The sequence below is a fragment of the Phycodurus eques genome, chromosome 6 (assembly GCF_024500275.1).
Source record: "Phycodurus eques isolate BA_2022a chromosome 6, UOR_Pequ_1.1, whole genome shotgun sequence".
In the NCBI taxonomy this organism is placed as follows: Eukaryota; Metazoa; Chordata; class Actinopteri; order Syngnathiformes; family Syngnathidae; genus Phycodurus; species Phycodurus eques.
In genome coordinates, this window is record NC_084530.1 from 26,768,130 (window position 1) to 26,907,315 (window position 139,186).

Sequence of the window (139,186 nt, forward strand, 5' to 3'; positions counted from 1 at the left end):
GTGTAAAGTATGAAAAATGATTGTCGTAAAACAACAGATTTTTAAAATTTCATTATTTCTAATGGAATTAATAATAAATAATAAATCATTTTAGAATTTGTCAACCAATATTTTGATAAAGAAAAAAGTTAAATATTTTTATACATCGGCAGAAACATCTTTAAAAGTCATCATTTTTCAGCAATGAGGAAATTGAGTGGGGCCTTAGATATACAGTAACAAGAGGGATGTAATAAATAATAAATCTTTACAGCAATTGGTAGATGCCTGTGCCTCTCTCCGTACCGTTCATTAGTTAAGGTTTTTTTTTTTTTTTTTGGTGGAGACATTTCAATTTTAATCAATCAGGAACCACTTTAAGGAGGACCAGCAACTCAGAATGGATTGTGTTTGTAATGTTCTGCTGTATTGTAACAAATATGTATTTGTGTTTCTCACTGTGACCTTTGTCAATGCTATGCGGCCTAATACTATTTTTGTCCGTCAAATGTGAACAAAATAGGCTTCATTTTGGTACACAATTGGATGTGGCACTTGTTCAAACGAATCCAAAGTATGTTCCCTGACAACCGACACAGGTCACCTGAACAGACAGATGACGATAATGAATAGCGCTCTTTGTTAAATGGACAGTATTATAATCAAATGCCGATCCTGGCATGAGGCGTCGTTTCGTGTGGCTGAGCAGGAAATCCTCCAGGAAGCAGACGCTTTTTTTTTTTTTGTACGCGGACTCTTTAAACTGCTTCTAAAGGCCTTCCCAAGTTGTTTTGTCTAAACGGGGTTCAGCGACATTCATCAACACAGGGGTCATGATCGGAGGGTCGCACCTCTCAAATGTCATCGGAGTTGGTCTGGGTGTGACTCAATAAAAAGTTCATCCCGGTAGGTTGCCTCCCATCCTGTCCCGGGAATAGTCTGGCCTTTGTTACAAGGACGTTCAGAGCTCCAGAAAATGAAAGCTCTGCCAGCCCTCCAGGTAAAAGAGTTATTTGTGATGATTCTATCAGGGGATTTGTATTTCTAAATCATCAGTGTGCAGACCAGATGCAAATCAGGCTGCTAAGGACAGTAAAACGTGGAAGGATGTCTGCGTCCTTCACACGCCGAATAACTTAAATATTCCCTTTTTCAAAAGTGTCTTCCAAATGCCGTACGCACCTCTGTTTTTGGATGCTCAGTACAATATGACTAAAGTGACAATAATTCACCATCACCAAATGTACTCTGCAAAATCAGCTCTGTTTAGACACGCAGGCACGTACACGTCAGAGTTACTGATGCGTATGCATTTATTGTTTTTAATGTGGAGGCATATAATACAGCGGTGAACATCATTTTACCCTTGAGTGGCAGTTACGAGTATTTTAAAGCGCACTGCAGCACGTGTCCTTTTCCGCTTCCTTAAAGTCCCTATAAAGTGAAAAGAGTTCTTCTAAATTTGACACAATGCAGATGTGTGTTGTTAACAACACTGCTAAAGTTGAATTGTCCCCCCAAAAAACCTGAATTCGTTAATTCACTAAATGAGCCTTCACAATCGCAAAAAAATCAAGTCATGTCTCAGCTCTCAAACGCTGTGGACATCAAAAATGACCCGTAAAACTGGATGCTACTTCATCTAGCATCTTATGTCTACACATAACTACATGTTTGTTCTGTAAAAATGTAGGATTACCCCTACTTCTTTTCCATTCCTGGCACTTCCACCTTTCTTTGACGTGCGTGCACTAACGGCCGACAACGAGGCGCTCGAAAGTGGCCACACCAGCGCACCGGAGCACCTGTCCACATGCTGGCTGTCAAGTTGGACGCAACCTCACTTCTTTTCCCCTCCTGGGGCTTCCGCCTCTTTCACCGTGACCTACGTGCACTCATGGCAACAACGAGGCACTCTAAAGCAGCAAATTATCCAAAAGGAAGATGTATTTTCAGGGTGTTGGCATAACTAGCTAGCGAACTGCATCTCGCAATTCCAACAGAAATACCAATGATGTGGACGAAGGCGCTCAAGTTTTATGTATTGGGGGATTGGCGACTAATGTCAGACTCCCAAGTGCTTCACAGGGCCCCATTGTAGCCACGCCCCCCAAAAAATCAGGACAACTGAAATGGTGAAAAACAGTTTAATGCTATATTGCCACAATTCAGTAGTTGTTGAAATGTTGCTGATTTATTAAAAAAGACAAACTGAAATATCACACAGCCATAAGTATTCAGACCCTTTGCTGTGACACTCATATATTGAACTCGGGCGCTGTCCATTTCTTCTGATCATCCCTAAAATGGTTCTACACCTTCATTCAAGTCCAGCTGTGTTTGATTATACTGATTGGACTTGATTAGGAAAGCCACACCCCTGTCTATATAAGACCTGACATATCAAAGTACATGTCAGAGCAAATGAGAATCATGAGGCCAAAGGAACTGCCTGAAGAGCTCAGAGACGGGATTGTAGCAAGGCACAGATCTGGCCAAGGTGACAAAAAAAATTCTGCTGCACTTAAGGTTCCTAAGAGCACAGTGGCCTCCATAATCCTGAAATGGAAGACGTTTGGGACGATCAGAACCCTTCCTAGAGCTGGCCGTCCGGCCAAACTGAGCAATTGGGGGAGAAGACCCACGGTGAGAGAGGTAAAGAAGAACTCAAAGATCACTGTGGCTGAGCTCCAGAGATGCAGTCAGGAGATGGGAGAAAGTTCTAGAAAGTCAACCATCACTGCAGCCCTCCACGAGTCGGGGCTTTATGGCAGAGTGGCCCGACGGAAGCGTCTCCTCAGTGCAAGACACATGAAAGCCCGCATGGAGGTTGCTAAAAAAAAGACACCTGAAGGACTCCAAGATGGTGAGGAATAAGATTCTCTGGTCTGATGAGACCAAGATAGAAATTGTTGGCATTCATTCTAAGTGGCATGTGTGGCGAAAACCAGGCACTGCTCATCACCTGTCAGTCCCAACAATGAAGCACGGTGGTGGCAGCATCATGCTGTGGGGGTGTTTTTCAGCTGCAGGGACAGGGAGACTGGTTGCAATCGAAGAAAAGATAAATGCGGCCAAGTACAGGGACATCCTGGACGAAAACCTTCTCCAGAGTGCTCAGAACCTCAGACTGGGCCGAAGGTTCACCTTCAAAAAAGACAATGACCCTAAGCACACAGCTAAAATACCGAAGGAGTGGCTTCAGAACAACTCCGTGACTGTTTGTGAATGGCCCGGCCAGAGCCCTGACTTAAACCCAATTGAGCATCTATAGAAAGACCTGAAAATGGCTGCCCGCCAACGTTCCCCATCCAACCTGACAGAACTGGAGAGGATCTGCAAGGAGGAATGGCAGATGATCCCCAAATCCAGGTTTGAAAAACTACTAAATACTGAGCAACGGGTCTGAATACTTCTGGCTGTGTGATATTTCAGTTTTTTGTTTTTTTTTCAATAAATCTGCAAAAATTCCAACAATTCCGGTTTTTTTTCTGTCAATATGGGGTGCTGTGTGTACATTAACGTGGAAAAAAATGAACTTAAATGATTTTAGCAAATGGCTGCAATATAAAAGAGGGGGTCTGAATACTTTCTGTACCCACTGTATATGCCTGGTGGAGGTAATGAGCATAACCTAATTACTAATTACAGTTGTATTTACTGTAGATGTGCGGTTGCTCTGCATATGTTGAAGATCAGCTAAACCTTGAGACTACATCCAAACGGTTGGGAAACGTCAACATACTGTTCATACATTAGTCATCAATACCTTCATAAATAGAATTATGTATTCACAACATTGTATTGTCCCTGTTTTTATGAGGCCAATCTCATGCTCCTTCGTCATCCCCATTAGTTCTCATCCAATGTGATGTGGTCAGCACATGAATTTGCATGTGTTCTCCGCATAATTAGAGTGGAGAGAAATGCATACGCGTGATTGGTGCAACGCTTGGATCACCAGAAAGGCTTCTCTGTTTGCCGCTTCAGAGAGTTCACATTGTGAGTCTGCCCGGTGTTGGCTGATGGCATTGTCCGGGCTTAACCACCTCCCTGTTGCACCGCAGAGCAGTTGGGAAGAAAGTAGCTTTTCATTGATGTTTTGGTTTGCACAGAATGAGGGGAAGTCAGTCAGCTGGCTCCGAGTGCTTTTCATGACCTCCAGCCATTCCCCGGCAACGAGCAACCTGCGTGGAAGCTCTAGAGCGGATCGCTAAGTGCACTACCAGTAAACAATGGAGGAGGTTTTATTGCGGTTGAAGTTTTCATTGTGGTGAGATTCTGTTGGGCGTCGAAGCACTTTGCAGGCCACTGTTTGTGATGTGTGGGATGTCCGAGGACCACATTCTGTATTTCGAAAGACCTCTCAAATGTGTTTTCCAGCTTGTGTACAGCAACCTTTTGTGTCCCATCCTGAAAAGGAGTATTCATTCATTTGAATCAGCAAGTTAAGAGGGAGGGTTCTTAGATAAAGTTAGTTTAATTTCCATGGGTAGGGCCTTCCAAAGTACTGGAACCGGAATAAAGAATGCTCCAGAACCTGCTGACTTCTTTTGATCTCTTGGAGTCACCACATAAGAACACCACGTTCTATTTAATTCACATTTTTTTTACTTTTTATTTTTAAATGATTTTAAAGGAAATAAATTATGCCATTTTTATTTATTTTGTTACACAATTTAAAACAATTACCTTGTGTTTTTATGAAAGGTCTCTGACATTCTACCGTCAAAACTCACAATGGATAAGGAATTACAGTACAATTCATATTCACTTGTCACGCTATAGTTGTAAATTACTTTCGTTTGCTTGGACAGGTATGAACAAAACAAAGCGCATAAATATTGTACATTTTGCGTTAGTTGACTTGGAAATAAAATCGAGCAATGGTTGTTTTTTGTTTGTTTAAAAAAAAGTGTTTTGTTTATCATTTACTTATTTATTTTCACTCTGTAAGATGTTGAAATTTGTGTTGGTGCTTTGAGGGATTTAAAAAAAAATAATATTATTTTTTTTAAGCTATGTTTTGTTTTGTAAAAACAACATAATAAGCCATGGCTTCACCCTATGCCTTTTCGGTTGACTTCATCCTTTGTTGATTTTTCCGAAATTATTCTGTAACTGACTGAATGCTAATCAAATAAAACCAAACCAAATCAAATAAACCAAACCAAACATGTACACTATACAGTTACAAACAAAAGTAACCAGACCCACTCTTTGATCAAGTAATTACTCAGTTGGGAGTTGGACAAGACCACTTGGGACACCCTGAATCTTAATTCTTCATCTTCCAAAGACTTTTGGACGATTCTAGCTTTCCAACTTTTGTTGGGACAGGACTTCCGGTTGAATGCACACAACCCCGCAGATACAAACATCTTATAGAAAGCCATCCCAGAAGAGTGCAAGATGTTATACAGTGGACATAAAATTCTACACACCCTTGCTCAAATACCAGGTTTTTGGGACATCAAAACATGAGCCCATGATAAATAATTGAAAAACATTTTCCACCATTAATGTGACCCAAATCTGCACAATTCATTTTTTTAATTTTTTTTAAATATCATCTTTTTAAAAGGGGAGGCAAAAATAAACATGTGCAACCCTCTTATAACTTGGGGATGTGGTTGTTTTCAGAATTATTCAAAAACAAAGAAATGCATGTTAAATGGAAGTCGGCACACACCTGCCACCATTTAAAGTGGCTCCGACTGCTAAAACACATTTCTTGAAAACTCCACCCATTTTCTTGAAACAAATCCAAAAAGCCAAACTTTATTCACAAAAGCCCAGACTTTTTGATGAAACTATCAACTTAAAAACAGGGCATGAAGTTAACAGAAAATGTTTGTTGTAAATGCATTTAAAAAAAAAAAAATCATAGTCAAAGCGATCTCTACAGTCAGCACTTTCATAAGAACCCTCCTGATGATTCTGGCCACAGAGAATCTTTTCAAATTGGGATGGACTCTTTGTCCTGCTTTTTTTCATTTTCATCCCATGAACAAGGACGTGGTGTACAATAGTTGCCCAAATTTCATCAGGGATGATTGTTCTTGGGCTTCCTCGGCCTCTTCCTCCTCTCCTTCCTCCTTGTCCACCAGCTCTCATACAAACTCCTTCGCCTGTCTGTATGTTTCTGTCCATAGTTGATGTAAGCACGTGTGCGATCTGAAATAGATTTTATCCGGTCCAACTGGTCTGATCACCTCATTAGAAACATGTGTGGGTTACATTTTAAGTAACTAGTGTATCACAATGTGAAATGTGCTTAGTGACTGAGAATGTGTTTAAGTTTTTTTGCAAAAAAAAAAAAAAAAAAAATCAGATGAGTTTTGCAAATTTATTTTAAAGGTTTGGCCACAAGAGACTTTGATTTGAGAAATGTGTTTAGGCCACTAAGAATTTGGTTTACAGAATGTTTACTATTTACTGTTTTAGCAATTGTAAAATAAATAAATACATAAATAAACTAATAGCCACCTGTCAAACCATAGTTTAAATCAAGAGGTTCTGGGTGGGTGGTTCTGTCTGGTGCAAATGTACAGTGCAGCTTTCGTTACCATGGCGACCGGAGCAGAGCTAGGCCGCCTGAGGAAGTGAGTGTCTCCTTGGTGTTGCTGACTTAGCAACTTTGTCGCTATAGTCAGCGACTTTTCCTTTTGATGAGGTGTTTTTGGAGACATACGGAGCGTTTGAGAGGATTAGATGAAGCGCTGCAGGTGGTTCTTCTTCAGGACCTGACCTGGTCAGAATCCTCCATACCAACACCTACGGGGAAGTGATCCACCTCGGGTCATCGCCACCTAGCCGCCTCTCCAAGCAGGAGAGGAAGGGGGAGGAGAAAGGAGAAGTGGCAGTAAAACAGGCCGACGTATAGTTTAACTAAATGCCAAATTGTAAAAATAAGTCTTAAATCAAGATTTAAACATTTCTATTAAAAAGAATAGATGGACTCATATACTGTACATGGACATCTATACAGTATAGATGTCTCAGATCGTCTCAGCTCCTCGCAGAGGTTAAAGAATATATGACTGGGAGTACATATATATGTCTAAATGTGTTGCTGCACAGTTGGTGTTCAAATATCAGTTGCATAAAGGGTCATGAATGTGTTTCCCCTTATGTGTTAGCATTAGCATTAAGCTAGCAGACTAAAGGCTAAGTATGTGGTTGTTTTAAAGACACAAAGTGTAATTCTTCTAGTTTTATGCTTTTTCTGACAGTAAACATCAATTGGGAGTGGAATTAAACATCTTAAAAACCCAAATTTCTGAAGAATTGTTCACTATTTGCAAAAGAACTGCTTATTGTGAACTGTGTCAGGTTGAGTTCAACGCTTGTATCTCAAGTTCGCGCTTGCAAGTCAAAGCACACAAAAAAAATGTCCAAATGACAGCTCGTATCTCGAGAAACCAGTACGTCAGGTCACTCTTTTCTCAAGGCACCACTGTATTCTAATTTGGGTGGAAATGATTGCATTTAGCAAGCCTAAATTACAGCAGTTTCCTGTGCTTCCTACTGTACGTCAGTTTGTGCAACACTGAAGACGACCTAACTACTAGCTTGTCACTTCCTCTACTGAGAAAAAGCATGACCTCACCATCAACTGCAACACCCTGCCAAAGATATTACACATGCCTCGGCATGATACCAGGAACAATATCAACATTATATTTGTAAAGAAGAGCAAGCAAATACTGTCCATCATGCTCACATACGCATCTCGTCCCCTTCTTCTCGTCCCCTTTGTTCTCTTTTTGTAAACCCACTTTGTGCCCAAGGCCATGCCACCGATTGCGGAATACACATGGCAAAGTTCTGAAATCTGTTGTGATTTCCTATGAAATTATTCTGTCATTTGGACAAATCCTTCTCTCTTTTCACAAACACTAAGCAATCACATTATTTCTCTGTGCTTTAAGAAAATCGCTAGCCGCAATAGAGCACAAAAACAAGCTTATTTTGGGAGCGCGCAGACGCTAAATGAGTGAGAAGGGACAAAGGAAGCAACATAATGGCTGTGATGTATTCAGCAGGTAGCAGGCAAACAAAGATAAACATGAAAAAAGAGGATGCAATAATAAATATAGCTTCCTGCCTTAACTTTGGCCTGAAAAGGTTGGGGGGAAAAAATGACACAAAAGGTCCTGGCCCACTGTAGTGTGTCATCCCGTGGTGCAACAGCGTTGATATGAAAAAAGAGGACACCGGCGCCTGCTGTGTGTGTACACGTAGATTATTTTAGAAGGCCAGGAAAGGGATGAGTGGCCACCACCCTAGTACTGTTATTGTAACCGGTGCAGACTATAAATGCAACAATGCAAGTGATGATAGAATATACAGACAACAATTTGTCTCGGAGGTTAATCCCTGTACATAAAGACACAACTAACTATTCTGTTCTTCTTTTATTAATTATGTCAACTTATCGTCGCTTAAGCCATAATGTACCAAGCAGCCAAGTTACATTTCTGGTTCTGTCGTAATCTTCGTACATTTCCACTTTGCATCACATCCTTTTGTAATGTTATCACCAAAAAAAAAAAAAAAAAGAAAAAAAGCCAAATATAAAGCAAAATGTGGAATTTATCTTTTGATATGTTCATAAATGACTTTCAAAAGTTTATGTGTAACTGTAAGTTGTGACACCTCCATACTTTGCTCCAAGTTATGACAACAAACTGAACTCTTCTTTCGTCTGCCATGTTTGTCATCCGATAGTCCACAGTGTTCCTTGCCACTCAGCCATGTGTCTACGCAGGGGACCTGGCCCAGTTATGCGCACATGCACGTCTCCTGTTACACAACATACAGTGCAGCTGCACTAACGTTTTGATGACAACAGTCTCACTGGCTGAGTGACATGCTCGTCCGTGTTGCCTATTTTGATTTGCAAGACTTGCAAACTGGCTAGCATTTCTTACCCGTGGCTGTTTGGGCTACATTTGGACTATGTTTCCGGCAGCCGTGGCAGCCCCATTTCAGGCCACTGTGGGAAAACGTCACAGGCCATGATTGCCATGGAGATTTTTAAACTTGCACATAGCCTCACAGTACAGGTGAGAAAACTAGTCAGCTATCGTCAAAAAGAGTGCACGCAACTATACTTGATAGTACGTAATAGGGTCTATCAAAACTTGGAGGCAGGCTGCAGTGGGGTGGGAATAATCTGTATTTACTAGCATCTCACACTCGCCGCCTCAAACTCTGTACCGAGAGAGCGCGCGAGTGAACGCACTGTTCGGCTTGGAGTTTTATTTATTTATTTATTTATTTTGAAAGCGCAGAGGTGCCACTATTGCAACGACTACAGTAATTGTAGTGGCGCAATGGCGAGTTAGATATTGAATCATTTGTTTTTATTTGCTTCTATGTCGGACGTTAAATACGTTAAAGTGGCTCGCCCGGTCTGTGGTGCAAGGAATGTTGGGTCCCCCCCTTGACAATCGGTAAGGGGGCGCTATTGCTGGCCATTTGGTCCAGGACCGCCTCTGGGCACACCCCCAATTTTAATTGATGGACCTCCAAACATGTTCAGTCCTAAAACAGTGTTCTGATTAAATTACTTTTATTGGATTTATCCATCCATCCATTTTCTGAGCCGCTTCTCCTCACTAGGGTCGCGGGCGCGCTGGAGCCTATCTCAGCTATCATTGGGCAGGAGGCGGGGTACACCCTGAACTGGTTGCCAGCCAATCGCAGAGCACATACAAACAAACAACCATTCGCACTCACATTCACACCTATGGCCAATTTAAAGTTGTCAATTAACCTACCATGCATGTTTTTGGAATGTGGGAGGAAACCGGAGTGCCCGGAGAAAACCCACACATGCAAACTCCGCACAGGCGGGGCCGGGGATTGAACCCAGGTCCTCAGAACTGTGAGGCAGACGCTCTAACCAGTCGCCCACCGTGCCGCCCGTTTCGAAAATGTCATCGTGAAAAAAAAATTGTCTTCTTACTTGGTCCAGCTCCCCCACTCATTTTTATACCCTTTCTTAAGTTTAAGAGAAAAAAGTGGAGGTAACTCAATGATTAGCTTGTTAGTTTTGACACACTTGGCGCCGTTGTTTGCGCATCTGCAGTTATCTTTCAGCAGCGTTGTTTACGCATGTGCGTGCCCTAAGTGTCATAAAAATTCAGATATCATCGATTATATATGTATATCAATCAAGCAACGGAATGGATGATAGGCTGATGTCTTTTTTTTATGTCACGCGATGTCATGCGATCTACCAATACTCCCTTCGGGGTCGACTGGTCGATTGCGATTGACGCATTGAGCACCCCTGCTCTACGGTATTTCTCAATTTAAATTGTGTTGTATTTTTCCAATGAATTTCTATGACATTCACAACCTCTCGGGAAAATTCCGTGCTCTATTATTCACAGCCAGCCTCAGCATCCAATGTCATGGCTCTTGGATGGTTGCGTACAAATTCCCAGGTTGCTCACGGTGGGTTTGTCGGACGTTTGGAAGTGAGAATGTGCGTGGAAGGAAGGTGTGCCAGCCAGGCGCGCGCACACACACACACACACACACACACAAAGACCGGCCCCTGCACAAATCAGTTGAAAAAAAGAAAGAAAGAAAAGAAAAAGAAAGCTCCACGCACAGCTTGGGCTCTGGCACCAGTCCTCTCGAGAGGGATTGGACTCTCTTCCACTCTGGAGTTGCCCACGGTGAGAGGCGCCGAGCAGGTGTGGGTATACTTATTGTCCTCCGGCTCGGCGCCTGTACATTGGGATTCACCCCGATGGACGAGAGGGTAGCCTCCCTCCGCCTTCGGGTGGAGGGACGGGTCCTGACTGTTGTTTGTGCCCGTGCACCAAACAGCAGTTCAGAGTAACCACCCTTTTTGGAGTCCTTGGAGGAGCTGCTGGAGAGGGCTCCCGCTGGGGACTCCATCGTTCTGCTGGGGGACTTCAATGCTCACGTGGGTAATGACAGTGAGACCTGGGGGGCGTGATTGAGAGGAACGTCCGAACAGAACCCGAGTGGTGTTCTGTTATTGGACTTCTGTGCTCACCACGGATTGTCCATAACGAACACCATGTTCAAGCATAAGGGTGTCCACACGTGCACTTGGCACCAGGACACCCTAGGTCGCAGTTCGATGATCGACTTTGTGGTCGTGTCGTTGGACGTGCGGCAGTATATCTTGGACACTCGAGGCTCCGATGGTGGTGAAAGATGCCAGTCCGACCTGGGAGGCCCAAACGTATTGTGAGAGTCTGCTGGTAACGTCTGGCAGAATCCCCTGTCAGAAGGAGTTTCAACTCCCACCTCTGGCAAAACTTCACCCACGTCTCGGGGGTGGTGGGGGACATTGAGTCCGAGTGGACCATGTTCCGCGCCTCTATTGCTGAGGCGGCCGCCCGGCGCTGTGGCCGTAAGTTATTGGCGCTTGTCGTGGCGGCAATCTCCGAACCCTCCGAAGGAGTCGTAATGGGCCTTTTTGGCCTGTGGGGCTCCTGAGGCAGCTGATGAGTACCGGCTGGCCAAGCGTAATGCAGCTTTGGTGGCTGCCGAGGCAAAAACTCGGACGTGTCAAGTCATGACCTCCAACTCTCACTGGAGCGGTTCGCAGCCGAGTGTGAAGCGGCTGGGATGAGAATCAGCACCTCCAAATCGGAGACCTCGGTCCTCAGTCGGAAAAGGGTTGCGTGCCCTCTCCAGGTCGGGGATGAGATCCTGCCCCAAGTGGAGGAGTTCAAATATCATGGGGTATTGTTCACGAGTGAGGGAAGAATGGAACGGGAGATTGACACGTGGATCGGTGCAGCGTCTGCAGTGATGCGGACTTTGTATCGGTCCGTTGTGATGAAAAAGGAGCTAAGCTGAAAGGTGAAGCTCTCGATTTACCGATCGATCTGTGTTCCTACCCTCACCTGTGGTCACGAGCTGTGGGTCGTGACCGAAAGAACAAGATCCCAGACACAAGCAGCCGAAATGCGTTTCCTCCGTAGGGTATCCGGGCTCTTCCTTATAGATAGGGTGAGAAGCTCGGTCATCCGGGAGGGGCTCAGAGCAGACCCGCTGCATGAATGAACAACTGTGCACACCCTCCTGTAACTGGGCATGTGGCTATGTTCCGAATGAACCAATCAAATTCAAACATGTTAAATGGGAGTCAACACACACCTTTGAAAAATGTGATCAGTGAGATGGTGTGGAAGCTCTTTGTGGATCCTGGTTCATTTTGTAAGGTGTGACGATAAACTTGTAAGGGAAAGCCTCCTGGAACAGCTGCACTTTATTTGGGGTTAATCAGAGGCCTGTAAATGGTGACAGGTGTGTGGTTGAGGTTGTTCCACACTTGTGCAACCACATTATTATGTTCATTGCTACTTCCCATCTCGAAAATATATATTTTTTTCAACTGAGTTGTACATGTCATAGGTCACATTAATAGTGGAATTTTGTTTCATGATACCTCTTGGTCTAATTTTTTTCTATCACAAAAACCTGGCATTTGAACAGGACAGAGGTTTTGCTATACTGTACAGTATACATACAGTAATCCCTCAACGTTGAAAAGCAACACTGCCCTCTACAGGAGAGCTCTACCTCACCGTTACAGTATATAGTACAGTAAATATTGTATTGCATAAACGTGTGTTGGTGTGCAGTCCACATTGTAGTTACGCTTTCCCTCAGAGGAACGTTATGACTTGGAAACCACATCAATTTAAATTGAACTTGAATCGCCTCATCATATTATTCCATAAACACAACAAATGAATGCATAACTAGTTTTGAAGTCAGAAGTCAAGGGTAATAGTTTGCCACCTAAAAGGATGCAGCGGGCCAAATTTGTCTTGTGATGGAATGTATCATAAGATGAAAGCTGATACAGTTCGTCATTTAATAAACAAATAGTCCTTTCAGAGTGATCCCTTTATCGATTGTATTAATTTCTAAAAAGAAAGTCAGTCGGTCACCCTGATTGTAAATTTCCAAAACATAACAGTTTGTAGGTTTATCACTTCAGTGTTCTATAATTGGAATTTTGACAATAAGGATACATTGTTCACGGTTAGCATGCAGCATGGTGGACGAGTTGTTTGCACATCTGCCTCCTTGATTTTCTTCGACTACTCGTGATAGCAAAGAGAGAGTTCACTTATATCTGTCCTGGCTGCTGAGTACAATATGGCAAAGTTGACGATATTAATACAAGAAGGGGAATGGAATGTTCGCTGCAAACTGAACTCTATTAAGTGAACATCTTAACACATTCACTGCCATTGACGGCTTTAGAAGTCAAATATCCATTTTAACTGGGAAGGCTGGCAGTGAATGAGTTAAACAAACAGCAATGTTGCTCTGCACGTTCACCTCCGCCATCTGTCATCAAAGGTAGACGTGAGTGCGCAATATTTTGTTTTGAAGTTTTACTGTATGCGGTTAACTTCATTTTACATTTGTATTAGGGGAATATCTCTCAGACATGCTGACAGACATGGTAACCAATAGCTCACCATGCTGCCCTGTCGGGCAAATTTGTCGGATTATGCAGTGGTTAACTTATTCTTAAACATTTTATGATGCTTGAGATCGTTAAATTGTTATTTAAAACATTGGGTTGATGTAGCTCACTTGTTTACTGCAGCCACAGGATCAATGCAATCCTCTGTAAGCGAATTAGCTCTGCTTTTATTCACAGCCTTTTTATACTACCTCTTACAATAATGACTTTTTTGCTGCAAACAGAAACATTGCTGTTCGATGTTGACGCCTTCCCTCTTGTTTCATGTAAGGCTCACCGGGCCACTCTTGCAATAAACCCACTGGTTTTACATAGGCCACTGATAAACGCTTTTTGTTCTCATTTTATGGAGAATGTGATCATAAAAATAATAACGATGTAATGATTAGGTTATTTGCGGATTCGAAACCTTGTGTTTGCCATCAGCAAAAACAAGCTTATATTATGTCTTCAAATAAAAAAAACTCATTTTGCTGCAACAAGTTAACATCTGTTTACAAGATAAAATGTTCTTTCAAATCTGCACAATGTAGGTTTTATTTCCAAAACATTTCAAAGGAAAACATTCCGCAGAGGTCACGAAACCTTTTAAAGACTTGATCTAAAAGCAGTATTTGTATGATTTTCACCTGTATACACCACAACAATTGATGTTAAATTTTTAAAAAAATCTACTTGTCGACTATAGATTTAATTTTAAGGCAGAGTTCGCAATTTTTGGAAAACAAAACTTTTTGTGATATTGTATTTTTTTAAATTGTCAGTGTGACCTGACATGTACATTAGTAAAGTGATCTGTGGTAAAAAAACAAAAAAAAACAAATTTAAAACAAAAATGAAAAAAAATGCATCTCTCTCTTGCCCCATCCTGTGCATCTAATTTAATTTATAGGAAAGGATCGACAGGTAAGTTTATCACAACTTTTTGATTTTTAATTGATTAGACATTAAAAAAAACACAACACTTGAAACTAATAACTTTTAGTGTTATAGTAACACTTCATTACGATAAAGTCATGTAACCAACTAACGTCCTCTTTTTTTACAGCGCACAATGCGTACAGTGAGGGCACGTCTCGAGCATGTCAGTGAGTGCCGTGGATTTGGGTCAGAAACTGGAAGACGGCGAGGAATTTGTGAAGTGAGGCCACATTCAAATCTCGCAATAATCTCCCTTAAAATCCTTGTAAAGTGAAAATAAAAAATTCTTACACACTCGATGCACCACAGAGAAGGAAATTGTGTGTCCAGGAGAGCAGGTGGAAAGGCAGTAAGGCTAGAAGTTTAGGGGCAGGGTTGAAATTATTTTACCATGGTGGAGATGGGAAGAGAAATGGAGTCGGGGTTATTTTAAAAGAAGCGTTGGCTAAGAATGTCTTGGAGGTGAAAAGAGTATCAGATCGAGTGATGAGGCTGAAACTTGAAATTGAGGGTCTTATGTATAATGTGATTAGTGGCTGTGCCCCACAGGTACGATGTGACCGAGAGGTGAAAGAGAAATTCCGGAAGGAGCTAGACGAAGTAATTCTGAGCATCCCGGACAGAAAGAGAGTCGTGATTGGTGCAGATTGTAACGGACATGTTGGTGAAGAAAATAGGGGTGATGAAGAAGTGATGGGTAAGTACGGCATCCAGGAAAGGAACTTGGAGGGACAGATGGTGATAGACTTTGCAAAAAGGATGCAAATGGCTGTGGTGACCACTTTTTTCCAGAAGAGGCAGGAACATAAGGTGACCTACAAGAGCGGAGGGAGAAGCACGCAGGTGGATTACATCTTGTGCAGACGATGTCATCTGAAGGAGGTTACCGAATGTAAGGTAGGGGTAGGGGAGTAGGGGAGAGCGTGGCTTCCTGTTTGCAGTGGTGATGGATAGGCTGACAGATGAGGTTAGACTGGAATCCCCGTGGAGCATGATGGCATGCACTGCAAAGCAAAGGAATGGAGATGAGCTGAAGTAAAACAGAATATTTGTGCATGAATGAGAGGGGTGGTGGGCGTAGAGTGAGGCTACAGGGAGAAGAGGGTGGAGGACTTGAAATACTTGGAGTCAACCGTCCAGAGCAATGTTGAGTGTGGCGAAGAAGTGAAGAAACGGGTCCAAGCAGGTTGGAACGGGTGGAGGAAGGTGTCAGGTGTGTTATGTGACAGAAGAGTCTTTGCTCGGATGAAGGGCAAAGTTTATAAAACAGTGGTGAGGCCAGCCATGCTGGACAGATTAGAGATAGTGGCACTGAAGAGACAACAGGAGACAATGAAGATGTTGAGGTTCACTCTCGGAGTGACCAGGTTGGATAAACTTAGAAATGAGCTCATCAGAGGGACGGCCGAGGTTTGACGTTTTGGAGACAAAGTTAGAGAGAGCAGACTTCGATGGTTTGGACACATCCAGCGGAGAACTAGTGAGTATATTGGTAGAAGGATGATGAGGATGGAGCTGCCAGGCAAGAGAGCTCGAGGAAGACCAAAGAGAAGGTTGATGGATGTCGTGAGGGAAGACATGAGGGCAGTTGGTGTTCGAGAGGAGGATGCAGGAGATAGGCTTACAAAGGCAAAGGATGACGCGCTGGGGCGACCCCCAGAGGGACGAGCCCAAAGGAAAAGAAGAATATTATTTACTGTTGAGGGACTCCAGGGAGTTGTACATTAAGTTAAATAAGGCCTCTAAACGATTATTTAAAATCTTTATTGATTAATTTGATAATTGATTAGTTGTCGAATTAATCCATTATTTGTTATTATTTGTTACTTATTAGTACTCTACATAAAATGGCTTCAATTCCTCCATGGTAAATGTCTTATTTTAGTGACACCTCTTATATAGAAACTGAAAGTCAACAACTCACATATTGATTGTTTTATATTAAATCCATTGCAGTGCTGTTTAAAAATCATACAAATTCCATTTTAGCCATAAAGTCTCATAAAAGAGAGCAGCCCAGATATCTGAACATGTGTTATTAACTTTAACCACAAGATGGCAGAAAACAGACAAAAGTCTTGTGGGCCAAGTGGGGCCACATTTTGAGTTAGAGCCACAGTTACGTGTAATTTGAAAAATTGAGATTCAAACCCAAACTCAGGAACTTAACCCAAGCTGCCTGCACCGAAGGGTATCACGACACCGTCAGTGACTAACAACATCGTTCAATTATCTTTCAAAATCATTAAATTACATTTCTACGCTTTTTGACACATTTCCTATAGGCTCTTACAGTGTTTAAAATAGGTAAACAAACCAACAGTAACAGACTGCAACTGTTTTATGGAGCCACGGGGCTTAAACATTTTTTGCATTAATGACAACTTAATGAGACCTAGCTGTGTAACAGTGGTGTTCTCGAGCAGTCCAGCCAAACCAGGTCTTGAACTGGCACACCCACAGTTCTCAGTGCTTGAGAGTTCAGTGTGCTAACCGCTACGCTAAAATCCCGCCGACCAAACAATTGCGCGCTTTACGTGTAGCGAGTGAGATTCACTGTCGAATGCTGGAATTCATAATGTTTGTCACACTAACCAGTCACAGTGAAAGACATTACTAACATTTTAATCATATTTACAATGTTTTGTAATCACCTTAAACAAGAGAATCAGTGAAAAGGACACAGTCACACTTGTCTGTATTGAGCACCACACCAAGTCAGCATGATAGCAAGCTAGCAACCAATGTTAGCAAAATTGCAGCGGTACGATGGGGTGGAAAACCACCTTGGTCCTATATATTGACATAAAGAGCAGCTATACTGCACGTCAAACTTTTAACGAGAGTCGCAGGTAAACATTTGTGCGCCCCCAGACCGGAATTGCGTTACAAAGTCAAACAGAGATGACCGACACAACTTTACTCATCGTTAACTATATACTATTTATCGTACTAATTTCCAAAAATAATTACAAACATTTTGAAATATTTGTATTTTATTATCTTTTTTATTATTATTATTACAGAGCCCCTAAAGGGACATAGAATAAAAAGAAAAAAGAAACATGTTTCTCATTCTAACGAGAAAGATTTTCATTGTAACGAGAAAGTTTCTCATCGAATGAGAAAGCCCTGGTGAGGATAAGCGGTAAAGAAAATGGATGGATGGATGGAAAGTAATGTGGTGTCCGAGTGCCATCTATTGACGAGCCACCACTGGTACCACCTCGATTGCTCCTTTTTTCCCCCACTTCACTCGTAAATCAAGTCATTGCTCGCACGTCAAGGCAACAAATCGGCCGAGCAAAGAGCGTATCTTGAAAAACTCGAAAATTGGGGCACTCGTAGGCACTCAAGTGAAAACACCACTGTGAATGAATAATGATGTATAATAATGAACGAATAAGTGTAATGCTGAGTCTAACAGATAATTCAGTCCATAGTGTGATAAAATTAATTTGCATATGCAATATAACTCTTTACCAAAGGAAGCTCAGTCCACTCCAGGCATAATTAAGTCAATATTAACTAACATTTTAAGTACGGTTGGGAACCGATTGGAACCGAGACTAATGTTCCGGTTCTCCCGGAATTATTCAAATTAAAAAAAAATTTGGTTCTCAGTTTCGATGCCTCCAGTCCGCCAACCCCAAAGAAGAAAGCGGCGAAAACCAACGATTGCACTCTTGCACGAATGGTTTATAACATTTATTTTAGTCTTGAAACCATCGTAAGATTTGCAGATAGACACACAAATAAAATATAAATTACTTTACCATACTCGAAAGAAAGTAGAAACAGTCGCATTCCAAGCTTAACATTGACCTAAAACTTCACCAATGGTCGAACTAGCAACTTTAGTGAAGTGAAAACACCACTGTACTGTATATGAATCACTATAATTCTGATTCTAACCAATAATTCAGTCTTTAGTGTGGTAAAATAAATTAGTGTATGCAATATAACTGTTTACCAAAGGAAGCTCAGTTCACTCCATAACTAAGTCAATATTAGCTAACATTATAAGGTTGGGCATTGAGAATTGAGAACTGATTGGACTGGGACTAACATTCCGGTTCTCCCAGAATCATTTAAATTAAAAAAATTTGGTTCCCAGTTTCGATGCCTCCAGTGCGGCAACCCCAAAGAAGAATGCACAGAAAATCAACAAAGAAGAACGCGCACAAAGACGTGCTTGTGCCCAGCGGCAATGGCGAACAAAAATATGTCTTAACTATCCATGCATCCATCCATCCATCCATCCATCCGTTTTCTACCTGCTTATCCGAGGTCGGGTCGCAGGGGCAGTAGCTTTAGCAGGGACGCCCAGACTTCCCTCTCCCCAGCCACTTCATCCAGCTCTTCCGGGGGGATCCCGAGGCGTTCCCAGGTCATCCGAACGACGTTGTCTCTCCAGCGTTTCCTGGGTCATTCCCAGGGTCTCCTCCCGGTGCAACGTGCCCGGAACACCTCACCGGCGAGGCGTCCGGGAGGCATCCGAATCAGATGCCCCAGCCACCTCATCTGGCTCCTCTCGATGTGGAGGAGCAGCGGCTCTACCCTGAGATCCTCCCGGATGACCGAGCTTCTCACCCTATCGCTAAGGGAGAGCCCGGTCACCCTGCGGAGGAAACTCCTTTCGACCGCTTGTATCCGGGATCTTGTTCTTTCGGTCACGACCCACAGCTTGTGACCATAGGTGAGGGTAAGAACGTAGATCGACCGGTAAATCGAGAGCTTCGCCTTTCGGCTTAGCTCCTTCTTCACCACAACAGACCGATACAAACTCCGCATCACTTCTGATGAAGCCAACAGAACCACATCATCTGCAAAAAGCAGAGATGCAATACTGAGGCCACCAAACCGGACCCCCTTTACGCCTCGGTTGCACCTTGAAATTCTGTCCATAAAACTTATGAACAGAATCAGTGACAAAGGACAGCCTTGGCGGAGTCTTAGTGTCTTAACTATGTTAAAAAATAAAAAATAAAAAAAAGTTAAACAGTGGGTTGCACTCTTGCACTGATGGTTTATAGCATTTATTTTAGTCTTTAAACCAACGTAAGAGTTGCTGATAGACACAAAAATAAAATATAAATGACTTTACCATACTGGAAAGAAAGTAGAAACAGTCCCATTACAAGCTTAACATTAAGCTAAAACTTCACCAAAGGTCAAACTAGCAACTTTACATCACAAATAATTGGGACAAAATTCACAAAAATGTTCTCCCACAGTATCACAAACACTAACCTTGTGTCTCATTGGTGGGTACGTAACGGAACCAACATTTTAGAGAGCATTTAGTTCCATTCATTACTCTTTTTTTTGCGTCTCGTTTAACTTTTGTTTTCACCGGTGTCGTGTGAAGTTATTTTGAGTTCCAGTGCGTATCGTTCACAATAAACGGCTACATGCTTAAAACAGGAAGTCAAGTTATAACTTGCACATACAAAACATTTGACCCGACAAAACAGTCATAAATAACTAATTAACTGCTATATTTAACTTTTAGCTAAAACAATAATTAATGAATACTACCGGTAAGTTAATTGGGTTAGTTCCACACACGTTGCCTTTTAGTTCATAGGTTTGATATTGATACTGGTTATGAAGAACCCCGTGTCAAATGTTCGTTTCAGTTTATCCTGATGCTATTTATGCTGCTAAGAAAATGGATGTTCAGAATTTGGACACCCTTTAGTTAAACCATGCAAACTTTTTTTGACACAGCGCCCTGAAGGAATCAGAATCGAGAATCGTTTGGAACCGGAATCGAAATGAGGAACCGGAATCAGGACAGGAATCGCTCAAATTCAAACGATGCCCAAGCTTAATTATACATCATCTTTAGGTGCTGGATAGAAAACTTGTTATTGGACTATTGGACAGAACAGACAGTATATAAAGGAATGAAGGAAGTGTAACACAGTGATAATAGTGCTCCTCTCTCCAATTCTTTGCAAAGAATCCTTCCTTTGAGTAGGTACCAAGCAGCAACCTCCTCCATGGAGGGGAAGGAAGAGCAGAGACAGTCTGCTCTCCTTCAATGGGGCTTTGTGGACGCTGCCATCCTCCCCCCCTGGCTAACCCCTGGCAACCCATTCAAGAGTGTCACATGGCACTCCCACTCCGCACACATCTCACAAAGCGGCCCTGTCACTGGCACCTCATTGACATGCGCTCGCAGTGACGTTCATTGGGCAACGGGCGCGCTCCTCCACTCGATTCAAAGGGAATAAAGTGCCGGGCTGGGTGGCCAAAGTGTGGCTTCCTGGATACCGCATTCATATTTTTGAAGGAGGAAGTGATTAGGTGTTTGTGGGCCGGTGGTGGGAGCTGGCAAAAAAATCACCTCCAACTCTCAGTTCATGTGACGAACACGCCAATAGATGAAAAACGTTTTAGAGCCACACTGAAAAGAAAATAATGTATTTAGACCAGTGAATCTCGAAGTGTCGTATGTGTACCGCTGCTTAAGAACAGTTCAGTTGTATTTAACTTTTAAGTTCAATACCTTTGTATTTAATCTTTAAGAACTGTTTGTTTTTAAACATTTATTTAGGTACACGTTTTCGGTAACTTTTATGTGCAATACATTTTATTAAATTCATTTATTGAATATACTTTATAAGAATAAAGCCATTCTCTTGTTTTTGATGAACCCTTGAGCCTATTATGCTACTGTATTTTAATGTTAGTCATGAAACAAAAACAAAGTTTGTTTCTTTGTTTTCTATGTTTTTATTCAGCGGACACACTCGTTTGAGAGCGGAGACAAGGGCTTAATTTTTCATCATCTTGAAGCCTATTTTAATATATTTAGCAATTTTAATCACTTAAATTCGGTGGCGTTGTTAACAACACTATTCTTTGCAGTGTGACAAAATTTACAAGACACTTATTTTCACTTTACAATCAAACACATATAGTTCTGCCTTTCTTTCACTCTACGTCGCTGGCATAGAGACACAGAGCACAGAGATATATTTGTGATAAGTAAATACTCAATTGATCTTGAGCTTATATTTCCCAGTAAACGTGAACGCAGCATTTGTTCCAACAACCGCTACGTCCCCTCCCCTCATTCTCCGGGGTTGCACACGCCGTCCTCAGAACGAGCCAGACGCTTCACTCACTCAACTCTCGTCTTGTCTGCTGTCCTGGGTGGGAGGTGGACGTGTGGATTGAGTCGCTCGTGGTGGTCGTGTGGGGGGGAAAAAAGAAGAAAAAAAAAAACACACACACACACACACACACGTTTACGTGCGGAACGTGCTGCTCGTCTGCCATTCCCCTCTCGTGGATGTGAGGGAAAGCCCCTCTATCACAGGACAAAGCATCCTTCAATTCCACGCGTGTGTGCACCGTTTTTTTCCCCCGAGAGTGTGTTGCCTCACAACTGAGACCCCCACTCGTTTCTGCTTTGTTCTTAGTCACCGTGAACAGCACCATCGCAGGCGTGCTTACATGTGATGAAGTCCCCTATTGCAGCGGCATCGTCGGGCGACGTCAATCTTAATTAAGGATTTTTTTTCATTATTATTTTTAAATACGTCAGTGTTTCATCTCAACACCAGTATTGAGAGAAACTGAAGAAGAAGAAGAAGAAGAAGAAGAAGACGGCAGCGAGGTTCCAGAACGTGGCTGCTTGGTGAGTGAGTGGACGCCTCTTTCTCTTCCCCAATCACTTACATAATAATTACATTACTAGCTAGCTAACGTCACTTGGCATCGAGCAGCGATGCTTAACGAGCTGTTTTTTTGTTTTGTTTTGGGGGTTTTTTTAACCAACGAAACGTAATTAAAACGTTCAACTATTCATATCCACGAATGACTTTGTGTTAAATAAGAGTCTGTTTGTTTGCGTGGACTAAAACAATTAGGTGTAACGAGGTGTTGTTGTTTTTTTACCGCAAGGGGGTTACTACTGCTAGCTAGCGAGCCTACGCCCCGGGGGCTCTCACGTCCTTTTCGACGAGATTCTGTCACACTCGGCTGCTAATTCAAGATGCCAGCTTGCATTATCAGACTCCACCGTGGGCCATTGTCATGGTCCAATGTCAAAAGTTTTCGGTTTCATTTTTGTCTACGTGACTGAAGCCCATTTATCATCATCATCATGTCACAGTGACCCACATACAAACTGGGCACAATGTTAGGGGTCACTTGCACATTATGGCGGTGTGTAAATACATGAACTATAGTAACAATTCTTTATTTCAGCGTTACTGGGAAATGTTAAGGCAGCAACACTGGTATAGTGGGTAACACATCTGCCTCACAGTTCTGGTGTTTGCGGTTTGAACCTCGACTTTTCATATGTTGGAGTTTGCATGTTGTCCCCGTACTCGTGTGGGTTTTCTGCGGGTATTCTGGACTTTATCCCACATTCCAGAAATATGCACGTTCGGTTCATTGAAGACTCTAAATTGCCCATAGGTGCGAATGGTTGGTTTTGCCCTGTGAGGGTGTACCCTGCCTCTCGCCCAAAATAAGTCGGGATAGGCTCCAGCTCACACAGGACCTCAATGAGGATAAGTGCTATAGAAAAAGGATGGATGGATGGGAAATGTTTTAGATGTAGCAATTTGAAAATACCGAACATTTACCTGTGATTGTACATTGTATTCTTAGGCAGATAAATGCGCTGTTGTGACCTGATTTTTGGGAACGTAAAACCAAAGTCCCTTCAGTACTGCTGCCCCAATTTGTGTCACCTCCTCTTGTTTATAATCACGGCAATCAAACACATTTTAGCATTTGTGTGTACAAGAAGCTAGTGCTGAAGCTTGTATCCCTTGTGAGCTATGCGAGCAGAGGGAGACACAATATTACATAACCTAACATCTCACAGCTGCTGATGGGTGTAACATTGCACATAAGACATGAATTTAACAATGTGAACTGACTATTGCATCATGGTTCACCTGGATTTCCTGGAGATGAATTACAGCTTCAAGACAGAAACTGTAATTTTTTAATAAGGCAGCAGGGTTGGCAGGATGATGAAATGTAGCATGCGATAGTGGAAGTTGGTACCTCGGAACGGATGGCTTGTCGCAAAAACACGAATGATTTCATATATCTCTTATCTTTGCAGTGATTTAGTCAAATGGGGTAGTCTCTGGAAGATAGCATATAGGTGCCACATAGTGTCTCAATATGGTGCTGACCTTCCTCGGAGCACGCTCTGTTTCTAGCAGACTACTGCAAATGTTGGTTCTGGTATGTTGAGGGTTCCTGTAAAGTGTCTGGTGCTGTAGAAATAGCAACAGTGTTTTCTTTTATTTATTTATTTATTTTATTTTATTTTGAGCTACTCGATGAATAAAACCATAATCATCCATCCATTTCTTAAATATCATCACTACAGTTTATGACATATATGTTCATGTGTAAACGATCAGACAGTTTTACACCAAAGTAATTGATGAAAATACCACAGTTTTAGGCCGGCGTGGGTGGACAAGTGGTTAGCACATCTGCCTCTCTGTTTCGAGTTTTGGGGTTTGAATCCAGGCTCCAGCTTTCCTGTGTGTAGTTTGCATGTTCTCCCTGTGCTTGCATGGGTTTTCTCCGAGTTGTCTGGTTTTCTCCCAAATTCGAAAAGCATGCATTTAAGGTTAATTGAAAACTCGAAATTGTCCTTAAATCTGATTTAGTCTATATGTGCACTGTCATTGGCTGGGGATCAGTCCGGGGTCCGGGTAACAGCCCGTATCAAGGGGTTTGGTACCCCATACTCCCGAAGCACCCCCTACAGGACTCCCCGAGGGACACGGTCGAACGCCTTCTCCAAGTCCACAAAACACATGTAGACTGGTTGGGCGAACTCCCATGCTCCCTCGAGGACCCTGCCGAGGGTGTAGAGCTGTTCCTCCACGGCCAGGACGAAAACCACACTGCTCCTCCTGGATCTGAGATTCGACTTCCCGACGGACCCTCCTCTCCAGCACCCCTGAATAGACCTTACCAGGGAGGCTGAGGAGTGTGATCCCCCTGTAGTTGGAACACACCCTCCGGTCCCCCTTTTTAAGAAGGGGGACCACCACCCCAGTCTGCCAATCCAGAGGCACTGTCCCTGATGTCCACGCAATGTTGCAGAGGCGTGGCAACCAGGACAGCCCACAACATCCAGCGCCTTTAGGAACTCCGGGCGACTCTCATCCACCCCCGCAGAGGAGCTTTTTAACCACCTCTGTGACCTCAGCCCCATTGCTAGGAGAGCCTGCCTCAGAGAACCCAGGAAGGCGTGTCGGTGGAATTGAGGAGGTCTTCGAAGTATTCTCCCCACCGACTCACAATGTGCAGAGTCGAGGTCAGCAGTGCCCCATCCCCACTATACACAGTGTTGATGTCACTGCCCCCTCCCGAGACACCAGATGGTGGGCCAGAATTTCCTCGAAGCCGTCCGGAAGTCTTTCTCCATGGCCTCACCGAACTCCTCCCATACCCGAGTTTTTGCTTCAACGACCACCAAAGCTGCATTCCGCTTGGCCAGCTGGTACCCATCAGCTGCCTCAGGAGTCCAGCAGGCCAAAAAGGCCCGATAGGACTCCTTCTTCAGCTTGACAGCATCCCTCACCGTTGGTGTCCACCAACGGGTTCGGGGAATGCCGCCACCGACCACCTCACGGCAATAGAGGCGCGGAACATGGTCCACTCGGACTCGATGCCTCCCGCCTCCCCCGGGACACGAGCCAAGTTCCGTCGGAGGTGGGAGTTGAAACTCCTTCTGACAGGGGATTCTGCAAGACGTTCCCAGCAGACCCCCCAATACGCTTGGGCCTGCCACGTCGGACCGGCATCTTCCCCCAACTGATCACCACGAGGTGGTGATCAGTTGGTGGTGACCACGAGGTGGTGATCAGTTGACAGCTCCGCCCCTCTCTTCACCCGAGTGTCCGAGACATGCGGCCGCAAGTCCGATGACGCAACCACAAAGTCGATCATCGAACTGCGACCTACGGTGTCCTGGTGCCAAGTGCACGTGTGCACATCCTTATGAATGTGTTTCAGTCAAAACAACAATGGTGAACCACAGGCATGCTTGCCCTTCACCAAAGTGTAAATTTACAACATCGCTACTGTGTAGTAAAGTGATATCGGCAACTACTTGCCAGGCATGCGTACTGTATTATAGCTTTTTCAGTCTATGTTGTCTCCTGCACATGTCATGCAAATGTCCCCTCAATTAGAAATAAGGGTTTACAATACAATAAAAATGTTTCCCCAAAAAAAAGCCTTTTTCTGCAATCACACAAGTGGGAGGATGATATATCATATCACATTTCTCAGTGTTCCAGATTGTATTGTGAAAAGACCAAATGAAACCACAGTATTGCGATGAGGTTGTGGTTATTGCTGACTATACAGTAGATGAGTAATAAGCCAAATGAGAGCTCCCTAGACTGTATCATCATGCTTTTCATCATGATATCTTGTTGTTTAAGGTAATGCTCACAATGATGTGGCGACACTATAGGTTTTAGAGGATTGGGCATTTCAATGTCCTCCAAGAAATCATAGAGCAGACATCTTTGACGTTGTGCCACTGAGTAAGCCAATGTGTTAGCCAATGTAGTATGATCCTAAATTACACAGGTCAAGAAGTAGATTACATTGCCTAACCTTATACTTGACATGTAACTGACTACGTGCTTTGACATAGATGGTACATCTTTGACATAGATGGTACATCACTTTGCCTCTACTGTTGCTATAGCTGTATGCAGGGAGGAACATGCACATGACTGCTGATCAAAACTCCCCCTAACCTTGACATGGTCTTACTATGTACCGTTGTTTCTCCACCAGTTGTCAGAATCAGAATCATCTTTATTTGCAGAGTATGTCCAAAAAAACACACAAGGAATTTGTCTCCGGTAGTTGGAGCCGCTCTAGTACGACAACAGACATGTGATGTGATGATGTTATTAGTCCAGAGTAGAGCTGCGCAATATGGACAACATTTTATAACCCGATATTGGTAATTTTATATCCCAATCACGATATATATCCTTTTCTGTGATCTTTTCTCCATTAATTTATAAAATACATATTTTTATATAGACAGCACAATTAAATGAACAGAAAAATTAATACGAATAAAATTAACACAAATATTCAGTGGCCAAATAGATACAATTCAAAATATCTGGTAGTACAACTACTTTTCAAGGAATGTAGTAAAGTGCAAAGAATTAAATGAAATGCAACACAGTGCTTCTAGTAACATTCAAGTATGGTTACCATTCATCCAGTAAAAGTGTAACTAAGCAGAGGAAAATAAATTCCAGGATTACCTCTGTAGCGGCAAGGTAAATCTAACAATACAAAGAAAGAATTACACGGTAGGCGTTTTATATCGTATAACGATATATATTGTTATCGCACAGCTCTTGTCAAGAGCATAACCCTGTACTGTTATAGTTGAAAGTAGACTGATTGAGCAAAGTGGTCAAGTTTGTTGTTTATTTTTTCCTTGTCAGTAGCAAATAACCCAAGAACTGCCGGAACTTGCAGGTTTGACATAGAGGGACCATGACACTTCATTCGTGAAGAGGAAATGTAGTCAATAGTTTCTACATCCACACAGTTGGCAGTAAAACATTAAACCATCTGAATACAAATTGATTAATTTGCTCATTTCAAAGGATGTAAATGTATTTTCTTTACTGTCAATGTCTTTATGTCCCCAAAGTGTTCTGTAAATTGACTGTCTGTTGTACTAGAGCGGCTCCAACTACCGGAGACACATTCCTTGTGTGTTTTGGACATACTTGGCAAATAAAGATGATTCTGATTCTGATATCAATTTACAGTGGGGCACCTAATTGAATTTGGGTTGCATAATTGATTAGGAAAGATAAGTAACATGATTTCTCTGAAAAGGGTGGCCACTGCAAAAAAAAAATAAAGAAAAAGGACCCGCACCCCACCCCGAGAGGGGGGGAAAAAAAAAAAAAAAACAGCTGAGAGACACCTGTGCGTGTCAGTTCCTGTTGTTTGTGTCAGCTTGTACTCCGTCAGAGGCCATGCTGGAATGGTGGGCTTTGCTTTGAGAAGGGCGTTGGGGGAACAGAAGATCAAATTTAGAAAAGATCATAGCTTAGTTTTTAGCGTTGATTTTACTTAGATATTCGATAGCCTCTCTTTCAGTTGTATCACCAGCTTCTTTTTGCTATACGCTTCATATATTATTTTCATCACGTATTTCATGAGCTGTAGTGCATTTCAGTGTTTTGGTTTTAGTATCATTAGTCTCAGCTCCCATGTGATCCCTGAATTTGTTGTTGCTTCAACTAATTAATTGTGTAAAATGAATTCCTAATTTAAAAATAAATGTATCAAATATGGTGGTAGACAGCTTTTTTTTTGGTTTGAAGTCTTCAAATTAAAATATGAACATGAATAGTTCCAGAGGATCTGACTGAAATGTATAAATATTTGTTTCTGGTTGGCTTGGATAATGATAGCTTTGCATTTCTATTAAAGTGGCAAAATTTCAATGATCAACGATGGGGAAAATTAACAACTGATTATTCGATTAACTATTATTTTAATGCCGTAGCAGAAACACTATCACGATGTCCTAAAGTCCTTTTTCCAGACCAGCATCATATTGAGTAGGAGGAGGTCTTTATGGATGTAGGCTTTAGCTGCCATCTTGTTGGTCTTTTTCAAGCCAAAAAATTGTTGAGTGAATCAACAGTGCCTCTGCTGGTTTTAGCCAAATAGCCTCAATTCTTCGAGACACGATTAATCAACAATCAATTTTGCACAATTATTATTGTTATTCCGACTGTTAACTGCTGTTGCTATTAACCGCTACGCCTAAAACTTATTAGCATTTAGGACAAGCATGACAAGTCAACTCTCATCCTAAATGATTGTATTTTTAAATGAGAAGTTACCATGTTGGCCTTTGTACTGCCTCCTGCATGAAACCACATCGCTCTATTAGTGTGGCTATGTCATACAAACAGTGGGTCCTGCCACATATTTACTTGGTCTGCCTCTGAGGCCCTGGTCTTTGGTCCAGCCCCTAAGCATATTAGGTTTCAGATTTGCAAATCTAATGGTGGTCGTGACTGCTTGTGGAAATTTCCACTTCTCCTTGGAGCTACTACTTCTGAATGAAATGCTGCGGGGGTTGGTGGAAACAATTGTTTTGTTTTGGGGGATATTCCCTACAATTGTATCAGTTTAGCGTTTCTGAAAATGAGTAAATCACGCCTCCTTTCTGTGCAGTTCCCCATTACATATCCATTATGTTATATCCATAGTTTCTGACTGTTATTTTTGTAGGATTGGGTCGCTCATTGCAGTTCATGACAAGAGTGGGTCTTGAGTTGCATCCTGGCATCACTATCCAGTTTGATACAATTCAGCAATTCCATCTTCTGTTGCTGTATTTAGACAGTTAATTGAAAATAATGAATAGTTCATGACAATAAAACCTTGGCAGAGGTGCCTTATAGTCGTTTACACTTTCATATCCGAGGAAGCGCTTTGGGTGTAGGATGACTGTGAAGAGTCGTGTGCCTGCACTTCCTCGGTTCCAATGAATGTGACGTGCAAGTGTCGCGCCTCTGGTTATCTAACAATGTGAAACTTTTGGAGTGAGAAAAACAGATGGTGGTAGAAACGATGGGAAGATGATAGTGGATACAAGTCACGAGAACCATTTCCAACCATGGGACACTTTGATAGTGTCAAGTAAAGATTAATGAAGATTGCTTTCTGGGAGAAGTAAAATGATAATATATGGATTAATTTGTGGTGAGAAGCAAGTAACAGGCATTGCTGTAGTACAGTAGCTAAACCGAAAGTAGCTTTGGGGAATGAAATCTACTAGTGAACAGAGCTCTCCGTGCAAGGTTTGTGTCTTATTCTTGTTTGTGTTGGTTCTCTCCAATTACTGCAGTTTCCCCCAGCATCATGTGTCCCCTTAATCATCGCCGACCCCGCACTGAACTTGCAGTCCGTCCAGGGCTTCAAACTATGAAAGATTCCAGCTTCCCTGTGCAGGATAAGCATTGTAGATACGCTGAAAAAAAGGTATATTTAAAAAAATAAATTTAAAAAAAAAAAAAAAAAAAAAGCTGCCATTTGTTTATTTTTGTTATTTTAATTGAAATTGTTGAAAGATATTAGTTTACTTATTTCAAGCAATGTAAATGTATTTTCTTTAATGTAATCAAAATTTACAGCATGGCACCAAAGTGAAAGGTTTCATTTTGACCAAAGGATTTTCTTTCAGGCGGCTCGGTGGTCGACTGGTTAGAGCGTCTGCCTCTGTGCCTGCGTGTGTTTTCTCCGGGCACTTTCTCCGGTTTCCTCCCACATCCCAAAAACATGCATGGTAGGTTAATTGAAGACTCTTAAATTGCCCGTAGGTGTAAATGGGAGTGCGAATGGTTGTTTGTTTATATGTGCCCTGCGATTGGCTGGCAACCAGTTTAGGGTATACCCTGCCTCCTGCCCGATGATAACTGGGAGAGGCTCCAGCGCTCCCGCGACCCTTGTGAGGATAAGCGGCTCAGATAATGGATGGATGAATGGATTTTCTTTAATTGAATGTGATTTGTGCATGTATTGTGGACGTTGAGATTGGTAAGAAAAAAATTAATGAACTTTTCATTTTTGGTACTTTACGGTTAGTTTGAAGTCATTTATGTTTTACAACATGTATTTGTCCTTGACTGGACGTAATATTCACCCCTTGAATTGGACGCACTATTGTCCGGAGAGTGCAAGCCAGGTAGACTGTAGCCTACTGGGGATGAAAGGAGCTGCTGCTTAAATGTACATATTTCTCTCAGATAAAACCAGAAAGACCCCATAAAACATTAAATAAATGTGACCGATTACCTAAATTTTAAAAAGTTATTCAGTGTTTATTTTTTCAGTGTAATATACAGATGGAAAGAATTTACCAAAATATTCCAGTGGTGGCTTTTATAGACACAATCTCAATGTGGCTGTCTCAACCAAGTTTCTTGTTGAGCTCAACTCAAATCTTAAAATCTTTGAAACTGTTGCAGGAATATAAACCCCTTATACTGCCTGTAAAAGACGTCACCTTTCCACCTGATTTCTGTGCCGCTGTTCTTTATAAATTGCTTCAACACAGAATGGCTTGACCATGTCCTTCGGAGGTAATGTCAGAGGTATAACAGATGCACGACGGTGCCTGTGTGTAAGGGTATTCTGCAATGTTGAGACCATTGTGTGAAGTTAAACACCTGACACAAATTTCTCCTGCCTTGTTGTAATTGTAGATGTACTGTTACGGCTCTATGACAGGGCCTATGCAATTACCAGTGAAGAAAACCAGTGAATGGTTTGGAATTAGCGTGTAGCAGTATTTGGCACTGAAGAGGAAAGGCTTTTCACAACTCACATAGCAAAGCACAATGCAACATCAACAAACCCATTCATTGTGCATTTGCTGCCACGGCGCACTGACGGAACCTGAGTTTTGCCGGCCAGATTGAAAATTGTCAATTCAGGCCCAGCGCCGCTGTGTCATCAGACGGCAAATTTAAGAGACGAAATGGCGGCAGAGTAATTACAGAAGTGAAATGAACCAGATATGGGTGCGTTGTTGTAGGCTACAGTAAAAAAAAAAAAAAAAAAAAAGTATTGAGAAACTTTGAAAGTTACACCTCAAAGCAGTCTCCAAATATCTGTAGCTCACTGAGAGAAATGTACTCCCCGGGATCCTGCCATGCCTTTATAATCGGATGGACCCATTCCCTTTTTCTTATTGCTGTTCCTAATCTCCTTCTCCTGCTACATTTTAGTAAAGGTGAAACCAGGGATTTTTGTTGTAAAGGTCCATCCATCCATCCATTTTCTACCGCTTATCCGAGGTCAGGTCGCGGGGGGGCAGTAGCTTTAGCAGGGTCGCCCAGACTTCCCTCTCCCCAGCCACTTCATCCAGCTCTTCCGGGGGGATCCCGAGGCGTTCCTAGGCCAGCCGAACGACGTAGTCTCTCCAGCGTGTCCTGGGTCGTCCCCGGGGTCTCCTCCCGGTGGGACGTGCCCGGAACACCTCACCAGGGAGGTGTCCGGGAGGCATCCGAATCAGATGCCCCAGCCACCTCATCTGGCTCCTCTCGATGTGGAGGAGCAGCGACTGGTTCGGATGACAGAGCTTCTCACCCTATTTCTAAGGGAGAGCCCGGACACCATGCGGAGGAAACTCATTTCGGCCGCTTGTATGCTGGATCTTGTTCTTTCGGTCACGACCCACAGTGACCATAGGTGAGGGTAGGAACGTAGATCGACCGGTAAATTGAGAGCTTCGCCTTTCGGCTTAGCTCATTCTTTACCACAACGGACTGATACAAAGTCCGCATCACAGCAGACGCTGCACCGATCCGCCTGTCGATCTCTCCTGTCGAAAAAAGGGAGGAAAGGCACCGCGCCACTTCGTGCTCAGTCACTAAGCAACAAGCGACGAATATAGCATGCTTGAGCCGTATCGCCGTCCTCCTTGCACACTACCCCGAGGTGAACGCCGCGCAAAACGTGCGGTGGAAGCCCCATAATACTAAGAAAGTGTGTGTGTCTGTCTGTATGGAGTAGGGCTGCAGCTATCAAATATTTTAGTATTCAAGTGTCCTACTAAAAAATTTATCGAATATCGAATAATGGAGTATTCAGATAAATTATATTTTTGCTTGGTTGAAGACCCATTATGAATACACAAGAAAAAATAAGCCTTTTCACTTAAAAATGAATGACAAATAGTTTTTCTTTTTTAAATAATCAACCCTTTTATTTCTTAAATTCACAGTGAGCAGCATACTATTTTCTTGTCGAGAAATATTTTCAGTGAGGCAAGAAAACAGCAACAAAGTTTCAGTTTAAACTTTGCATTTTTTCTTTTTAGCATGCTTAGCATTTCTTGTCATTATAAAACAAGGCATTAATTAAGACGGGCACAAGGAGCCTGTTGTGCAACTTCACTTGAGCAGCTAGCATTTTAGGATGTGACATAATAATACATTAGGTTCGTGGCTGTGCATTTATTTGCTTAGAATAGACTAACTGAAGTAAATGAAAATGAAGACACCTATTACCTTAATAAAAAAAATTTCCCCACAAACTTTTCCACTTGCGATCTTTTTGTTTTTTCACCTGCAGTACTTCAACTCAAAATATAGCCACTTGCAGACACGATGTAAGGACACTGGCCGTAATATACAACTACAGTGGGCGTGACTGTAACGTATTAAAGGTGTTGTTAAGCACTGTGAGATGTATCATCTTGACAATTAACTATTTTCTTCCATTAACAGGCAGTTACTGTATATACCAATAGTATTGTAATGCCCTCATAATTGGTCAAGGAGGAAGGGAGTCGCCAATGGACTTTCAGTGAACTCGCGGCAACATACGAACATCACAAACTTACTTGTTGCTGTGGACCACAAAGCATGCCAACAGAGTCTTCCCAGACTGACTTTTCCTTACGTTTACGTCACATGACTCACCCCCGCCCGCCCTCCTAAAGGTGTAGACATGTGATTACAGATACAATATCAAACTCAATCAATCTCGGAGGACTGGCATTGAATAAGTTAAATAAGCAGATCCCTGACGCAGAGAAAATTCCTCGAGCATTTTTTGTGTTTGAAGTACTCGAAACATTCGCGTAATCTGCAGCACTATTATGGAGTATGCCAATCTTGTTTGGTCCATTTTAAAGAATTTTAATTTGCAATCCATCTATGTGTACAGAATGTTAGATGGAAATGAGGTATGATTTTCCCAGAGTTTTAGCAGTACACATTTGTGATGGTCAATTTGACAGCTGAAAGCAGACATGTGGTTTGTTTACGGCTAGGGTTAGACGTCTCGATCAGGATGGTGTGATGCACGCGAGATCGTGCAATTCAGCAAAGTTTGATCCTGCTGAATCGGAAAGTTGCACCCCCATAATGCAAATTCCCAAAGGGCTTCCTTCATTGGCGCATACCAGCAAAGATTTATTACCACTTTTTGAAGCATGATCACCGTCCCAGTGACCCATACTTCCTACAATAGCACATGCCACATGTAGTATCGTGTTTGTGAGATTATGTTCATTCTTTCTTTCAGACAGAATGTGTATGTATAAAAGTTTATAGTTGCCTAAGACTTAGCTAAACATGAGATGGCTCTGTTCCGAAAAGTGGAACAGGTGTTCAGTTTGTCATGCGGGCTTTCTATATGTGGCAAAGGCTTGGCAAACACATCATCGAGATACAAGGTCCTTGAAAAGTCCTCTATCTTCTCTTCACTGTGTATTATTCTATGCAGATGTTAAGCATAAAGGCAAAGACCAAGAAAATGTATCTTACGTGTGCATCTACACCAGGGGTGTCCAACCTTTTTGCAAAGAGGGCCAGATTTGGTCAGATGAAAATGTATGGGGGCCGACCATTCGGCCTGACATTCCTCGAACCATTACCATTGTAAATTAACATGCAAATATGTAACTATATCACTTTGCTGTCTGCAGCTAGGTCGATATTGCAAATGAGAATCTGTTTTCAATTGCATTACCAGGATAGTTAAAGGTTAAAATAATAATAAATTAAATACAAATGAACTATTTTATGAAAGTTGACTGACATTTTTTAGAAACATGTATTTATTGATTTTGTTTTAACAAATCACATCCCAGTGCATTTTGACAAAGAATAGTATAGTGACTATGCAGCTAGTATAGTGATTATACTATTATTATAATGTATAATATAGTCATCTGATTTGACTGTACAGTCAAATCAGATGACAGAAATTTGACAAAACGTGGTTTGGTCATCACAAAAAATAAATTCACTGAGACTCGTAGCTCGCCATTGTAGAATTTTCATTTGAATCACGGGCTCTTGTGAAAAAGCGCTGCTGTGCTACCAAAACAGCTTCCAGTGGCTTCAGTTTTTCAGCGCGTTTGTTTGCCGGTAGCTTGTTGTAGTTAGCATGTTTCGTCTGGTAATGCTTCTTAATATTAAATTCATTGAAAACAGCCACAGTCTCTTGGCAAATTAGGCAGACACAGTTGTTTCGTATGTCAGTGAAGAAATCCACTTGTCCTGGAAACTGCGGTCCTCGTTGTCAACTTTCCTCTTTTTAGTTTCAGTTGCCATTTTAGAAATGGGCTAAAAACATACCACAGGGGTAAAGGTTCACAAAGGGGTCACACGACGAGAGTGCGGCCACAGGTCTACTGCCACCCTCTGGTGAAATATAAAATGGCTTTTTTTTTTTCACTCTTCAATTTTATAGCAAAAAGTTACATTCAGCTTTAACTTTGTTAACTATTGTTATTTTATCCTGTTGTCCTCTGAACAGACTGACCTGGTTTTCCAGACATGTGTTAGATATTTTATCTCGGATTCTGATGCAAGTAATCTGACCAGTCACATTGGTGCATCTCTAGAATGCCACTGACCTCACTTTGTTTACACTGTTGTGTACACTTGTTCCACGGTGGTAGCAGCAATCGTCTAAGTCTTCTTGAGTTCCTATATTTGGGATTATACGTCATTTGTATTGGTTAGTGCAGATCTGCCTTAAGCATACACTCAACTGTTGAGAAAGGGTACTTTCTATTATCATGTGCAAACTAAGTAAAGTTGTCCTACTAGTGCATGAGCAGTCCAATCTCTTTGAGATTGTATGTCATTGATATTGTATTAATGCTGGCATTTTTTTGTGAGAACAATGATGTCCAAGAGGAAATCAGTGGTGTCAAGTTTTTTTTATTTTGGACCATATTGAGGTTTCCCTCAGATGGATGGGTGTAAACCTTGTATTAATGTATTTTCTCCTCATCACATTGCAGTGGATGTAAGTGAAATGGTCCTAAAGCTGTATCATTTCGAGATCAACATGTCGGCTCACATTTCACAGCTTCCACAAAACCTCCCTCTGTCATGGTGTTTGCTAACGGGGAGGGTCTCCAGTCGCTTCCACTAGGCGTGAATGTTATTTATTCCTGGGCTGTGCTCCTCCTTCCTCAGGAGATGTAGACATGTCCAGTCTAGTCCCGTAGCTAGATGGTGAAAGATGCTGGATTACAAACACGTTTGTTGTCATGTCCAGCCTTAAACAGATTACGGTCTGGCATGCTAATGCAATGTGGGGAGACTTGGCATCAGTTTACACCCTTAATGTCATGTTATGTCATTCATTTATTATTACATATCATGTTATGTTTAACTCTAACTTCCTCTTCTGTATATATAGCCAGTTAATTATGTGCATGTTTTTCTATTTATTTATTTATTTATTTGTTTTTTAAACCACAGCAGACAGCCTTTCGGAAGGAGTTATTTTACTGAACATATTGATTTGGGGCATCGTGGTGAAATTGTGGTCAGCACATCTTCCTGGCAGTCAGGAGTCCGGGACTCTTAATTGCCCATTGTGTTTAATGTGAGTGTGAATGGTTGTTTGTCGATATGCGCCCTGCGATTGACGTGACTAATCCAGGGTGTATGCTATTTAGAGCCCGATTTCGGCTTTAAAAGGTAACAGTTACGTGCGCCTTCAGTGAGGACAAGCAGTATAGGAAGTGGATGGCTGGCTATTGATACAGTATTAGAGATTGGACCCTTTGTCTATCCTTTTGATAATCAATACTGTAACAATTGTGTCACTGTCTACCATTGAAGTACAAACACCTCACGCTGGTGATTACGGCTATCATATTGAAAGTAAAACTTACTTCAATTAACTTTCAGTTCCACTTATTTGTTTTCACTTGCTGGTGTGTCACTTTTGGTTTGTTGGGTTTTGTGCGTACAGTATGTATTGTGATGTGTCTGATTGTAGTCTCTCTCGCTTTCCAGAACATCCATGAGCTCCGATTTTTCACACTACAGTTTCAGGATGCCAAATATAGGGTTCCAGAACCTGCCCCTTAATATCTACATTGTTGTGTTTGGGACAGCCATTTTTGTCTTCATCCTCAGCCTCCTCTTCTGCTGCTACTTAATAAGGTAAGCACTATTACACCTTTTTAGAATGATCAGCTGAGCTGGGCATTATGAACTCAATGCTCCATTGCCTCGTCATTCCCATGTACAGAGGAATACAAAAAAAACAACCTTCTAAATGTCTTCTTAGAGAAACTAATATTGCAACGCAGTCAACATTTGCAACCGCAAGGTCGGCCACCTCTACAAATATTGCAACATTTTACACAGCCCTGTTAGTTTTTCTTGGAGGGATCTAGTGTGATCCAGGTTTCGTTGGCCTTTAAAGTTAAATAGAAATTACACTCAGTGTGGATTCCAACTTTGTATTTACCTAATTGATATACAATCCTAAATTTGTTATACAAAATAACTTTTTCGATCTCAGGAGAATACTAGCTCAAGGAGAATGTTAGCCAGAGCAGCAACCAGAATTTCTGTGATTGGAAATATACTACTTGAATCATGTGTTAGCTCTATGATTACGGTGTGTTTGTTCATTTACAAAAATAATTGCGTGACATTTTGTTTTTGTAGGTGCAAATTATTTCAACAGCACAGTTTGGAGAAGTTTTTTTCGATCGTGATTGGGAAAAAGAAAAAAATTATTTGAACCAGAATTGAAAGTAATATTAGGTTAACCATCAAACCCAATTGTCTACATTATGATAATCATGGAACTTTGCATCAAAGAATTTAGTCTTAATCCATTTTTACTGACTGCCACTTTTCCCACTGCATGTTACCTACTCTGCTTGATGTGCCGCAACTCGCAATTGGTTATTTTCCATTGGCAAAAGCAGCTACTTCCAGATTACACAAGGTACTATGTCTCGTCCGAAAAGGTTAAATGGAGGCAACGGGACTGTTCTTGTTTGTTGAAGGTGTTTCACCTTTAATCCAAAAGGCTTCTTCAGGTATGACTAAAAAAAAAAAATTTTTTTTTTTTTTTTTTTTTTTTGGTGTGGAGTCTCCCTATTTATGCCTCTGTGTGTGTGTGCCCTGGAGGTTTTCAACCACAGAATTTAAGAAGTCTTTTGGATTAAAGGTGAAACTTCAACAAACAAGAACAGACCAGTTGGCTAGATTCAACCTTTGCAAATTACAATGACCTGGATGACTGAGAATCTACACAGTATAGTCTAGTATTTGGTCAGCCAGATTTACAAGCGATTTGAGCTATATAGGGACATGACAAAAATATAAACTTTGTCTTAGCCCTGGAGTCTACATGTTGCTGCACTGTTTGTGTTAAATTATCTATTTCTTAAGGGCTTCTAACACTCAATACTAGTTTCGTTTGGCCATACGTGGCATTTTGCATTGTGTGTTAGCATTAGGCTAACACACAAGGGCTGTGGTTGTTCTAAATGGTTGTTCTACATGCACGTGTAATTCTCTCTGTTTTATCTTTGGTTGGTTGGTAAACTTCAACTAGCAGTGGCGATAAACAGCTCGAAGCAAGCACTTGCCCTCCTTTTTGAAGAATTGTTTACTCTTTGCCAAACTGCTGCTGGTTGTGGAGCGAATAGAGGTCACTGCCACCATTTTTGCTCCCAATCCAAGACAACAAATAGGCCAAGCGACGATTCCTATCGTAGACAAGTCGAGTCGCTCGTAATTGGAGGAACTGCTTTACTTCACAGTCCTACATTTATGTGTTCACGTCTTATGTATAAAAGTTAAATTCATTCAGTCAAAGCATATTTTTTTACACGCGTTGATTCTTAATCTTCAGAAAATCAGGAATGGCCTACAGTATCTTGTAGCACAATTCCCATTCTAATTTTACCCCAAAGAGATACAATGTGACTTTGATGCAGTACCATGATTTAACCCAAAAATATATAAATTAAACTAATAAAAATTAATAAATTAAATTTAAAAAACTTATTTTTAAACTTTAAAAAAAAAAGAGCATTTTCGCTCATTTAAAGGCGTCTAAAGATGCAGTCTCCCAAAGTTTACCGTCCTTGTACAGATGCACTAAAGAGTCTTTGTGTAACCTACAGATTTTCATATTATTTCTAGTGTTATAGCATCTTTGGTGACTGTTGCTGTGGCCTTTGCTATTGGATTAACTATTTTGACTGATAAGTAGACATTCCGTCAGTGGTCTTTTGTAGATTTAACCCATTTGTTGTTCTTCTTCCCCCAGAATTCCACTCACACAAGTCAAAGTGTGTGCCAGCCAATTTTTTTGTTTTGTTTTGTCAGTGAATGTTATACTGCACCTGGTTGTGGCATATACTTAATGTAGTCGCACAGTATCCTGCAATTTGGTAGCGCAAGTGATTCAACGGCCAGAGCAGTATGTGTTTTTAATAATACGTACATTTTGCTTGGATTAGACCACAGTCACACTACCCAGGCCTCTTTAAAACAAATAAATTTAGAAAAAGAGGAGGAACCCTGCGTTTCACCAAGCAGTACTGTTCGGTTCCGTATCCCACCCTGAATCGAATTTAATTGAGAAACATAAATAGTCTGATACAGTGTTACCTATCAATTCATTCAACAAAAACATGACATCATAAAGAAACGTCAACAGTGGAGTACATCCCGCAATTTGTGTCATTCTTGTCATAAGACAACAAATAATTTGCCATTTGTATTCTTCCTATTATATAAATGATAATGTACTGTTAGCCAATCAGTAGACAGGAGTCGCTCTAATTCCACCCTTTTGGTTGGTCCAACTGTGATTAACAACTGTGATTGACACACCAATGGAAATGTATAATAATATATTATATAACATGTGTATATATATCTAAATATAAAAAATGCCTTATTTATCAGTTGTTTTGGTCCATGGAAAAAAAAAACTGAACTAAGCTCTGCTGCTTGGTGGAAATGAACCTATATTTGTTGCAATTGGTAGTCTGGTTTTAAAATTTGCATCTAGAGGCTCATGGGAATGTCTCCCTCAGCCCCCGTCCCTGGCCCTCTGGAGTCTCTGCATCTTTACCTGCTGACCACTTTTTTTTTTTTTTTTAAATTTAAAAATGTCAGTTTCTCTCCTAGACTGTGCTGCTTGTTTTACAGATCCCTCTCACTCTGCTGCGAGAGGTTAAGGTTACTTGTAATGGAGGTAAATCTTACAAACCTAAGAATTTCTCTTATCTCTCTCGCTCATCCTTCCCCCTTGTCCTCCATGTTTGTTGTCACTCTCGTAGCCTAGATGTCCCTTTTAAGTGCTGTGCCTGTTCTCTCATCACCCAGATGATTTTACTTGGCAATGCTTATAAAGAGTTACATCAAGAGTTTCGTACAAAACTGTGGGTTCTGCCCCTTATGTTTACATTAGTTATGATTTTACGGTGTTTCTATATGGAAGAAAAAGAGTGCTACTTGTAACTGCTTGTCATGCATTTTCTGAGCACAAATAGAGGACAGTAGAGTTAGGGTTTTACTTAACCTGTAATTGGTTAATCCCGTGCCAGTAATTCAGTGATGACTCTCATGACCGCAAATGCAGTCATGTAGGGCAAAGCCAACACAAACAACCTCCCCAACCGCCCTCTCATGGTTGTGAGACCTCGCGCAAAATGTAGCACTATTGTGATTGCCTTTATATTTCGTTATTATTTGTTATCCCAGTAGCACATTTAGAATTGGTGTCATGAGGCAAGTATTTGACAAGGCGAGGGCATTAAAGTATGTTTATTTTTTTTCTGTTCTTTTTCCCCCCAGGATCTCTGAATGATCTCTGTAGTAATGATGTAGAGAATGTGGTGGCAACTCACTAATCGGAAAGATGTTTTGTCTTTACATCTCCCCAGGTTACGGCACCAGGCGCACAAAGAACTCTATGCATACAAACAAGTAAGCATTGAGGTCCCTTGCAAACAGTTCACACAGCTAATGTATAGTGAACAGAAAACTAAAATGGCTCTCAGTAGAGCCCAGACCTCCACCAGGTTTGATACAGGTATTACAAAAGAATAAAAGAAGCGTATTTGTCGGTCTGACCAAATTGTGGAAAGCGAGAGGCAGTGGACCTAAAAGAGGAGGGCTCATTCGTGCTATCTAAGGTACAAAACCATCTTGTAAAACCATCTGCTATTAGCTATTAGCGCTGATGGTTTTGGAACATTTGGGAGAGCGCCACAAACATAAATTGGAGTGATGGAAGTAGAAGTATTAGTGGAAGAAACAAACATATTACTGAGTTACTGAGAAACGAAATTGATCGCTCAGTTGATTTTTCGGAAGCCAGCAACCGCATAAAAGCCATATTTAGTTTGATTTAATCTGTCCGAGTGTTTCGGAATTGGATGTATCTGCCAATCTTGCGTAACTTTGCGATTAAAACCTGCGGCAGCACACACAGGAAAATCTGCACTGGGAGAGGCCAGTGCGCTGCAATGAACCAGATGCAAGGAAATGCAGAGTTGAAAGGAGTTCTGTCATAGGTTACTGGCTCCAAGTCAGCCTTAAGATCATTCAGAAGCTTCAAAATTGCGTTGCTAAATAGACAATATGTCGCAATAATTTTCGTTTCTGGCATTTCCAAACGGTTTACATAAACTCCTTAGATGCGGTATTGAAAGATGCAAAATCAGTCATCGCAATTCATTCTAGGTTGGGTAAATCACATAGCATGTTCTAAATTCATCTTTTTACATATAACCCTCCTGGAACGTGCCAGATGAACTGTGCGGCACTTTAGCCCATTTGCCAGAGGCTCCCACAGCGTCCACTTTTGTTTGCGTGAGCAATCAAGATTACGCCTGTTTTTGCATATGCAAACCTTGAGTAAATCAGGTCCATACTGTCCTGCAGACAGCCAATTAACTCTTGCTTCAACATAAAATGTTATCATTAGCCCCTTACACACTGGCCATGTTAACTGACTTCTTCCTGGTTCACTGTCCTGTGTGCAAGGTATGCATACGTTGGTGGTGGGTTGAAGTCGACACGCGGATTTCCAGGTTTCGACGTAGTAACAGGAGGCGTAACAGGCGGAATGTCGCCATCCAGGGCCAGAGTGAGGTTTAACACCTGAGACTCACTGTCTACGCTGTCTTGCGTTAAAAGTAATTGTTGCTATCCCTAACGATACAGCTGATTTTTGTCACAAATGAAGCAGAAATGACCGCCTCAAGGCGTACTTCACCGCTTTGGTGACTTCTATCTATAAGGCACGAACCATGATGCCTCACACACACCAATTTGTGAGGAAGTTAGTGTGAAAGTGGCTATTAAAGCCAAGTCAACATAAACGCGTAAGATGACAGGATGTACCTTTTTTAATGGGGTGGGGGGGGCAACAATTTTCGGTCCATGTATGTATTAGCAACTACATTTTACATCGTGGAGAATGACGTAAGATGTTCGGGCGAGATAAAAACTACTGTACCATTTCATTGATGCATGTTTTATGATGGATGGTTTTATGAGTTCAGTTTCACCAAAATTGAATAGATTCTTTCATGTCCTGCACCACCCCCAAAGTAAAAAAAAATATATATTTTTTTAAGTTTTTGCATAATGCTGCTAACAAACACAGAAAGAGTGATCAAAACAATGCCTCTTGCTTGGCTGAATTTTGTAAGAGCAAGTTAATCTAGAGTTGGCTCAATCATTGACATAAACTTTGTCCCTCACTATTGAGCCTTTAATAGATGACCTGCTTTTTATACAACATTACAGTGACTAATGTTTGTCTTTCTCCGATATTCCTTCCAGGTTATTCAGAAGGAAAAGGTGAAAGAGTTAAATTTGCATGAGGTGAGTTCTCGCCTTTCTTGTTCATGTTCGTTCACTTCATGACACTGTCATGCTATCAAAGATGTTTTCTTATAACAACACACACTATCAAGAAGCTCTCTTGTAGACAAAACATCCCGTCATGTCACAAGCTCACCATGCGCTGAGACCTTCTTGATTTCTAATAAGAAGCCACAGCATATAATAAATGTAATGTTTTTATAGGTGTTGGATCTATCCAACAATAGGGCTGTAGCAGGACTTCATACAAAACATGGTGTGCTTTAATTTGAAGAAAAAATATTTATAATGAGGCGATAAGATTAAAAAAAAAAGAAGCTTTGTCCTGAATCACATAGTTGCACTTGGGTTGCATAACACTGGCATTTCCCACTTGTAAAGGCCTAATATTGACCTAACGCAGACAAAAATGAGTGGAGGGGAAGACTGTGTCTCATTAGCAATGTTGTTGTTGTAAATTACAGCACACACATGTTCTGTTGTGACAAACTGTTTATTCATTAATATCATAGTGCATCTTCCCTTCAGTGCTCTACTGACCACAGTTGTCAAACCATGATCTATGACACTGTGTTCCCACAAACTCTGAAGTTTATTTACTCAATTGTAGATGGGTGGAATAATATTAAACAATATTAGTGGTATGTTACAGTATTGGTCAATTGAAACCGTATTCCACGCATGTGAGAGTCAACTGGAACGCTAACCGTCAATCAAGACATGGGGCCCTATTTTCATGACCATCATAAATCTGGCGCGGCTCGCGGCTCACCTGTGCATGAGAACCGGGTTAGACCGGTGTTGGTAATTTCGTAGACCAGCACATCAGATCAGGTGTGTTTACAGCTGATTTCAATTATCTTTAAAAAAAAAAAAAGCACCTCCTTTCACTCCCTTTAAATGTGGCGCAATGACAAACAGTCTTGACAGAGACATCTATGTGGAAGAGGACAAAGTGTTATCGCAGCGTCCCGTGCATGAGTGGAGCATTGTCAATGTTCTTGGCCGGTGTGGCAACAGACAATTTGAGCAGGTACCCTCGTTAAATACAGAATGAACTGGTGCTAAACGCTGGCAATTTAAATGTGTATCCCAGTATCTGTCCGCCTGTGCCCCGATCTAATTCACCCAAATCACGTGAGAGCAACAGTCTACTTTGCGCCAGTATTAAGATATGGTGCGAGCAGGCGTAAGTTAAGACCGACTTTCTGCCACCAAATTGTCACTGCCGGGGGCGTCTCCAAGGACACACCCTCGCTGTTCAGGAAACTCGTTTTTATTTTAGTTCATCTGAGAAGCTGTTTAGTTAGCAACAGAGTTCAACTTTGAATCAGCTAACTATTTAATGTCCATCTGCGAACAATGTTAATGAACTGAGATAATTACACGTACTACCCATTTTAATTGTTATGGGGGGGGGGGGGGCAAGAGTCTATTTTCGTGGGGAATGTTGCACGAAATGACTATTTTAAGACACTGCATCTATTTAGAATAGAGGTCACGATGTGTGGAAATACGATGTTGAGCGCAGCCAAGAATCCATCCCTTCAAGCATTCCTTGTTCATCTGTACTTGGGAATTGTGGATACATAGCAGCCTTGTCGTGTCCAACTGTCACAACAAGCTTCGGGCGTTTCATGTTTATGTTATCGCAAACAGAGAGAAGGCATCTGACACTGCCATGTGAGTCACCTCAGCGAGAGATACAACAACATTAGACAATGTTCAGCAAAAACACATACACGTACGCACGCATACTTGTGATAGACGCCCTACTTTTGAGTCCCACACTGGCGAAGTGTGTAGTCCATTCAATGTTTGTATTATTTTTGTTTTCATTGATTCTAAAGTTCACACATTTATAAACCAGTTAATCTAGATGACTGCAAAACATGTAAAGAATTCACATCATGCAAAATCGCATTAAAGCCCATTCATAAAGCCCCAAATCACTTCCCTGGCTGACTCTTATTAAATAACAATAATCCACGACAAGACACACTTGTGTGACTGGTGACTCCCCTTCAGGAAGCATAAAATGGTATCTACATCTCCATAAAGGAATAATTCATATCGCCCACCTCGAAGGCTACCGCAATCCTAAGACATCAATTTCACTGATGCAGTGTAAATTCTAAACTCCTTATTTTCTTACAATTCCACTTGCTGTAGGTGTAGTGATGAGATGTCCCAATTAGGGCTGCAAGTAACGATTTTTTAATAATCGATTACCGTAATCTGTCAATTTTTCTTTTTCATTAATCAATGAATTAGATCAAAAAACATGTTGTAAATTTCCATCCATTCCCTTATAGTAAAAAACAGGACATTATTTCAAATTGAAAGTACAGAAAATGCACCGCTTTTAAAGTCTCTTAATAACTAGTGCCTATTGTGGTTGTTACATTATATCCAAAGCTACTTAGAGGTATAAAATGTATTCTGTCCACAATAACAAAAGCTGGCTTTTGTCCTTAGATTTCTCTTAAGGTGAAGTACTGCATGTTGTACTTTAGACTGTGGAGGTGCAGTTTTTAGTGTGCTGGTAGATGAGGAGTTATTTTGACAGAAGGGCCAAAAAGAGATGAAGTGAGTCGTGACTGACTGATTTCACAGTGCGTATAATACCGCGGGGGCCCGATGAGCTGCAAGAGTGTTTTTATTGTTGTCTGAAGATATTTCAGTCCCTCTCACGCCACAACTTGGACACCGCAGTGACCTCACTCACAGCGAACCGAACAGTGTGAGCCCCTGACCGTTCCCAGATCCGTCCCGTCTGTTTTCATTTGGCCTTCAGACTGTTTCTTTCCACTTCATCCAAACGAACGGAAGGCTGCAAAGCTTGTTTGATGGCCTCTGGAAAAAGAATGTCTTGAAAAACAGTCTCTTGCTCTGTTGCAGATATGCGCGGTGTGCTTGGAGGAGTTCAAACAGAAAGACGAGCTGGGGATTTGTCCGTGCAAGCACGCCTTTCATAGGAAGTAGGTGCAAGGCTTTGTTGATTTTACATGCAGACACACACAGGAAAGGGCACATGGATCGAAGCAGTTCTGGGATAACGTTGAAGAACCCCCAAAAAAGCCTGAACTGCCTCGTTTGAAAACAAAGACAAACTGGTTGAGTGGGTGCATACTAGTGAATGATTAGTTTCCCCTGCAAACTATAACTTGAACGGATCAATGTGTATGTGAACACTGCACAGATCATGACCACTTGACTGAGCTAACTTTGCCCCACATACATATATACACGTACACACACATAAATGCACAGCCTGCGCCCTTTCAACCGAGTTGTTTATATCAGCATGACACCTCCCTTGGCCTAGTTTCTCCCCACTTGCTTCTAGAATGATCGCCACTAACTGTAAGCGTGTGCGTGCGTGCGTGCGTGCGTGCGTACGTACGTACGTACGTACGTACGTGCACATGCGGGCATTTGCCTCTAAAGTAGCTTCCGACTGCCAGCAAACCTGATGAGACTTCAGTGAACGTGAGCTTAGCAAGTGTGTTTTGCTTTTCTTTTTATGTGACCTGTGATGGTTGCTTGATTTTGAAATGTGGGAGGAAACCGGAGTACCCAGAGAACACCCACGCAATCACAAGTCGAACATACTAACCCCACAGAGGAGGGCCGGAGCCAGGATTTGAACCCAGAACCTCAAAACTGTGAGGCAGATGTGCTAACCACTTTTTTTCACTGTGCTGCCACAGTAGGAGTAAAATACTGTAAATTAAAAAAAAAAAAGACAGCTTATTAGTCTCATTGTGAAGAGACTCTCCTCTCAGACGCATACGAAAAAACTACCAGTTAAGAGTGAGTAGATAGTATTTTATTGTTGCTAATGTCCAGCGACTAACGTATTTTTGCACTTGTATGACGCTTAAAAATATATTGAATCAAAATGCATGAAGGCAACACACCTTCCCGCAAGCATCCTTTTCCATTACCTTCTATGCAAATCAAAGGGTGAGTAGTTTTACTTTATTTTTGTTCTATTACTCATGTTAGCTTCTTTTTACACTTTTATGGTAGTTAATAATGTTAATAAACTTCAAATGCCTGTACAAGCAGTCAATAAAGGTTTTATGAAGAATTGGACAATGGAGTTGATTGATTCAATTTCCATTATTTCCTACGGGAAATAATTTTTGCGATCCAAACAAATAAGTGGTCGAGCCACGTCGCGGAACAGATTGCTTGACATTAGCGCTTCCGCTGTATCCCAGTCCGGTCAACTGTGTGATATAACTGCACATTTTCGAGTGGCCTTTTATTGTGGGCAGCCTAAGGCACACCTGTTTCGTAATCATGTTGTCTAATCAGCATCTTGATACAGTATGTCACACCTGTGAGGTGGATGGATTATCTCGACAAAAGAGAAGTGTTCACTAACACATTTGAGACAGATTTGTGAGCAGTATTTGTTCAAAATTGGCCTTTTGTGTACGGTAAACCGGATATGCCTACCATAACGCATGCGCCAAACAGAAGGAAAGTGGAAAATGCTTTCCTTGCTCTGTGCGCATAACACATTAATACTTCCGTCTAAATGATCTATATTAGCGGTAGTCTAGGATTTATAATTACAGGCGTATATTATAAATCTACGAGTGAGGGTTTCTGCCATGTAGTAAACTAAGATTTTAACGCCGATGAACTCTGTTACGGTAAACACGCCGAGGTACTGGTAGATGTCTAAGAGGTAGTAGAAGGGAAGTTTGTTGAGGTGATCTTGGCCATTTTAAGGCTGACAAATTTTGGTAATTTTTCCATACACCTATCTGTATGTATAATACATACCCTCTATTTTTTTTTTTAAAAGAAATTCTCATGAAAAATAGGAGCATTTATATTTTCTTCATTGTGTTTAAGGATGCAGCACAGTGGGCTCGTTGTTTTACGTTTGCCAAACAGTTTTGAGGTCCTGGTTTCAAATTTCAACCTTCCTGCGTGGTTTGCACGTTCATCCCGTGCTTGTGTGAATTTTCTGCAGGTGCGCCGACTTTCTCCCACATTCCAAAAACATGCATGATATGCTCGTCGAGGAGACTAAATTGTCCTTAGGTGTGAATGCCAGTGTGAATGATTGTTTTTTTCCGATATGATTGACTGGAGACTAGTCCACCATGTGCCCTGCCTCTTGAATTCAGCTGGGTTAGACTCCAGCTCACCTGCAGCTCTAATAGCTAGAAATAAGCGCTATAGAAAATGGAGTCCTAGCGGAGGTCTACAGCTGCCCTTTGCACCCGCTCAGCCTGTTTAGGATTGTGGTGGCTTTGTACTTCTTTGTACTCTTGTTGAGCCCCACAGTTAAAACCAAGTCTACATGTCCTCCTCTCCCTCCCTCCTTGTGCCAGATGCCTCATCAAGTGGCTGGAGGTGAGGAAAGTGTGCCCGCTGTGCAACATGCCCGTCTTGCAGCTTGCCCAGCAGGCTGGCACCACGGAACCTCCTGTGCCAATCCAGCAGCCTCTGCCCGGTGTCGAGAACCTGGTCTAGTGGACCTGAAGCCAACATGAGGGTGACACTATACATATAAGTATATACACACACACAAATAAATACAGACGACCAGTCTGCTGGAAAGGTCCAATTATTTGTGACTCTGCGGACCCGCCTGGTGGGAAAGACGTGCTTATCTTTACGACATAAAAAGGGTTTTTCCTCAACTTGCTTGGATTGATCATCAACTGTGGATTAACTTTTTTTTTGTTTTTTTGTTTGTTGGATACGGAAAGAACGTTGATGTGGTTCACAACCAAAGCACTTTTTTTCTGTGGACACCAGCTGAACAGGAGGATGACAGCGAACACAGCAGCCAAGATCTACAATACACGAAATATTTTTTTGTTTTGTTTTTGTTTTGTTTTTAATTATTATTTAATAAGCACTTTACAAGAAGTCAAAACTTAATTGCTTGCAATTGTGGTAGCAATGTTTTATATCAGATTTTTTTGTTTTATATCAGATTTTTGACCATTACTTCCATGTTCAACTTAAAGCCTCGCAGGTTTACATTTTTAATTGGTAAACTTGGACTAGAATCACAAGTCTCAAAGGGAAAAAGTAATAATTTTGTTAAATGTCTGCAAGGCTCCATACATTTTAATTTCTTTCCACACATGCTTTGAAGGAAGCTCAAAAGAGACTTCAATCCATTTATTTGAAATGAAAGGATTACACATGCCAAACTCCATATGAAGTGCCGTCTTATTAGTCTTTACTCTTATTATTATTATTATTATTATTATCCGACTGTTTTAATGGGTTTGTATTATTCTGGCAATCCAGAAAAGTGTTTCACTAATAAATAAACTGCCATGTTTCCTCATATAGCGGCTGTGCGGCAGAGGCGGGGGCGCTAATTTCTCAACTGCACAGAGTACCGGCCATCTATTCGCAGTAAGACATTTATTCGTAAGTGTGAAAATATATATAAAATATTAAAAATATATACAATATATACAAATATGTTCAAATCTTTTTCTTTTTTTTTTCCACATATCATCGCTATCGACGGAATACACTCGGATTCAAAATCACAATTTTTCAAGAAATTTGGGGGCGGGGGGAGCATCCTGCTTGAGTTACCAAACACTGCATTCTTCAAGTTGGTATTATACATTATATTGATATCATATATAGTTGCACACGAACATCATCACAACACAATCCTATTCAATCGCTAATTGAATTTGCTTAAAAAAAAAAAAAAAAAACACTAACTTCGCTGTTATTGATTAAAATGGTAAGATATGTCACCGGGACCAGTCATCCACATCGTCAAATTCTTTTTCAAATGTTCTAATTGCCATTAGTGAAGCAAAAAATAAATAAATACAATGATGAACTGACTAAGAAGTGCAATATGCCGAAATGCATCTATACGCAACTTACCTTTGTGGCGAACTCATTCTCTTCTGCTCCGAAGCATTACAGCGATCCATTTTTAACAAAACAGGCTTACTCAAATATATTTACCATTACTCTTTTCACTCATGACCGCCTCGAAAACATCCGGACTTTCAATCTTGAGTTGATATAATACCGCTCGGCTCCCGCAGACTGAGGGAAGAGGCGAAGTTTTACAACACTTCTCAGCCAGCTCAAGTGTTCAAGCGCGTTAACAGAGTTGTTCTTAAGCTATTTTCAAAATTAGTTAATTTTTCAAAATGGCAGACAACGTGGGCACAGATCATTAATGTTGATTTGTGGAAAAATGTTAAATTGACCAATGTGACGCCCCGGAGCGACGATATACACAATTGTCTGAGATGTGATGTTAACTCATGAAGAAAACAGCTCATTTTCTTAACTATAGCAACACGGGTTCACATACTGTGAATATATAAAGGCAGTGTTTGGGAGTATCCGGGGCTTCAAAAAATAAAAATAAAAAATAAATGTTACAAACACGAATGACACTTATGGTCATTCATTCACCTAAATGTGTTAAAGAAGCACTAAAAATGCATTGGAAGCTGCCATTTCATGTGTATTTTTTTATTTTTTTTTTAAACGATACTGACGAGGTCCATGAGCACTCATGTACCTCTCTCCCTACTAAGGGAGTTGCCCCCTGCTAGAGTCAGTGCTCACTGGATGTAATGAAGCAGCATTTCCATTCACACACACACACACACACACACGATGCATCATTCTCGAGCTTTCGCTTCACTCTCTTTCTGTTTGATACTTTTTTTGTTTTGTTTGGACCACTGAGCCCTGCTTTTTGTTGTGGTTTTTGTGTCCCCGGTTGTAAGCTGCTCCCGTGAAAAGTGCTGATCACTTTAGTGAGCACCAGTTTACAAAAAAAAGGGAAAGGCACAATCATTAAAATCCCAAAAGGTGAAAAGCAAACCCTAACCCATTTTAAAATAAATAAATGTACTTGAATTAAATATTGTAAGATTATAATTAAAATGTGAAGCAGCATTACCATTCAAATTGAATTACAAAATGCCATAATTCACCTGGTTTAATTTCTCTGTGATTTGCTTATTGTGGAATTGAACTGGGAAAATGACTGATTGTGCCTTTAACAATCCAAACAAACAGTCATGGCTGCCCAGGTTACACACACACGACAACACGCTTACACATATAATGTTTTATTATATGCAAGGTGGCATCTCACAACTTTGTCGCACACATAACAACATTGGGAACAAGTATTTCTCTACATTAACCTTTTTCAGAACAAAAAAATACATCTATTAGTTTCTTCACTGTAGTTTAGGATAAAGTTTCCCTTGTGAACATGATGAATCAAAAATTCATTTGCCGAGAAATTGTGTGCCTGATTGATGATCAATAGAATGGCTTCCAACATTTTATTTGGACCCCTAAAAATGTCCCCGTAGCCCATTTTGGCCACCGAACCACAGTTTGGGAAACCCTGACTTGAGAGAACAAAAATGGCAATATTGAGAGAACAAAATAAGCAACAAATTGGCAGTTTTTGCGATGGTGTGTGCTTAATTTTTTTTTAATGTAAAGGCTCCATCACTCAACAAATGTTACAAAAGAATGCTCCTTAAAATGTGATTTATTGTGACAATATGTGTCGTTCACTGCTAACAACACAAGTCTTACGTCTTTGTATGTATCCCGCTTGGTTCAATGTAAACGCATGCTAACTCTGTGTACTGATTATCACCACTGTAACATGTTCACATTGTTAGTGTGTTGATGCCACAAAATGACCTTTAAACAGGGTACACACATACCAATTTTTTTTAATTGTGAGAGACCGCACACACCACAAGGGAAAAAAAACTGCGATTTTTTTTTTTTTTTTTTTTTTTTTTTTTTTTTTGCTCTGTGGTGTGACGTGTACGAGATGACCAACACAGCTCACCACACATATCTCCACCGATGATTGTGAGTCTCCTCCCCCAAACCAGATGTCTGTTGTAGTACCAAGGCTGACCCGTGAGAGGCAGCATGGTGCCACATTGCGTCCACACTGATGAAAAGTACAAAGAAGGAGAAATCAACGATGCTAGGCTTGACTTTGCTATCGTAAATGTTGAACATGTTTAACATTTGCGATAGCCCAGTTATCCGTATGTGTGTACCCTGCTTGAAGCGATCACTCCCTGATATTTATCGTAAACACCACAAAGATCCTAATTCCAATCGAAGTGCCAAAGGAATTAAAAAAAAAAAAAACAGAACATTTCTGCATTTTTTTTAAAAAACAAAAGTGATTGAAGAAAGCAAAGAGATGTAGCCATGAATACTGGAGGAGTGTTACGCATCTTACGCTTAAACTCTGAATACTTACTGAAAGCAGTCAAATCAGAGTTTCATTTGAATCTTGGTGGATGCTTTGAGGACAAGTGCACTCGTTATTTATTCCTCTGTAGCTTTGTTGTGCCCCTCCCTCAGAGAAAACATTATGAAAAATAATAATAATATCCAATATAACAATCTTGACTTTGTTGTAAACAGATGTTCTGTTTGTGGACTTTCACAGACATTGTAAAACTAAAAATTCTGCAGCAGAATATTTTTGAAGATGATGATAATAATAATAGCTGTACAGTATTTGTAAGCTCTATTTTTGTATATTGCTATTTTGAGGGGAATGTAATCTGATTTGTTTTCATGTTCATGTTTTTATTTGGCTAATTTCATGTTTATTCGTTTTAAAAGATACACAATTGCATGTGACTGATTTGAACTGTAATAAAGTTTACAAGATTTGAGTCGTTCTCGTTATTGATGTGCTTGAGTGACAAATCCGATACCTAATATTTATATGAACATAAACAATGCCAGCACGATGAACGAGTGGTTATCACGTCTGCCTCACAGTCCTGAAGTTCTGGGTTTGAATCTTGGCTTAGGCCCTTTTGTATGGAGTTTGCGTGTCGTCCTCATAGTATCTCGTGTTATCTTATAGTCCCATCGTGTGGCCATATAGTGTAATTGCAACAGTGCAAGAATGAAAGCCCGCATGGCGTTTGCTAAAAAACACCTGAAGGAGACTGGGTCGAAGGTTCACCTTCCAACGAGACAATGACCCTAAGCACCCAGCTAAAATACCGAAGGAGTGGCTTCAGAAGAACTCCGTGACTGTTCTTGAATGGCCCAGCCTGACTTAAACCCAACTGAATATCTCTGGAGAGACCTGAAAATGGCCGCCCACCAACGTTCACCATCCAACCTGAGAGAACTGGAGAGGATCCAGTAATCCAAATTCAGGTGTGAAAAACTTGTTGCATGATTCCCAAAAAGACTCCTGGCTGTATTAGCTCAAAAGGGGGCTTCGACTAAATACTGCGCAAAGGGTCTGAATACTTATGGCTGTGTGATATTTCAGTTTTTCTTTTTTAATAAATCTGCACAAATTTCAACGATTCCGTTTTTTTCTGTCAATATGGGGTGCTGTGTGTGCATTAATGGGGGGGGGGGGGGGGGGGGGGAGAATTAAAATAATTTTAGCAAATGGCTGGAATATAACAGAGTGAAAAATTTAAGGGGGTCTGAATACTTTCCGTACCCACTGTATGTAAGTGTACCTTTAAATGTAGACATTAGCTAATGTTAGCTAGCCACGTTAGCTGAATAAATAAGAAACTATGTAATAATACAAGATACGTGTGCTTTGTGTTGTCTTTTTTTGTGTGCGAGATATTTTGGGTGAGACCACCATGAAAAAAGAAGACGCTTGGAATGTCCACCGCAATTTCAGCTGTGCCTTCGTGTGATGAGAGAGGTCTCGCAACAAACACCGTCAATAAATCAATAAGGCAGGTGATGAAAATGGGTTTGATTGAACATGTCATAACAATCAGCACACACTTAAATAAGTTTATTATTCATGTTGCTTGATGAATGCCAATTAAATAAATTACATCAACTGTACAACATTTGCCTTTCCATACTCTCATGATCACACATCCAGTTACGAACGGCAGCAGAAACAAAATAAATAAAAATACTTAAACACACATTAGCTTTATTGACATGTTAAATAATAGAGCGTCAAAATAATTTGCCTTTTAAATAACAACTTAACGCACACAGTATCATCCAGATCTTTGTTTCAACCTGTCAACACCTGTTTCGGGACATTTTACATTCAACTAACAGCGGATTTATATTGTGTAGAGTTTAAGGAGTGCCATGGCGAGGTGACATGTGAGGATGCTACCCACGTGGGTGGCTGTCATCGTTGCTCCAGTGTTGCTGGTCGTGCCACCTGTGATGGCAGTGTTTGCAGTAATGGGGCTAACAGTTGCAGAGTTGCCAGCTGTGGTTGCGACGTTGCCAGTCGCTACGGTGTTGCCAGTCGCTGCGGCGTTGCCAGTCGCTGCTCCGTTGCCAGCTGTGGTTGCGGCGTTGCCAGTCGCTGCGGCGTTGCCAGTCGCTGCGTTGCCAATTGCTGCATTGCCAGTTGCTGCATTGTTAGCTGTGGTTGCAGCGTTGCCAGTCGCTGCGTTGCCAGTTGCTGCGTTGCCAGTCGCAGCATTGCCTGCTGTGGTTGCGGCGTTACCAGTCGCAGCATTGGCTGCTGTAGTTGCAGCGTTGCCAGTCGCTGCGGCGTTGCCAGTCGCTGCGGCGTTGCCAGTCGCAGCATTGCCAGTTGTGGTTGCGGCGTTGCCAGTTGCTGCATTGTTAGTTGTGGGTGCAGAGTTTCCAGTTGCTGCGTTGCCAGTCGCAGCATTGCCTGCTGTGTTTGCGGCGTTGCCAGTTGCTGCGGCGTTGCCAGCTGTGGTTGCGGCGTTGCCAGTTGCTGCGGCGTTGCCAGTCGCAGCATTGCCTGCTGTGGTTGCGGCGTTGCCAGTTGCTGCGTTGCCACCTGTGGTTGCGGCGTTGCCAGTCGCTGCGGCGTTGCCAGTCGCTGCGTTGCCAGCTGTGGTTGCGGCGTTGCCAGTTGCTGCAGTGTTAGCTGTGGATGCAGCGTTTCCAGTCGCAGCATTGGCTGCTGTGGTTGCGGCGTTGCCAGTCGCTGCGTTGCCAGTTGCTGCGTTGCCAGTCGCAGCATTGGCTGCTGTGGTTGCAGCGTTGCCAGTCGCTGCATTGCCAGTTGCTGCATTGCCAGTTGCTGCATTGTTAGCTGTGGATGCAGCGTTTCCAGTCGCAGCATTGGCTGCTGTGGTTGCGGCGTTGCCAGTCGCTGCGTTGCCAGTTGCTGCGTTGCCAGTCGCAGCATTCCCTGCTGTGGTTGCGGCGTTGCCAGTTGCTGCGGCGTTGCCAGCTGTGGTTGCGGCGTTGCCAGTTGCTGCGGCGTTGCCAGTCGCAGCATTGCCTGCTGTGGTTGCGGTGTTGCCAGTTGCTCCATTGCCAGTACCTGCATTGTTAGCTGTGGTTGCAGCGTTTCCAGTTCCTGCGTTGCCAGTCGCAGCATTGCCTGCTGTGGTTCCTGCATTGCCAGTCGCTGCGTTGCCAGCTGTGGTTGCGGCATTGCCAGTTGCTCCATTGACAGTTGCTGCATTGCCTGCTGTGGTTGCAGCGTTGCCAGTCGCTGCGTTGCCAGTCGCAGCATTGCCAGCTGTTGTTGCGGCGTTGCCAGTTGCTGCATTGTTAGTTGTGGGTGCAGAGTTTCCAGTTGCTGCGTTGCCAGTCGCAGCATTGCCTGCTGTGGTTGCGGCGTTGCCAGTCGCTGCGGCGTTGCCAGTCGCTGCTGCGTTGCCAGCTGTGGTTGCGACGTTGCCAGTCGCTGCGGCGTTGCCAGTCGCTGCGTTGCCAGCTGTGGTTGCGGCGTTGCCAGTCGCTGCAGCGTTGCCAGTCGCTGCGTTGCCAGCTGTGGTTGCGGCGTTGCCAGTTGCTGCAGTGTTAGCTGTGGATGCAGCGTTTCCAGTCGCAGCATTGGCTGCTGTGGTTGCGGCGTTGCCAGTCGCTGCATTGCCAGTTGCTGCGTTGCCAGTCGCAGCATTGGCTGCTGTTGTTGCGACGTTGCCAGTCGCTGCGTTGCCAGTTGCTGCGTTGCCAGTCGCAGCATTGCCTGCTGTGGTTGCAGCGTTGCCAGTCGCTGCATTGCCAGTTGCTGCATTGTTAGCTGTGGATGCAGAATTTCCAGTTGCAGCACTGGCTGCTGTTGTTGCGACGTTGCCAGTCGCTGTGTTGCCAGTTGCTGCGTTGCCAGTCGCAGCATTGCCTTCTGTGGTTGCGGCGTTGCCAGTTGCTGTGGCGTTGCCAGCTGTGGTTGCGGCGTTGCCAGTTGCTGCGGCGTTGCCAGTCGCAGCATTGCCTGCTGTGGTTGCGGTGTTGCCAGTTGCTCCATTGCCAGTAGCTGCATTGTTAGCTGTGGTTGCAGCGTTTCCAGTTGCTGCGTTGCCAGTCGCAGCATTGCCTGCTGTGGTTCCTGCATTGCCAGTCGCTGCGGCGTTGCCAGTCGCTGCGTTGCCAGCTGTGGTTGCGGCATTGCCAGTTGCTCCATTGCCAGTTACTGCATTGTTAGCTGTGGTTGCAGCGTTTCCAGTTGCTGCGTTGCCAGTCGCAGCATTGCCTGCTGTGGTTGCAGCGTTGCCAGTCGCTGCGGTGTTGCCAGCTGTCGTTGCGGCGTTGCCAGTTGCTGCGGCGTTGCCAGTCGCTGCGTTGCCAGCTGTGGTTCCTGCATTGGCAGTTGCTGCATTGCCAGTTACTGCATTGTTAGCTGCGGTTGCGGCGTTGCCAGTCGCTGCGGCGTTGCCAGTCGCTGCGGCGTTGCTAGTCGCTGCGGCGTTGGCAGTTGCTGCGGCGTTGCCAGTCGCTGCGTTGCCAGCTGTGGTTCCTGCATTGGCAGTTGCTGCATTGCCAGTTACTGCATTGTTAGCTGCGGTTGCGGCGTTGCCAGTCGCTGTGGCGTTGCCAGTCGCTGCGGCGTTGCTAGTCGCTGCGGCGTTGCCAGTCGCCGCGGCGTTGCCAGTCGCTGCGGTGTTGCCAGTCGCAGCACTGGGCGTGGTGAGGGCAGCTGTTGTCAGCGTAGAAATTTTAGCATTTGTGGATGTTATAACAACCAAACAAAAAAAGCAGTGATTAGTTTGTGCGTCATCTTCAAAAGATGTGACATGCAGGAATGAGAACGAGGCACTTACCGATGATCAGGAGTTGGAGCAGGATTAGCAAGAGCATTTTTTTCCCCTCAAAAAAAACTATTCTCAGGAATATCTAAAAAATAAAAATAAAAAAGGAGAATGAAGTTTAGTGTTTTAAAGAGAAAAATTACTATAAGAAAACAAATCTCAAAATTTAACAAGAATAAGGTTGGAACGTTAAAATTTCCTATTTATCAGAAAAATATGTAGTAACAAGAAAAAGTCATATATTGCAAGGAAAAACGTGAAGTTTTATGAGAAAATCTAAAATGATCAGGGGGAAAAACAAATGAGTTGTCATATAAAAAGGAAATAAATAAATTTTATTTTTGAATCAAGTCCAAACATTATTTTTTTTAAATATAACATAATTTTACGGAAGAGAATTATTTTTTCAAAATATGGGAATGAAGTTGCAGTACTATGAGAAGAAATTAGAAATGATATACCAGTAATGTTTCAATAGTAGGAGAAAAACAATTTTAGGGAAGAATTAAGTTGAATATTACAGGAAAGCAGCTTGAAATATATGGCAATATTCCAAGAAGAATAAATAAATTATAATGAAAATTGTCATAATTTTTTGAGGACAAAACACCCAAAAGAGCCTTAATAAATCTATATTATTTGAGTATAAAGTTGTATTATCAGAAAAAAAAAAAGTGAAATTATTTTCGAATGATTGTGTAATTTTGCGAGGGAAAATAAAGCATCCAAGAATAAAGTTGAAATATCAAAAAAAAATCAAAATGTTTGAAAACAGTTGGGGAAAAAAAAAAAAAAAAGAATCTTTTACATAAATTTTGTAATATTATGAAGGGAAGAGGTATCAAAATAGAACGAGAATCAAGTAATATGTATTGGGGGGAAAGACAAAATGTTGCCAGAATATTAAAAGCCAAAAATTCAAACTTTGAAAGAAGATTACAAAAATAATGTTTTTACGACATCAAGCTATTGTGTTCAGTCATTCCAATCTACAAACGTATACTATTACTCAAGGGAAGAAAAAAAATATTAAACATTTTTATAAAAATTATATATATATATATATATATATATGCATCTTTTGTCCTTGTAATTTCGTAACTGTTTTTCTCTTGAGTGTTCCACTGTCTTTGCTGCTTCGGTTTTTCTTCGTTTAGCCACATTACAATAAGCAGTTCTAATTATTATTGTAAATATAAACACGTCCGAATGTTTTGCAGAGATGCTCTAGCCCATTTAGTAGTTCATCAGCAGACAGAAAAAGCATGTACTTACAAAAGTGTTGACTTGATTGTGTTTCTGCGTCTTTCGGTCAGTTGAGGCCTCGAGTGTCTCGTTCCAAGTGACTTCGCGTCTTTATAGGCCTCGCGACAGCCACCAGAAGACGTTCGCTGATCATTCCTTCCGCCTTGCTCACCTCTGTACTTTTCTTTTTAAGGTCATTGCATCATTTTGGCGTGGCCCGTTTGCAAAGAAAACAGCCGCGGACAAAGACGTCACTGTTCATCGCACACCGCTGACAATCCCGTCATCGCCGTCTCAGCGCGCTTGTCCGCAGAAGAAGGCATCCGTGGAATGAGCACAAAGGTGGGAACCGCTTTGTCTGCACCTGTCATCCGTTATCCCATTCAATCGTTTGCACCTACGTCACTGCGTTCACTGTCCACAAGTCAGCGAAACTCGTGCATGAGTTTTTCTCCCTCCATAACAACAGTTGTATAAGATGCCACTTTTTGGATCATCAACGATACTATAAGGTTTTCTAAAACAAAAAACCACAATGAGAGCAGTATGTTTCGTTTTTTTTTTTTTTTTGTAATTGCCTCAAAATACAGTATTGAAATGAAACGAACAAGATGTGCTTTAATTTGAGGGTTTGTATATCCAAACCCGGTGAAATGTGTAGGAAATGCAGCAGTTTGTATATATGCCTTCCACTTTTTAGGGGACCAAAAGTAATTGGACAAATGAACAATCATAAATCAAACTTTCACTTTTTGATACTTGGTTGCAAATCCTTTGCAGTCAATTACAGCCTGAAGTCTGGAACGTGTAGACATCACCAAACGCTGGATTTCATCCCTGGTGTTGTTCTGCCAACCATCGACCACAACTGTCTTCAGTTCCTGAATTTTCCATTCAGTTTTGTCTTGAGCAAGTGAAATGGTATTGGTATTGGTATTGCTAAATTGAAGTCAGTGTATTTATAACGTGCTGTGGCAAAGGGAAAAAGATGAACAGGAAATACTTTATTTAAAACAAAGTCATGCAAAGAGAACCCAAAACCCCAGCCTGAGACCAAACTTGAGGGACCTGTACAGCAACAACTCCATTATTTGTGCAGAACATTTGAAAGGTTTTGATTCGCACGGTTAATAAGAAAGCTTTTAAGCTCTTGTGTACATAAATCAACTGTAGAGAAACAGCACGAACGCCAAGAAGTCTTCAGGTCAAATGTTCTTGTTTTTCTTTGCTCGCTTGGTTTTGTTGTTCTGGTTCTGGTTGTTGTTCTTGGACTTTTCCAGCAGAGCGAGCGTGTCGCGCTTTTCAATCTGCCTCAGCTGCTTCTTCTTCATCCTCTTGATCTTCGCCGGGTTTCGGATCTGACGACGGAAGCAAAAAAAAAAAAAAGGTACACCATCTCGCTGCTGTATAAGTGCACTTCATAAAAGTGAGAGGTGTCCCAAATATTTTGGCCACCTTAACTACTCTTGAGGTGCCGAAATATTAGGAACAAGCTTTCGCTATGACGTGGTTCAGTTCTACACCACTGTAGACTACAACTGCAATAATAACAATATTGTTAAACAGGCTTGGGGAGTAACGGAATACATCTAACGGTGTTATAGGAAAACTAATTTGTTTGAAAATGCATCGACGATTTACTGTTTTTGTCCGTAACAATCAATAAAAGGCGTCCTCGGTTTTCGACGACGCTGACATTCGAGCTTTGCCAACGGTCCGCAATGAACTAGTTATAAGACTGAACAAGAGGTCCAGCTCGGTTTGGTTTTACATATATGCTCCAGAAGTGTTGAACATAAAAATATTGTAATAATGACTTTCCAACTGCGTTATTGTAGGTTAGTGATAGACTACTGCGTGTTCCGTCCGACCTGTGTACAAATTCGGGTTACTTTCACTACGTAGGAACGAAACTCCATCTTAAACTAAGGACCCCCACTCCCCCCCAATATCGTCATTACGACGATTGGCACGAGGGACGCACGACTACGTACCACTTGCACGACCTCCGCCTTGCGTTCGTTCTCCGCTCGTCGCTTCAAGTTCTCCTCTCGCCGTTTCCGCTTGTCCTGCGAAGGCGTCGGGGCATAGGGGAGTGAGTGAGAATGGAGCGTAATTGTTGTTGCTGCTGCTGCTGAGTTATACCTCTTTCACTTTGGCTTTCTGCTCTTTCAGCTGCAACATGTAGTTCTGCACCAGCTGCTTCTCTCGCTTGGCCTGCATCTTCTTCTCCCAGGAGGTACACAGCGACGAGTCTCGTACCAGCGCGGAGAACCTACACAAACACGCGGAAGCAAACACGACAGCAGTAGCAGGTTAGTCCACAACACAAAAAAGCCTTTGTCAGCTTCTAAAAGTCATCAAATAACTCAAATAGTATCTTGGGGTTTATTTACTCAACTTGAGCGAGTGCCTGGAATTCATTTACTGAACTCCAGAGATTACCAGGTGCTTATTTACTCAACTGTAGTGAGTACAAGGGGGGAATTAATCATTCTAATGTTCATTCCATTGATTAATCTGATTTAATTTTCATTATTGACCAAAAGTGACGGAAAGGAAAATGTGCACGTGAGGTAAAGGTGTTATTGTTGTCCACTTGGGGTGGCCATCCTCAAGTTCCACACTGTATTTTCGACTTTGAATGCGTGTGGCTTTGGAAAGGCCGGGCCTGGTGAGTGACGTGGGTGTCAGCGAATGAGAAAGCAGTGGAGGCCAACCGTTTACCAGGTCGAAGTGTCGAAAGCCTAGGCGTCAGTTGAGTCGCAGGCCTTTTTGTGCTCAACTGTGGAACACCGGGCGTTTGTTTGCTCAACTGCAGCCATTGAGTTCCTATACTCAACTGCAAAGTACCAATCATTGACTCTCTCAACTGCAGAGTAGCAGGCCTTGAGTTGAAGGAGGCGTCTACAACTGAAATTATTTTGTAAACGTCAATGTTTTTCTTGTCATTAAGTATTATTATACATTATGACGTCACCTCTGTTTGTTGCGGTCCTTCCACACTCTGCCTGACTTTGGCTTCCCGAGAGGAATAACCACCGTCGCTTTCACACTCGACCCCAGACGAGGCTTCTTCTTGGGGGATTGCGACTCCGTCTCCGGTGTCGTTGGGGCTTTTTCTACCGGGGCGGCCTTGGACACCTGGCCGGCTATGTCCACCTCTGCTGCGGCGTCTGTGCGAGGCTCCACCGGCTCCGGCTCGAGACACAGTGCAGGCTTCTCCTCCACGGTCTCCGGTTCGATACATACTGCGGGCTTCTCCTCCACAGTCTCCGGTAGGACACATACTGCGGGCTTCTCCTCGACCGGCTCCGGTAGGACACATACTGCGGGCTTCTCCTCGACCGGCTCCGGTTCGACACATACTGTTGGCTTCTCCTCGACCGGCTCCGGCGCCTGTTCCATCGGGTCTTTCTGCTCCGGTATGACGAACCTCCTGGTCCTCCTGCCGGAAGTCACCGGGGTTCTCTGGAGTCCGGATGGGCGACGCACCACGCGGCCGCTGCGGGTCCGCATGGTCATGAGCGCTGGGTGTTGATCTTCGTCCGCTACGCGTGCCGCTTGTGTATCGCCGCTGTCCGACATGTCTGTTTTCCAACGCTCTCCCCACGTGTAAGCTGGCTCGGTAGCTGTTACGTACTTCCGTTTTTTTGTAAACAACGTCTTTTCATTACTGCCATCTTTCGGTAGGAGGGTGAACTGTATAAAACCGCCCAGAAAACGTTTGTTTTATGCTCTTCATTTTAAAAAAAAGTTTATTTTGTATTTTATTATGTATTCATTAATGACTCTTTGTCTGTTTTTCCTTGTAAATTGAGTTTTTCAATCAAGATTGTTTTAAAGCGAAAGCTTATTTTTCTTCGTGGCTTTGAAACGCGGCTCCATTTTCAGTCGTAAATGTAATGGTGCCACCCGTTGTCCAAAAAGCGTCATTGCAGCATCTTAAAAAATGGCATCACATGATTAGACTTCCGCACCACAAGATGCCGCATGATGTTTCATCCTCTCCTCTTCGATAAATAATGAAAGTCAAACCCGTACACTTGAAGTCCAGTTCATCAAAAACGTACGCTTTTATGCTGTTTAAGAAGCAGGAACCGGTTTAGGCGAAGACTCGTCATGTCGCTGCTGGGACTCGCAAACTTCCTGCTGCTGCTCGTTGGACTCTCGGTAAGAACTTTTGCTTTTTCGAATAAATCCTCCACATTTTCGCTTCAGCAGTACCAGCACACACGTCGCTTTAACAACCATCTTGCCTACAATTAAGCTCACTGACCACTACATAGAGGTGTTTAGGTGTTTACTACATTTATCTTCATGAGAGGGACAACGTAAAAAGGGTACTCGGTTTACGACGGAGTTGCCGTCCTGTTGCGGTGACGTAACCCGAACCTGTACGTAAACTGATATCACTAACTTTCGTTAACACAGTCGTAATTACAGCATCCGCATGAAAACACTTTTAAAACGTTGTATTTGTGTACAATTGATTTAAAAAGGCCCTTTGTCCCCTTTAAATAAAATCATGCCTCATTGATTTCAGTTGACTGCCTGACTCAGTTGACAGATCCTTAAAGTTAGCAGATACGCCATTAAAAAAAACAACCAAAAAAAACATGAACGTTTTAACCGAACGAATTGTCTTTCCTCAAGTGAGCGTGCGCGTTGCAATAAATCATCAATAAAAGGTATTTTTGCCTGTGTGTTGACAGCTGGCCGCACCTCCGTCCTTCAGCGTGGACTACCAGAACGACTGCTTCCGCAAGGATGGAGAGAAGTTCCGCTACATCTCGGGCAGCATCCACTACAGCAGGATCCCCAGGGCCTACTGGAAGGACCGGCTGCTTAAGATGTACATGGCGGGCCTGAATGCCGTCCAGACGTACGTGACCTCGTCGTTGACCCCGTGTCCCGCTGTTGCTAGAACGTGGCAGTACAAATGCTGTAAAAATGACACAACCTGTTTCCTTGGTATGGCTGTGCCATTTAAGAGCCACGGTTTTATATTTTGAGAATGAATCCCCTGCAATTCATTTCCCACCGCAGGTATATTCCATGGAACTTCCACGAGGAGTCTCCGGGCATGTACGACTTCAGCGGAGACAGAGATTTGGAACATTTCCTTCAGCTGGCTCAGGATATTGGCCTACTGGTCATTCTTCGACCGGGGCCTTATATTTGTGCCGAGTGGGACATGGTGAAAGAAACTCCATCCGTCCATCTATCCGTTTCCTACATTGCTTGCTTTTTCTACTACGATACACTCACTGGCCATTTCATTAGGTACACTTATCTCATCAAGCGTTATAAAAAAAGACAATACACTAAACCCTGGCTATTTGCAGATGAGAATTGATGTCCCCACGCCAAAAAAAGGGTTTGTACTTGCATTAAGCTGCCACAAGGTGGCAGCAAATCACCTAAAATGGAGAGGATCATAAAGCATCAACACCTTGCTTCCAGCATATGCACAATTGTGAACCCACGTTACATAAACTATTGTTTTCAGTAGTTAAATTATTCAACGCAAACAAACCACCTTCACATAAGGCTCATCAATAGTATTAGCTAGCATACTAGCTTAAATAACACGCTCGCACAAACTGACGTGACGTCTCACATGGACAAACAAATATGCTCACAAGCACTTTATACAAACTGTATGAAGTCACCTTTTGGCATTTACACACGATAATAAATGTTAGGGAATACATACAAATTGTAACAGTAACGTAGACTACATTGGGCGTCAGTAGATGCATTGAGAGAGAAGCAGAAACTTGTACTTTCGCTTTGGGCTGTGCGTGAGGTGCAAGAACTGCACCTATTCTATTCACGTAATGGTGTACCTTATGATGTGGCCAGTGACTAAAAGAGTAATAAATGACCAACGTTCAACATGTGTCCGCCAGGGAGGACTGCCTGCCTGGCTTCTCCAGAAGAAAGACATTGTGCTGCGCTCTTCAGATCCAGGTGAAAATCCGAGCGTCGCAGTTGTATATACAGTGGACAACCGAGTCACGGATTGGCTTTTCAATTTTCTCCATATTTTTTTTTCAATGTTTTTTTTTTCAATTTTCTTCCATTTGAATTTTTTTTAAGGGGGAACAAACCCCTAAAAAAGTTCCCCCTTGCCCTGTGCAATTATAATGGCCGACAATTATCTGCGGATTTTCGCCATTTGCGCTTCAGCCCTTTCCCTATCCCCACTGTCCACTGTACATCTAATATATTAGTTTGAATCACATAGCATTAACCACCGCATTATACACCGTTTATTGCAGATTACATAGCAGCAGTGGACAGCTGGATGAGCAAGTTGCTGCCGATGATGAAGCGTTTCCTCTATCAGAATGGCGGCCCTATCATCAGCGTGCAGGTGCTTTGGTGTCTCGTTGTTGTCTGTTTCTATGACAACTGTAGCATTTCCATAATAACGGATTAACACCGTTGTTGTTGTTCAGGTGGAGAATGAATACGGCAGCTACTTTGCGTGCGACTACAACTACATGCGTCACCTCTCCAAGCTAATGCGGTCTTACCTTGGCGAGGACGCGGTGCTGTTCACCACCGACGGCGCGTCGCTGGGCTTCCTCAAGTGCGGCGCCATCCAAGGCGTCTACGCCACCGTCGACTTCGGCCCAGGTTGGTCAGCGGCGATAATAAGAGGCCCAAATAATGACTTGATGCTCCCCCCCTTTATTTCAGGTTCCAATGTGTCCGCAGCATTTGCAGTGCAGCGACATGCAGAACCTCATGGACCCTTGGCAAGCCTCTACCTTGTTTTCTCTTTCTTAGTCATATCGGGGAACCTTGTTGTCCTGTGACTCAAGTTAGCATTCTATGGTGGTACCTCGGCTTATGAGCGACCCAACATACTGATTTTCTGCCTTTTGCTGTGAGTAAAGAGTTGAGTTACAACCGCAAGATGGTGGCGTGTACCTTGTTTGGCAGTTATTGAGCAATGCTTCAAAAAAGATGCCATGTGTGCTTGCTTCGAGTTCTTTATTGCCACTTCTGGTTGAAGTTTTCTCTGAAAGTAAACATACTGTAAAACAAAGTGTATTGAAGCAAAGAAACGGGGAAAGATTTATGATAAGAGTGATTTGAGTTACCTCCTTTTTTGAGAGAGACTCACTGTCTTCCTTCCCGCCTCTGCACCTCCAGGTGAACTCTGAGTACTACACAGGCTGGCTGGACCACTGGGGCTGGCCTCACTCCGCCGTCTCGGCCAAAAAAGTGGCCTTGACCCTCAACGAGATCCTGGCCACGGGTGCAAACGTCAACCTGTGAGTCCTCTTATTTGTGCGAGTCCACATTTTAGACCCAATTCAACATTAGACCAGAACAGACACCACAATTTTATTAGTAGCAAGGCGAGGGATTTGTACTGTAATTTATATGAAAGTGTATCAGGGTAACAAAAGAATATATTAGAATAAAGTAATAGACATAACAATGTTAAAAGGAGATATGAAGTAGAGAGATGAAAACAAAGAAACAATTGGTGAAAAAACAATATTTATGAGAAAGTCAAAACTTTAACAAAAATGAAGTTGTAATATTTTACTTGGAAAAAAATAATATTGCAAGAATTAAGTTCTTACAAATTGGGAAGGGCCAATACAACTTTTTTTCAGACCGAGTACAAGCGCTTACATTTGAGGACTTGTCGATACCGATTATTGATTATTGATTATTGACAATGTCGTTCCGTCTTGCAATTGTCATGAAAATGTGTTTGCTTTTGAATTTTTAAGTCTAAATACTCGGAGAAAAAAAAGTGACAACATTAAGTGACTGCAGATGTAATATTTTGAGGGGAAAAAAAGTTTTTGTTTTATGAGAAAAACATTAGTATAAATGCCTCACTCTCTCAGCAGTCTCAAGTGTTCTGGAGTCCTCGGTAGTCTTGAAAATCCTCTTTTGTCGTGTGACAGGTACATGTTCATTGGGGGGACCAACTTTGGATACTGGAATGGTCAGTGTATTAAAAAAGATGGACTCCAAAAAGATGTTAATAATAACATAGATTTTATGGCAGCTGATCATGTTGAACCCCCCCCCCCCCCCCCCCCCTCAGGTGCCAATTCGCCTTACGCAACGCAGCCGACCAGTTACGACTACAACGCTCCACTCACTGAGGCCGGAGACCTCACCGAGAAGTACTTTGCAATCCGGGAGGTGATCAAAATGGTATGCGAATTTATCCATTTCATTGCATCGTTCTCCACGTGACACGAAAAGCGACTCGTATCTTTTCTCTCAAACAGTACCGCGAAATACCACAAGGGCTCATACCGCCATCAAGTCCGAAGTTTGCCTACGGTGCTGTCAAAATGCAGCAGGTAGGCACACAAACTCGCAGTCGGAACCTAGCGCTGTATGTGGCAGGTGAACTCCATTCGACTCACATCGCAATAAGCAGCAAGTTTGGGCATGGGGACCACGGATCATGACAATCAGAGGGTAATTGACAGCCATTATAATTACACTGAGGGGAAAAAAGAAAACAAACTCAAGGCACCACTGTATTCTAATCTGTTGAAAACCTTTCTTTAACTTAAATTAACGTTTTTCCTTCTGCCACAGCTGCAAACGGTGTCCGAAGCCTTAGAGACAATCTCCTTCTCTGGTCCAGTGGCGAGCGTGTTCCCTCAGACGTTCACTGACCTCAGCCAGGTAGCTCCTTATGCTTGAACGTGGCTGTCTATATTAATATCAATATGGCCTTCAACTGAAATCACAAAAATCTCATTTTTGGTTTTAATTGGGTTTTTTTTCTTGACAATGAATGACAATGAAACTATTCAAATCCAATTTCTTCTTCACACGCTTCTGGAATTAAACTTATTTCTACTGATACCAAAACAATAGGTTGTTTGTTGTTGTTGTCGTCGTCCGGTGTCTTTGGCGAAACCGTCCCGCGTACTAATCGGTCGTTCACACGTCTGGTTGCAAAACAGTTCGTTGGATGGATGTTTGTGTCGTTGCTTTTGAAGGGCCTCTTTGTCCTGTCCTGTAGGCATTTGGCTATGTGCTGTACAGGACTGAGCTGCCGGTGAATTGCAGCACGCCCACGCCGCTGGCGTCGCCACTGAACGGAGTCCATGACCGAGCGTATGTGTCTGTGGACGGGGTGAGTCCACAATGGATTGCTTCTTATTATAAAATAAATAAATACATTCCGCTCCTTGCAGTGTAATTGTCAGTGGGGCCTTCCCGTGCCTACTTTTGTCTTCATTTTAGCTGTACAAAATGTTGCTATACAATATGGAATTATTTGTTGTTTTTGTAGGAGTGCCTATTCAATTGAACATTTTGCTGTAGAAGTGCAATCGATCAAATATAGAGGTACACTTTTCACAGCTATACTAACTAACTACCGGTCCGATCAATCAAGCCGTACATGTTAATTTGGCCAGTGTCCCACAATGAAATGTTAAATATGGGCGTTGTATGGGGCTGGACTGCGACACCCTGATTTATATGACAGAATTGGAACCCTCGGAATAGAACTTTAGAGGTTCCTCTATACTAATGTTAGACTGAAACGTTAGACTTGTAATAAGCAAAACACATGGCCACGTATTCATGCTGACTTTGTTTCAAGGTGGCTGCGGGCGTTCTGGAGAGAAACAAAGTCCTAAGCATTAACGTGACCGGCAAAGCTGGCAGTCAAGTGGACATACTGGTGGAGAACATGGGCCGGATCAACTACGGAAGATATATTAATGACTTCAAGGTTTGTAACTGTTTACTTGAGGCCGGTTGATCCATTAGGCAATACAGTACAGACAAATGCAGAGGGGGGTAAATATATATGTATAAATGTCGAATGTGGTAATTTGCCAGGATAAAGGTAGGAAACATACAGGTTTGGGAGAAACATATGCTGCCATCCAAGCAACGTCTTTTCTAGTCAAGAATCTAGTCAAGTGTGTATCATCACTTGACTAGATTCTTTGCACGTGTTGTCTTTGCGCAGGGCCTCGTGACCAACCTGACGTTGGGCAATGTCGCGCTCAAAGGGTGGACCATGTACAGCCTCAGTATCGACCAAGCGGTCAGCCAGGGCCTCTTCTGGGAGACGAAATCCACGTCGGCCGGCCCCCTCCCTCCCGCCGCCCTCTCACTTCCGGCCTTCTACGTAGGAACTTTCCTCATTCCCGACGCCATCCCCGATCTCCCTCAGGATACCTACATCAGCCTGTCCAAATGGCGCAAGGCACGTTTACTCATATGACTTAAGTTTTCATCTATGTCGACTAGACTACGGCATGTTAATGTTAGTCAAGATGGTGGTACTTGGAGACCTATGATTTTTTTTGTCTTTAGGTGGTACTCAGTTTGAAACTTATACAGTTAAATCTAACTCTCACGCAATCTGTCTTCTGTTCTCTTCAGGGGCAGGTTTGGATCAACGGTTTCAATTTGGGACGCTACTGGCCGTCGCGAGGTCCCCAGTTGACTCTTTTCGTGCCGGGCAGCATCCTCAGCACCGACGCCCCCAACAACGTGACGGTCCTGGAGCTGGAGGCGACCCCCTGCCTCTCGGGACCGTGCACGGTGGAGTTCACCACCGCTCCCATCCTGAATGCGACGGTGCAGAACGACCGCCGGCAGCGCTGGCCGACGTTTAGAGCCCATTTGCTTTAATGATAAAGGGAAGAGTCTGTTTTGCAAATTTTGCTGAAAACAGTCACTTGATTTGTGACTGATTGCAGAAATAGCTGTGACTTTTAATGATTCAATGTGTCTTCTGGAGAAGTGCTGAAGTACTTTACCACATTAATGACATTTTAAACTTTCATCAATGGGTTCATCATTATTTTGCCTAAATAATAGTTTTGAATGCCAAAAACACATCAGGGAATACACACTTTTTACATGTTGTGGTATAATTGCCTGTTTTTTTTATTTCTGCATTTGAATGGATTGACTTTTAATAAAAATGGAAGGATTATACTGCACAATGATTTAAATGTTTCTTTATTTTTGGACTACTTAACAACGATGGATACTTCACCTTAAAAGACAGCAATAGTTTTTGTTATGAAAATGGAATAAATTTAAGTGTATGTGCCAAAAACAATTGTTACAAAAGGTAAGATTTAAGTATATTATTGATATACTGTATTTAAAGAGCTGAAGTTATAAATTACAGAATCAGGCAAAACTGCCCACGCTTGTTTCATTATATTTGCCTAATTACAGCAAAAAATGTTTTTTTTTAAAAGTATACTGGTTCCTCTCAAGAAATTTAAATATTGTGGAAAATCATTTCAACATACTAATTTTTTTATTGAACTACTGAAATAAATGATCCTTTCTACCTCATTCAAAATTATTGAGACGCACCTGTAGGTGTGCTTTTGGTGTAAGGGCCAGCGCTCGTGTAATACTATTCTGTCCGCACGGTGGCGGTGATATATTTTACACCAGTTGATAGCGTTAAAGTAATAGGCGAAGAAGAAGGAGATGCGTAGAAGAAGAAAAATGGCCTTTTCTATTTCCACTTAAACGAAAGAAAGAAACCACGCTTTTGCCAAGGAATGAGGTAGAAACGTTACAAATATATGTTTTATAATGTCAGCTAATGCAAAAAAAGGTTAAGGTTAACGCTAAGTTTTGTGAGATAATAAACGAAATGTTTTAACAGGTATCTGTGATTAGCGTCAGATCAGACGTTAGCACACAGCTGCATTAGTTGAACGACTGTCTTAATAGTAAAAAAAAAAAATCAAAATAAATTCCCACTACTGAATAAGATTTCTACATACTAGTAGATTACTAGTGAGGAAAAACTGCGCAGTAGTTGACTTCTGCGCACCACTAGTACTAGTCGTGAAGCGCTAGATGATAACTAGTAGAATGTTATAATGCTACAGGTAGTAAGTAGTAAACAGCTGTCAAATAGTGCACGGTTTTGCCTCACTATTAACATGTAGTTGTCCTACTGGTAGGTATGTGTGTAAAATTACAAAGATTCATCAGTATTGGTATACAGTCATAAAATACATACTAAACAAATATTTGTGTATGCTTATTTCTTTCTTCTGTTCTTCCTTTGTTCCTTCCATTGATCCATCCAACCCAACCACCAATCCCGCTTCCCTGCTAGTGTTTTCCACCAGGGAGCAGTTCAACCACTGAGCTGATACCATGGTCGATAACCGCTACGCTACAGCCCTGGTCATCGGCTCCGTGCTGAGCCTGTTGGCCGCCGTGTACCTCTCGGTGGCCGTGGGAACCCAGCACTGGTACCAGTACAGCAGTCCGCCGGGCGCACACGACGGCAGCAACGCCTCTGTGTTGAGAGACGACTCAGTTGACGGAGAGTTTGACGAGAAGACCTCCAGCGAGACCTTGTATCGCCTCAACGGCACCATGGGACTGTGGTGGTGGTGCATCCTGGTGCCCAGCCAGTCCCACTGGTTCAAGGAGCCAGGTAGGAGTCATTAGTCATTAGAAACGTGCTTTATTAGTCCTCTGTCAATGTGAGGTAAAATGACTTAAATAAATTATAGGAGACTTGGATAAGCTTAAAGATGATTTTATATTCTTGCAAGAAACAACCATATAGCAAAACACTTTTAGAGTGACAGTACAGTACATTAATTAGTGTTCAGTTGCATTTAACTTTTATGGACAATAAAGTTGCATTTAAGTCTTTAGAACTTTTTTTTCCCAAGACAATTAGGTATTTTTTTTTATTTGACCTATATTCAATATTTGAATTGAATCATAATTTTAGTACAGTTTTAATTTCCTATAATTCAGTGCAAGGTTCATGTTCAAACTGTGCATAATGTTACAGCAGATTACAATAGTACTAAATATACTTTTTAGCAATGCATTTTAATGAAGACTTGAGACCTACTACGCTATTGTTGATCCAAATCTGCATATCGCTGGCAGCGGTCAAAAGCTCCTATGTCCATATTTGGTCAATTTCATATTTTTTCACAGCTTGATACTATTGGCTAGTTATTGTTTTTCAAATTATTGACCAAGTTTTGAAGAAGGCTTGTCATCTTTTATGATGCAATGTTAGTGGTCAACAAACATGCCATTTTATGGGGAGAGGTTCCTGAAAAGTGATTATTTTGGAGAAAGTTTCTACCCGACGTCAGTGATACATCCTTTGTCATTTACCTGTTAGCCAATATCTGATGGAGATTGTACCGCTCGACTGTTTATTTCCCCCTTTAGATCCGAAATTTAAGAGGCAGTGTGAGCGCTTCACTCTTCCTCAGCAGTTCTTGCCAAAGTACAAACACCCTGGAAACCACAACAGTGACGAGGACCTGCTAAGGACATGTGAGTCTTTTCATTCAGTGTCACTTCTTGTAATATCTGCTCAATCCCTTTTTAGCCGCATTCTCAAGCATCCACTTCAGGCTTGTAAGCCATACATGTGCAAGGATTCTAGTTCATATTTTTTTTTTTAAATGTGACCCCTGTATCTGACTTTCAGTGCTAACTGTTAGCGCAATTATTTCAAACTGTAGATTCTGTTGTGGAGTTATCAGAATCAAGGAATAATTTCTTGAGGACCTCGATTGGTCTTTGGTGGTACTACACTGAACCACTATATCGTGGGGGGTTCATAGTTATAATACAGTTCCCATTCCAGAGTCATCTTTTATTTTTATTTTTATTTTTTTTTACATGTTCTTGCAGACTTGTGGAGGTGCCAGTTTCTCCTGCCTCTGGTGTCTCTGGCCTTGGTGTTCCTCAGCGGCCTCGTCGGCGTTTGCGCTTGCCTCTGCCGCAGCTTCAAGCCCACCCTGGTCGTGGGTGTGCTACATCTTCTCGCAGGTAAGAACGCTGCCGCCAGGATACACGGTGAAGTCACTGAAAGCGGACATTTTGATTCCGTTTATCTCTCGAATAAGTTTTATTTGTCAGGATGATTTATTTTTTTTTTCTCCCCGGCTTCCGTGGTTCAAAGCACATCACTGCCGATGTGTGCTGCTTTCACTAACACCATGGTTGAAAGAGGTGCTATTTTACAGTAAGTACTGTTGCCAATTTAGCAATTTGGTTGCTGTATTTTGGTGACTAATTGCTGTTTAAAAAATAAAAAAAAAATTGTGAGTTTCATTACCACTAAGAAATAGACAACATGGGTATTGAAATTTTTTTACATTGTCTTGCATATGATAAGAAAGGAGCCCGGTGGAACGCCATCGCCTTTAACACTGCCGAAGATATGGTGCTCACTTATACGTTATAAGTACGCTAATTCATAGATCCGAGGTATGTGCTTCAAGTCAGCAAATATTTTGCAAAGATTGCCTTGCCTCACAACACTACACGAGAAGAGAGTGCGAGAGCTGACAACAACAATATGGACCAGCCGAGCCATGCGGTTTCACCGCTCATTTTATGACGTTAAATTGTTGACCATTTCAAACTCCAATTTATTAAAGATAGTGTTTACATATATGTTTTGATTCGAGGGACATTTTTCCAAGAGGAAGAAGTACTTGTTTTCTTATCTTTGAATTAAAACACAGTTTTCAGTTATTTCTGGGGAAGTTGAAACAAGTTAATACTGGTGAAAGAATAGTCAAACCTGAAATGGGGCAAAACTTTTTATTGTCTTTTCCTTTCACTTTTTCTATAAGTGAAGAGGGAAATATTTATTAAAATGGGAAATCAGATTTAGTGGAAAATTGATGTTAAGGCCAGCCCTACAAGAACATAGAGAACTCACTTTGAGCTTTTGAGTCCACCACGAGCAGTTGAAACCGTATTTTTAAAACCGTATTTACCATATGGCCTACGAATAAGTGGCCTCTACTGTATGTACTAAATGGCACGCCTCAATAAATGTCAGGGTCCATCGTCCACTTTACCAGTCGGGCCCGATCAATTTAATCGGCCAGTATTAACCCTTTTGTAATCTGTAATAATCGACCGTTTTTTCCCCCCCGATTTTATATTTTTTACACACACATTATAACATCAGATAAATATATTCAAATAAGACTTTCAACTAACATGAAAAAAAATCGGCTGATTTTTCAGTTTTCTTATTCGGAAAGTTAAATAAATACTAAATGACAAAGTATTGTAAAACAGCAAAATGTTATGCCTGTAATACATATATCTTTATTTAAGGGACCAAAAATAGTTTTATGCGTTATATATATATTTTAAATTAATTGCCCGATTAATTGGTTATCAGAATTTAATCTGCCAAATATTAGTCCCAGAAAATCCATATCTGTCAGGCCTTAATAAATAAGACCACTTGGTTCCTCTGATACCACTTTGTGTCATCTTAGACATCATTACCATAACAACAACACACAAAAGGTTTATCAATTAATCACCAAACCCGACTCGTAGACCAACTAGATGTTAGGGGTGAGGCAAAATTGCACTAGTATACAACTGTGTGCGACAAGCACTACTGGTAATGTTATAAAGTTCTACTAGTTAACATCTTGCGCTTCAGTAGTAGTAGTACTTGTCTCGCGCAGATGCCAAGTGGTGGAAGGAATCCTCGGGGGGAAAAAAACATTACGAGTGAGACACAGTCATTCTAGTAGTTCGCTGAATTGTCTTGCCAGTTATGACAGAGCGTACTTGTACATGCACCTTGAGATCGATATCAAGGATATCAAATAAATACTGAAACGGCTTTCCATACGGAACCGGACAGCACATCTTCGTAAACGGAAGCGCAAAGAACAACGAATGAGCTTTCTTGTGTGTAAAGGCGCAAACACGCAGGTACAAAACCCCACCGGATGTCAACAAAGTGGCGGCTCCCCCATCCCTGACATCGCTCCGCTTTCTCGTCAGCTCTGTGCTCTCTGGGCAGCGTGTGCTGCTTCCTGGCCGGCGTGGATCTCCTCCACCAGTACGCCAGGCCGCCCGAGGGGGTGGAGTCGTCGCTGGGCTGGTCCCTCTACCTCGCCCTCATCTCCTTCCCGCTGCAGATGATGGCGTCCGCCTTGTTCCTCTGGGCGGCCCGCAGCCACCGCAAGAACTACACGCGCATGATCGCCTACAGGGTGGCTTAAAATTCCGGCTGATAACAATTAAAATCTAAAAGCAGAGTGAGCACACAAAGTGCTCATAGTAGCCGTTACACAACATCCATTTGTGGTATCGCATCTTCACTATATTAGGCTTTACACTAAGAGTGCATGCTGTATTATTTATTACTTGTGTTGCTTTGGAGATTGCCTTCTTTTAGTTGCCATCAGTTTCACTGCTGCTCTTCGCCTTGCCATTAACCTTTTTTGAATTAAACCTCGTCATCAATACCACAATGCTAACACATTTCAGCAGTTTTTTTTTAAAATTGTAACCACTTTTATCATGCTTTATCCCCGAATGTTTATTAATACAGTTAATCTCAATGGTTAAAACTGATTGATGTCAGTATGCTACTGCTCACTTTGTTCTCATGGCCATTCACTTTTGATAAAACCACTTGAAATGGTGAGCATTCCCAACTGTGGTCAATTCTGTTGAAATCTTTTAAAAGAGGCTAAAATTTTGTATATGGAAAAATAAACCGTGTGTGACAATGTGAGTGCTTTTTGGGTCCAAAATAAATGTTGATTAGGCAGTTAAATATGTCACAACCTTTTATTACATTTTATTTGAGAACACTATATTCTACTCAAACTAGACTTTTGATTAATTTTATAGTTTTTGTCATACCCAAAAAAATCATTGTCAGAAACACAAATTCCTTGTGTGTTTTGGACATATTTGGCAAATAAAGATGATTCTGATTCTGAAATTAGTAGATTTAAATTTCAATCGCTTTGGATTTGTTAATGTGTAAAAGTACATTTCATCTTCAATTTAAAGAAAAATCCAAAAACATTTCTGTGACATTGACCGTTTCTGCTGGAATTCAAAACAGCACTGAAAAACTTCATACACAGTGTGTTGATCATCTTCCCGGTGTTAAAAGATTCATTGGTGAGTCGAAAATCATTGTGTAATTACGCAGGATAGCTTGACTATCACAAAGCAGAAAAACATTAGCCCTTTGAGGGGTTCGATTGCAGTATATATAAATATATAAAAGTAATGAATGTAAAAATACATGTAGTTCACGTTCCTGGAGTGAACGAAATAGACAAAAAAGCAGGTGTAAATTAAATGTAGTGTACCTTGCAGGGACCTTGATGCCGCCGATTGTTTTCAACACAAAGGGCCACGAGTTGTTGTTGTTAAAAAACTTAATACCATGATAAGTGGCTTCCTACTATCTGCCCGTTATACCTCTAAAACAAGTGTGAAACGGCAAATTTGCAAGTCAATTCCAAATAGCCGTCCGTCCAAGGTACACACACACACAGGTTTTAATAATTGGACTGAAATTGAGCATTTTTCCCCCCCTTTCTGATCATTCAGCCATAGTCTGATTATTAAATGACTGAATGATTGTCGTGACCAATTATCTTGTGGTTTGGGTTGTTTAGGCGTTTGTTTTTTTCTTTTTTTCCCCTCCCCGATCTGTTTGGAAATTGGGCAGGGCCGACAATCATACGTTAAACCTCTTCCAATATTTACTGTTGCAAATCCTTATCTTTGACAAGAAACGAGCCAATGAGAAAGCGACCCTGCACTGTTGTTATATGAAATTAAAGTAGCAACTGGTTGGTGTGAGTGGTTGTATAATGCGACTCCCAAGTTGTTCACCACACTTAAGTTGCCACGGCAACGTTACCAGATCAGCTTAACAGTTAGCCTCGCTCCTTCGATTTCTCACCACTACTTCAATAACGTGTATTTTGTAATTACCATTTAAAATGACTACTTTAATGGCCGCTCAGTTCTTCTTTACACTGATGGACGGGAGGCTAATACTGATCTTCCGAGCTAAATGGAAGGCAACCTTCTTCTCGTAGTAGGCGCATTCGTTGACAAAGAAAGGGTAGGCCTCCTCTCCTTCGTACTTCACTGCCTCCCCAGTGAACGGCCAGAAAATGGGGTCCCCGGCACGGAGAAGCTTGAAGTCATTGTCCTGCCAAGCGAGATAGGACAGTACTTGGAAACTGAGAGCACAGAGCTCCCAAATCAATCAAGTTGTAATCTGAGATCTTTATCGCTAGAAGCAGGCTAGTACAGAATCACAAGCTGTGCTGTACCTGCAGCTGGGGATGAATAGCAGCAGTGATCTCGTCGGTGGTCGGATCTCTCGGGTAGTCGAGGGACTGGGTCTTGCGGAATGCCTCCACTTCGCCACCCTCGAACACACTTCCTGTTAAATTGACGACAGTGTCACCACTTTGACTTTAAGCAGAGTTTGATATCGTTAGCCTGATAGCACGAGTCGATTGAATAGTCGTTTTTTTAAGGTTTTGAGAAAACAAGAAAAAGCACACAAAAATGCAACAAACAAAAGAGTCCGGTTGCGACGAGTCAACCTTTGTCAATTACTATGACCTAGGTGACTGAGAGAGTCCAACCCCTCTCGAGAGGACTGGTACCAGAGCCCAAGCTGTGTGTGGAGGCGAGTCCGACTATATCTAGTCGGAACTTCTCGACCTCACACACCAGCTCGGGCTCCTTTCCTCCCAGAGAGGTGACGTTCCACGTCCCTAGAGCCAGCTTCTGTAGACGGGGATCGGATCGCCGAGGTCCCTGCCTTCGGCCACTGCCCAGCTCGCACTGCACCCGACCCCTATGGCCCCTCCCACAGGAGTCAGAGTTTGGTCCGCATATCCGGCAGTAAGTTAGACGAGTTTCCGGTGAGGGTTGTACTCCGCCAAGGCTGCCCTTTGTCACCGATTCTGTTCATAACTTTTATGGACAGAATTTTTAGGCGCAGCCGAGGCGTAAAGGGGGTCCGGTTTGGTGGCCTCAGTATTGCATCTCTGCTTTTTGCAGATGATGTGGTTCTGTTGGCTTCATCAAGCCGTGATCTCCAACTCTCACTGGAGCAGTTCGCAGCCGAGTGTGAAGCGGCCGGAATGAGAATCGGCACCTCCAAATCTGAGACCATGGTCATCAGTCGGAAAAGGGTGGCGTGCCCTCTCCAAGTCGGGGATGATCCTGCCCCAAGTGGAGGAGTTCAAGTATCTTGGGGTCTTGTTCACAAGTGAGGGCAGAATGGAACAGGAGATCGACAGGCGAATCGGTGCAGCGTCTGAAGTGATGCGGACTTTGTATCGGTCCGTTGTGGTAAAGAAGGAGTTAAGCCGAAAAGCAAAGCTCTCAATTTACCGGTCGATCTACGTTCCTACCCTCACCTATGGTCACGAGCTGTGGGTCGTGACCGAAAGAACAAGATCCCGGATATAAGCGGCCGAAATGAGTTTCCTCCGCAGGGTGTCTGGGCTCTCCGTTAGCGATAGGGTGAGAAGCTCGGTCATCCGGGAAGATCTCAGAGTAGAGCCGCTGCTCCTCCACATCGGGAGGAGACCCCGGGGATGACCCAGGCACGCCGGAGAGACTACATCTTTCAGCTGGCCTGAGAACGCCTCGGGATCCCCCCGGAAGAGCTGGATGAAGTGGCTGGGGAGAGGGAAGTCTGGGCGTCCCTGCTAAAGCTACTGCCCCCGCGACCCGACCTCGGATAAGCGGTAGAAAATGGATAGATGGATAGGTGACTGAGAATCTACACAGATGAAAATTCTTTTTTTTTTTTTTACCAAGAACATTGGCATTTTCTTTATTATTGCAATTACATCTGTCTGTTTTCACCTACAACTCAAATAATTTCACTCATTTCTCACAGTATTATGATTTTATTTGTATAACTTTATTCTTGTAACTTTGTCTTTTTTTCTCACACTCTCATAACTTTAATATTGTAACTTTGTCTGCTTTTGTTTACCTTTTAAAACGTTTACTCATTTGATTACAACTTTCGTAGTTTTGCAAGTTTTTCATAACTTATGACTTTATTCTCATGATAGTAAAACTAAATTGCTATTAATATGACCACTAATCTTGTTATTTTACAAAAGTTTTTCTTGCTATTATAACGTTATTCCGATATTACAACTTTATTCTCATAAAGTTACGGCTTTTCTCTAACTATTGCAAATACCAGGATTTTTCAGAACATTATTTTCATGGTATAACATGTTTTATTTTTGTAATGTTGCGTTTTTCCCCCTTTAGTATTACTTTATTCTTGCAATTTTCCGACTTCTCGTATTATTGCAACTTTTTTTTTTCTTAGTAACTTTTTTTTCTCAAACTTTTTGCTGTCGTAGCTCGAATTTGCATTTTGATTATTGTTTTACGTTCTTTTTTGCCTGTGTAAATTGGGTGAGCTCACCGGAATTGAATTGTTCAAGCCACTCCATGATGAGATCCAGCGTTTCCGTCACCATGTTGTAAATGTCTGCTCTGACTACTCCGGTGGGTTGAGGTCCGACCTCTAACGCTGCGTACGACAAGAGAAAGAGAACCAAAAATGGTTTGAAACCGTTATAAGGCAGTAATTGAAACACATGAAATAAATATTTTCAACAAAAATAGTACACTAAAAACTTCAGTGTGATGTGACGGAGTTGTGAACACCACTGAAGTTTTTACGCGATAATGGATTGCTGAATTCCAGCTCTTCTACTGACGTGGACGATTTAACACATTAACGCACGCGCACTTACCGAAGCCATGTTTGGCCACAGATTCAAGTGAGTAGGCCTCAGAAAGCGGTGTGTCAAACTGGATCGCTCTCACAGGCCCAAATGATGTTTTACTCTGAGAAAAACAAATATTGCAACCTTTGTGCCAATGTAAAATGTTACAAAAGAAGCGATACAACACAATACATCCGCTTGAGTGGCCAAGTTAGTCATACTGTGTATTCCTCCTGCCTGTGATAGTATTTTGTCATTAACGTTCACACAGTTATCAACAAATTAAGTAAAAATGAAATGGGGATTATGGATATAATCCAGCTCTGGACCACACTTTAATGGTTTATTGCTAAATACGTAAACTGCGGTTATACCTTACTTAACATGAAAAGTCTACTCACCCATGTTAAAATGTCAGATTTTTGTGTTATAAAACATAAGGCCGAGATTAATCATTTAAAAACTTTTTTCCACCACTAATGTGACCTTCGACCTGTACAACGTCTTCAATCTTTTTAAGAGCGGAAGTGAAAATACACCACTGAAATAATTTGGTCGCACTACCTCATCTAACCGGTGGCTGTGTTCAGAATTAACCAATCACATTCCAAATGGGAGTCAGCACACCCCTGCCGCCACTTAAAGTCAGAAGCCTTATCTTACCAAAAAATAAAGAAATAAGCCTTGAAATCTCTCTAACGCATATGGGGGGAATTGTGTTATGGTTTGATGAAATCGAGGCTGAACCTTTTGTCCATAATTCTAAAAGGCGCAAACACAATGCTGCTTAGTGTGTACGTGTGTGTGATTTACCTGTACATATTTAAAAAGGTGAAGGGCGATCCAGTCAAACCTGTAAAAGATGAAGCATATACCCATGTTGGCGGTGGTGTTGTGGATGTCGCACAGCAAGTTGACGGCCTGTGGGCTTCCTTTGGGCCCGAGCAGAGCGTTCAGCTCGTGAGCTCGCTTCATCTCGTGCGGCGAGGAGGCCGTTAGCGGCGCACTGGAGGTCGCGAAATCACAACACGTTTTAGTTTGAGCAGGGTCAAAATGTGAAAGTCGCAATTTTTTCTCCCATTCTAACATACCTCAGCAAAGCGTCTGGGAAGCAACGATTGAGATCTGTTTCCATGTACCGTCTACACACTTTAACAGCTTCTGGATTTGAAAGGACTGTCATGACGGACACGCAGCCGACCTTATCTACCTTCTTTTTCTTCATCTCTCGCACCACGTACACCCCCGTCATCTCGTTGCCGTGCGTACCGCCGCAAATGGCGACGCGCGACAGCGGTGGAAAAGAGATGTGCTCCATCTGTCGACAGGAAAGACCAAGTTGTGCTCACTTCACTCTTTGCACTGTGTTGTTCTCTGACTCAAACTTGAGCCCAAAATCCTTTTCACGCAGTGATTCGCAGCCACTACTTTGCCGTGAGAGATCATCAGGTGTGCTGTGGGAAATAATTCAGTTTCACTTCATTTCAATTTCAGCAAAGAAATCGACCGAGCAACGAACGGCGTGCGACTCGGAGAAATCGTAAATTGATGCAGTGTTAGTCGGTGCTCAGTTGTCTGGGTGAGCTGGAGCCTATCCCAGCAGACTTTGGGAGAAAGGCAGCGAATGCCCTCCAATTGTCCACTAGTCTTCCACTGTGCTGCTTACAAGATTCAGAGTGCAAAAGTCTCGTTTGCCGTGAGTCATTGACTTTAATGAGTGACTCATACAAAGAGGTAGAAGATTAAACTCCAGACTTTTTGGTTTGTCAAGTTTACTCATCTATTCAAATAGTCTATAAAGAGAGAGCTCCTTCAATTGAGACGTTGTTGACTTACTCATCAAGGTTTCCTCATGTTTTTGTGTGTATGTTTTTAATACGACTTTTTCTTCCAATCCCTTCAGGCAGTGAGCTAAAATAGCTGGCGTCTTCAATCACTTTGTACTCCCTTGCAATTCTGGGTTTGATGTTTGACAAAGTTGGACAACGAGTTATGTAAATAACACTTTGTCACATACTCCACATAGTTAAAGTGCATATCATACAGAGAATTTCACTCATGACCTTTTCCAACAAATGAAAAAGTTGACTACAGTTGAATGCCCCTTTGCACAATTAGCAAGAAAAATGGGCTTTAATACTCTGAGGTCAACTTTGACATATTACGCAAGACTTAAGCCCTTTAAGCGAATAACTCTACAATTAGTTTCGCGTTCTTTTGCTTGAGTCTTTTTTTTTGTGCATCACAGAACCAGTGGTGGCAAAGATGGAAAGTGGCACAACCACCGCTTTCCAACTCTTCTTGGACTTCGACCCACAGTAGCTGAATTTCCACCGGCGCCCTGCAGGTTGACAGCGCTTGTGGCGGACGTTGTTAACCCGGGCCACAAACGATCCGGTATGAAATTCTTTGGATGAACGCTCATATTTGTTTGGCAAAGTTTTAAGCCGGATGCCCTTCCTGGCGCAATCCTCTGCATTTATCCGGGCTTGGGACCGGCCTACAGTATGCACTGGCTTGTGCCCCCCGTAGGGCTGCGTTTTGTACGTTGAGGAACATTGTCCTTAAACTGTTCGATTATTTTCTCACGCACTTGTTCACAAAGAGGTGAACTTCGCCCCATCTTTGCTTGTGAATAACTGAGCAATACTGGGAAGCTTCTTTTATACCCAATCATGGCACCCACCTGTTCCCAATTAGCCTGTTCACCTGTGGGATGTTCCAAACAGGTGTTTGATGAGCATTCCTCAACTTTCTCAGTCTTTTTTGCCACCTGTCCCAGCTTTTTTGGAACATGTTGCAGCCATAAAATTAAAGTTAATGATTATTTGTTAAAAACAATAAAGTTTGTCAGTTTGAACATTAATTATCTTGTCTTTGTAATGTATTCATAGTGTATTTATGTTTAACACAACGTCCCAACTTAATTGAAATTGGGGTTGTACATGCAGTCATACTGGAATGAAAGTGTAGTGCTATCCCTTTTTCATAACCTAGGTGGCGGTGGCATATTAGAATGAAAGTACACCTTTTTCCTAACCTCTCGGTGGCGGTGGCATATTGTAATGAAAGTGTACAGCTTTTTCATCACCTCTAGATGGCAGCATACATTTATAAAATGTGAACGTTTTTTTCATTTTCCTTTTGACAATTGTTTTATTCATACAGAAATGGGCTTTTTTTCAGGGTCCTTTAGACAGCGTCTGACAAACTGCTGTTGCAAAAGTCTACTCACTGTTCCAAAATCAACAGTGCACACCACAGGGGGACCACACAGCTGCTCTGTAGCGAGCTCAGTATAGGAAGAAATAACAGACTTTTCCCCACTCCCCTATCAGACATGAGTCACATCTTGAACATAAAGTCAAATATTCATATACCTCTTTCATCATGTCTAAGTTCCCAACAACAGCTGGAATTCTTTAAGTATTCTGAACTGGACCACACCCGGCTGATGCGTACCACGGCGGCATATATTTAGAAACATTTCACTTCCAATGCAGTACCTACCACCCTCCCCTGCTGCACACCTGTCATAAAAGCCAAGTAGAATTGTTACAACCTGCCAAAATGCTGTTATCATATTTGCCTCAGGCCCTACCTGTCTGTCAGGACCCAGCTTCGTAACCAGTGGCAGTGTTTCGTTGACCTGTCAATCTTCAGAGTTATGCTCTTCGTCAACTGGAGTCTTACAGGAGCTCTTAAATATGTATGCGTGGCGGTAGAAAGTGAGCAGAGACTCAGCCCCAGTTACTTCTCCGATCCTGTCACTCCCACTTGCTGGCTTGGGTTATGAAGGCCCTCCTCTCGCAGCTCACGTTTCACTTTGTGATGTCAGAGGAAGTACATGCTCCCCGTCCTCTATTAAAACTAATAGAAGCAGCTCTGGATGTTCCCTGAAGTCACTCGTAAAGTTGTTGGTTGTAAAACAAGCAGTGTCTTAATAAACTACGGACATGACTTGGAAAGGGCTAAACGTTTACCTCCATTGTGCAATAGGTAAAAAAGAAGTATACATTTGGGGGAGGGCTTTTCATGGTGAATTAGAAACAGGGTCTTCTCCGTTTATATACAGCGCTTCGAGGTTACAGATGGAACGCAAAGAATTTACAGAGCGACCGACGTAAGAACATGACGTCAAACGGCACACGAAAGCATGCTCGGTTGCCGCTGTACTTGCCGTTTTTCATATGACTGTTTTGTGTTTATGACCGATAAATGTTTTATCATACAAGTATGTCCGTGTAGAATCTCAGTCATTCATGTCATGGTAATCTGTATTGCATTTTTTTTCATACAAGAATTTACTCTAGTTATAACTTTACTACTTCCACTCGACAACGGTGCGTTTTGACTTGCATAAAAATTCAGGTAACTGTACGGCGCTGCTGTCTGAACAGAACTCCGTCGTAAACCCAGGGCCCCTTGTATATTTTAATACCGTAGAACTGCTACAAGGCCCAACACAATCCTTTCCGGATTATTGCTGGACTAGAGGAACGAATAGTAATATTCCACATTTAAAAAAAAATAAAAAATGGAAGACCAACATATTACCGAGTTACAGGAAAAGAAATCTATTTCCAGTAATTTTAGGGAAACCACAAACCTCATAAAAGCCATTCTTTGTTTGGTTTAACACTTTATTTATTTATTTTAATGTTTTCTACCAGATGACATTTTTGGACAAGGAAGCAATTTCATGTCAGTGAAACTGCTCATCTTTGAAGAAGTGGAGATGCCCTCTGCTGACCATGGACTAGAATTACATTCTAATTTCAAGAAGTGGATGCTCCCTTGGTTGGCTGCAGAAAGACTAATTAGCAATATAAGAAAAAAGGTTGTACTGACAATAAATACAATTGTCATTCTTGAGGATGTTTTACAATGTTTTACAATGAATGACCAGGAGATGGCACCATTTTAGTCTTGAAAAAGATTCTGCCGTGACAAAAAAAAAAATATGTCAATAGACAGTCAGTGAGATTTTTTTTTTAAAAAAAAGAAAGAGTTAATTATTGGTTTGGTTGTAGAAGTCAAAATTTTCACCCATATTAGAAATAGCTCTGCATGTGATGCAGCACCGTTCATATTTCCCCCCTGCGGCCTCCCCCCTGAGATTAAACGACAGCTGACTTATTCATGTGACATACAGGAAGAGTTGGGAATTCCATTAATGAACTTCAGAGGCCGTGACCTTTTTAGCTTTGGGAGCAGGCGGTGCAGGGAGGGGAACAGAACGGTGACATTTAAGGTGGGGAAAAGAGGTCATGAGGTCTTGCTGAGAGGATTATTTTTTTTTTCCCTTGCAGTGTGAACAGTGCCCTGGTGTACACTGTCAGGTGTTGCGCTATTTGATGTGGAGTTGAAGTGTTTTACACCTTTTCCAGATGTTTTAATTATTTTTTTTTCTCTCAGTATGGTTAAAACTACGGCCAATGACGGACTCGGGCGTCCGGCGCGAGTCACGCGTTCCCCACTATTCTGTATAAATACAGCGGTTACAGTGGAGGTATGACTTGCCGCACACCGAGCGATGCAGCTGTAAGCGACTGAAGTTGACCATCGCAAAAAAAAAAAAAATAATTAGCTGGCAAAAAGCACCACACATGGTGCAATTGTCACGGAAGAAGCGGATAGACGGGAAATGACAGGCGAGAGAGATTGGATATTTTGCAACTTTGCTGTGACCACATCCACTGTCCACACTAGTGCACCTCAGCAACGGAGACCACAGGTACATATGAAAATTATAGTTCAGTATTCACATCCTCAATAACACAATCGATATACTGTATGGTTGCCGTTGGGCCGAAACCTCCTATGTCCAAATTTGGTCAAGTTCATATTTTTCACAGATCGATATTAATGGTCACTTCCCACATGGGTTTTTATCATTCAAATTTGGCAAGGGTTGTTAACAACACTCCTCACTTTGGTGTGTAAAATTTAGAAGGCGTGCAGTATTTAGTTTCACTTTACAGGGACTTTAAGTATATCATAAAGGATTTGAGTATATTAGGAGCATTTTCAATAGTGTGTGAGTGTTTTAGTAGTTTGCGAGCGAAGCGGTCGCTCGGAGAAGGCACGCTCAGTTCCTGCCATTTAAATGGGATTTTTCCATATTTATCCGATACAATAAATATTTGTATGGAAATACATGTGTAGTAGTATTTCCTATCCCCCCACACACACACACACACGCACACGTACACATTTGAATCCCAAGGGAGGGGTCGCAGCCGCATCAGGACGCTGTGCAGCAGATGTGAGCGTCCTCGTCCAGGAATGGCATCCGACCCGAACGCCTCCGTCTCCAGCCGAAGCCCCCCGGCCAACCAGTTCGCGCAGCCGGCGTGGCGAGTGGCGCTGTGGGCCCTGGCTTACAGCGCCGTCCTCGGGGTGGCCCTGCTGGGCAACGCGGTGGTCGTGTGGATCATCTTGGCGCACAAGCGGATGAGGAGCGTCACCAACTATTTCCTGCTCAACTTGGCGTTTTGCGACGCTTCCACGGCCGCCTTCAACACGCTCGTCAACTTCATCTACGCGGCCCACGGAGAGTGGTACTTCGGGGCGGTCTACTGCAGCTTCCACAACTTGTTCCCGGTCACGGCGGTGTTCGCCAGCATTTACACCATGACCGCGATTGCTATTGACAGGTACGGCACATAGACGGCACCCCCAGTATCGTCATGTTTCAGGTTGAAGTGAATAATAATATTCATACGCCATTTTATAGATATTTCTCATTGGATATATTTTTTTAATTGATATACTAACCATAATACAATGTTGTTATGTGCATTGTTTTTAAATTGGTTAATTATGACTACATTATAAGTATTCCATTTAAAAATGAGTGCCTTATTATTTTATTACTGAAACTATTTTAAAGACATTTTTGATTTTTTTCTGATGTAAAATGGACAAAGAATTTTGCCAAATTCTGGTGTGCATTGTGCATTAATAGTTCAGATTTTTTTTTCTTTTTTAAGAGAAGAAACTATCTTCTCTTTTTGAAGCGCCAACCAACCCCCCCCCCCCCCCCCCCCCCAGAAAAAAGGTAGAAAAAAAGTCATCCTTTGTAGTCCAAACTCTTTAGTTATTTGGAAACATTATTATCTGTCCATTTATCTGTAGCCAGAAAACAAATCACACAAGGCGAATGTAATGTTTGTCGAGCTATTAACATTGCATTGGCAAAGAGAGCAAGCCATTTTCAACGCTTAACATTGGTCTACAATTTGGAAAAACAGACCCTGCCGGAGCCTGGAATTGAACCGGCAACTTCAGAACGGTGAGGCGGACGTGCGAACCACTCGTCCACTGCTATTGGATATTTTTTAGCGACAAGATTGTTCCTCTCTCCATGTGACATGCAAGCTATGACGAAAGTCCAATTATTAATTCAAGCCAATACGTCAAGCTCCGCCCCTCAAGGTGGAATCTAAATCGATTGACCCTGACCTAATTTAACAGTTTATACATTTTCAAGGTGGAAAAATGTCAATGTATGTTTCAGTCAGGTGACAAAGGGTACAAAAGCCTAAAGGACCACCCCATAGATATTCTTTTGCAAACCGAAATGTAGAATAAGGTAACTATTCGTCAATTGTTTCTGCTTGTGAATGTAGGTACATGGCCATCATCCATCCTCTAAAGCCTCGTCTGTCAGCCAAAGCCACTCTGGCCGTGATCGTGACCATCTGGAGTCTGGCCCTAGTCCTGGCCTTCCCCCTGGGCTACTTCTCCACCGTTCGAGCTCTGCCCCGCAGGACCCTGTGCTACGTAGCCTGGCCCCGCATGGCAGAGGACCCCTTCACGTGAGCGCAAGAACAACCGCCATCCCGCATCATTCTCTCAATGACAGCGCGTCTCTGGTATTTGTATTTGCGTCTGCATCCACAGGTATCACATCATCGTGACGGTCCTGGTCTACGTGGTGCCTTTAATGGTGATGGCCATCACTTATTCCGTCGTCGGTGTGACCCTGTGGGGTGGGGAGATCCCCGGAGACACGTCTGATAACTATCAGGGACAGCTGCGGGCCAAAAGGAAGGTAAAATTTGCTTGTATTCTGGCATAAAAATAAAGAAATACATCATTTGCTCATTAGATTTGACCTCTGCAAAGGAAAGCAGAAGAGAATCTAGAATAACTCAGTTGTGGGCAGACCTCAGCCAATGTTGAAAGGTTGACGCGAGCAGTAAACAATCATGGAGCACCACGTTTGTCTTTATTTGGACAGCCGAAGTCGCAATAAGCAGCGTGCGCCCCGACAAAAACAAGGCAGCGAAGGGCAATCCTTTATTTGTAAGCCCGGCAGGTATCTCAGTGTAAACAACAAATCCATTGTGCTCCATTTGTAATTGAAGCATCAAAGGTTAAGAATAAATTCCTAGGTCTGCATTTTTATTCAGTTACAGACCAAAATGTAAGGAATTCTTACTCTGCACATATGTCATAACCACGAAGTTTCATAGAAAGCGGTGATCAAAAACATATAGAATGGATATCAATTCGACACACCCCTGTTTAAATGTCAGCTTTTTGTAACGTACAAAAAAAATAAAATAATAATAACTAGACTAAGACTTTTCAAAATGTTTTCCACCATGGGAGTCAGCACACACCTGCCACCATTTAAAGTGTCTCTGATGAACCCCGAATCAAGTTCAGATGTTCTAGTCGGCTTTTCCTGACAAGGTTGAGGTGATTATTAACAGTTGTGAATACCAGTCTGTGTTAGCACAAAACCTTAACACGTCTGGTAGAAAGCAGGGGACAAAAATGCCAGGCCTGGTCAGTAATAAACAAATTATGATAAACCGCTTGCCAATGATAGTCGGCGCTAACTATGAGTGCACTCGCGTGGTTGACATCCCCAGTGAAAGTGCGCTGAGTGAGGCTGATATGAGGATTAAGGGCAATCACAGCTGCCGTGATGTAAGACTCGATCTAGACGGCAGCAGGATTAATGCCAAAAGAGAACATGTTATTGATAAATAATGACAAAGGCTGCAGGTTAACCCGACAGGAAGTTGAGTTGCAGAAATATTCACTGGACAACAAATGCATTTGCTGACATTTATTTGAAGACCGCTCATCTTTCAAGCCGGTAGGAACATAAGCTTCAGACTAATTGACGCCACAAACACGTTCAGTCAGAGCCCACAAGTAGAGATGGAAACAGGTGCAATATTTGAAAAGCGCGTCACTGAAAACAAATCTCATCAAAGGCGCAATTAGCTGGCAAAATTGAGACGATGAAGATAAAAGCGCTTCGGTACACGTCGGGAGACAAAGCTGGCATAATGTGTCAGGCTTCAATCTGCGCCATGCGTCGTCCATGCCGAGTTCGGGAGTTTTGGCTTTCTGCGTTCTCTTTCTTCGTCACTCTGGATGTTGAAAGGCGACTGATGCCTTGGTTGATAGCTAGCTGGCTATTTCGTAGCAAGCAGCAAAATTCAGTCTCAAGTAGCTTGCTGTCTCACGCGTGGTATTGTTAGCTTTCATGATACGCTACATATACGCCGACATCGGGTATAGATTGCTGATTGTACAATACTGTGTGTTGACATTTTAATATGATGTGACTCCTTGGTGTTTTCCTCCATGTCAACATCAACATTGCATGTCTATACAACTGATGAAACCATTTAGGTGATGTGTTATCACTTACTTGCTATGTAAGTACAAAAACGAAGTGAAACTACGTCGATGACGCGAGGGTAAATGTTTTTTAATCGTCGTTTGTTCAATGTTTTGCACAAGGGGGGTTTGGGGGTCAGTGCCTTGCATCCCTCCAACACTGTCGCTATTTTGGTCCCCTCTGGGATGTGAGCGAGACTGAGCTGAACTTCCTTCTCCCCCGCTTTGCAGATCGTGAAGATGATGATGGTTGTGGTGGTGACCTTTGCCCTCTGCTGGCTGCCCTACCATGTGTACTTCATGGTGACGGGCCTCAACAAGCATCTGAGCAAGTGGAAGTCCATCCAGCAGGTCTACCTAGCGGTGTTGTGGCTAGCAATGAGCTCCACTATGTACAACCCCATCATCTACTGCTGCCTCAATAGCAGGTGAGTGCACCATCCCCCCAACCTCCACCCATCAAACCGCACACGTTGGCAGCCTACTAAAACATCGGGTTTTGGGTTGGGGTCTGGGCATCGGATCAGGTTCCGGGCTGGCTTCAAGCGCGTTTTCCGCTGGTGTCCGTTCGTCCGGGTGTCCAGCTACGACGAGCTGGAGCTTCAGAACAGACGGCGCCGCCCCGGTCGCCAGGGCAGCGTGTGCACGCTCTCGCACGTCGACACCAGCATCCTCAGCAAGGACAAGAGTGTGCGCTCGCAAGGAAATCAACGTAGGTCCGAGTGCAAACCCCAGCCTGGTAATAAATGTGCTTAGCGTTACTGTACTCGCTCAGTGGTTCTCAAACTTTTCGGGTGCAGGTGAGAAAGGTTACCCAATACCCACCTCGCGTTCTGAACAACAATAAAACACAACTACCTTGTGCAGGCCATAAAACACAACTACCTTGTAAATGCCATAGGAATTAAAAAGTTGCTTATTTTTGAGAGAAACAGTTACTTTACAGTTTAAAAAAAATAATATATATATATATATATATATATATCCTTTTTAGAGGGGCTAAAAAAATCTATGTTATGAGAATAAAGTGAAAAGTTGTAATTGTTACAGGAAAACATTTTATTTTATTGGCGGATTATCGATTTTTGCAGTATGAATTAAACTGCACGTTGTAAATGAGTTCACTGTGCAGTATGTGGAGATGGCGTCTTTATGACGATCGGCGTTCCAGTGCACACTGACAAGTGGTCGCTGCGCAATGGTTTGTGCGTCCTTTTCGCACGTATGTCCCGACGAGCTACGCAACCTACTAGTTCCACTCTGTCCGTCGCAATCATCTGCATCTCTCTGTAATACTGTTTTTTGTTGTAAAGTCAACTTTAATTTAACATGAGTTGTAATAAATGTTGTTTTCCTGGTTCTCTTTGCAGTGGAGTAAAGAATTAACAAAAAAATAATAATAACGGCCACTATATGAGGAATTACGGTAGCTTTAATTCATGAGAACACTATCGTTTAAATTCGTCAGTTTGGCCTTTTAACTTGACTATTTTAATATTCAATTGCATGCAATTGTATTTTTCTAGCTTCAATCTGTTTACATTTATAGACGTTTGTTAGTTAAACGTAAAGAATGATGTATTCAATTAATCTAACAAAATGCAATTGTTTGAAAATGATTAATAAGAGAAGAAATCTCTTGTATTTATTTGTGTGTTTAAATGGCAATGGTGCTCGTATTGAAGTGTTAGAAGAAAAACATACAGATATTAGCCCGTACAGTGTTATTTGTCAGCTTTAATGACAAAATGAAATTATTGCATGTTTAACAAAATAGATGTTGCATGAAAACCAATAAACATAGCCAATTAATACCCCTTTATCCGAGCAATTAAAATCGAGCATTATTATTATTATTATTGTAAAGGTGAGTGGATGATGTGAAATCCTATAAATCACAGGTGTCAAACTGGTGGCCCGGGGGCCAGATCCGGCCCGCCACATCATTTTAAGTGGCCTGCGAAAGCAAATCAAAATTGCTCATTGTGTTCTGGTGTAATACCATTGAGATATTTGCAAGCATTTTTTCTGTTGTTGCCCATCCCACTTTGAAAAGAAATCCAATAGTCGAAAAACATGTTTTTATAGGCTTCTGATTTCAAAACTGGTTATTCATCAATGTGTTGTGTATCCTGTACGTAATGACAGTATATGAGGTCCTCTTTCATTTATATGGGTTCACAGTTGTAGCGGCCCTGCGAGGGATGTCATAACTACGATGTGGCCCGTGACAAAAATGAGTTGGACACCCCTGCTATAAATCATCACACACACCCTTAGTAATCAACACCTTTATTCTCCACGGTATGTCAGTTACATTTATGGATTGCCTTCGTAAGAGCAATCGTATCCATACATTTTAAAGCAAGAAAAGGGAAGAATCACATTCCGGCGCATCTATTCCTTCTCAAATGCGAACAACGATTCGACTGTACTGTATATGAGCTTGGAACAACGGGGGGCCCGCGTCCCAGTAAATGCAGCAAAGTTGCTAATGGCTGAGCGTCCCAAATAGGAAAAAGCACACGAGCGCCATCACCGTGAGCCACTGGGCGCTAACTGCCGCGGTCCTGCAAACACAAAAGAGAGGGAACAAGTTCTCATGATGCGCTGTTGGAATGTTCAACTCCAGGAGTGCCTCAAATCATCTTTCCCCATTGAAGTGAATGGAAAAGCCATGTATTAGTTGCTGCCCCACAAAAACGCCACCTAAAAAGCTTTGTGTATTTTTTCGTCATAAAAATAGCGTTCCCCAGTATTGTACTTTATAAAAACATAGCATGAATAACATCATTAAATAGAATGCACATAATAGAAAATTCTTGCATCATAATTTGATGCTTTGAATTCATTGTGCCGCTCCCTCTGTTGTGCACGACTTGGCCACCAGGGGACGGTGTAATACTTTCAGTCAGACTACATGTAGAATGGATTATAAAACAGACGGAAATGTCCGCAACTAAGTTGCTGCAATATTACTCATCGAGTATTATTGTATGCGCTGTCTGCATGTGCTGATACCGTTTGTGTTGAAATATAATTTGGTTAATAAGATGTTTAGAACTACCGCAACATTGAACCTGGTTTCGTTAGCTCATTGATGTCGTTTTGCATTGTGCTTTAGCATTAAGCTAGCGGACTTTTATGAGGCAAAGTTCTGTCGTTTGGTTAAATATGCAACATCGAGGTCTCTTTGGTTTATGTTTCATTTTTACAGTGCCATCTTTTCATGGACAGAGGTCCGCAACTTGGAAAAAGTGCACTAAATGCTATAAAAACGTGTCTAGGGTGTATTTCAACAGGGAATTTCTATGGGGTTTATACAAAATGTCTTACCGTGATGCAGCATAGCAGTCGTGATTAGCCTTCAGTTTCGAGTGTTTCAGAATGATCTCGGTGTAGTCGCCATCAGGTCCTTGCTTGACGTCCTCCACCGTGTACTCCTCGGCGGGGGACAAGATGGCGTAGTCCTCCATGAGGCCGCAGAAGCCCTCCAGGCTGACGAAGAAGCACGTGGTGATGTTGAAATAAACGCCGCCCTCCACGTCCTCCTTCATGGACACGTCCGACTGGACCGTGGTGAATCGTCCGAATCTCACCCGGGCTCCCTTTTCCGCCTCGTAATGAGTCTCGGACACTCTGTAAACATTCTTACACGTCTTCGGCCTCACCAAACTCATGGCGTCCGTGAGTAGGAAGTGCAGGGACTTGTAATGGAAGCGGTCCTCGTAGGTGCTGGCGTTGACTCCCATGGTCTCCACCGCGTCGTTGAAGGCCTCCTTGAAGCCTCGGTCGCCGTTAGCATAGGCCAAGAGAGCGGCGGTGTGTTCCTTCACGCCTCCCGGCAGCAGCGTGGAACACTTGTCGCTCCAAGCTGCCTGGAAACCGACGTCTTGGCTCAGCTCTTGTCTTAGCACATCAGAGCGGATTAATTTCGCAAGGGTGTCCTCCCGACAGCCTTCGTACAAGTTGTCCACAGCGTCCGGGGCCATATCCAGTCGTTTAACTGCACTCACCTTGCAAGGAAAGTGAAAAGAAGCGCACGTAATTACATCGAATGTAAAGCATTAAACAGTTTATGCATGTTGATTTAACCTCTACCATACTTGCATAGTATACTTTAAAGTTTATTATTTGTTTCATGTTTTACCAGAAACTGTGACCAGAATACGTAATAGAATACTTACACCAGTAAACTTTCATGAGTATGCTTCCAACAAACAGTATACACTTTCAACTGTATTTTAGTTTACTACCGCTACATTTAAGTATACTAGTGTACTTGTTTTCTGTCATGAATAAAAATGATTTGGCCAAAGTCCGCCCCAGCTTGAAGAACAACATGATCTGCTTAACTTGCTGTGTGAGAATTGAGTGGCTATTTTGTGCACCCAAATGAGTGTCCTCTTTTGCAACTTACCTTACAGTAGAGCAGCGTAAAAATCACCAGGAATTCTTTCTTTATGTCCGTCATCGTCTCTTTTTTTTTTTTTTAAAGTATCTGCACAAAAGAAGACAAAAGTTGATGAGTATTTTTATTTATTTGGGGGGGGGGGGAGTGTGATCGTCTGCTCAACTGAGCATCACACCACATCGATCACCTCAACTCGCGTACACTTACCGCAGGGATGGATAGAAATGTGCAAAGTAGCTCTCCTCGATGAGAACAAAGGTCCGGAGAAAAGAAATCAAGTCCATGTACAGTGTAGTGACAATGGTGTGTGTGTGTGTGTGTGTGTGTGTGTTGTTCTCAGCAGAAAAAAACCATTGTGGGAAGTGGAAAAAAAATTATCACCCCGAGGCAACTCCTTTTTCCTTTCCTGTGGAAGGAAATAACATGCCATTAGGAGCAGTCATGTCTCTTTTGCTGCAGCTACTGGTTTATGCCAACAATGGCAACCTGCACTTTAGTTGAAAAAACTAAAATGCTGCATATTCCCAAATACCACTTCCCATTTTTCTGTCTTGCCTCTCCAGAGCTTTGCATCAATATCTTTGACTCAATTTTCCGTCGGGACTGTACGGTTTTAGCAATAAATATTTGCACTGGCCACAATTCACCTACTGTCTGTAAATTTATTAGCAGTCTATGCAAAAAGTAAAGCAATCTGAACTGTCGACTGTCTGCACTCACCTGATGGGATTATATAACGTTTTATTTTCCTCTGCGTTTCCCTTGAGATGAAGCTCGACAACGGCACAATTCCTCCTTTTGCGAGCTTTCTTCTCCTGACCTCCAGTACACTTCCTTCCTCTCTTGTTACCACAGCACAGTACAGACCTGCTGAGCGTCACATTTGGTGCACTTAAACACTCAACTTGTCGTTTTGTGTGGGAGGAGCGGGGTCACGCGTGGACCTGACAACATCTCACCGCCTGCAGATGCAAGCACTGGGTGGACAAGATTTTCGACAGTGACTATTCACAAATGTACAACCTTTGATCAATAATATAATTTTTTACATTATTTTATTTTATGCATTTTTTTAATTTTATATACTGGACATATTGTTTTTATTTCACATATTTGATTCTATATAGGCTATGTTATGTTATTATTTTGTTTTGATATTAAGGTTTTAGGTTTTGAGTGTGTTAATCAAATGTATTATAATCTAATCAAATTATTAGAAAATGTAAGAAATAAAATGTCATTTATTATTGGGCGATTATTAGTTTGTAATTTGGTATTATTCTGTAATAATACCAAATTAGAAATATATTTTTCAAATATTTTCTACATTTGTTACAATTACATTGCAGGTCCCATGTAACTTAAGTGTCAAACTTGTGTCCAATTTTTACAAATGATTTTATTATTTTTATTATTTTTTTTTTATTTTCTCCATTCAATGGATTTACATTGCCGGTCTCATACAACTTTATTTCTTTGTTAATGTATTATTAGTATGTGTGGAGTTTGCATGCTCTCCCCGTGCTTGCGCGGGTTTTCTCCGGGTACTCCGGTTTCCTCCCACATCCCAAAAACATGCGTGGTAGGTTCATTGAAGACTCTAAATTTCCCGTAGGTGTGAATGTGAGTGTGAATGGTTGTTTGTTTGTATGTGCCCTGCGATTGGCTGGCAACCAGTTCAGGGTGTACCCCGCATCCTGCCCGATGATAGCTCCAGCACGCCCGCGACCCTAGTGAGGAAAAAGCGGCTCAGAAAATGGATGGATGGATGGATACCACTGCACAAGTGCTGCTCTCTTATTTTGTAAAATACGCTTTTATTTTTTAAGACCTTACTTCGAACAAGTTGACGTATTTCCGGTTACTGACGCGCCAAAATCGAAAACAAAAATGGCCGTCGTTTGTTGACATTTTGTTGACGTTCCTGTTTTCCCCTCAAAACTGTCACAGCGGCTCAAATAAAATCGCATTATTTGACACTCGGGCAGTTCTTAACAGCACTTTTTCAACAATCAGACTGTCAAGTGGACCGAATTTACTGGTAAGTTATCTTGACTCTACACGCATTTACAGCATATGATGTCAATAAGCATTTATCAGCTTCTTTACTGTACTCCTTGTGTTAGTAGTTTGTTCTTAAATGTGAAATGTCGCCGTAGTTTTGTTCCTGGCTGCTATTGGCCTTAAAGTTTTATATGCGGACGCCTTTTTGTTACGTGTGAAGTTGTTCATGAGTTGTCGTCATTGCGTTATTATTGTTATGATTATAGTCATTATAGTCAACTTACTACAGTGCTATTAGTACATCTTATGGTTTCTACTGTGGTATTTATTTGGGGAATTCATAAATTTTATTTTGAGTACATTGTCAAACTATTTGCCTTTAGGATCATGCTCACTTTGACATCGTCAGAGAGGTGTTCATTATTTATAAACACTATGTTTATTATTGTGCAGGTAAATTGCTTTTGTTGTGACCTATTTTGTTTACCTCAGCGATACAAAAAAAAAAAAAAAAAAAAGTACACACGGGTATGACGCAGTGAAGGTCTGTACACGTAAATATATTTTAAATTTGTGTTATAGGAATGATGACTGAATTTCGCCATGGGAATAAATGAAGTAATCGATGTATCAATCTATGTGGCTGTCCCTCAACTCAATGAACAAGCGAGATGTTTTCAGTTCTTTTACGCTGTGAAAACTAATTACAAACAAACACAATACAAGGACGAAATAAAGAGCTAATCTAAGATTCAAGACCTTTGTTTTGTTTTTCTGTAGCAAACGTTCCATTATGGAGCGGGAACAAGCAACATAAATACAATAACATAGGTGAAAGTAAAAAAACAAAAAAAAAAACATCGGATTTTGGTCTGTCATGGACGTTGTCTTGGGATTCTGGATTTATGTTTCCCTGCTTTTGCAGGTCAAAGGCTGAGAAGAATTGTCGCTTGTCACCACCCGGAGTTCCTTCTGCCGGTGCGGCTGCAGCGTACACAGAGGTGGACAAATAAATACGCCAGCGAGGATGGAAAAGTGGAGCGAGCGTCTGAAGAAGGTGGAGCAGCTGGCCGAGGCCTTCCATCACAGTCCCGTGATCCCTCGCTACAGGCCTCGACTTTGGCCGTGCCAGCCTTCCTCCGTCTGGAAGCTCTTCCATCGCCAAAGTATGGCGATCGGCTTTGCTCAGAGCTGCAAGGAGGTACGGTTTACAATCGGCCTGTTGGTCTTCGCCGCCTTAAACCGTAGATTTCTGTCCCGCCTGATGTTGATATTCTTCGTTCCCGCCTTAGCCTGTGCATGTGTTTGCGCTGGAAAAGGAGAAGGCTCCCCGGGGTCAAAGGATATTCCTGGTGACCAGTTACAGTGAACTGTGGCACTACTACAGGTAAAAAATACACACACACATTTTAAAACAATGGGGATTTATTATCATGATTCAATAAACACACAAAAATACTCTTTCTTTATTATTATTTTTTGACTATTCCCCCCCCTCAAGGACCTACACGCAGTCCTTGATGCACTGCTACGAGGTGATACCAGAGGGCGCTGTTTGCAAGCTGTACTTTGACTTGGAGTTCCACAAGCCCTCAAACAGAGAGGCCGACGGGAAAAAGATGGTGTCCATGTTGATCCAGGTTGGCGACTTCTCAACATAGAATTGTTAATAATTATCAAGATAAGTTAATAATTATACAGGTGAATGTCAATAATTTAGAACATCATGGAGACGTTCATTTATTTCAGGAGTTCAATTCTAAAAGTGAAATTCCTCTCTGTTATCATAGATTCCTTATTCACTTAAGGAAAAGGCCAATTCCTGCATAATTCCTATATTCAAAATGATTTTGATTGTTGCTCATCTAATACTCAAATTTCTCGAGATGGTGAAGTTTGTTAGTTGTGAGCTATATTTATCAAAATGATAGAAAAATAATAAAAAATCCTGAACTATATTACTGTGTGTTTAATGAATCTGTATAATATAGGTTTCACTTTTTGAACGCAACTACTGAAATAAATGGTTTTCATAGTCTTATTTATTGAGCTGCACCAGTTTGTTGCTTTCTATACATCTTCCTAATGAGTGGATGGCGCCGTTTATCCATAGACATTGTCTTTTTTTTTTTTTTTTTAGTTTCAAAATCTGGAAAATGACCTTCTTTCCATATGCACGCACTCAACTGCCACAACATTTGGGCCATCTGTAAAGACATCCAACACAAGAGCTGCGTCAACAATTCTGCCTTTACAACGATAACAATGCTCAGTTTTGTTTGGCACTGACAGAGAGGTGCTGCTTTAACAGTACGCTGAGTATTATGCATGTACTGCGTTGTGTCATAGTGAGAGCTGTTTGGTTGCCTTATGAAATGAAGCGAGAGTGGCCAAATTTTAAGCGGGGTTCCGAAACTAGTTTTCACGAGTGGCCTGTTTGTTTGTTTTATTGAAACATTTTTACGCATCCAGGTTCTAGTGCCCACCCACGATGTTCACTTAACATTTTTTGTGTAATATATTTTTGAATTTCAAATAGAATTATGTGCGCGTGTTTCTTTGTGGACAGTATGTTTGTCAAAAGCTGAAGGACGTTTATGGGGTTGAATGCTCCGCAGCAAACATCCTCAGTCTGGACTCCAGCACAGATGACAAATTCAGTCGTCATCTCATCTTCAACCTCCAAAATGCGTCTTTCAAAGACAACATTCACGTCGGTATGTTTGCCTCTGGCACTCGTCACGGGCTATATGCAATATAAATGAAAAATCATGTTATTGTTGATTTTAGGGGCCTTTCTTCATGCCATTCTTCAACCTGTCCTGGATGGACACAATGAAGGGGGAAGTACGCAGACCAAAAGACAGAAACATGAAGAGACTGACCTCAGTTTCCTTCACGTGAAAAACAAGGATGGCCACCGTGCTCTTTTTGTTGATCTCGGTAAGACACACAATATGTTTTGTCTCTCTTTCTCTGTAGAGTCACGTGTGTGTGTGTGTGTGTGTGTGTGTGTGTATATATACATACTGTATATATTGTATATGATATTTCATGCATTCTTTGTGCTGCTCCTTCTGGTGTGCATGCCTTTGCCACCAGGGGCGGTATCATACATGCATACGTACATACACAAAAAAGTCAGTCACCTCTGTTTAAGATGTGCCAGTAATATTAGTTGCTTTTGTAGAGGATAAACAATATATGCGTTCTGATTATTGTTACATTGTCACCCTACATGTGTTGCTGCACTGTTTGTGTTCAAGTAGCCATTGCTTAAAGGGCTCTAACACCGGCAACAGATGCTAGTTTTGTTAGCTCGTCTAAGGCATTTTGCATCGGAGACAAAGTTTTGCGGTATGGTTCACCGTTTTACTGTAAACCTCAAGTGGGAGTGGCCATAAACATAATTGTTCACTATCTGCTTCCTTTTATGAGGTGCACTACCGCCATTTAGCACTTTCAAGACTTTCTTTCAATGACACCCAACAGGAGTCTACACCAAGAACAGAAATTTCCGTCTTTACAAGTCATCCAAGGTCGGGAAGAACGCTGCCTTCTCCTTAGCGGACGACAACAAGTTCATCTCCAAGCCCAACGAGGGCGTTTCTGCAGAGGAAAGTGTGTTCTTAGCGTCTTTAGTGTGCAACGTGAGGTACGTTGGAACCAATTTACTGTGAAGCAACTCAACCACAACATTCGAGGACGATTGTTATTCCTGTATCCGATCAGCTTCACAGGCCAGAGAATTCTGATGTGGGAAGCCACGGACGCTGAGGCTTTTAGGACCACCAGGGGTCAGAGCCAGCAGGGCTTACCATCTGATCCAGGCGAGGACGAAAAAGTCATCCTGTTGGGTCACAATGTTCTTGTTTCCTTGACACAAAACGGTCCGTTTTAATTTCGACAGGCTCGCGCTCGAGCTGCCTGACGTCTCCTCACCGAGAAGTGGATGACTTTGTGTTAACGGTGGTGAGGAGGGACGCCATTCGAGGAAGTAAGTGTTGTGATCGTGGAGATAATTAGAAAACACAGGCGGTCCTCGGGTAATGACTGTAGCGTTGAATAAGCACGGTGAACTAGATGAATTTTTGGTGATGCACACACCACTGTCTCGACTGCTCAGTACAATATGACAGCAGCCCACAATAGTATTATTACATGAACAATAGAATTCATATTGCAAAATTAGCAACATTTTGTTTTTCATGAGTAATAGCGACTCACATCCCAGGCACATGCCGCAATCGCCCTCTGCATATTTACTGCTTTTTACACTCGTGTTACAGTAAAATATTACACAGTCTGTACATTTGATAAAGGTTTTATGGTGTGACAGTTTGACTCCTTGAACAGATGAATTCAGTTCCCATTATTTTCAACAAGAAAATGGATCCCCTAACTCTGCGGCACCAACATCATTACCGACATAAAAATTCAGTAGTGTAATAGCCCTGGGTGTCGATCAAAAAGGAGTCAGGTTTCATTCCTAAAAAATATAGATTTAATATCAATGTAAGCCATTGTGACATTATGCAGTTTGAACATTAACACTGTGCATGATTATAGAAAAATAGACTGCTTGACTAATGATTCAATATTTTTATTTACGTAGAGTAAAAGTTTGAAAACAAACCGTTCTAAAAGATTAAATGCAAATGTATATTGCTTAAAAGTTAAATGCAACTGATCTGTCCTCTGGCAGTGATTCTTTCTCATACCACTAGAGGGAGCCCGTGCCCCTCTCGTGGTTTTCGTAACGCTTTCAGTCATCCCTGCTTGCATTTTACATCACTGATTATGTTCAACTTCAGAAGTTCCACTTTACAGATGCATCTCAATAAATTAGAAAATTGTGGAAAAAAGTCATTTCAGTAGTTCAATTCAAAAAGTGAAACTCATATAGATACATTATACACACAAAATATTGAATGCTTTTTGTTTTTTTTGATAAGTGTAGCTTACAAGATAGTAAAACCCCCAAATTCTCCATCTCAGGAAAAATTTGAATATTCTACAAGAAACTGAAAATTAATTTTAATATAGAAATTGACCTTCTAAAAAGTTCCTATGTGTTTAACGAGTCCATATAATATGAGTTTAACTTTTTTAATTGTACTACTGAAATGAAATATTTTTTTTAGAAGCACCTGTAACTAATGGTCTCGTTTTATACTTGCGTTAACCATCTCCCATCTTCACAGGCATCAGGCGGTGGAACTACTTTGCCGCCGAGCAGCTGCTGGTCTATGACATCGCCAAGTACCGCTGGTGTGACAACGTGGGCCGCTTTCACAAAAGCAACAACATCATGTACGTTTAGTCGGCAAGATCCCCGATAACCGTCTCCCTGTGAGCCGCCGCTTTGACATGAGTCCGCTCCTCGTGCGCAGGATTGTGGTGGATCTCAAAGAGGAAGTGTGGTACCAGAAGTGTCATGATCCTGAGTGCAGGAACTTCAGATCCTCAAGTACACTTATTGGTTTTTTTTGTTGCTTTTAGTCATGAATAAGTATGCAGGTATTGCGGTCCGATATAATTCAAATGTTTGTTTTTACAGGTCACCCACTGCCACAGGAGATCTGCATCAGCTACATGATGATGCTGGTCAGTAATTTTTTATATATATTTTTTTTCATCTTTGACATCTACAAAAATTATTCCTATAACCATTCATTATTATTATTTAAAAAAAAAAAAAAGTCAACTGTGAATTGTAATAATGATGACTGTAGATGTATAATATTATATAATTTATGCAGTTATATAATTATATATAAATTATCTATATACTGTAGTATTAATTAAAAAAAAAAAACAAGTATAAAAGTTAATTCTAAAATGCGGTTTCTTTGCTTTATTAGAATTATATTTATAATATATATAGCATATAATATATACAACTTTATATTATAGCTTAGCTATTATAAGCTGTTTAATTCCACTCCCAGTTGTCAAACTAAACAGAAATCAAATGACACATTGTTTATTAGAACAACCAAAACACATTGCCTTATGAACAGCCTACGCTAGCTTAATGCTAACATGCATATAATGGAAAATCCCATTGACGATGTTCTTTATCCTCTACGAAATACGTTACCACAACTTACTGAATCACAGTAGTAGTGGGGGGGGAGTCTGTTCTTCTTCGTTTGTGTTTGCATGACTTTTAGACAGTACTGCCTCCCTGTGACTAAGGTGGGTACACCAGAAGGAGCAACACAATGAATTGTATTACAGCATTAAATCACAATGCACAAACTGGTTTATTTCTTTACATTCTATATGTTTTGATAAAGTAAAATAGGAAAATTAACCCTCCATAAAATATTTTCCACCATTTTGTCCTGTTGTCCCTGACAGGACGAGGAGGACCAGGCATACATGATGGATGAGGCAGGCAACATTGAACCCAGACAGGCACCAAAGCCGGCGCCTGGGGATCAGGAATTTGGCGACGCGTGGGGAAGAGGCGCCGAGGACGACCGGGAATTCTCGGACTGCCTCGACGACTTTGAGCTGAACGCCGACGAAATCTCTGATGAGCTGCTGCTCGGCTGCGTGGAAGATTTCCATTGACAGTAAAAGGTGATGCGAGTCCAAGAGAAGTTACCGATGCACTTTATTGAACTGTTAAGTCTCATTTGTACTCACAACTTCAGCACAAAACAGCAAAAAAAAAAAAAAAATTTATACATTATTGTACAAACACAATGTGATTTGAACAGGTAGGGTCTCAATTCCAAACATCATGATTCACCGTTAAGCCGAGTGATGTGACAAAGGCAGAATTAAAAGCACAGCTATTACGTGCTTCCATTTGAAGCGTTCACAAAAACAAGCTAAACCCCACCTGCGTAAAAGGTACCAGGCCACATGGCTGAAAAACGGGAATGCAAATTTATTCAAAAAATACTGTATTTTATTATTATGTGTCATAATATTAGGCACAATTCAAATATTATTCACCTGTAATGACATCATTAAATATCCACTAACATGACAAAACCAGGGAGTTTGAGACCTCCAGTTTACACAAGTCGTACTGTATTTGTCCATTGTGCTTTATAACCCCTATACTCGGATAAATAAAACCACTCACATGATTTGGTGCCCTGTTGAGGAAAGCTTAGTGTTAAAAAATAAAGATGGTACACTTTTCAAACTGAGCACCGCCATCAACCACCACACATACACACAAAAAAAAAAACGTCCAGATTGGCTTTGGCAGACATGTTCCCATTCAAGTGTAAACTTCTCACTACCCTCGCTTAGACCTTAACGCCGGCATAAAGTTCATCTAGTTGCGCTCTAAAGTGACTCAGAAGTTCTGCCCTCTTAGCCTTGAGCGTTGGTGTCAGCAAGCCATTCTGCACAGAGAACATTTCCGGATGTAACGCAATGTCTCTCACCTGAAGAGAGAGAAAAAAAAAATGGAGGATATATAGTCAGGCTACATACAGTAGATAATAGAGGCTAATTTTGTCTTTTATTTTGTTAAAATACAGGGGGAAGTATGCAGTTCATTGTTTTAGATCTTAAGTTGGACTAAATCCAATGTACATTTTGAAGTTTGTCTCTGTTGATGATGAGTGTGTTATAGAGCTACCGTAATTTCGCGTGTATAATGTGCACCTATGTATAATACGCACCCCCAAAGTTGACCTAAAAATCCTGGGAAACCCTTCTACCTTTGTATAATGCATTTTTACAATACATGATTTTGCTTCTACCCATATGATCAAAACGAAGTATGATCTGTATTTTGTTAGTTTTTTCAAATAATTGTTCTGAAGTTAAGCACTTTATTTGCACATGTAATAAATACTTTTTTTATTTAATTGCTCTAATTTTGAAATTCACAGGCCTACTTTGATTTAGTAAATGAGAAAACACAGTTGTGCTCATATGTTTGATTACCTAGGCATAGAATTTGTAAAATGGGTACAATTCTTTAAAGAAAACATGAAGGGCCACACAAAGTATTTAGTTTTATTTTAATAGGATTCAAATTAAACTGTCAAGCATTTCAGAAAAGCATTATCATCAAATAAAACATAACCATAAAGAAATTAATGGTGGTAAATTCTGCCAGGGTATGTAAACCTAGGAGCACAACTGTACATATGCAATCATACGTACCCGTCATATTGGAATGAAAGTGTAGGCTACACCTTTTTCATAACCTCTAGGTGGCGCTGGCATATTACAATGAAAGTGTACACCTTTCTCATAACCTCTAGGTGGCGCTGGCATATTGAAATGAACGTCTACTGCTTTTTCATAACCTCTACATGGCGGCATACATTTATCAAATTGGAAAGTTTTTTTTCATTTTCTATATCTATAATGCGCAGCATTTATTTTTGACATTTTTCGGAGGGGGAAAAAATTTGCATTATACATGAGAAATTGTGGTACATCTCAATAAATTAGAATATTGTGGAAAAAGCCATTTTTCACTTTGATAACAAACTCTTATACGATGCATCCGAAAAACTATTCAGTGCTTCACTTTGTCCGCATTTTATGTTGCAGCCTTATTCCAAAATGGATTAAATTAATTTTCCCTCTCAAAACACACAATACCCCGTAATGGTAACATGAAATACATTTTAGATTTTTTAAAAAGTTATTTAAAAATGAAAAAAAAGAAAAAGCTAAGAAATCACATGTTCAAAGTATTCACAACCTTAAGCAAAGCCTGTGATACTCATTCATGTACATGTATTAAAAAAAAAACCCAAAAAAACAACATGTCATTATGGGGAGTGATGTGCAGAATTTTGAGGGGCAAAAACTATTCCATTTTCAAATAAGACTGAAAAGTGGAAGAGCGCTGTGAATACTTTCTGGATATATTTTAGATTTAATAAACACACTGAAATATGTCATGATTTATTTTTTTATAATTTTAATTGATTTGATTAGAGATTACAACTAACACTAACCTACAATTCAGCATCTAAAGGAATTAGAATTAACATTACATGAGAGAAAAATGATTTTATATGTCGAAATTGGCCTTTTCAAACATTTTATGAATCTTTTGAGATTTCATTTTTGAATCGAACTGCTGAAATACCATATTCTAATTGGAGATGCATCAGTAAATAGATATTGATCCAATAAATCATAACAATCAACCGTCACCTGTTCAAAAGTCTTGAGTCCGGCTTCTTTGCCCAGCCTCTGGATGTCCTCCAAAATGGCATTCTTAACATCCTGCCAGAGATCACAGCAAACTTTAGCGTGCGTACAAATTGAGGCGAAGCGTTTTGGGAATTCTGTTGGCAAACTAAACTCACATTGCTCTTGCACATGTCCAAGTAGGAGCCATTAATGCCTCGTTTCTTGATCCAAATGGGTAAAAAGTCAGGATCAGGCACCACGATGCCCACCAAGCATGCCTTTTGAAATCAAGATCCAGTCAACAAACATATCATGTTTGGTTGGTTGGTCGCAGAATAATGCTGCAGCGCTCGCCTGTAAGCTGTCACCGTGCACAAATATCTGCGCCACCGGGTCGCTGCGGTTGTAAATGTTCTCGATTTTCTCCGGGGCGATGTATTCTCCTTGCGCCAGCTTGAAGATGTGCTTCTTCCTGTCAATGATCTTCAAAGTGCCGTTCTGCCAAAGACGGGTTGAGACGCTATGAAAGGGAACCTTCGTCGTCCTCCTCCTCCACGCATACAAGTCGAGGTCCCGCGCTTACCGGAAGCCATTTCCCTATGTCCCCCGTGTGCAGCCATCCGTCTTTGTCGATGGCCTCCGCCGTTTTCTCGGGGTTTCCCAGATATCCCAGGAAGACATTTGGTCCTTTGACACAAACCTGACAAGGGATCAGAGGAGGACAACTTTATATTATGTAATCCTGACAGAGCATCAAAAACGACATCATACTGTGAGTATGATGTAAAAGGTGTGATGCAGCTGAATGTGTTTTAAAAAAATACAATAAAATAAAAACTCAATGGGAAATGGTATTTTCAACTTTGAACAAATTGAAGTTGTGCCACCGTTAAGAACAGATTGTGTTCAACCACCGTATATCTCTTTAGAATGTCTGAGTATTGTTCAGCCAAAAGCGATGTTAGGATAGGATGAAAAGTCTACGGGAACCTAATGAATATATTGACTCCTAACCTCTCCTTCGTTGTTGGCTGCCAGGTAGTTCATGTCTACCACATCCACCAGTTTGATGGCGTTGCAGGGCAGAGGAGGTCCGACGTGACCTGGAGATAATACACAAGACGCGCACATATAGTCTTCACTGACTTGCTTTGAGAACCAGTCGTACCCTGGAGCGGGAAATGCAAGGAGGTACTGTTACCAGCTGTCCAGTCGCCAGGCATCGACATGGAGCATCCCGCTGTGCATTCGGTCTGGCCGTAGCCTTCGTAAAACTGAGGAGAAAGTCGAGTGCGGAGTGTCAGTGACGATAACGGAAGTGGCGCCGTCGTTGAGCGGCTCACCTGACACCCCAGCGCGACCCGTAGGAAAGTAAGCACGGGGGGGGACACGGGCGCGGCCCCCGTGAGCATGAGCCGCACGTGACCACCCAGGCTCGCCTGCAGAAGGAAGTAAATGAGAAACGCTGAGGCCGTTTCAGGCACTCGCGCCATGCCTGAAACGTGGCACGTCTTTGCGGTTTGCCTCGACTTTGTAACTATTTAGTCTATTACCTGTATTTTTCTGAAGATGAGCCTATCCCATATGCTGTCCCTGCGGACCACGCCACTGTTCAGCTCCGACTGCTTCCTCCGGAAAGCCAAATCAAGCATCCATCTTTTTAATGGTGTGTTGGCTTGGCTAAATATCTGCAGAGGGGAACATAGTTTTGCGTCAGCGCTTCTACTGCAGGCGTGGCGGCACAAAAGCCCCACGCGAGAATCGGAACTGTGGACCGACTTTATCAAACATGCGGTTGAGCAGACGTGGCACCACAGGGAAGAACGTCGGGCGCAGTTCTTTCAGGTCGTCCATCAAGAGCCGAATGTCGCCTTGGAAGTATCCGATGCGAGCGCCTTGGATGAGGATGACGCCCTGATGGAGCAAGTTTAAACCGGTTCACGTTCAATCCAGGCGGGTGCCATTTTTGTCTTTAAATGGGCTTGGATTAATCATTAGAAGAAGCAATGAGGAACAGTTGTGAAGATTCCAAACCAGTGAATATTAGTGTTAAACACAACCACACGGTTGTAAAAGTGACTATGAAGCAGATTGACATCCGGGCCCTTGCTCGAACAGACTTAAACGAATCTCCAAGTCCGTCAGTGGCCTACCTGAACAACCCTCTCAAGCATGTGAGCTAGCGGCAGATACGATATGAGAACATCACGGCAGTCCAGCATGCAGTGCACCTGTAAGGGGGACACACACAAAACACATGCGCATGGCGTGGTTAGTGAAGGGGCGTGGCATACCTGCACCACTCTCTCTAACATATGGGCCAAAGGGAGGAAAGAGATGTGCACATCTTTGGAAGTGGCCTGCATTTTGCCCTGACGTCATACACAAAAGAAGAGTGAAGAATAAGTATGAAGATGAACTGGAAAGCATGGTAGAGGAGGGGAAAGAACAGGTGAAAGTAACCAGATACCATCTTGTTCACATTTGTAGTTTGGGGATGGAGCTTAAGATGTTCTAATACTTGTCCATCCTCCCCCATAGCAATGAAATAAAGCGTTTACCTCTGTTATTTTAAGAAAAGCTGCAGTGTTTGCGATGACATTTCCGTGGGTGAGAACTGCACCCTTGGGGTTTCCTGAAAAGAATACATATCTTGAAAAAGGGAAAAGTCAAAAGGTTGCAATAATTTTCCGTCTTTACCTGTAGTTCCAGATGTAAAGCAGATGAGCGCAAGGTCCTCCGGTTTCGGTGGCTGTAATCATGTTACACAAGAGAAAAAAATGGAACTATAAAGGCACGAATTCTAGTGTTCTTTACACTAATAATAATAGAATCAGTTTGCTGGATTTTGTTTAAATGAGTGATTCCGACCAATGTGCTTCTACTCACCATGGGGTCACGGTAGTTTGCTTTACCCAAGTCCTGCAAAACAGTCCAAATGCACACTGAGAAAAGTGTCGAGTCGGAAGATTCTCAGTTGTCCAGCTTATGATGGCCAAACTGAAAAAATTGACTTCTTCTTAGCTGTTGATTGATTGAATTAAGGATTCCCGTGTGACCACCCCGAAATGGTACTCATAACAGGGACGTGCATTTGACAACTTTCCAACAGAAATCTACAACTGAAGAAGCGTTTTTTTGTTTGTTTGTTTTTTTTTATAAAAGGAGGAACCTCGCCAACAAACCAAGCTGTCCCAAACTAAACATCTGTTCAGTTTAAAATGAGATGTGACGAAAAAGAAAATGTCCAATTCAAACTATCCAAATGACAATTTGTTTGGCACAAAAAAGAGAAAAGTAGTATTTCAATATTTAAACCTCAAACTCCTTCAGGCTCAGAACCTCGACTCCGCACGTTTGTCCTCGGGCCACCAGCTCGCCATCGAACGGCTCCATCACCACGATCGTCTTCACCGTTCGCCCTTTCTCGGCGAAGCAGTCGAGAATCATCCGGGCTTTTTCGGGCACGTCGCAGATCACCGTGCTGATGGAGGCTGAGGAACACACGGCAAATGAACAATCGTCGTCGTCGTCGTCGTCGTCCCCCCCCGCCCCCCCCCCCCCCGATGTCGCGCGATGATGGCATCGCAGAGATATTGAATGCACCTTTATCGATGATGTAGCTGATGGCCTCTGCGCCGAGTGTGTCGTACAACGGAACGGCTACGAGGGAGTACGTGTAACAAGCCAGCTCGGAAATGGTCCACTAAATAGACGACAACAGAAGCATATTTGGGCAATCACAGGGCCGCCTCGTCGGTGCACGCCCCCGCAATTAAAAGAATCCAGTGCAGAGTCAGCTTGGCCTCGTATGCAAATGAGCCATGCGCTTCAGTCGTTTCTGTCCTGGCTACTCGGCACAGCATGGCCAAGTCAACATCATTTAAGTACAAATATGAACAAACTGGAGGTTAACCAGTAAACCATTTGTGGTTGACATTGAAGGTTCCACTGTACTGTATTTACATTACAGGAGGGGGGGAAAAAAAAACAAAAAAACATGGATGCATGTCACCTCTGGTCTGTTCTGGGCGAAGATCCCAATGAACTTGTCTCCTGACTGAGCGTGACCCTTGTGAAGCAAGGCAGAGCCCACGTTTTCAGCCCGGTCTGCAACCTGCGTCACACAAAAACGAGGTTGTGGGAATGGTTTTGGCTGGGACTTGTTACATTTTACTTGTTACACCTCACCTCTCTGTAAGACTGCCACTCGTAAGGCCGGTTTGGTTTTCTCGCGCCTAAACAAGGTCCGTTATCTAAGAGAGAAAGTGGCACTTACCTTTATAGACTGGTATGACGGCAATTATCGCATTCTGCTGATAAATCAACTCACTCGACACTCTGAGCCCTCGCAGAAACGCCTCGTAAATCGTCTTTCCATCGCTGTGGTAGTACGTCATGTGTTCATCGCTCTTGTTGAGCACCGACCTTCTTGCGCCTTCTTCGCCCTGACGGAGAGAAAACACAGAACTGCTGGGAAACCCCATGTGGATGAATCAAAGATCATTTTATTTCATGGTTTTGCTTCTTTCTCTGCGACTGCCTGACAACTAGTCCGAGGTGTACCCTGCCTCTTATCCAGTCCTCTGGGAAAAGCTGCAGCTTTGTCACGACCATAAGAAAAGAAAAAAAAAAATAGATGCAAAAATTGTTCTTTGTGTCATGGTCGCACTGTTTAAAGACGGATCTTGGTTGAGGGATAATTCTCAATTTCAGTCTTTCTAACGGTCTCCCCAACCTTGATTGAGTCAAGGCACATACTATACTAAAATCACAAACAGTGGAACTTCGGTTTTTGAACGACCCGGTTCACGAACAAAAGAAAAGTTACCCCATTTCACACCCGATTTTCAGTATAGTCTTGCCTTGGTCACGGAAGGCTGAGTTGTGCTTTATTTTGCGCCCTGTAAACATCATTGGTTCCGTGTGTCACACATTGTAGTTATCTGTTTGTTTTAAATCTAGATCAGTCCTCAGTATGGCTTCAAAGAAAAGACAACTGCTAGCGATGCCGTAATTAGGAATCTTAAACGCATTGCAACACTTGATCTCTCACGACACACTGTGGTTGGGAATCACTGTTCGAGCTCATACTAAGTTTGAGAAAGAACCTTTCGGTCAATTTGGGAAGAAGTCCAGTAGCCCAATTTTGCCTTGCACGGCAACATCCTTTGGACGTTTGCGTGATAAAGAGCATCATTTTGATCATTTTTACAAGGTCTAAAAGTATGTAGTGTGCATGTATAAATGACCAGACAAGACAACTTTTGGCTTTTCTCATGCTTTCCAACACGCAAGTGGATGAAAGCACCCTTTGTCTAACTGTAGCTGTGCTGCCTAGTAGTGGAGTTGCTAAATTGTAACTCCTGCCTTTTGCTGGGAAAAAGAGACTACATACTAGCATGTCCACGGACTGCACGGTGAGGTCGCACAGTGGCTCGAGGGCTCGTGGTCGGGTGGAGAGCCAGTAGGTAGTGAGGGCGGCGACGGCAGCCATGCCCAACAGCGTGTTGGTGGGAAGTCCACGTATGTACTGGCGCAGGTCGTCCAGCTCCGGAAGCCGCAGCTGTCTCAGGACTTCCTGACCCTGCATGGCTGTAGAGCACTGCAGTTGGAGATAGAGGAGCACGCTCACATTTCAACTCGGGGACAAAATTTAAGCACGGTTATGAATTCAAAATGTGTACAAAAGGAAGATTTGCTCAGAAATTAAATCCCAATTCTAGCTTATGGTTATAGTTATAAAAGGCCTACAGCATACCTCATTCCAGATGCAAATTGGATGAGCCCGAGGTAACGGGGATCCAAACATGAATTTGCATGAAAGATTTAACTGTTCACTCTTGCCTTTCCTGTTACACTACTGTTCAAATGTTTGAGGGCATCCAGAGGGTTTGTGAAAACACACTTTTGTGTATACAGTATACTGTATACACTACCGTGTCTGCGCACCTTGTTTCAGACATCCGACCATTAGATCAGAAGCTAACAGGTCAATCAACGACAGCCGCGGTAGTAACAATTGACTTCTCACCTACTTCTATAATTTAACGCGGGTACCGTGACCAAATGTGACCAGTTCATGCTGGGTCATAATGATTTGGACTTTTGTTTTTGTTGTGATGGACCTTCGGCTCAGGCCTCAAGCACAAATGAATTAGCAATGTTTGAAAACAGATCCTTAAATTAATACGTTGCTCACCTCTAAGGCTGACCAATACATTTCCACACATTGTATTTAGAACAATTCAAAAAATAAGACTCACAGTGTGTCACTATTTACTGCAGCGGAGGCAGACGAGTCTGATCACAGCTGCAGGGGCTAAATGCACTTAAATTCAGCAACAAAAGTCAAATCACCGTACTCACAGGTCTACAACGTGTAGTGAATGAGCGCTAGCAACTCTTTCCTGCAGTGCCGTGGTTTCTATGAGGAAGGACTCAGTGACTTCTAATAAACCTCTGAGGTTCTCACACTATGAATAGTACATACACGCCCATTTACACTCCTCCCTAACAGAAACACACACACGCGACCAACGTCACATCCGAACCTTCCAAAGACTTGTGCAAGATGGATTTTGTTTCTATTTCTATAAAACTGCATCTTGAATGACAAAGTGACTTCTTTTTTTTTTTTCTTGACTTTTTTTGTGAGAACACAACAAACAATTGTTGATTGAGTAATTGAGCAGTTTGGAAGATAGTGAGCAATTCTTCAAAAAAAACAGGCTTCAAGCTGTTTGTTGACACTCCCACTTGAGGTTGACTGTCAAACTAAACATAAAACAAAGACAATTACACATTGGGTGTTTAAAACATAACTTTGCCTTAAATTCCGCCAGCCTAATGCTAACACATAATGGTAAACGCCATAGACGGGCAAAGGAACAGCATCGGCGTTATAAACGTTTCAGCAAAAGATATTTGACCACAAACGGTGGCGCAACACATGTAGACAGATAATATAACTATACTCACAAGCGTATATTCTTCAGCCTCTGCCAAGAGCAACTGACATTGCTGTGACTTACGGAGGAGGTGACACCAGCTCCATGTACAGTATGTCTGTGTTATATGACCCCCAAGTGGCCATGGCGTGCATAACAGAAGGTGCAGCACAACATCCACTGAATTGAAGCAAAAATGTGGCAAAAGATAATTTATATTCCATTTAATTATGTCATTATCGTATGTTTTAATAAAGTAAAATATGATAGTTTTTTAAATTAAAAACACCAATTTTTTTGTTATTTTGGATACGCATACGTACAAAAATAAGTTACCCTCTGTTACTTAAAAAAACTTTAATGACAAAGTGAATTGTTACAGATGACAATAGAAGAAATGCTAGCAGTTGAGTAGCAAAAGATCTGAGGCTGATTGACAAGGATTTTACATCTTGCATTGTATTCAGGTACCATTTCAAATGAGAATTGACCAAATGCTAACATTCCAGCAGTTGATATGCTAACGCTAATTAATGTCCCTGAATGTGCTGGACAGTTTAACGCTGGAACGGTTTGAATCGGTTGATAAATGTTGAAGGATCATGCGTATTTGTAAAATGTGTCCATTCTTTTGGGAATTTTGTCATGGAAAATGTGGAATATGGCAAAAAGAAAAAGAAAAAAAGTGGGACTTGTCAGAATGTGGATTATTATTTTTTTTTTCATAATTAAGTAATTTAAAAAAAAAAAAAACACTGATGGCCGATATGAAGGTCAGTGGGTCTTTGTACCCTGACCGACAGCTGCAAGCACCTCATCAGTGTCCTACTTGGCTGAGCGTTATTGGAGGCAAAAGGTACTTTGACAACCGTCAACACCTCCACTCTCCATACTTGGCCTGGGAGGATGGCGAGCCAATGACAGAGCCCCTCTGCAGGTCACCCCATAGCGCGCACGGACGGACGGACGCGCGCGCGCGCACGCACACACACACACACACACACACACACACACACACACACACACACACACACACACACACACACACACACACACACACACACACTCGCTCACGGGCTGGAACAGAAAGTGGGGGAGAGGGGACAGCAGGGTCAAAGGAAACAACGCAACACGAAGACGGACTCAGCTCGAGTGCAAACACACATCTCAAAAACGCAGACAGGAAGTTGCAACATTAAAACACACACAAATTGGTCTGTTTGACAAGTTGGATCACGCAGACGATACAGGGCAGGGGTGTCGAAACTATGGTCCGGGGTAAAAGTAAAAAGTCACCAGAAGAATAAATACTCAAGTCATGTACAGATACATGAAAAATCTAAGTACAGTAAGACACCATCTCAGTTTAACCGCAGCGGGAAACTTGTTTGCCACACTTGAATTCCTCAGAGAAACGCCTTACATACTTCGTTAGGTGCTGCGGTTTTGGTTAGCTACAGCGTTCCAATGACATTTGAGCATTAACATTTATTTAAACACATTTATTTCCCCACTGCTGAATCAAAACTGTAAAAAAGCAACAGAAAATTGCTACAATTTTCGACCAGTTCCAGTTTTGTACCCCCCATAATGTTTGGCAGTGGGCAAACAAACATTAAAGACAAATTTACTTTTCTGTTCAACTATTTATGTTGCATATTACTTTAACAATGTGACGTTTTTGCTATGTGCAGAAGTATTCCATGAGTTTTCCAAAAAAATTAAAGAATTTGAAAATCAATATGCATTTTATTATTGGGCTGGAAACTGTCGATTTACTTTTGACCTTTTTACTTATGTACATTTACAAGTGTGCACTTTGGTACTTTTACTTAAGTAAGGGCTTCAGTACTACTACTTTGACCAGAATTGTTTTGTTTTGTTTTTTTCAGTATCAGTTCTAACACCCATACTTTTGACGTATCTGCATATCATATGCCCTGTGTCATATGCAGCGTAGAGAAAAGAAGGCATAAAGTTGTATCACTGCACGTCAGCAGCGAGGCAGCGGTTTACTGTCGCCTTACCGCAATACTTCTCGTTGGCGGCGGGCTCACGCCTGTGGGTCTTAACCTCCTAGATGAAACAGTACACCTCCAGTCACATGGTCCGAGTGGAGAAAAACACTCGGCGTATGGGGCGGAGGGGGAGGACGGGTTTTGATAACTGGGCCAAAGGCCGTACGCTCGTCATTTGCTGCAAACACAGCATCTGCGAGCGTGACCTGTGGAGGTCACGGACTAGTGCACTAAGTCACATTAGAGTGGAAAATGCCTCAAAACAGCTTGAAGCATTCTCGGTATGTTCTGTTGAGAACGTATGAGTCTGAGATATAAATATCAGGTTCTGTACTAAAAACAAAGTTACTCAGGCCGTGTCCACACATACGAGAGAGTATGTAAAAGAGTATTACAGCTATACTGCTATTTTCTGGTCTTAAATTTTTTTTTTTGCAAAATTACCTCGAAAATGAAAGACGACTTTTTTTCTTGAAACTATATGACTAATCTAAAAAGGATACCCCCCGCCCCCAATGACTTTTTTCCCCCTCACTCACCCCTCTCAAATATGACATCTCAATATTAATCTGGAAGATATTTAAAAAATATATATATATTTTTTTTTAAAAAGCGACATTTTTCTCAAATACAGTAATTTTTTTTAAATTAATTTTGCGCAAATTTATCTTGAAATTAGAGATTACTTTTTTCATGAAAATATTCAATTAAAAAATGACCTTTTTTCCTAAAAAAAAAAAAAAAAAAAAAAAAAAAAAGTTTTTTTTTTCCAAAACTCCATCTCAAATAAGTGACTTCTCTTTAAAATATACCACTTTAATCTTTAATTTACAGTACCTAGTGTGCACACAGCAGCTAGATCGGTCTGTGATCATAACGTGTCCAAACGGGGAGCAGGCATTTGCATATGACCAAAATGAAGGTAACTGGAGGTGTTCTGCTCTCGAGAAACAACCGCAGAGTCCAACTCTTTTATGTCTAATGAAAGCAGCGTCTGTATTCGACAGAAGGATGATTCGTTCTGCTTGGTAACTCATCTGTCTCACCCAACAAGCTTTGCATACAGCCATTCATTTACATACAATTTACCAATGTAGCAGAATGTCAATACAACCGAAAGAGAACAAAAAAAAATAAAATAAAATACATTCTGCAAGATTAGGGGAACGTTGATGGAACCAAATATGTAACTAGCACGTACGGTTAGAAAAACACATTACAACCCTCCAAAACCAAAACTTAACCAACCGTAACATTGAGGGAACGTTACTGTAACAGCAACATGGGTGTTGAACGTTCTGAGAACCAAACGTTGTGAGTAGGGATAACAGTTTTTGCTACATTTCAAATGTGTTATATTAAACAAGTGCAGTACTGACATGACAGTCGAAGTGTCCAACACACGCACGGACAGATAATTAATAGCAAGCTATGAAGCAATGCTTGTGTCACTTACAGAGAAAGCCAATCATCAATAGCCAGCTGTGATTGAGTATGATGAGTGACACAGGAGTGGAGGCGAGACTCAGGACAGAAGTGATTGTTTGTGAGCAGCAGTATGGTTTCATGCTGGAAAAGTACAGAGAAGGTCAGTAGGAGCTACATGGTGTCTTGGTAGATCTGGAGCAGGGGTGTCAAACTCAAATTCACGGTGGGCTAAAATAAAAAAAAAATTGGGACAACGTCGCGGGCCAAACTCCATATTTAATGTAAAATCACTGCGATGTGCATGTTTCCCTTCTCTGCAGAAATGTACAAACTTCAAACTATTAACAGTCCCTGCCTTGGAGTTGATAAAGGGCATTTAAAAAAAACAAACAAAAAAAAAAAAACATTCAATTGTAGCGATTATGGATGAAATAAGAATTGTGCTGAATTTAGAAGGAAACGACAAGTTGGAAGCGGCGCCTGCGTCACTTCCGGGTTATCGTAATTTTAAATTACAGCGTTATAAATCAAGATATGTGATATATATGAGGGGCACTACGTCATATTTTTACAAGTTTAACTTGAGGCGAAATGAGGAAAAACCTTTTTAATCAGTCTCTTATCGGAAGGTGGCTAAACTTTAGAAACTTTGAGTTCTAGACTTTCCAGAGGTTTCGTTCCGAACCCAGTCACACAAAACAATGATGCAAGTGGTGAATTTTATAGAAAATGTAATAATAAAAAGGGGTTTCTACAGGATAAAACACAGACAAACACAAAACAAACAAGGTACAGACGAACATTGGCAAAGGAAGGGATTTGTGACGTGAGATGAACAGAATGAGCGTGTAGTGTATGCATATAGCTGAGGACTCCTGTTCTCGTTAATTTAAACCCAAATATGCACTAATCTGTACTTTTAGTAGACCGCAATGTTGGATGTATGTGTCTGGAACACGTTTGAGGCAGGCGAGTCAGTCTCCCGAGTGTTCGGCCGGCCCGGTCCGCACCGGGAACGGGTGCATTCGACGGAAGGGACGAAGGAGGCGTTGCGTCCTTGCCACCTCAGGCCCGGTTGGTCGGGGTGAGACCAAAGGAAGACTTCCCCACCAAAACTCCCAAAAGCTTCTCAACTGCTCCCAGCTCCGGCCCCTTTTATGGCCTCCCACCTGTCTCGGAAGTTAACCGTTTTTCCAACTTTCGTTTGGCCATTGTTGGGAAGGGGAGGTGTAAATTTACTCTAGGAGACTGGTAGCATAGTTGCTAACGACTGCAACAGAAAGGGAAGGGGCGCTCACCGGTCTAGACTGATGGGCCAACACACAAGCAGAGCATTCTGGGATTTGTAATATTAGAGTCACATGTGCTATATACTGGCGGGCCAGCTCTAATACACATTTGCTATGGTCTTGCGGGCCAAATTTAATTACATCGTGGGCCAAATTTGGACCCCGGGCCTGAGTTCGACATATGATCTAGAGCAGGGGTGCTCAATGCGTCGATCGTGGTCGACTGGTAGTATTGGTAGATCGCATGACATCGCTTGACATTAAAAAAAAAAAAAAAGACATCAGCCTATCATCCATCCCGTTGCTTGATTGATATACATATATAATCGATGATATCTGAATTTTTCTGACACTTAGGTCACGCACATGCGCAAACAACCCTGCTAAAAAGGTAAATGCAGATGCGCAAACAACGGCGCCAAGTGTGTCAAAACTAACAAGCTAGTCAGTGAGTTACCTCCAGTTTTTATCTCTCGGTGTTTTCTCTTAAACTTAAGAAAGGGTATAAAAATGAGTGGGGGAGCTGGACCAAGAAAGAAGACAAAAACTTACCACTTTCATACGGAATGGGACGAGGGAGTATTTTTTCACGATGACATTTTCGAAATGCGTCTGCCTCATCTGCCAGTCTGCCATCGCATTACCAAAGAAGGGAAATGTGGAGCGGCATTTTAGGTCTGTGCATGAAAAATACAACACTGACTACGCATCCCTGGCTGATTCACTTCAGTGCAAGTCATCGGAGTAAACTCAGGTAATGACAAAAAAAATGACATTGTTAATTATGTTGTGTTGTGCAAGATTGGCTCATGCGGTGATGCAAGGTACATCAACATACATTGGTGCTGAGCTGTGTCGGCGGCTCAGTATTATAGCTCACTGGTAGCGCTCTGCGCTCTCAAACCGGAGACATGGTTGCGGCCCCCCCCCCCCAAAAAAAAAAAGGTAGATCGCGGGAGGTTGGCTGCTTGAAAAGTAGATCTTGGGCACCCCTGATCTAGAGAAAGCACCCAGAGAGGAACTGAGGTACTGCATGCACAAGTCTGGAGTGGCAGAGAAGTGTGTTCGAATAGTACAGGATACAGTATGTATGAGGGCAGCAGAACAGTGGTGAGGTGTGCTGTCGGTGTGACAGAGGAAATGAAGGTGGAGGTGGGAGTGCATCAGGGATCAGCCCTGAGCCCCTTCCCTGTTTGCAGTGGTGATGGATGGGCCGACATATGAGGTTAGACTAGAATCCCTGTGGACCATGATGTGATGATGGGAATGAAGACATGAAGGAAGGCAGTTGGTGTTCGAGAGGAGGATGAAGGAGATAGGCTTACATGGAAAAGGATGACACGCTGTGGCGACCCCTAACGGGACACGCCCACAGGAAAACAAGAAGAACTGCATGCTATTCATCCTTCTCATCTAAAAGATATCTGTGCATGTATTTGAAAATAATTTTAATGACCACATTTTACTTTCATTATTTAATGTTTGTCTTATTCAATTTGACTCAGCAAAGCGGAGTGTTGGGGAAATGACTTTGAAAATGTAGTTGGTTACGATTACAAGTTACTCTGTTGAAAATGTAATAGTGTAATGATTTCAATTACTTTGTCAAAGTAATAAAACTCCTTTTGATTACTTTTCTTACATTTAAATGACTGAGTCAACAGGACGCTTGGATGACCCCAATTTAGCCATATCCTGTATCATACAAACACAAAATGTATTTACAGTTAACATATTAACGTTGCTCTCTTTTCGGACTATGCAAAAACTTGCCTGGCAACAGGGCTCACCCGACAAAAAAAAAAAAAAAAAAAAAAAAAAACGAGCCCACATTCAAATTATAACCAAACATATGTGGCATTTACTGGCTGAATTTACAATTCTGACAGTCACCCCCCCCCCCCCCCCCCCCTTTAAGTTATGTTTATGTTACACGTGCTGGGTTTTTTGTAAGTCCCGACAGCGTCATGAGACCGTTTCCCAAAAACAACGAGGACAGCTTTTTCCACATTGCCAAAACCAAAATGGAGACTTTTTTTTAACATGTTATCATCGAGAACCAGAAGCCCAAACATAGCGTGAAAAGAGGAACATAACATGACAGTTTGTTTCGGTATGCGCGGCAAATTACGTCAAGCAAGGGAAAAACATAAAAGATAGGGGCAGTCAGGTGGTAAATGTTTGCAATTAACGCGTTAAACGTTTGTACAAACCCGAGACAGATGAAAGATCCGGAGAGACTTTCAAAAACTGACTTTTCAAGTCGACGGCCAAATGTGGTCAAGAATCACACACGCTTGGGAATCGGCCAATCAGAAGCCGTGTTACTTCACGCCTTTCCTGGAAAGTTTAGAAGAGGGCTGCTATTGGTCCATTGTCAGGCTTCGTTATCATAATATTTTAGACTTTATTAGGTACGCGTGCACTCCTCGATTCATTTATTAATGCGCAGTTTTTTGTTCATACACTTTTCAATGTTTTTTTTCCCTTTAAAAAAAAAAAAAAAACCAAAAAAAAAACTTTATCTTTCTACCTCTAAATACAAACAACCGCATCAGCCACTTCACATTAGGGCCCATCTGCACGAGGTAATGCAGTTAAAAAAACGAAAGATGTATGCCCCCCCCCCCCTCCCAAAATAAATAAATAAATAAATAAATAAAATTGAAAACTGATATTTTGCCTCTCAAGTGGCAACAGGTAACCAAAATATTGTCGCAAAGTTGCAGTGTTTTAAAAGATGAAAAGAGTGTACACAAGAGTTCATGTACACAAGAGTGTCCTCTTGTGTACATGAATACTTTGACTTTGTTGTGTTGAGCAGAATCCTGGAGTGTTATCAGTCCATCACAGCGATGCAGACGGTGGACTTGTCTCTGCTTGAGCGAGGGCCCGCTTCTCGGCACTAGCATCACATACCTCGGCGGACCACAAATACGACCACAACAGCAAGCGAGCAACCCGCAAGACACTTATTAAGGTACTAGTACCGTGGAAAGCCGTAGGAGCATTTATTTAAGTCTCTGTACGAAGTAGACTCTTTGTCCTCACTTGTAAGACAATTCAGTGCACTGATGAGTGTGTCCTACGAGTAATGTTTTTTTTTTTTCACTACTAGTGCCACTTTTAGCCTACTAGTACAACCTTAAGCTGTTTATCCTTCATGTCCAATACAGTATGTGCTGAAAATGTTTTCCATAAAGTTGTCTCTGCTGTTGGTCTAGTAGTTATTTCAAACTGCTCTAAATTGCTAGAGGACTCTGCGTCATTTGCACAAATGTCAAAAAAACTGGCATTACCACATTACTGGTAACCTTTCATTGCTCAGTTTTTGTGTTTTTATGTCTCAAAAGTATTTTTTGTCTGTTGTCGTACTAGAGCGGCTCCAACTACCGGAGACAAATTCCTTGTGTGTTTTTGAAATACTTGGCAAATAAAGATGATTCTGATTATTTCATATCCTTGATATCCAGCTGAAGGTCAACGTACCACAACCCCAATTCCAATGAAGTTGGGACGTTGTGTTAAACATAAATAAAAACAGAATACAAGGATTTGCCAATCATGTTCGACCTATATTTAATTGAATACACTACAAAGATAAGATATTTAATGTTCAAACTGATAAACTATAATAAATAAACAATCATTAACTTAGAATTTTATGGCTGCAACGCGTTCCAAAAAAGTTGTTTACCACTGTGTTACATCACCTTTTCTTTTAACATTCAATCAACGTTTGGGAACTGAGGACACTAATTGTTGAAGCTTTGTATGTGGAATTCTTTCCCAATCTTGCTCGATGTACAACTTCAACTGTTCAACAGTCCGGGGTCTCCGTTGTCGTATTTTACGCTTCATAATGCGCCACGCATTTTCAATGGGAGACAGGTCCGGACCGCAGGCAGGCCAGTCTCGTACCCGCACTCTTTTACTACGAAGCCACGCTATTGTAAAACGTGCAGAATGTGGTTTGGCATCGTCTTGCTGAAATAAGCAGGGGCGTCCGTGAAAAAGACGTCGCTTGGATGGCAGCGTATGTTTCTCCAAAACCTCTATGTACCTTTCAGCATTAATGGTGCCTTCACAGATGCGTAAGTTACCCATGCCGCCTGACCGAGCGAAGGTCACGGGCATTCAATGTTGGTTTTCGGCCTTGCCGCTTACATGCAGTGATTTCTCCAGATTCTCTGAACCTTTTGATGATATTATGTCTTTTTTTGCCACCTGTGCCAGCTCTTTTGGAACGTGTTGCAGCCATAACATTTTAACTTCATGATTATTTGCTAAAAACAATCCATTTGATCAGTTTGGACATTACATTTCTTGTCTTTGCAGTGTATTCAATGAAATATAGGTCGAACATGATTTGCAAATCATTGTATTCTGTTTTTATTTATGTTTAACAAAACGTCCCAACTTCATTGAAATTGGGGGTTGTGGTACGCTCTTTGTCCTCTCTAGTATGACAACTTATGTTATCATTGAATAAATGCTCAAATAGCTTTTATATCATTGATATCCAGTTTAAGATTCATGTACTAGTACACTCTTTGTCTTCGCTAGTAGCACAACTTTGGCATACTAGCAGGAAAACTACATGCTACTAGTGAGGCAACACTGGTTGAGCATTTATTTGAGAACTTTGATATCGAATCAATGCTCAAAGGTTTTTTTCCCATAAAGCCGCCTGAGCATTTATTTGAGATTCCTCTCAAGGTTCATGTACTAGTACGCCCTTTGTCCTCATTGGTTAGACAACTTTGGCACGCTACTGTACTAGGACTACATGTTACGAGTGAGGTAAAACTGTGCACTAATTAACAGCTCTGTGCTACTAGTACTACTAGTGGCACTATACAATTCTACCAGTTAACTTTTAGCACTAGTAGCACAGAGATTTCAACTAGTGCAGTTTTGCATGACTAGTAACAGTGCAGATTAATAGCTTCTTGTGCACTTGTCAAAATGCGTGCATGAAGTGAGTCACTTCAGCCTGACGGTGGCGCACCAACCTCAAAAATGGTGAGTGTGTATGCGTGTATACGTGTGTGTGAAGGAGGGGAGGGGGAGCCTCAGGGGTCACCACGGGTCACGGAGTAGTGCCTGACAACACACACACAGACACACACGCACACACACACAAACACGAACTGCTCAGTTTAAACACTTTTGTCCTGTAAGGACAACGTCAACATTTTTTTTTGTCCAACTAATTGAACATATTGTGCAATCATGTCTTTCTCTATTACTTTACCATGCTGCCAAATAACTTGAGCAATAAATGTTTGTGCTACTTTATTACAGTACAGTGCACATATTTAAAAACAATACAAATAAAAAATGTGCATGCCCATACAATGCAAACGGTGGAACAAGTGTTTGTTCTGCTTCAACTTTTTTTGTTTGTTTGTCAAAAGTAAATGCAACTTACTAAGACTATGCACTGAAAAAAAGTCATTTGAATTGACTTAATTTGAACATGTACATCATTATTATTATTTTTAGCTGTATTTATTTTTTTTTTTAATTATTTTTAAATATTTTTAAAAATATATAATTTTAATTCTTTTTGAGGAAAAGAGGGAAGATTTATGTCAGTTTTTTTCCCCTTTTTTTCAGTCTGGGCTGCATGCATTATATGCACATTTGATCATACATATATTTTGTTGCACCATTCAAACATAAGCATACCATACTTTGAGAAACCCAAATATAATGTCATATTATGATTTTAACATTAGCATCATAGTTTTGCAACGTCGTTTGTAACTAAATCCCCACCAATGCCAAATACGGATAAAAAGAAGAAACAAAAAAGTCCTTTGAATGTACTTAATTCGAACATGGACACACATTTTTGGCACATGATTAAAACGTGTGAAACTAACACATATTATTTGATTATTTTTGAGGAAAAGAGGGGAAAATCATTTTTTAGCACATTTTAATTGTGACCAACTGAAAATTAAGTACTCCCAAACACGCCCCCCCCCCCCACACTGACTTCAACAGCATATCTTTGTTTATATTATTATTTTTAATATATACACACGTTATATTTCATCTGTAACATAAGCAAAATGAAAACTTTAATCATCACTTTAATCATGTTTTTTTGTCATACTGTTGTTGTGCTTGCCTGTCAATTCACTGAGGAGGGGGGGGGGGAAGTACGTCATTTTTGGTTGCACATGATTAAAATATGTTATTTTTTAAAGGACGTCATTTCCCTCTTCTTTCCCTCTTTCATATTCAAATATATTTTCTGAATCATGTGCACCCGATGTACATACAAATTGAAATGACTCCCCCCCCCCCCCCCCTCCTTAGGCAGTTCCAAACGCGGTGCAGGTTGACAGTCAAAATATACTTTATAATATCCACGTAATAATTCCTGAAGTCCTCATCAAGTCAATTATTTCGACTGCATGTTTGTTTTTTTGTTTGTTTTTTTGACTCCACAGCAAAAAGGTTGAGTGTGGATTTTGTGTTGTGCAGCACACACGCACGAGTGCAACAAGTGCACACTTGGAAAGTCTAAACACATTAAAAGAAAGGAGAGAAAAAAGTTTTTTTTTTTTTTTTTTTAAACAAGTGCACAGTCAAGTAATTGGATTTTCTGCCCTCGTCCCGCTCGCTCGCGTCTTTCTCTCCATGGTGCTCCCCGAAAAGAAGCTCACTCCCCAAAAACTCTTCAGACGTCTGCTGAGGCTTTTCTTTCACAACCTCCCCATGTTCTTTTTCAATCTTTTTTTTTTTTTGTATTTTAATTCTTTGACATCGCTCGCGGGATCAAATATAGGCAAGCCGCCCGGCGGGCGAAGTTTTCTTTTTCTTCGGCCGTGAAAAGCCCCGTGAAAAAGGCGAGACTGCATGCGAGCCGCCTTGTTTTGGCGCATGAGAGCCCGTTTGGGTGCACGCACACAATAAACCTGTTGTCAACCTTGCTTGCTGCAGATATGTTTGAAGCAAACAGACAATTGTCGTGCGAAATGTATTCAAGTATAAAATAATGCCCTTTGTTTGGAGGAGGGGATGAAGAAGGGAAAAAAAAACAAAACAAACCCCCCAAAAAACTTTGAGGGCATTTAAAGCAGTCGCCTTTGTGCGTCGCCGCGTTGGCGCATTCCCCGGGCGCCTTGAAACGCGATTGTTTCTCAGCTTTTACCGGATCAAAACACGGCGTTAATTCGATCAGAAGGCCTCACCCCTCGCAACAATGGCAGTATAATTTCCCCCAAAGTTTGTTAAGTTGACCGAAATTAGGCAAATGAATAGAGGTCTCCGGGCTCTCCATCTCGCAGGTGACGGCGGATAATGCGCGCTCGCACCAGCTGCATTCTTCTTTATTTCCCCCTTTTCTTCGCAGAGCATTATGAAAATTTAGGCCAATGAAACTATTCATGGCACTGAATAGACATTTTCTTATAGGATAATAGGATACAAATTGAGCGCCCCCCCCCCCCCCCAAAAAAAAGGGGTCTCCAGTGGCGGCTCCTCGCGTGCGCCTTGACGCGGAGCACGCTCGTGTGCCAGCGGGCCCCGCGTGCACCTGCCGACGCACTAACACAAAATAGTAGCCAGGGGGGGAAAAAAAGAAAAGAAAATAATTCACGTCAACAACAACAACAAGTTGAGAGCGAGTCGTGTGCACTAAACTCGGCGGAACAGCCTACTTAAGAAGAATAATAATAATTTTAAAAAATGAATTAGTCTGATGGCGCCAAAGACGACCAAACAAACCATCGTGTGAGGGGAAAACAAACACACACACAAACACATACAGACCACTTGCAGGTCCCTTTTTGTTGTTGTTTTTTTTTGTCGTTTGGTTGTTGTTGTTTTTTGGCCGCGCGCTCATGTGCGCCAAAAGCTCCTTTTTCTCGCCACGAATCACGTGGCCGCTCTACGGCCACGTGGGTTAACAAAGCCAGGTTAACCCCCCTGACGGCCCACCTCTTCTTCCCCCCCCCCCCACCCCCTCTCTCCCTCAAAACTGTTTCTCCAACTAAACACCCCCCACCTAATCCCCCCCCCCCCGCCCCGTGGAATAATTTCCATTTCCTAGCGTGAATCCCTCCTGGATGAGCTCCTTTATAAGAAGCCGCCTTGTTTCGCACCGCTCACATTTCATTTGCCTTCCCGCGGCTTCGCATCTCCTTGCACGCTGCAACACCTTGCAAGACTCCCCCCCCCCCCAAAAAAAGTTTTTAAAAAAAAAAATAAAAAAAACATCTCCTCCATGGCATCCAAAATGAAGGAACGAAAGGTAAGCACGCCACGTGTCCAAATTCTATATATTTTTTGATATCAAATGATAGTATTGACATTAAGCATGCGTCAACTTGAGCTGCACGTATTTTTATGATGGTAGAATTAAGCTTTGTTTACTTGTTTGAGTTTTTTTTTTGCGTGCAACTTTGTCCGCAATTTAGCGCGCCACACACTTCTCTTCTCTTTTTTTTCGCTCCCCCCCCCCCCCCCCACACACACAGATTATGCATCTCTATCTACAATAACTCGAAATGGGCTAAATATAATTGATGAAACGTTCCGCTCGAGTCGGTTGACGTTTTAATGACGAATCGGCGGAAGAAAAACCTCCGTTAAGCTGTGCGTAAAAACGCAGCCGCGACGCGCGCAAGTGCGTCGTTTGGAGTTGCACTCGTGTGTCAATTTGGGGGAGGGGGGGATAAAAATAAAAAAAGTACACATTTGTCATTTTCTCAATCTGTTTTGGTGACGTCATCTCCATGGTTGCATGTTTCCAGAGAACGCCCATCTCTCACAAAGTGATTGAAAAACGAAGACGAGATCGCATCAACCGCTGCCTGAACGAGCTGGGGAAAACTGTACCGATGGCCTTGGCGAAGCAGGTATCGATCTCCTCCCTTAGCGATCTCACGACACCGGGATGCACGTTGCTATTCAGTTCACAACATATGATTCATATCATTTTCCTTCGATCCTCTTTAAAGAACTCCGGGAAGCTGGAGAAGGCTGAAATATTGGAAATGACGGTTCAGTATTTGAGGGCTCTCCATTCTGCAGATTTCCCGAGAGGAAGAGAGAAGAGTGAGTGGTAAACTTGATGTCATTGGAAACTGAACATTATCATTTAAAGGCCCATTTTTTTGGGTATTGTATTGTATTTTGTTGTTTTTAAATAACAAACAAGGGTCGCAACGTGTTCCGCAGCACACGAAGGCCAAATTGATACCAACAAAAAATGTGTTGACAAGATGCAAGAAAATGAGAAAAAATTTGCTTGTGAGTCTCATTTTTTTTTTTTTTTTTTTTTTTTTTTTTTTTAAAGAGCGTTCCAGGCTCACTTTTTACACATAACAGTATCACACTTGATAAAAGTTATTTAGCAGAGAATGCAAAGTACACATGATAACATTTAGCAACACCGCTTAAAAAGTTCAAACAAGACAGTGTGATAGAATAAAAGTGACCAAAAAATGCAATTAGTTTTCTTCTCCTTCTTTTAATGTGTGTTTCGAGGTCTTGTGGAGGTAAGACGTGTGCCCTCCAAAATATCGCACTGATTCAAAAGTCATAGTTTGCAGTTTGCAGTATTTTGAAGCGAAGATTGTAAACGTACGATACAAATTGTGAAACCCCCGGTAAATAGCCTTTACTTAAAAAAAATTAAAAAATTAAAAAAAAACTCAGGTAACTTGTTGCTTTGAAATTAGTCTAAAAAAAAATTCGTCAATTGATTAAAAAGTGGTAGGACTCAAGCCAATGAGACGTTCAAAGGATTTTTCAGGGGCACGTCCACTTTGAGGTATGAGATTATCAAATTTTGCTGCTTTTAAAGTTGCCGTTTGTCCGCCATTGCAGGCGAGTTGCTGACCGAGTTCGCCAACTACTTCCACTACGGCTACCACGAGTGCATGAAGAACCTGGTCCACTACCTGACCACGGAGGACCGAGCCGAGACCAAGGACATCAAATACGCGCGCATCCTGGCCTTCCTGCAGTCCAAGTCCCGCTCGGTCGCCGAGCCCGCGTTCGCTTCCGCCGCCGCGTCCGGCCCCGAGCCCTCGGACTACCCGGACCGCCGGCCGCGCATGTCCCCGGAGCGCCAGAGCCACGGCCCCGCGGAGGCCGCCGCCTACCAGCGGCAGAGTCCTCCGGGACACGTGGCCTGGCACGGCTCGGCCCGCGGGCCCGCCGTTTCGTACCAGCCCGCCGTGGCGTTGAGTGGGCACGCGCAGCAGCACGGCGGCTACTTGTCACCGGTGCAGGGACTCGAACATCATCACTACTTCAACTTGATAGGCCACGCCCACCACAACACCTTCACCTTGCACAGCGCGCAACACGCCATGTAACACGCGCACACACTAACACACGAACTTGCTGCCTTGTTGTTGTTTTATTTATATCAATGTGGAGGATGGAGGCGGAGCTTGTAAACTGTACATGATGTAAATAAATGATTCTTGTAAAACCTATAGCGACTTTGGCATTTTTACACACATTATGGTCAGGATGAGCTTTCGGTAGCTAGCAAGCTAGCGAGGTAGCCAGCTAGCCAGCTAAGCGAGCAAGATATTATACATCCCACGAGGGAATTCAGATTGTCAAAGCAGCAATATTCACAAATATACAATGATTACCGGAACCACCGACAGATAATTAAAAAAAAAAGCAACTCAACTTGATTTGTAGAGCACTTCAACAAGAACCGCAGCTGTAACCAAAGTGCTGTACATAAAACAAAAGACAATAATTCAAATTTGGGATTGGGCGAGTAGCGATACCGGCCTTGCTTCTTGGTATCGGGTACTCGTGAAGGTTGCCGATACCAGCCACCGATACAAAAAATGACGTTGAGTAAGTCTTCCTCGCCAGTAGTTGGCGCTACACTGCGGCAGTTTGGCATATCGGCAAATAATCGTGCAGCGGAAAGAAAAGATATGTCGTTGTGTTCATTGAAATTGTGTGTACTGGATAAAAAGCATGAGTGGTTTCGGTATCAGTGAGTACTCAAGAGTGAATACTCGTACTGGTATTGGTCTGGAAAAATGTGGTATTGAACATCCCTAATTAAAATGCTAATAATACATTCATAAATAACTAAATACAATTTTATTTTCTAATTAAAATACACAAGAATAGCGAATATCCGCAGATAATTGGTGCCCATTATATATATATATATATATATATATATATATATATATATATATATATATAAAAAATCCCAAAAATTATTGAGAAATAAGTGTTTCCTGAGTTGGTTCCACACCCCAAAAAATAAAATAAATAATTGGAAAAATAAATGAAAAAACTATCCACAAATGTCCCACTGAAGTCAGGCTACTTAAAGGTCAATATTTTTTTAATAGCAGAATGTCACGTCCACCTCACACACACACGCGAAGGTTATGAAATTATTGTGTAAGGAGGGGAAACCCCAAATCAATAATGTGCTCTCAGTGTTTCGTAAATCTTCTCCCCGAAAGCCCTAAAAGGAGAAATAACACATTTCTCCTTCTCAGCTCTTTTAACAAAGTCGTATGCGCGGCGTTGAAATGTTAAAACGCCGCTTAAACAGCTCAAGGAGAGCCGCCTCATTGTGAGCGAAGGCTGAAAGGCGAACAATCGCGCTTCATCCTTCATTGACTGCCAAGAAACGTCATCAGCACCGTGAAATCTAAGTTTCTCTCTTAAGGAAACTGCAAGAAAACACTTTTTTTTTTTTTTTTTAAAGGCACAAAACAATCCACATCTTAAGACTCATTCAATATTAATAAGACATGAAAAGAGGTTATTGTGTACACACCCTGATATGTGTGCACAAGAATCATTTCAGGGTGGCTGCCTCAGTGAATAAAACGGCCATCGTTCGCCTGGATGCTTCAATAAAAACACGTTAAGCAGCCATAAAGAAGACAGCGGCCGTGCGGGCTCACACGTCGCATGAATAATCATAAAGTGAGCACGCATAAAAAGAAATTGCATTGATTGACATTGTTTGTCTTTGGCGTTGAATTCGCTTGTCGCCATAAGTATTCAGACCCTCTGCTGTGACACTCCTATATTGAACACGGGCGCTGTCCATTTCTTCTGATCATCCCTAAAATGGTTCTACACCTTCATTGGAGTCCAGCCGTGTTGGATTATACTGATTGGCCTTGATGAGGAAAGCCACACCCCTGTCTATATAAGACCTTACAGCTCACAGTGCGTGTCAGAGCAAATGAGAATCATGAGTTCAAAGGAACCGCCTGAAGAGCTCAGAGACGGGATTGTGGCCAAGGTTACAAAAAAAATAAATTCCGCTTCACTTAAGATTCCTAAGAGCACAGTGGCCTCCATACTCCTGAAATGGAAGACGTTTGGGACAATCGGAACCCTTCCTCGAGGTGGCCGTCCGGCCAAACTGAGCAATCGGGGGAGAAGACCCATGGTGAGAGAGCTAAAGAAGAACTCAAAGATCACTGTGCCTGAGCTCCAGTGATGCAGTCGGGAGATGGGAGAAAGTTCTAGAAAGTCAACCATCACCGCAGCCTTCCACCAGTCGGGGCTTTTTGGCAGAGTGGCCGGACGGAAGCCTCTCCTCAGTGCAAGACACATGAAAGCCCGCATGGAGGTTGCTAAAAAAAAAAAAAAAACACCTGAATGACTCCAAGATGGTGAGAAATAAGATTCTCTAGTTTGATGAGACCAAGATGGAAACTGTTGGCCTTCATTCTAAGTGGCGTGTGTGGAGAAAACCAGGCACTGCTCATCACCTGTCCAATACAGTCCCAACAATGAAGCACGGTGGTGGCACCATCATGCTGTGGGTGGTTTTGTTTTTTCAGCTGCAGGGACAGAGAGACTGGTTGCAATCCAAGAAGAGATGAATGCGGCCAAGTACAGGGATATCCTGGACGATAACCTTCTCCAGAGTGCTCGGACCGGGCCGAAGGTTCACCTTTAAAAAAAAGACAATGACCCTAAGCACACAGCTATTTTATTATATTTTATTATTATTTATTTATTTTATTTTTTTATTAATTACGTTTTTTTTCTGTCAATATGGGGTGGTGTGTGTACATTAATGTGGAAAAAAATGAACTTAAATCATTTTAGCAAATGGGCGCAATATAAAAAAGAGTGAAAAATTTAAGGGGGTCTGAATACTTTCCGTAACCCCTGTGTGTATATATATATATATATATATATATATATATATATATATAAAACAATATATATAACAATTCGAAAACTTTATGGCATTTTTTTTTATTGTTAAGAAACACAGAGCCGAACATCTACGTATTGTATGTATGACTGCCGATACGTGCAGTTGTGCTCATAAGTTTACACACCCTGACAGAATTTGGGCGAGACAGGACTGGCATTTAAAAAATATATATATAACTGATGAGTGAAGCGCGACCATACATCATTATTGTCTTTGTTGCTATATTTTGTTTAGTGATTGTGGTTTTCTGAAATGCCTTCTAGTTTAATTTGAATCGAATAAAAAACACAAAAATATGTTTTGAATGAGCAATCGTTTTCTTTCGAGAACGGCACGCGTGTATACAAATCAAACTTGTGGGCGCAACTGTGTAAAGTTATCTCATTTCCGAAATAAAAGTAGAGGTGCGTTTCAAAATAAGAGCAAGTAAATCAAAAGTGAAAACTGTTTGGGTCGAAATAAAACTACAACTAAAACTTTCAGTTACAAGCGTGGTCACGGAATGAATTAAACTTGTCATCTCAAGGCCTCATTATATCTGGGAAAAAAATATATCATATAATAATAATATATATATTTCTATGGAAGTTGATTCAAGTTAAAGCTGTGGGCAAATGTTCGAAGAAAACTGTTTGTAAGCTTGTTTTGTAGCAGGAGAAATAAAGCAAATCCAACAAGGGGGAGGAAAAAAATAGCAATTTTCAATAATGTCATCATCGTCTGCTTTTTCTATGAGCAGAGCAAATTTCCGAAAAAAAATCTGATATTTTATTGGGCAGGTTGCTCAGCTCTTGTCTTAGATATAAATACAAGAAGGGAGCCATTTTCAAAAACTTCTACTTTTCTGTGTTCCCGCTCCAGAACTGCGCAGTTGTTTTTTTTTAACGCATCGTCAATAGAAACGTCCTCCAAATCACACTTACAGCCGCAGCAATGGTCTAGTGTAGTACTTGACGTGGCGCCGGTTGAACATTCCCGCATCGCTTGTGAGCACAATGATGTTTTTGTTTGCACGTAGGCAAGCTGTGAGAAGTCCAACAGTTAATCGGCGCGCAGCATCAGCATCGCGTCGGCTGCCCGTCCGCACCTCGCAATCTGATCTGAGGCTTAACGTGGAGGAGCACGACGGTGGGGCGGTCGGGCGGGGTGGTAGGGGGGGGGGGGGGGGGGGTGTTGTTCAGAGGAAAAGGAGGGTGGGGGGCATTGGATTGAGGATAGAGATCATTCCCACACTAGATAGTAGTCCTATCTATCTCACATGGGGGGAGGGGGGGGGGGGGATCAAAGTACACCTCCCCCGCCCGACCATACCACCTCCCCCTCCTCCCGGGCTAATAATGCCAAAACTTGGCAGGCACATGAGCAACAGTTTTCCCATCAGGAGAGAAGCCTTGCTTGGCACCGTGCTCACTGTAAGAGCAGTGCAGACGTGAATGAACGAACGAATGAATGAATGAATGAATGAATGAATGAATGAGGGAGGGCCTGTTGGCAACAACAACAACAACAACAAGCCACTGGGCACAGGTCACCTCACTGTATGCTGACTTGCAACTATAAACAAAAACAAAACAAAAAAAGGAAACACACACATTTGTTTTGTTAGAATTGAAGCAAGTGGTTCTTTTTGAAAAACAAAACAAAACAAAAAATGTATATATATAGTTAATACGCGATGAGGCCACACTGAGCTTCAGTGTTCGTCACCTTTCGTGCACTTGGCAAGGGCTCGGCAATCCCGGCGCAATGCCATCAGATTATGCAAATCCACGCAGTTGCCCCCGATTCAACGCCTACCTCCATTTAGGGGCAACGTATCGGAGGCAGAAGTGAATGGAGCCATACAAGAGGCAGTGTCTTAACAGGAGAGTGAGAGGGGAGGAGGGTGCGAGAGGGGGGGGGGGGGGGGGGTCAAAGGCATCTTCTCATAGAAATGAAAACGTCTTGAATACTGTACTAAATGTCCCACTGTGGACTCTCGTCTCTGTCACGCCCTCGCATTTATTCCTCTTTCTTGTTTGTATGGGAACAAGGAGCCGTGATTCGAAGCAGCCTTTGCCAAACGTTTTAAGCCGCGCACCCCCTGCCGCATCCCCGCAGAGTTGGTACACCACCTCGCACCCCTTCCAAAAAAACCAAAGTGTTTTGTTTGATCATAAACATGATTTAAAAAAATAAAATAAAATAAACGTCAGTTTCATTTAAACACCACATCTAAGCTTCACTAAATTTATCAAATTTAGAACACCAGTAATTTGACGTAAATTAGGTACAGGTATTATTGTTTTTGTTTTAAAATCATTTTATGTTTAAATGTTTTTCTTTCTCTTTTAAAATATTTTATTAATTATTTTTAATTTTGTATTATTTTATTTAAAATGTTGTTTATTTTTTTCTTTATTATTTTTTATATTTATTCACTTTTACTCTTTTTATTAATTCTATCCTATTCTTGTCTTTTTTTACATTGTCATTTTAATTTATTTTTTTAAAATTTACGTTTCTAATTTTAAAATGAATTTTGTACTATTTTTTTAAAATCTTTTTATTTCTTAATGTCTATACTACACGATTTTAAATTTTTTCCTTTTTATCCTAGTTTTGTCATTCCTTACATTTATTTTTGTCATTTTAAACTTGTTTTTGTTTTTGAATTATGTTTGTCATTTTAAAATTAACTTTGCTTTTAAACTTAGTTTGGCCATTTTTAAAAATGTTTTTTTTTTCTTTTCTTATATTATTATTATTGCATCCCTTTTTGTTCCAAATCTAAACATCTTAAAGGACATGTTTATTTATAATTTATTTTCACATAAAACAAAACAATAAAAAAAACACCAAAACACAACTACAAAAAAAAAAATAAAAAAATAAAATGTAAATGTGTAATTATTGATGTCAGCTCGCAATCATGCACGCCCAACGATGGGCGCACCTCAGTTTGAGAATCCCTGATTTAAAAACAACACAAAGATGCCCAAAAAGTGTCCTGTGGTCTTTTTTTATTCATGGGAAGAAAAAACAAAAAACAAAAAAAAAACAGAGGGAGCTTGTTAACTTGTACAATTAAGGCATCATTTGCCAAGAGAAAGTGCGCTCTTTGTTTTTGGAGGGACAAAAGGTTGAAAAAGCGAATTCAGCGCGGGCGCGTTTGCTTCTGCCGCGACAATACGGCTCACTTGTGTCAGCTGCACAGACAGTGTGCCATTACTAAAAAAAATCAGGTGATTCGGCACGGTGCGCAAACAAAGAGCCATACAATCGTAACATTCGTCTACATGAGAGTAGAAGAAGAAGAAGAAGGCCGGGCGACTAAATGATAGCGCCCTGTGAGTAATTTCACAGGACGGCTCCATCGTTTATCAATCAGTGCCGATATGTTTAAGCCTGATAGCATGACATGACTAAACTTGTAAAAATCTATTCAAATCAAGCTCAGTGGTTGCCCTCTTTCACAGTAAATGTTCAAGAAGAAGTGACGTAATGGATAAGTGAAGAAAAGTTGAGTAGGAAATGGCACAAAATATTTTGCACAGTATTTATGTCCAATTTGGACTATTTTGCAGGCATATGACTATCGGATGCACGACAAAATTACGGCATAAAATGTTTCTTTTTCATTAAAAAAAATAAATAAAAATGAGTGTCATAGTTTTAAACAATTTGCAGTTAGGGCATGTAGTTTCTATAAAATTGTTTTACAATAAGTTTGTTTTCTACTAATCACATTGTAGTTTGGCTAACACAAACTGACGTTCATAAAAAGACCATATGATTTTATCTGAATTAAAAAACAGTCATAATTACAATAATTTGCCATTTGGGTATGTCATTTTCATAAGGTTAATTCATAATACAGTTCAAATTTTAAACTTTTGCCAACAGTCTAAAGAAACGGTTTTCTGCTATTTATACATCCGCGCACACGACCTTTTGTACGCAATCCTGCTAAGCTGTCATGAGAAAAAAAATGTAAATTTAAAAAAACCACCAAAAACTTTGAAACTTGCAAATACAGTAGATTTATAAAATTGTTTTCTGCTAATTATACTGGCGTTCAAATGACATTTTGTACAAAATCCTACCGATTTCTCTTGTACATACCACTCTTTTTAACAAATAAAAAAAACATTCGGTGTAATTTCACAAAATTGGAGGTTAGATCATATATTAATTTAAAAACATTTGCAAAGTCATTTTTCTGCAAATGACTTTATAGCTCACATGACTTTTTGTACAAAAATCCCCCAACATTGTCATCAAAACAGACATGTCAACGCATTACATAATAACTTTCGGCCATTTTCTAGGAACGAACAATGTAAACCTTTACTCCATCCAGGGAAGTAATCAGATTACAGTTACTTCTTCAAGCCAGTCAACAAAGAAAATGGGACGTCATTGTTTATCATACAATCCACAATGCAGTAAATATAAAAGTGCAAAGAAATGCGCGGCTTCACTTAGTCTTCGCCGCTAAGTAGCTCATTTAATGTGGCCTCAGCTACGCTAATGTTGAAGTGTTTGGTGCACGTTGATGACATCATTGTGTAACCTGTGTGGCGTGTATTACCAAGTAATGGGTACAGTTAAGCTAATGCTCTTTTTGTACTGTGGATAAGTGATATTCCTGCCGTAGCTCCTGTAAGTAACTCAAAACACCACTTGTAATCTAATGGAGTTACTTTTGAAATCGAGTAATCAGTAAAGTACCTAAGTTACTTTTTCAAGGTATCCGTGGCAACACTGCATGTCAACCAATCAAATAGCTGAAAAATGTATTAGGCACACGCACACGCATACTACGTCAACTACAACCATTAAAGCGGCAAGCATTTAAACGCAAAAGGTGCAGCAACACAAGTAGACATACAATATGACCTTACACAGATATACTTTTTATCTGCTAAAAAAAACAACTAATATGACTGCAGCATACTGAGCAGTTCTGACCGTCGTTTTCGTGTACATACGAAGGCATGTATAATATTGGCCCCTGGTGGACTGGGCAGCTGCACAATGAATGCATGAAATCATAATGCACAAACTGTCAATTTTTTGAAATTCTATTTAATTGTGTTATTTCTGTATGTTTTTGTAAAGTATAATACCGGTAGAATTCTCCATCCATCCATTTTCTGAGCCGCTTCTCAGGAGAAGCGTGCTGGAGCCTATCCCAGCTGTCATCGGGACAGGAGGCGGGGTACGCCCTGAACTGGCTGCCAGCCAATCGCAGGGCACATAGAAACCAACAACCATCCGCACTCACATTCACACCTACGGGCAATTTAGAGTGACCAATTCATGCATGTTTTTGGGATGTGGGAGGAAACCGGAGTGCCCGGAGAAAACCCACGCAGCCACGGGGAGAACATGCAAACTCCACACAGGCGGGGCCGGGGATTGAATCCGGGTCCTCAGAACCGTGAGGCTGACGCTCTAACCAGTTATCCACCGTGCGGTAGAATTCTATTTTTTAAAATTAAATGTTTAAAAATACACTTTCCCCTCTTTATGAAACATTGATGAAATATTAATCATCCGTTTGTTAACCTCAGACAGGCTATTGAATACATATGGAAAACATTTGTAGTCCTAATTTGACACAGACATTATGAGGATATTCTTGTCTTGGGTCAAAATGGAGCCGCAAAATACTACGGTACTGTACGTGGACGTGTCAAATAATAATTATGTATTAAGGTTGAAGAAGGCCTCACTGGAGCCCCGTTTACGTCGACTCCCTTTAAAAAAAAAACAAAAAAAACACCACGCTTCGGTGGCGTGGAAGAACATACGAAGTGCGACAATGTCAATCGGGAGAATGAAACTTGAAAGTCTTTGCTGCACTCAATGGCCGTGTGAGTACTATTTGTGTGTGTGTGTGTGTGTGTGTGTGCGTGTGCAAGACGTGGTCAGGCACCTGACGTAGTTGACGTGATGGCCGAGAGGGCTGAAGGGAAAATAAAACCCCGGGGTCCTAATGTGCTCCGCGTGCGCTTGGCTGGACTCACGCGGGGCCAAAAGTGCCACGGCCGCCTCTTTTGTGCGGCCGCTTGACGGCTATTTGTCCGCGTCCGGGGGGGCGCGGCGGGTCGTCCCCCGGGGGGGGTCACCGTGTGAGTGACCCGTCCGGAGGGCAGACAAGTAAGATTGGCAGTCGAGTGACTGAATGAACCCCAGCGGAAGATGTAGCAGCTTATAAATGTTTATGCGTGAGCGCTGCTGATGTGACGCTTTGGTGGACGGGAGGGGAGGGGGTTTCGCCCCATCAACGGACGCAAGCGAAGAAAGACGGCAACGTGTGCTCTCACCGAACACAAGAAGAAAAAAAAACATGAACACCGAATATACGTGACGTTCAAGATGAAGAATCGTGTTTTTTGGTGGCGGTGGACCCCGTTGACCTCACTTGCGGCCCTCTCAGCAGGGAGCCCGTGTCAGACATGGCAAAGTCATTTTGCTCGCGGGCCACATTGTAGTTCTGGTTTCCCTGAGAGGGAAAACAAGATCTCACAAAAGTGAGTGCAGATCATTCATTATATCTTCTCATGGTGCAAAAACTGAATAGATGACCCTTTGCCACAATGTAAAGTGGTCAGTATAAGGCCTACAGCTCCTAGAACTGTGTAAAGGTACCTCAAACTGACTCGACACACAGCCATTAAGTCTGGACTGCTGGCAACAAAAGTGAGCACACCCCTCATATTTTTGTCAATATCTTTTCAAGGGACAACACTGAAGAAATGACGCTGCAATGTAAATCAGTCATTGTACAGCTTGTACAACGGTGTAAAATGTACTCTCCCTTCAAAATAACTCAATGAACAGCCATTAAGTCTCGACGGCAGGCAACAAAAGTGAGTACACCTCTAAATGAAAACGTCCAAATTGGGCTCAATCAGCCATTTTCTTTGCTCCAATGTAAAGCAATAATTGCACAGCTTGTATAACAGTATAAATATAGTGTCCTCTCAAAATAACTCAACGCACACACATTAAATGTAAACCGCTGGCAACAAAAGTGAGCACACCCCTCAGTGAAACTGTCCGAATTGGGCTCAATATGGCAAGAATTGACAATGTAAAGTAGTCAGTGTATAGCTTGTATAACAGAGTAAATTTACTGTCCCCTAAAAATAACTCAAAAGCCATTTTTTTCCCCTACTAATTACATTGCGTTCTTTTTGTTGTTGTTGTTGTTGTTGTCCAAAATCCTACTCCTTCCATGTGTGAGAATATTAAGTAGCGGGTGAGCCTAAAAAAAAATAATAATAATTTTCTTGAGCCGCTGAAGCAGCAGATAGAAATTCAACTGCTCCCATCCGCACACAGCCAGCACATACACAAAAGGAGCGTTGTTGTTTTTGTTACACTAGCATCGTGAGCTATTAGCAAAACAAACAAGGGGCTTGTGTAGACGCGCGCACACGCTGCGCTCTTTACTTGGCAAATTGGCAACGCCTTCTCCCGTGCATCCGGCCGTCCTTTTTTTTCTACAGGGCTCGTCGTCATTAGCGTGGCGGGCGCGCTGGAGCATTTCCTAGCCGACTGTGGGCGCAAGACCGTGGTTGCCAGTCAATCGCAAAATCAAGATTTTACCATTTGAAGTGTTTACCTCCTCGAAGAGTGACCTGGTCCGTTTGCAGGTCAACATTTAATTGAGCACAAACGTCTGGATGGAACCAAACAAACAATGATGTTGTCATTCCCAATTCCCAAACAACATTTCCCAGGGATGTCGTCGGTCGGCGATTCGCCGATTTTCAATCCAGCTGCGGCGGGGGTGGGGGGTGGGGGGTGGGGGGTGGTCCTGGGCTCGGATTAGAGCCGCACAACAAGCCCCTCGTTTGTGTGGAGAAGACACCCACAGATAACTTTGTGAATGGCTGCTAACTCCTTTTCTCTCACCATCTCCTCATTGCGAACACAAGTAAAAAAAAAAAAAAAAAAAAAAAAAAGGCACTAACAAGATGCACATTTTTACATTGAAAACTGTTATTGTTCGCCCTCTTAATCTGGCCCACCATCCGAGAAGAGAGCGAGGGTGGGGACCGGGGAGGGTGCGGGTGGGGTGGGTGGCAAGAGCCAGCTCAGGGAAGAAGAGGGGCAGTGGGGGGGTGGTTCTTGGTTTTAAGGAGAATAACGGATCAGTTGGGAAGTGTCGAATGGATGTTTCTCTTTCCTCTACGGGAGCAACTTTGTTTTTGACGCTTGTTTGTGCGTGTCTTTGAGCGTCTGGCACGGACGCGGAGATGACGCCGCGTCTCCCCTGTGACGCCGGGAGGACCCCGGCGGCGGGGCCTTGCTCTTCCCTACAGCTGCGGCTCAGCGGATTAGGCGTCGTCCGCAAGGCAACATTACACAAGTGGCCTTTGAACAGAAGTCATGGCTACTATTAATGATATGGTAATCCCTAATGGAGCTACCTCCCAGTAGTGATTATACTGACATGGGAAGAATGTCCGAAAGTCCTGGATTGCAAGTCGCCAAACAACACTGCCGCTATTGTTGGCAGGCTCGCACCTACTACATCCACACACACACACACACATAGACTGACACCCTCGCCTCCAACCTATGAATAAAAATGAAACCTCCCCCCCCCCCCCCCCCCCCCCCGAAAAATGGAAACATAGTAAAGCGAAGCAGAGAAGGGGGTGGGATCGCAGGGGAGGAAAAACAAAGTGTCTTGCTCGGGATCAGTCGGGGATTTCTCCCTATGTGGTTCCCACACGCTGACATGCTGACACCAATCCGTCCTCTCCCGGACGCTTCCCGTCCTGCCGTAACAGGACCACACAAACACTCGCCGATTCCATCGTTAATCTGCACTCGCTGCTTGTCTTTTCACTGGCACTGGGCGACGAGGCTGCCTGAAGAAGGAGGCGGTGGTGCTGGTGGTGGGGGGGGGGGGGGGGGGGGGGGCGTGGGGGGGGTCACTGTTTGACTGAGTACAGCAGGGCCGTTTAACTCGAAATCTGTCCTCGTTTAGGACTCCGTCAATGAGCTCTGCGTTCACTCTTCGATCCGATACGGAACAAAAAATCGAAACTGACAGCGGTCCCTATCCGGTATTTTTTTTAGAATCGATTATTCTATCGATTAATCGAAGAATCGGATAAAAATGTATTTTGCGTTCAGGTTTATTTGCGAAAGCATTTTTCTCCGATTACTGTTTATGAACCGATTCTTGTTATTTGGTATTGTTGATGATTAAACCAAACCGAATAAACAACAATTAAGCAATATAAGAAGTGATGTGCTCGCCAACCTTTTTGAAACCGAGAGCGACAGTACTGGTTCATGCGAAGGGCTGCTAGTTTAATATCCACGTCTGAGGCTGCTTAAAGTTCAACAAAATGTCAGTTATTGATTATTCACACTACGCCTGCAAATATTGATTCTTGTCATTATTGATGAAACTGACTATTTTTTTTTTTTTTTTACATAAATTGATTACAATCCAGTTACTTGTTGGAACGTGTCATAAAATGATAATATTTGTTTTCCAAAGTAAAAGCAGATGTTTGCAAATGTCTTTTTTTTTTTATTAAACACAAATGATAATCAGTCTGCTTGCATAAAGAACGACAGAAATCAGAGAATATTTACAGTTGAGCGGCTGTAAAATGTAATGTGAGAATAAAGTGAATAAATGATACAATTTTACGTGAAAACAAGGTGTAATATTACAAGAATTAAGATATAATCTTACAAGAAAAATGTTGTAATATTTTGAGAATAAAGGTATTGTATGAGAATTTATTTTACAAGAGGGAGTTGTAATTTTATGAGAAAAAAAGGTGAAGTAGCACAAGAATTAAGGTGTAATTATTTTAGGAAAAAGCAGTCATTTTACATGGCCAAAAGTAATAATTTTACAAGAAAAACTTCATTTTATGAGTCGTAATTTACAGGAAGAAAAGTCGTAATTTTGTGTGGAAAACATAGTGAAATATTATGGGAATTAAAATGTCATTTTATGAGGATAAAAATCATTTTCCAAGAAAAAAAGTCGTAAATTTGTCATTTCCTGAGCGTAAAGCCAAAGCAGTTGGTCCACTCCTCTCCGCCGGCTTTGCGAAGAGGAAAAAGATGGCATACATGTTCAGAATAATGAAAAGAAATTGATTCATTCATTGATTGATTTACTTTTAATGTCATGTAATATATGAATCTTTGTTTATTTTTTTGGAACTGAAAATCATCAGCTTTTTCTTAAAACCAAAAAGGCTGGTAATGTAATAAGGGCCTGTAGAAAGTATGGAATTTTGAAATTTGAAAAATGACTAAATTAGGCTTTTAAACAAGGGTTAAGGTTCAAAGTGAGGCTCCCTTCTTTTCTGGCTTCCTTGCTTTCTTCCTTCCTTCCTATTTACTGCGGCATAGATGCAAGTTTGGTTCGCTCATCCGTGGCGTTTCACATGTGTTAGCATGGGCCACCTGTTGTTATTACGAATGCCACTTCAGTTGTAGGTCGTCTTTGCCTCTTAGCAGCAACCAATCATTTTGCACTAGGGCGTGTCCTGCCTAGAGCTCATATGGGATTCATAATAACGTCTCAACTCTTCACCGATTTCATCAGTACGGCACTAGTATTAGTTTTTCCGAACCGAGGCTGCGACGGAGAACAGTTATATTGTCTGTCAACATGTTGTTGCTGATCCATTTGTGTTCAATCCGTTCCTTCAGGGGTTAAAGCACAGCAACATAGATGCTAATTAGCATGAAGCTAGCCGGGCCTTTCTTCAGGCAGTTTGGTTGTTTTGAGTACACAAAGTGTGATTTTGTTACTGTTATGTTTAGTTTGGCAATAAACGTCAACTGGGAGTGACATTAAACAGTTTGAAGCCTCGTTTTTGACGGATTTTGCCACTTATTGGAATGGGCGTTGAGTTCAGTGCCGCCATAAAGCAAAGAAATCGACCAAACGACAGCTCTTATCTCGAAAAACACGCACGTTGGGCCGCTTGTATCGCAAGTTACCGCTGTCCGACTGTATTACATTCTAAACCTTTCACCATTGTCATCACTTTCACAGTTCTACTTCCACGTAGTAAGCATTTTAAACTCATGTTACCAAGTCCGCCGATGAACACGA

General features: G+C 42.0%; 11 protein-coding genes and 1 long non-coding RNA gene across 22 annotated transcripts; 7 read left to right on the plus strand and 5 right to left on the minus strand.

Annotated features, from left to right (window-relative positions):
* The first annotated feature begins 21,515 nt into the window (after positions 1–21,515).
* Positions 21,516–51,845, plus strand: rnf24 (ring finger protein 24). 2 transcript variants are annotated; one of them, XM_061679539.1, is made up of 6 exons: positions 21,516–22,065; positions 36,268–36,417; positions 40,179–40,221; positions 42,088–42,129; positions 45,031–45,110; positions 47,490–51,845. In XM_061679539.1, the coding sequence occupies exons 2-6, from the start codon at positions 36,275–36,277 to the stop codon at positions 47,629–47,631; spliced, it is 450 nt and encodes a 149-aa protein (XP_061535523.1). In that variant the 5' UTR covers positions 21,516–22,065; positions 36,268–36,274; the 3' UTR covers positions 47,632–51,845. The 2 variants fall into 2 exon arrangements, with proteins under 2 accessions (XP_061535523.1, XP_061535522.1); XM_061679538.1 differs by having other exon boundaries at positions 21,516–22,061.
* A 1,094-nt stretch (positions 51,846–52,939) lies between these two features.
* On the minus strand, positions 52,940–57,504 carry LOC133404168 (uncharacterized transmembrane protein DDB_G0289901-like). Its single transcript, XM_061679826.1, has 3 exons — positions 57,426–57,504; positions 56,163–56,235; positions 52,940–56,038 (listed from the first exon to the last, which is right to left on the minus strand). Exons 2-3 carry the CDS (start codon positions 56,197–56,199, stop codon positions 53,241–53,243), a joined length of 2,835 nt encoding a protein of 944 aa, XP_061535810.1. The 5' UTR covers positions 56,200–56,235; positions 57,426–57,504; the 3' UTR covers positions 52,940–53,240.
* An 86-nt stretch (positions 57,505–57,590) lies between these two features.
* Positions 57,591–58,686, plus strand: LOC133404315 (uncharacterized). Its single transcript, XR_009768804.1, has 2 exons — positions 57,591–57,737; positions 58,176–58,686. It is a non-coding gene; the product is annotated as an uncharacterized LOC133404315 (long non-coding RNA).
* ccdc86 (coiled-coil domain containing 86) lies at positions 58,380–61,031 on the minus strand. Its single transcript, XM_061680077.1, has 4 exons — positions 60,376–61,031; positions 59,541–59,670; positions 59,390–59,464; positions 58,380–58,753 (listed from the first exon to the last, which is right to left on the minus strand). The coding sequence occupies exons 1-4, from the start codon at positions 60,981–60,983 to the stop codon at positions 58,601–58,603; spliced, it is 966 nt and encodes a 321-aa protein (XP_061536061.1). The 5' UTR covers positions 60,984–61,031; the 3' UTR covers positions 58,380–58,600.
* Positions 60,422–68,377, plus strand: glb1 (galactosidase, beta 1). Its single transcript, XM_061680078.1, has 16 exons — positions 60,422–61,568; positions 62,111–62,280; positions 62,445–62,595; positions 63,311–63,371; positions 63,683–63,777; positions 63,863–64,043; positions 64,107–64,165; positions 64,566–64,687; positions 65,339–65,379; positions 65,482–65,594; positions 65,672–65,746; positions 65,991–66,080; positions 66,424–66,537; positions 67,012–67,143; positions 67,387–67,626; positions 67,806–68,377. The coding sequence occupies exons 1-16, from the start codon at positions 61,518–61,520 to the stop codon at positions 68,055–68,057; spliced, it is 1,947 nt and encodes a 648-aa protein (XP_061536062.1). The 5' UTR covers positions 60,422–61,517; the 3' UTR covers positions 68,058–68,377.
* A 479-nt stretch (positions 68,378–68,856) lies between these two features.
* On the plus strand, positions 68,857–80,691 carry cldnd1b (claudin domain containing 1b). Of its 3 annotated transcripts, XM_061679549.1 has the most exons (6): positions 68,857–68,958; positions 69,523–69,849; positions 70,614–70,721; positions 71,085–71,222; positions 71,356–71,418; positions 73,221–73,954. In XM_061679549.1, exons 2-6 carry the CDS (start codon positions 69,564–69,566, stop codon positions 73,439–73,441), a joined length of 816 nt encoding a protein of 271 aa, XP_061535533.1. In that variant the 5' UTR covers positions 68,857–68,958; positions 69,523–69,563; the 3' UTR covers positions 73,442–73,954. The 3 variants fall into 3 exon arrangements, with proteins under 3 accessions (XP_061535533.1, XP_061535535.1, XP_061535534.1); XM_061679551.1 differs by lacking the exons at positions 71,356–71,418; positions 73,221–73,954 and adding an exon at positions 80,229–80,691; XM_061679550.1 differs by lacking the exon at positions 71,356–71,418.
* Positions 74,769–81,757, minus strand: LOC133404007 (N-acyl-aromatic-L-amino acid amidohydrolase (carboxylate-forming) B-like). The gene is made up of 7 exons (XM_061679548.1): positions 81,582–81,757; positions 79,072–79,298; positions 78,794–78,986; positions 78,008–78,101; positions 77,674–77,781; positions 75,533–75,645; positions 74,769–75,408 (listed from the first exon to the last, which is right to left on the minus strand). Exons 2-7 carry the CDS (start codon positions 79,296–79,298, stop codon positions 75,214–75,216), a joined length of 930 nt encoding a protein of 309 aa, XP_061535532.1. The 5' UTR covers positions 81,582–81,757; the 3' UTR covers positions 74,769–75,213.
* Positions 81,758–84,259: 2,502 nt separating this feature from the next.
* LOC133404051 (neuromedin-K receptor-like) lies at positions 84,260–89,030 on the plus strand. The gene is made up of 5 exons (XM_061679630.1): positions 84,260–84,639; positions 85,615–85,803; positions 85,889–86,039; positions 87,863–88,059; positions 88,159–89,030. Exons 1-5 carry the CDS (start codon positions 84,269–84,271, stop codon positions 88,385–88,387), a joined length of 1,137 nt encoding a protein of 378 aa, XP_061535614.1. The 5' UTR covers positions 84,260–84,268; the 3' UTR covers positions 88,388–89,030.
* Positions 89,031–89,907: 877 nt separating this feature from the next.
* Positions 89,908–92,969, minus strand: si:ch211-145b13.6 (ecto-ADP-ribosyltransferase 5). The gene is made up of 5 exons (XM_061679754.1): positions 92,766–92,969; positions 92,253–92,451; positions 92,052–92,132; positions 90,968–91,647; positions 89,908–90,201 (listed from the first exon to the last, which is right to left on the minus strand). Exons 3-5 carry the CDS (start codon positions 92,103–92,105, stop codon positions 90,123–90,125), a joined length of 813 nt encoding a protein of 270 aa, XP_061535738.1. The 5' UTR covers positions 92,106–92,132; positions 92,253–92,451; positions 92,766–92,969; the 3' UTR covers positions 89,908–90,122.
* A 915-nt stretch (positions 92,970–93,884) lies between these two features.
* primpol (primase and polymerase (DNA-directed)) lies at positions 93,885–101,909 on the plus strand. Its single transcript, XM_061678630.1, has 13 exons — positions 93,885–94,086; positions 94,975–95,250; positions 95,342–95,436; positions 95,551–95,689; positions 96,619–96,766; positions 96,840–96,992; positions 97,542–97,704; positions 97,782–97,906; positions 97,960–98,046; positions 99,254–99,362; positions 99,443–99,519; positions 99,610–99,656; positions 100,416–101,909. Exons 2-13 carry the CDS (start codon positions 95,077–95,079, stop codon positions 100,629–100,631), a joined length of 1,533 nt encoding a protein of 510 aa, XP_061534614.1. The 5' UTR covers positions 93,885–94,086; positions 94,975–95,076; the 3' UTR covers positions 100,632–101,909.
* acsl1a (acyl-CoA synthetase long chain family member 1a) lies at positions 100,658–117,169 on the minus strand. 8 transcript variants are annotated; one of them, XM_061678628.1, is made up of 23 exons: positions 117,083–117,123; positions 116,512–116,564; positions 113,609–113,721; positions 108,583–108,789; positions 107,518–107,632; positions 107,376–107,440; positions 107,200–107,301; positions 106,791–106,890; positions 106,503–106,678; positions 106,074–106,106; positions 105,885–105,936; positions 105,746–105,819; positions 105,479–105,556; positions 104,964–105,098; positions 104,738–104,872; positions 104,528–104,623; positions 104,386–104,458; positions 104,199–104,287; positions 103,768–103,884; positions 103,539–103,682; positions 103,361–103,462; positions 103,206–103,277; positions 100,658–101,464 (listed from the first exon to the last, which is right to left on the minus strand). In XM_061678628.1, exons 4-23 carry the CDS (start codon positions 108,775–108,777, stop codon positions 101,324–101,326), a joined length of 2,094 nt encoding a protein of 697 aa, XP_061534612.1. In that variant the 5' UTR covers positions 108,778–108,789; positions 113,609–113,721; positions 116,512–116,564; positions 117,083–117,123; the 3' UTR covers positions 100,658–101,323. The 8 variants fall into 8 exon arrangements, with proteins under 8 accessions (XP_061534612.1, XP_061534608.1, XP_061534610.1 ...); XM_061678624.1 differs by lacking the exon at positions 116,512–116,564 and having other exon boundaries at positions 117,083–117,148; XM_061678626.1 differs by lacking the exon at positions 113,609–113,721 and having other exon boundaries at positions 117,083–117,126.
* A 5,945-nt stretch (positions 117,170–123,114) lies between these two features.
* helt (helt bHLH transcription factor) lies at positions 123,115–125,215 on the plus strand. Its single transcript, XM_061680467.1, has 4 exons — positions 123,115–123,141; positions 123,644–123,748; positions 123,851–123,947; positions 124,722–125,215. Exons 1-4 carry the CDS (start codon positions 123,115–123,117, stop codon positions 125,213–125,215), a joined length of 723 nt encoding a protein of 240 aa, XP_061536451.1.
* The last annotated feature ends 13,971 nt before the right edge of the window (positions 125,216–139,186 follow it).

Excerpts from the sequence above, each read along its gene's own strand:
- rnf24 (XM_061679539.1), top strand. The coding sequence starts at position 36,275 with ATGAGCTCCGATTTTTCACACTACAGTTTCAGGATGCCAAATATAGGG. Across the intron at positions 36,418-40,178 it reads TTCTGCTGCTACTTAATAAG|GTTACGGCACCAGGCGCACA; the intron begins GTAAGCACTATT and ends ACATCTCCCCAG. Across the intron at positions 40,222-42,087 it reads AACTCTATGCATACAAACAA|GTTATTCAGAAGGAAAAGGT; the intron begins GTAAGCATTGAG and ends TATTCCTTCCAG.
- LOC133404168 (XM_061679826.1), bottom strand. The coding sequence starts at position 56,199 with ATGCTCTTGCTAATCCTGCTCCAACTCCTGATCATCG. Across the intron at positions 56,039-56,162 it reads GCTCCAACTCCTGATCATCG|CTGCCCTCACCACGCCCAGT; the intron begins GTAAGTGCCTCG and ends CGCTGACAACAG.
- ccdc86 (XM_061680077.1), bottom strand. The coding sequence starts at position 60,983 with ATGTCGGACAGCGGCGATACACAAGCGGCACGCGTAGCGGACGAAGAT. Across the intron at positions 59,671-60,375 it reads AAGGACCGCAACAAACAGAG|GTTCTCCGCGCTGGTACGAG; the intron begins GTGACGTCATAA and ends GTGTTTGTGTAG. Across the intron at positions 59,465-59,540 it reads AGAAAGCCAAAGTGAAAGAG|GACAAGCGGAAACGGCGAGA; the intron begins GTATAACTCAGC and ends ACGCCTTCGCAG.
- glb1 (XM_061680078.1), top strand. The coding sequence starts at position 61,518 with ATGTCGCTGCTGGGACTCGCAAACTTCCTGCTGCTGCTCGTTGGACTC. Across the intron at positions 65,595-65,671 it reads TCCGGGAGGTGATCAAAATG|TACCGCGAAATACCACAAGG; the intron begins GTATGCGAATTT and ends TCTCTCAAACAG. Across the intron at positions 67,627-67,805 it reads GCCTGTCCAAATGGCGCAAG|GGGCAGGTTTGGATCAACGG; the intron begins GCACGTTTACTC and ends TGTTCTCTTCAG.
- cldnd1b (XM_061679549.1), top strand. The coding sequence starts at position 69,564 with ATGGTCGATAACCGCTACGCTACAGCCCTGGTCATCGGCTCCGTGCTG. Across the intron at positions 69,850-70,613 it reads CCACTGGTTCAAGGAGCCAG|ATCCGAAATTTAAGAGGCAG; the intron begins GTAGGAGTCATT and ends TTCCCCCTTTAG. Across the intron at positions 71,223-71,355 it reads TGTGCTACATCTTCTCGCAG|CACATCACTGCCGATGTGTG; the intron begins GTAAGAACGCTG and ends CGTGGTTCAAAG.
- LOC133404007 (XM_061679548.1), bottom strand. The coding sequence starts at position 79,298 with ATGGAGCACATCTCTTTTCCACCGCTGTCGCGCGTCGCCATTTGCGGC. Across the intron at positions 78,987-79,071 it reads TTCCCAGACGCTTTGCTGAG|TGCGCCGCTAACGGCCTCCT; the intron begins GTATGTTAGAAT and ends CGCGACCTCCAG. Across the intron at positions 75,646-77,673 it reads GCTTGAACAATTCAATTCCG|GAAGTGTGTTCGAGGGTGGC; the intron begins GTGAGCTCACCC and ends TCAATTTAACAG.
- LOC133404051 (XM_061679630.1), top strand. The coding sequence starts at position 84,269 with ATGGCATCCGACCCGAACGCCTCCGTCTCCAGCCGAAGCCCCCCGGCC. Across the intron at positions 84,640-85,614 it reads ACCGCGATTGCTATTGACAG|GTACATGGCCATCATCCATC; the intron begins GTACGGCACATA and ends TTGTGAATGTAG. Across the intron at positions 88,060-88,158 it reads TACTGCTGCCTCAATAGCAG|GTTCCGGGCTGGCTTCAAGC; the intron begins GTGAGTGCACCA and ends GCATCGGATCAG.
- si:ch211-145b13.6 (XM_061679754.1), bottom strand. The coding sequence starts at position 92,105 with ATGACGGACATAAAGAAAGAATTCCTGGTGATTTTTACGCTGCTCTAC. Across the intron at positions 91,648-92,051 it reads TTACGCTGCTCTACTGTAAG|GTGAGTGCAGTTAAACGACT; the intron begins GTAAGTTGCAAA and ends TTTCCTTGCAAG. Across the intron at positions 90,202-90,967 it reads GACTGCTATGCTGCATCACG|GACCGCGGCAGTTAGCGCCC; the intron begins GTAAGACATTTT and ends TTGTGTTTGCAG.
- primpol (XM_061678630.1), top strand. The coding sequence starts at position 95,077 with ATGGAAAAGTGGAGCGAGCGTCTGAAGAAGGTGGAGCAGCTGGCCGAG. Across the intron at positions 95,251-95,341 it reads TTGCTCAGAGCTGCAAGGAG|CCTGTGCATGTGTTTGCGCT; the intron begins GTACGGTTTACA and ends TTCCCGCCTTAG. Across the intron at positions 97,907-97,959 it reads CGAAAAAGTCATCCTGTTGG|GCTCGCGCTCGAGCTGCCTG; the intron begins GTCACAATGTTC and ends TAATTTCGACAG.
- acsl1a (XM_061678622.1), bottom strand. The coding sequence starts at position 108,996 with ATGTTTGGATCCCCGTTACCTCGGGCTCATCCAATTTGCATCTGGAAT. Across the intron at positions 105,937-106,073 it reads CAAACTACCGTGACCCCATG|CCACCGAAACCGGAGGACCT; the intron begins GTGAGTAGAAGC and ends ACATGATTACAG. Across the intron at positions 105,416-105,745 it reads CTTTTCTTAAAATAACAGAG|GTGCACTGCATGCTGGACTG; the intron begins GTAAACGCTTTA and ends TCCCCCTTACAG.
- helt (XM_061680467.1), top strand. The coding sequence starts at position 123,115 with ATGGCATCCAAAATGAAGGAACGAAAG. Across the intron at positions 123,749-123,850 it reads CGATGGCCTTGGCGAAGCAG|AACTCCGGGAAGCTGGAGAA; the intron begins GTATCGATCTCC and ends TCCTCTTTAAAG. Across the intron at positions 123,948-124,721 it reads CCCGAGAGGAAGAGAGAAGA|GCGAGTTGCTGACCGAGTTC; the intron begins GTGAGTGGTAAA and ends CCGCCATTGCAG.